General features: G+C 41.3%; 1 protein-coding gene across 4 annotated transcripts; it reads right to left on the bottom strand.

Annotated features, from left to right (window-relative positions):
* Positions 1-49706: 49706 nt before the first annotated feature.
* chd7 (chromodomain helicase DNA binding protein 7) lies at positions 49707-129365 on the bottom strand. 4 transcript variants are annotated; one of them, XM_015353643.2, is made up of 38 exons: positions 128752-129365; positions 108072-110096; positions 88649-89028; positions 79855-79990; positions 78359-78490; positions 78183-78248; positions 77427-77482; positions 76462-76576; positions 75748-75831; positions 75426-75563; positions 75201-75322; positions 74679-74922; positions 73987-74163; positions 73756-73899; positions 72746-73010; positions 72090-72300; positions 71453-71648; positions 71175-71342; positions 70247-70426; positions 69942-70052; positions 68965-69170; positions 67707-67906; positions 66866-67025; positions 65438-65527; positions 64973-65076; positions 63153-63282; positions 62987-63059; positions 62842-62899; positions 61956-62181; positions 61107-61315; positions 59448-60170; positions 58226-58386; positions 56545-56772; positions 55486-55926; positions 53177-53401; positions 52752-52892; positions 52415-52519; positions 49707-52233 (listed from the first exon to the last, which is right to left on the bottom strand). In XM_015353643.2, the coding sequence occupies exons 2-38, from the start codon at positions 109902-109904 to the stop codon at positions 51271-51273; spliced, it is 9201 nt and encodes a 3066-aa protein (XP_015209129.2). In that variant the 5' UTR covers positions 109905-110096; positions 128752-129365; the 3' UTR covers positions 49707-51270. The 4 variants fall into 4 exon arrangements, with proteins under 4 accessions (XP_015209129.2, XP_015209128.2, XP_015209125.2 ...); XM_015353642.2 differs by having other exon boundaries at positions 52752-52889; positions 53177-53404; positions 128752-129364; XM_015353639.2 differs by having other exon boundaries at positions 53177-53404; positions 128752-129360.
* Between the last annotated feature and the right edge of the window lie 14814 nt (positions 129366-144179).

Below are 144179 nucleotides of genomic sequence, written 5' to 3'. Positions count from 1 at the left end.
TACTTGTCACGATATTAGTTCCCCCTCCTTAAGGGTGCTCCAGCCCTATCACTCTAGACTTTATTCCATGCACCTGCGCCCTATTCCCTGCCCACCTTAAAAGCCACGCTCTTCCGGGCTCTGCATCTGATTTCCATATCGTGCGAGTCCGGGACCAGGAAGCGCCTGGTCCCGTTAAGGTTTTAACCCCCCTGTTCCTGTTCCTTGTCCCTGTCTGCCGGTTCCGACCCGGCCTTCGTGGTTTTTAATTCCTTCGTCGGATGGATCTCCTGGTTTTGGACTTACCCTTGCGTTTTGGATACTCTATGGATTACTCTTGGATCGTTCGCCTCGGCCACACCTCCCCCGTGCACCAGCGCACCTTGGACACGCCCCCTGTCTTCTGCCCCGTTTTCCTGCATGACATTTCCCCAATGTTTCCCCACTCCGTCGGACTGTGTCGTCCGCATAGGGTCCGGAAAGAACTGTTCGTTACAGTACTGACTGCATGGATTGAAAGTCTTCTCATTTGCAATACTTTTTCCAGACAAAGAAGTGAGAAACTTGTTCACCAATCACCTTTATAGCCATGCTGGTGTTCTTCTGAGGTACAATAAGGTCCTCTTTGTCTGTTGTTTAATGCAGTACAGCTAAACCACAGAACCCAAGCTGTCTCCCACGAACACAACTGACATCTGGCTTTAACATAATTGTGGTTATTAATGACTGTCCCTAAGGATCCATCAGTCACATTATGTAATACATTTATATAACTGTTTCTAATAGGAATGTGGTGATTAGGATATGATCATCTGTGTTTCACCTCATTGCCTTTGATTGATAAATGAAAATATGTTTTTTCAAACTCTTTTAAACAAGGACAGTGGAGACATACTGTAGTGGAGAGTTGTGACAACAGAAAGGAAAAGACTTGTCGTTGAGTTCTGAAATTCTAAAATGTCCCAATATCGCAATAACAATTGTAGTGCCACTTATTAACCTTTTGTTTTTTTTTTTACATGGTAAAAATAAAAATCCTATTGCATTAATGTAGTCATATAGTTGGAATATAGTTGGAATACTGTTGTCTGGTGGTCATGCCAGATTCATTACACATCAAAGTATGTGTTACTAAGCTGTATGCCTGACACATACCACAGGAAGTCAGATGTTGTGCTTTATTTTTATGTAAATTGTCTCCAAGGATCTTAGTCATCCAAGGATCCAAACCAGATCGTGAAAAATCTCACAGAATTAGTATTCATAACATTGTCTGGTGCTTTTTCCAATTCTCAATAGCTATGCTTAAGACATACATTGTAAATTGTGTGTAATGTTCTCATTGCATCTCATCTCTCTTGCATTGATGAGAGCCAGTTTCAAAGAAAGATAGTGACAACTATCACTGGCATTTCTTGGTCCCTGCTGCTCATTCCTCAGCTCCAGGTTTATCCGGCGTCCGGCTCAGCCAGTAAGTGTCTTATGGCTTTTAAATTCTGCCTTCCTTATGCCACTTTCCCCACTTGTACTATTAGCCACGGGTTCTTCTTTTTCAGCCTTGTTGGTCCTCTTGGCCTCAGGTCTGTCTGGTGTCCTACCTCTGCCTCAGGTGTCCTACAGTTGACACTATCCCTGGCACCCAACTCGTCCCTGAGTTTCTTCCTCTCAGCCCCTGCTGCTCCTAATGCCAGTTTCTTAACCCTAACACACCATAGCTTTTAATGTCTGGCTTCCCCTTCGATGTAATGTTCGGATTTCAATCTGCCTTCTGCATTATTTCTACCTTGGAGGCTATGGGGTTTACTTGTTTCTGTGGGATTTGAGCCACCCTGCCCTATGGCCAGCAGGCTACTTCTTAAACAAACAGGTTAAGCAAGATACAGTACAGTGAGGTCTCAACATGTGTGAGGGTTCAGTGCAGAGAACTGTTGTGGACAGCGACAGCAATGGAAACAAACAACCCTTTCCATTTGAAAGGATATTTTTAGAGAACAAACGCTCAATCAAGGAGAGTTTCATTCGTAAAAGCTGTGCTGCTCACAGACTAGTCCTGACCGCAGAAAACCTTGCCTCAGAGGTGTCTGCTTTGAATAAATATACTCCTATGAAACAGAACAAGGAATATCTAGCAAGTAGCAAACTACATTCAGTAGTGGTATGGGGAACTGATTAACTTTCCCACTGATATCCTCTAAACATAGATGAAATGTCTGGAAATTAATAGATTCTGTGGCGCCGTACAATCACGCACACACAAACTCTCGCCCACAGTTGCACACAGTGGTCTGCATCATGCTGACCCACTTCAACCAGTTCACCATGCGCTTATTCCACAGCTCGCGCTCTCTCTCTCTCTCTCTCTCTCTCTCAGCTATTGCTTTGAACATCCAGATTCAGTTCATGCGCGGCGGGGGTGAAGATGAATGGCATTTAGCCCAGTGATGGTTGACTGGCCACCTCCCAGTGCAAGAGACACTCAGAAGTCACTCAGCTTTCTTTATACTGCCAGGGTGAATTCTGAGCAGCTGAGTGACAAGGAGCCATGGAAAGACGATTGTGTTCCATTCGCTTCCCACGCCGACACACACACTCCCTCCTGTTTGTGTGCGGAGGCAGTCGGTTTCTGCAGCTACTTCTGATTGGGTGAAAACATGCTCCCATGTCTTTTGGACAAGAAAATAAATGATTTTGTACAGAGTGGCAAATAAGACCTTGGAAATACAGTGATCGTTGTGGAATAAAACTAAAACTGTATTGCTTTAAAAAAAACAACTGTGAAGTGGAGATCTCAAGACTGAGGTTCCTGAGGGTAAATGATCTGGCACATTTTTAACATTACTGATAGTTTTTTTTTTTATTTAGTTGAATGATTTTGTTTTTGAGAAAAACCAAGCCATGTCTCCTCAAAATAAAAATTAAAAATAAACTTTTGGAAATCTTTTAAAATATTTTTGCCTCCAAAGAACTACAGGTTTACTACAGCACATCGAATGTGGTTATTGTGGTGTATTCTGACTTAATTATGCAAAGTAACTGGAAATCAGTGAAAAACATAAAAATAATTCTCCAGTTTTAAGAAGAAGCATATTCCCTATTTGAAATCAAACTCGATTTTGTAAACCAGGATGATTGCAATAATTTTAACAATTTTAAGTCAAAACTGAAAAAAGTAAAGTTCTTTTAGATGAGAACAGACTTTTTAAGAATTAATAATCTAGGGATTCATGTTTCCACTGGCATCTGGGTGCTATGACAGGGACAGGGACAGCCATCTATTTTCCAACCACATTATCCAATACAGGGTCGTTGGGAGATGGGCCCTATCCCAGCAAGCAAGGCAAGGCACACCCTGGATGTGATGCCAGTCCATCACAGGGCACACACTGACCCTTAGGGCCAACTTTCCCAGAAGCCAATTAGCCTACTAGCATGTCCTCGGACTGTGAGAGGACAGAGAACCCAGAGGAAACCTACAGCATGCAAACCTGGGGAGAACATATAAACTCCACACAGACAGTACCCCAGGAAATGAACCGAGGCCCCAGCACTGCTTGGCAACAAAAGCTTATCACTGAGCCACCGTGCCATCCCTCATGGACATGTCCACCTAAGAAATATCTGTTTGAGGGTCTATGAACACCCTTGGCTGTTAGACTTTCTCCAGCCTGATGTATATTTACAGCAGGTTTGCCTCAAGTTTAAATCAGATTTGCATGCTTCTGCAAATCGAAGAGGAACTAAAAGATCAGCCGCAAAACAAAAAAGATAAATTTCTGAAACAGTAACATTCCGAGTACAGTTTTATTCTTCAAACTAGTCACTTCATAACAAACATCAAGGAAGTTATAATTGCACTGCTATCCAAAAGTGTAAAGGTAACACTACCATAAGGAAAAGGATTACCTGGACAAAACAAAAAGATGAATATGAATTCTTATTGAAATCCTCAAAAGTGGAATGTACTGTATAAATACAGTTGTTGGAGACAGAAGAGATAACCTATCATATCAGAATGCATTGATCATAATCACACACTGAAAAGAGAGCATTCATACACCTGATAAGGCTTTTTACAGGTGTGCATGTGGAAAATGCCACAGAAACAAAGTGTCCTGCTCTTTGCAAAGCTCACAATTTCCTTCATTATTAATGGGCCAATGTATCTTGGTCATGAGGGCTATATCCTGTGAGAGCTTCACAGCATTAGTGACTAGCCATTAATTCATAGTCTATCAAATCATAAAAAACAACAAAATGAAATGTATTTATTTCATAGACCGTTTTCCTTTGCGTTTTATATTAGAAAGTGTAATTACAAAAAAAAAACAGCATTTTTAAGCAAGTGAAGCAAAAAAACAAAAATTACTGTAAGTTGAGAAACATTTTTCCCATTACCCTACTTTTGAAAGTGAATGGATTTTCCATTATTCCATGTACCTGCAAATTAGTGGGCAAGAATTCTCCTGGAATGAAACACCCTCTAATCTGAAACCTTATGAAAGATTGGAATCTTTATAAATGGCACCTTGTTGGGCAGCCTGCCAGAGATGACAATGACTGATTGCTCACAGAGACTCTGTGTACATACTAAATGGAAGGCTTCACACTTACTATACAGAACGTATCAAAGTACAGCAACTCCACCTGTATTTGTGCCTGCATCTCTTTCACCCCCTCTCCATATGGCACAAACAGACAACAAAGCCTTTGAAACAGACAAGAAGGGCAAAAGTATTTATAGACAGACCACTTGCCAAAAAATGGAGAATAGGAGAGACCCTGACTGAGAGACAGGCTTTTCAATTTGTCATCACATTCATGCTCTAGCAAGGCGATGGCTTTTATAGATATACACACAGCACAACTCATTCAGGGATACACAGAAAGGTAATACAGGCTTTTTCAGTAAAGAAATACCAGAGAGAGAGAGAGAGAAAGGGGCCTTTCTCATAAGTTATCAGAATGAAGATGGAGAGAAATAGAAGAAACCTGAAAAGATGTTGATATCCAAATGCATAATCCTGCTTGGAGAAACTACTGATGTGTACACTTTCTGTGTAAATAGCAGCAGAAAGTAGCTTATATTGCTGCGATAAATTAACCAAATTACTTAAAAATATCAGCCAGTGTGTTTTATGGTTCTGCTTTTCTGGGATATTTCAGAACAGTGGATTTATCATTTATTTCCTTAATTGTGCAGTGTAGTAGCTGGACTACTGTACAACTTCACAAGCATCTTAACACAGGATTTATTTACCAGCATCGTGTGTGCTCAGATTCATGCAAACAGGTTATTTTAAATATTCTCAGAGAAAATAAGTTGTTTTTTTTGCCTTGAAGTATTTGGATCTACAACTTGTAGACATCAAGCTAATTCTAGGGGGTTTGTGAACGAGTTTCTGAATAATTTTCAATAACCGACACTGCTACGTTTTAGTAATTCATTTAACAATTGTAACATAAAAATAGTTTGCTGTTCACTGATTGAACACTAGGTGTCCCCATGTCATAGTTCTGTGTTTTAGTCAGTAATAAACCTGTCAAACGGCCGTGTGGGTTTCATTACATAATATCCAGATATTTTAATAACGCCAAATGTTAAAATTTTAAGTTTCCTCAAATTTTAGGTTCCTTTGAAATTTGTACTAATTAATAGTTTGTCACACTGGCAGGTGACAAACCTATTAATGGCTATTTTGTCACATTGGGAAGTGATGAGAGCCTAATTAAAACTATAAATGGCTCCACTCTTCTGATAAAAATATCAGTAAAGGTACGTTTACACATTAACATGCCCTTGAATGATCACAAGAGCGATACGTCTTGAGGAAATCTTCTCAAATGTTACATTAAAGTCCTATAATAGGTTGTGGCAGCTTTAGGCTGAATAGGACATAGGCAGCCTCAAGGCTGTCAAAAAGCTTCACACAGAGACATTTATCCTTCCTCTGAAGGGGACCTTGGCATCTTCTGACCCAAACCAAAAGAATCAGAATTTTAAAGTAGCTCCTCACTTTGCAAGCACAATGTCCTTATGCAAAACAAATGTACAGTACAGGCAAACTCTCGTCATGACCTGAAAGTGCATGTGATAGAATATCCCGTCACTGGTAGTTATTATTTATTATGCTTTTTATGTACTGTCTACGTCGTGTAGTGATGTCTCTTGTGCTGTGTAGGTCCCGAGAGATCAGCACGAAAAAGAATTCCAATGTACATGCACACATGACAATAAACTCCTCTGCTCTGCGCTCAACATGCTCAACAAGGATGTTTATCAAAGTCATTTTACTTTCCACACAAAAGCTGAACCTGAACTGAAATATGATGCACTTTGGACAGTAAAAGAATATACGACTATTGTAAAGCACAGTGAAAAGCAATGAGGCACAACAGTGCAATACACCAAACGTGTAACGTACTGAGCAATTTTACTGTACTTTTCTATAATGGGTGTTAGGAGATGTAGTGGCTCAGACTCAGACTTGGCAGCAGAAGCGCCAGACGTGGGTTATTGTTACAAACGTCTGCCCATCAAGGCCAGAGAGCCGGCTCGTACAATTCCAAGCCTCTCTCAGGGACCATAATAAAAACCACATGTACCAAAAAAAAGCAAGACTACTGTTTGGAAGCTTGCCGGCACTGAAAACATGAGGCACGCATTCCAAGATATTTAGTTCACACAATCAGAGGGCCAAATACAACAATGAAACAATTAATTATGCTAAGACATATTGGATTAAGCTGATTAGTGGATATTAGCAAAGTTTTCCTACCTCGCAATTCTGCGGTTATGCCTAAAACTACATGTACTTATCTTTCACAAAGACCAAAATTATTTACTGGGACCTGTATGCCGTATGGCTTATAAGGTGTATTTTTAAAGCATAACATCATGTGTTATTGGCAATATATATTTGTTATTTACGGCCTTATTCTTCTTTCATATGGCATATTTGCTGTTCTGAGAAAAGGTCAATAGCTGTGTTTTTAATCTGTCAGAAATGAAGGAAATGAGTGCCACTTAGCTGGTGATTCCACTGCCATTCCGCTTAATAATTCTCTTGCAAAATAAAGAACATGAAATTGCTAAATATCTTTATGTGACTCTGTCATACCTGTCACTCAGAGTCCTTTTCTCATGCTTTCCCCACCCAGGGGCTTAAAGTTAGATCACTTCTGTAATTCAGACTGTAACAAGTCCCGTAGGACGTCTTTTCAGAATATGGAAGGTTTAAAAACACCAGAATCATGAATCTAGACTGTATATTTAACTTGGTCCCACTCTCCTTCTTAGATTTCAGTTTGGCAACTTAAAGTTCATGTTTACAAAGAACCGTGAGGAAGGGAAATGTTACGTCACTTTCGGAAATGACTGATCATTGCTAACTATCATCTTCTGTATGACAAACATATCTTTATTTGGATCCCTACTTCCAACATAAATATGACATTTTGATATGATAACTTTGTAGTGCAAAAATGAATGGTACAGTAGTAATACAGTTGAAAAACAATTGTTCAATTTTTCATTCATATTTCTTTTAACCTGTGCTAAAACCAGATGAAATGAGATTTCCACATATACTAGCACATGAAAATCAGCTATACTAAATCTGCTGAGACACCATTTGGCTGTTGCAAGTGCATTTACTGCAATTTCAGAATTCAAGAATTCTGTTCTTTGGTGGTGATGATGATAAAGAAACCACAGAAAATGAAATTAATGTTCATGCATGTTCTATAACAATCATTAACTTGTTTCACTCTCTAGCTCAGAAATTTGTTTATAAATTAATGTGCTCATATAACAGTAATCCTAACATATATAGTGCTTTTCTGGACACTCTCAAAGTGCTTTACAGGTAATGGGGACTCCCCTCCACCACCGCCCATGTGTAATCCCCACATGGGTGGACGATGCGACAGCAGCCACAGTGCACCAGTACACTCACCCCCAGTACACTCACCCACACACCAGCTCTCAGTGAGGAGGAGAGCAGAGTAATGAAGCCAGTTCATTGATGGGGATTATCAGGAGGTCATGTCTGGTAAAGGCCAGGGGGAAGTTTGGACAGGACACTGGGGGAACACCCATACAGTACTCTTTTCGAGAAACGCAGTGGAATTTTCAATGACCACGGAGAATCAGGACCTCGGTTTTACATCTCATTCAAAGGATGATGCCTTTTGTACAGGACAGGGACTCTTTCACTGTACTGGGGCATTAGGACCCATACAGACTGCAGGGTGAGCGCCCCCTACTGCTCCCACTAACAGCTCTTCCAGCAGAAACCTCAGTTCTACCATCCAGGTAATGACCAGGCTCACACCTGCTGAGCTTCAGGGGATTGCCAGTTGTGAGCTGCAGGCTGATATAGCTGCTGGATACAACATATCCCATTTACCTTTTTGTTCAATGTGTATTTTGCTTCCCTGAACAAGGATAATAAAAAAAATACACAATTACTGTAAGAACTGATCAACAGGAGCACTTTAACATTGAAACTTTGTAGTGTTACTCCAGCCTTTGTTCCATCTCTGTATGAGCCCTTGAGAGCATTTCCCTAGTATTTCTAAGTCTGTTGTTTGTTTGCCTTGTTTTGCAAAACATTCTCTCAGATGCCACCTTGAATAGTCATAGGCAAATATGTCAGACTGAAAATGGATGTGCTGAGCAGCCTCACTACTGGGGGACATCAGTGTTAGCTGCTTCTGCACTGCATTGAGGAAGAAAAGCTGCATCTAGAACGAACACAAGAAGGAAAGTGTGGCTCTTAAAGAGCGTACAACACTGCAGTTGTCTTCCCTCTCCTTGCCTGTCAGGCAGAAATGGGCCAGGTTAAAGATATCAGCACCCTGAATGCACTAATATGTTGGGTAAAGTCATGTCAGGTGTCATCGTGCCCCAGCTGTGGCAGCTGTGCTCTTCAGATCTTGTGATAAGGATAACAGGAGACGGGTATCAATTGCATTAAGCTTGATGAAGCAATTGATGATCAATTAGCAAACACTCCCTAGAAGAATTCTTGTGGGTTTCAGGAGTTAGATTGCTAGGCAATACTTGGTCTCAGTAAGATGTGCTTTTTTAGTTATGTGTCATTAAAATAAAACTCTTACTTAACATTCAAAGCTCACTATAGTAGAATTTGTTCATTTAACATAATTTGACTTAATTCATGACTGAACCTGAGCAATTTCGCAGACGGTTCCTCAAAATAAAATACAAATCGATAGATACATTTTATTTAAAAGTTATTTTTTCTGTCACTGGTTTTAAGCAATTATTTGTCATTATTATGGACATTATTTAATAGCTATATGTGTTATTTCACATTTAGTGCAATACAAAAACAAAATATTTTGTACTTTTGCATTGTGTACTAAAAAATGCCAAAATTCTGAGTGCTCATCCGTTGGTATTAGAGATTTTCTCAAACAAAATTCTGCATGTCTCTACTGTATAAACATTACCAACAAATAGGCAATGCGACTCCTAGGAAAGACCACCCTGTTCTCAAAGTGAACTGGAGCCTACTTGTCAGAAATGGAGATTGTACATATAGTAGCACTGATTTCTGTGTCATGATAGAAAATATCCTCTTTGAAGTGAATTCTCACTGTGGTAAAAAATAAAACAGTTTTCCTCATGATGCTAACATGGGCACAGGCAAAATTTAGAAAGTGGAAAAAGTGATGTGCATCATTTTTATTAATTTTGTACGGCTTTTTGCCTTTCACCTGAAGGAAAGTGTTCAGTGGTTTTCGTTAAGGTCAATTAGAAGGTTTCCTTGTTTCCCCAGTTGAGGGCCTGACATTCATCAATTTAAATGATTTTAAATAGATTTACCTCTGTATCCCAGTGTAGTCAAATTTTGCTGGGTGACAAGGCACCGAGAGACAGTTTGCATTCGAATTTGTGTGTTTGTCTGTATGTGCGTGGCTGTCTCCATGTACGTGCATGACTGGGGGTGTCCTAATAATAGATCTTGAGCAACTCCATCTTGCACATTCTTATTGCGATGACCTCTAGTGGTGGAAGACTTCTTTTGTAGCCCTTGGCTTTCCTAACACCACTTGGGATCTCACTGGTAGCAACGATAACAGAAAGCTGCAGTTGCGTCTGTCCTCCACTGACATTCCCCTGGGCACTTGCTCGCCTGAAAGGATCAGTTGAAAGCCTATAGCCTTCTGTTAAGATTTATTGACTGGATGGCATTTCTTCAGGAAAAAAAAAAGCCAAACCCATGAACTCCCTAAGGTCTGGGATACAGATATTACTCTTAGGTTCTTGATTGATAGGAAGAAACCTTACGTGAAACTCAAGGGCTGTGTGTTTCAAGGCAGGTTTGTTTTTGCTGTGGGTGGATCTGGGCTCACAAGCGACTTCAGAGTTAGCAGCTTGAGAAATTTGAACTGGCAGGTCGGGTCAGAGGTCAAACCATTCCTGACCCTGCTTGCTCCCCATGTGATCTTTCCTATTTTATGTACAACCAAAAATCATCTGCTCCTATAGAATCGGGTTTCAGATTTGTCCTAAAACAATATGTGCATTATAGCTCCCCTTTCATACTTGAAAATCCAGGGCTTCCGAATTGTTTCCTCTGTAATCACAGAATTGTAACACAATCTGTTTAAAAGGTGTAGTTTGCAGTAAATTGGGGATGTGCAGCTGTCACAGCCATCTACCTATCACAGTTACTGACTAGCATATGTTGTAAAATCAAAGGTCAAAGAAACACACTGCCCGTGGCTATCTCTTCATGAAAGGCATGTTGCCAGTGCCTCTGAAAAACAACATCCATTTGCTCTCCCTGCTTTATTTTGCTGTGGAAATAGTAGTTTGCCAATAAAGTCAATAGTTGCTTGTCATGCTTGGGCAAAAAGACTATTCAAAACTTTCAAAAGCCTTTGAGAGATATAATGAAACTAGTAACTTACAAAAGATATACCTTTCCATAGTAGTGTGAGCTTTTTGTTTTGTTGTGCCTGTAGTAAGGTTGAAAATATAAAAAATTCTCTAGACATTCTTTAGAATCCATCATTTAGCAAAGATTGGTGTCATATTTTTAACTGCAATTTATTCATTTATTATTAAAAGCTGCCGGAGATTTATTATCACCTTATTTAGTCAGGAATGTCTATTGCATGCATTCTTATTTGATTTGTAAGGCAGGTTTGTGGAATTGGATAATTGGTTTGCCTTGTAATTTCACAGTTCTTAAAAGACAGAACATTTTGTGTTGGAAATTAGAACTTTAACTCTGTTATTTTCCCACAAAACAATGAAAAAAATACTTCACGAATACAGAACATTAGGAAGGTTTCAAACAAGAGGTGAACGGTTTTGCTCATTTGGGGTACTTAGGAGTTCATGAATTCTAGGATGTTATCCTGCTGTTCCTTGATGGATCCCAGAAACTCAGTTTCAACATCATGGGCAGGCAGTCTATTCCTGATCCTCACAGCCCTTTTTGTTTGTCTAGTGCTTAAATATTTGAATGAGTATTCTTACTGTTTTATAATTAAGCATAATTCATAATAGTTTGGGGCTATTGCTTTCTACAAAAAATAATAATACTGTAGTGATGGTAGGCTAGCACAGGCTTTTCATTTATTCATGTGTTTGTGTATGGCTATCATGTGGATTGTTTATTTCTAATAACCTCACATTAAAGAACGTTTCAAAGTACGTTCTAAGCAGAAATAGAGTGCTTCTAGCTTTGAGTAATTCAGTGGTCTACTCTGGACCTTAAAAATACGATGAAACTTAATATTTTATCATTAGAGACAATTTGCTCCTTGGTGTGGTGACAGACTAATGGTGGTTCCAGGGGAGGACTGAACGGGCTCAGAGACACTGTTTGCTCGTGCTGTCAGTCTGTGTGTTTTCACATTAACTCAAAGCATAGTGAAGCCATGTGGAAAGACTCTGGCACACAGCTTGCACCCAGGATGAAAGCAAAGCCCCCATCCTGCAAAAAGCCATCAGCTCACATCATTGCATTGCTGATGTTCATCAAAAATGGCTGAAACAGCAAAAGGGAAGGAGCATAATCTACATAAGACTTTCTTTTATTTATCTAAAAACAGGCACTGGAAGGAATATTAAGTGACTTGTTTGTGGCTTTTCATTCTCCAAAAATGTAGTCAAATATGTACAATGATCTCCCCCCATCCTCATATTCAAGCTCTTTGCAGTACTGAAAAACGTCCACCGCCACTCTACTACTATTTTAGAGTATAATCTTCCTAGATTTCTCTTTGGATTACTTTCTGAATTTCTGAATTTTTATACAAAACCTGTTGTCATTTCATCACAATCAGCACGTGAGACAAAAGGTGTAAGTAATGAGAAGAGTAGGATGGGAACTTCAATTAAAGACGGCCCATCAATATATGAAGGTCAGGTCAGGCAAGTGTTATATTTCTTCATTATGTGCTATCACTGAGTGACACCTGGCAAACTTGGAAACCTAAATAAGGTGAGAAATCATGCCAAAATACTGAGGTAGCAGAAAAAAACCTGTTGTTTGGCTTTGAAGAAGATGACACCATAATTTGTGACATTATTCCATTACACAAGGGTTTGTTTCATATGCTGGGCCCTTTTGTGCTCATCTTGTAATACTTTCTTTTAGCTTGTTGGAGCTGATCAGGAAAACATTTAATGAAACATCTCCATAACCTGTGTTAATCTATAGTAAAAAATGGGATCCTATTCCAGCATTTCTGACATTGGCAAGAGAAGTATAGAGAGCATACCGAAACAGTATTTTATTCCTCTAACAGATGCAACACACTGCTTTTGACCTATACATTCCTTTTTAATCAGTGTCCAAGTTTCCTGTCAGAGCCGCTGCTTTTCTAAACCCCTGGTGAGACAGGTGAGGTCATCTCATCCAGGCATCAGGCTTCACCAGTGTCATAGCTGTTTACTCACCGGAGCTATCCTTTAGATCCTTTACAATATCTCAGGAAATATTAGTCTCTTTTTTATATATATCAGGTTCTTTGTTTTGAAAAAAACCCTGACACCTATATCCAGAACAATGCCAAAAAATCACCTGATTAGTTTTAGTATACCTTCTTTCTAAAAACACAAAAACAGAGCACCTCGTATGCTGTCAGTATCACTGCACAGACTCCCCCTCAGCCTTTCCTGTGTAGACCCTCGTTGTCACTCAGCCCTTGCTGAAACAGCCTCTAAAACATTGCCAAACTGGTGTGGCAAAGACCGAATTCATTAATGGAGCTTATTACACAATTGTAGGTGTTGGGGTTGCGTAACTGATTGGAAGTAATGACCATGCTTTTTTTGAATCGCTTAACTCCTTTTTAGAAAATAAGCAGATCACACAATAGAGCACGGGTTTCCCGCCACGACGCTGAAGACTCTCTGCCACCTGCTGGTCTACAATTCATTTCAACCGAATTCTCAGTTATATAACTGAGCCCTTTATTCACCCAATGATACTAATATGACTCTATCCATTTCCTACAAAACGTTGGCAGTTGCTTGTCAGCATTTCACACAAAACGTAAGGTCTCTAGCTTTTGAGTGGAAACAAACGGGAAAATGTGAGTTAAAGAAGCAGGGAAGGCAAGGCCGGGGTTAGAATGGAAACCAGCAGGTGCATGGGCTGGGAACAACCCAGCACTCACCTCACAGCCCTTCCAGCCCGCTCCAGTGCAGCACACTGATACACCAGGCTCCTTTATCTGCTAATTACTATTTTAATAATTAAGGAGCTGGTTGCAGCAGAAGTTAACAGTGAAGCGGGCTGGGAGGGTAGGCTAGGTTGAGCAGGTTGAGTTGCTCAGCAGTAGACTCTGCTCTGCAAAGCTCTGTACCTCCCTGGACTGTTCCCTGCTGGTCCACTCGGTGGCAGTGCACTCTTCGACAGGAGCTCGAGGGGAACCTCTTCATCAGCACATTTTCACATCATTATCTGTGGCTTTACAAGCACATTACCACACAGTGCATTCAACCACAACAATTCACAAGTCCTTCTCCAATCTCGCTGTTTAGCACTGGTCAGCCATTTACAGGATGACTTCACCTCTGTTTTAATTGCTTTATTACACAATGCTTTGATTCAATTAATCGATAATTATGTATTGGTGCTATAAAGAAGCAAGCAACAGATGATAATTGTTGTTATTCCCTCTTAAAGGATATAATCTTTAAAGGATATAAACCCCTTTAAAGGATCTTTTAAAGGCAGATCATTTGATTAAGGTGGAACTTCAGACATGGAAACCCTCTAACCTTCCTTGCACCTGCCAGCAGATCCAATGAACAAAAAGTGAATTACTAAACAAAAACTGACCAGGAGGCACAGGCTCTGCAAAGGAAATACAGAAATATTTTGGGAGGTTCTTGCGTGTGAGTGCTCATTCAGTGTGAGCCTGTCAGAGTGACAAAACCCTCCGAATCTCAAAAGTGGCTCCAAACCTCATGGCCAGTATTTTGCTTTCGCCAAACTTGGCTGCCTGCTTTTGTGTTGTGGCTTCAGGGCCTAGGGAATACCAGAAAAGTGGAGGGTGCAATCCAGATAATTCCTCTTTATGTCCAGTGACACATCATTTAATAATTTAACAGAACTACTGCGATACCTTAACAAACAAATAACCAATAAATGGTGACCACAGTGCAAACCTCAAGTTCCAGACAATTCCTAAAACTTAAAGCATACAGAATCCAGAAATGTCAATAAATCACGGTACTTTCACAACATTACAGCTGATCCTACATCCTACAGTGCGGTGAGTTCAAATGTTCCCAAAGCAAGGTTTAAAATTTGTATTAAATTGAAAATAGAGCTCTCTATCATAATCGAGTGTTTGTCATGGTGCTTGTTCCATCTAGGTGTGGGCCAGCTTTTGCTTTTCAGGGGCTTTGGGTAACATGTTACGTGAAGGAAATGCTGACTTATATTGCATGAACTGCTCGCAGGCTCATCTGCCAGGGATGCATCCTTCAACAGGAAGCACACAACCATATAAACAATGTAGGATGGCTACAGAGGAGCAGATCAAAGTTCTAGACGGGCCATTGCCAGAATTAACTGGAAATGTGAAGGAAGTCGGCACTGCCGCTGTAGTGGTGATCTATATTGGAGCTCTTGCAGGCGTATCGTTTACAGTAGGCCACTTAATCCCACCCCTGCAGTCAGGAGACTGGGGGCAGGGAATAGGAGAATGGGATGTCATGAGCTTGTAGTATGAAAATGAGATCAGAAGGTTATGCGGATGTGTCACTGCCTCGCCCTTCTTTTTTTTAACCGCTTTAAATCCCCAAACACGTGCTAGCCTTTGTTCAAAACCTAGCTTCTCAAATTCTCTGTTCCTTTTTGCCATTGGTGCGGCAATTAAAAAGGTGTTAAAGCTAGAGAATCCAGACATCTGAAAGTGCTCTGTGAAACTCAGGGCACCGGGGTATCATTTTCTAATGATGTGTGTACACAACCCCACAAACAGTTTCCATACATGTAGGGAGGTGAGAAAGATAAAGTTAATTTTAAAGGTCAATGTGAACGGTTTGATATTTAGCTTAGACATCACTAATTAAAAATAGACATATTTTTACTAGACAATGGCTATTCACAAACCTGGAGGCAATACAGTACATTCACTATAGCAATGAAGGCTTTAATGCTCTGCATGTGTAATACTTTGACTCTGTAGTTGTATATCATTTTATAGAATAAAAGACACATATGTTCACATGGTCAATGGTCACCCTGGGTTTAAAATGACCTGATTCACAAGAAAGCTTTACTACTGCTTGCTGGGATGAAGGGGTTCAGAAAAGAAGATTTAATTTTAAAGTAAGTGTAATTTTACAAACAATATTTACTCACAATAACTGTGATAAATGTAGTAAATAAGTACTGGAGATGGAGGGAAACCATACTTTGGTTTGCAACTGTATAGAAATATAAAATTGAGTTTCATTCCTTTTTTCCTCACTGTAATGCAGTCAAAGAAGATGGACAATACTTGGACAGTATCTCATTTTTTTTCTGTTTGTAATTCTTAAGCAGTTAACAGAGGTGTGATTGTACATAGCTTTTGGATATTAATAGACAGAGTAGTCCCAGTGAATGACATGGTGAAAGCAAAACTGCTATTTGAAAAACAATGGACAAAATGTATAAATAAACCAACTAAACTCTATTGGTACTATTTGATTTTACTTACTCCAAACACTGCACTGAAAGTGCACCATGACTGTTTTGTTTGAATTATGTTTTTATTTTGGAATCTGTTGGGCCCTGGTGAGAGTCTGTTATTGCTTTGATCTATTTTATTATCACCTGGATCTGATTTTCCCGTCTCTTGGCTTGAACTTAATATTGTTCAGGACAAGGTCTAATACAATTTGAGCTGAAGTGAAGCCCTTGAGGTTCTGTATTAGTGTTTACCATTTACAGTCTGCTAAAAGCTCTTTATTTTGTTTTGTTGGATAGTCAAAACCATAGCCTGTGCTAAGAGGCTGTTTAAAGCAAAAGTGACACTTTTCTTTGTGTGTGCATATCAGTTGGGAGATGGTGAGGCTGCAATACAGGAAGAAATAGAAATTCCAATTAAAAAATGCTACAATTAAAATGTCAACGTATTTTTTGTACATACATCCATAAATTACCCTTTAAATCTTTAGAAAGGGTGTATCCTGCCTTGCGTCCATTGCTTGATGGGACAGTCTCTGGCTCCCCACGACATATTGGATAAAGCAGTTAGAAAATGGATGGATGAAATAACATTATATCGATCAAAAGCAGGTATCACCACCCTGCTCCTGAAAATCCCCAGCCACAATGTTTAAATACTTGGAACAATTTCATTGTGATCAATAGCAAGTGATTTGTTAAATTAAGTAATTTAGAAATAATTTAGAATGGAGTTATAGCCCTCAGGGACTAGAGTTTCCTTAATTGAACATGTTAGTTTCTTAATTGATCAATAACAAGTGCTATACAGTAGGTAGAAATACCTATACAACCTATTGCTTAGAGACCATTGGAACTGTCTCCATCAGCTCCAGTCTCACACTGTCTCCCAGCACCAGTCTCACACAGTGTCCCAGCTCCAGTCTCACACTGTCTCCCAACTCCAGTCTCACACAGTGTCCCAGCTCCAATCTCACACTGACTCCCAGCTCCAGTCTCACACTGACTCCCAGGCCACAGGTGCTGTCTTCAGAGAGTCCAATGGAGGATCACTGCAGAGTACTTACAAACACTGAATATATTGGTATTTATCTCTGCAGGTGAAGCACTTTTAAAAAGCTGGATAGCTTAAAAGTAGAGGCTTCAGTCTGAATCAATCAATGGAAGCAACAAAAAGTTGCTAAATATTTTAAAGCCTAGCTTGCTTACAATACATACAGAGCTCTTACATGTCCTTGCGTATTTTAAAACCTAAGACATGTATTTTACACCTAGTTTAAATCAGAATGAAATTTAGCACAATAAGGTTCTGGAAGAATTAACTGTTACTGTTTCCACAGGACCCAGGTTGGGACACACAGCTTTAAAGGAACCAGAGGATTCTTTTGTAATGTAATGTAGTGTAATTGCCCCTTGGGGATAATAAAGACTCTCGCCCCTTTGTCTTTCTGGTCTGCTGTTTTAGGAGGATGAAGCTGGAGCTGAAGCACAGAAGGCCGCTGCTATCCACATTCGGCTATGTTGTGCTGCTGATAAGATGGTATCCTGGACTGGGACCAATTCCATTCCAGTATGGGTCTTGGCAGTGGGGATGGAATAGTTCTCCCGAAGGAGTGATTTGTGTAAGCCACCAACAGTTTTGTAGTCCAACTGTAGGAGGATTTATATGGTGTTTTAGCTAAGCCAACAGAAGAGCCATTGTAGTGTATTTATCAGACAGAAAGCCTCCTGTTCATTCTTTGAGTCATCGAAAGCCCTGAGAACACAGGGCTATGACAGATGAGTGTAATGGCACTGATCCTGAGACTAAAATCCATTCTCTTCAAAGGTGCTGTTTTGGAAGATCTGTGGTATGCTTTTTAGGAGAGATGGTCATGCATGGTAGAATGAACAACACAGAATGAGTATTGTTTGCATTATTGAATGTTGGAGTAAAGACGCATTATGTCTAAGAAGTTAGTAAGTGCTTCAGCGACCTTGATGCTGTATTTAATGACATTTTCAAAAATACTGGTTGAAATGATACTGAATGTGGCTCAGTATGTGAGGAATTTGGGGTGATCTTAGTCCTGGATTGACCTTTGAAGCTCATCTGCAAAATATTGTAAAGATATTGTTTTTCCCTCTTTTTATCAAGCCAAGCCCTGTGTTTGTAGCAAGCCTCGAAGGAAAAACAATTACCTCAAAGGAAAAATATTACCAAAACAAGCCCTGTGTTGTAAGCAGCAGAAATAAAATGATTAATGTGTTTATTTTCCAAAGGATGATTATTGTAACACCCAACTTTCAGGAGTCTCTAAAAACAACCCTTTTTCCAGAACTGCACTTAACAGATCATAATGTGTTCTTAATTCATCAGCTAAAACCCTGAAGGGATCACACCATTCCTGTATTGGTGTCCTTGCAGCAGCCTCTTGTCAGGTTTCAAGTGGATTTTAAAATCCTTTATGCTGAAATGTGAAATGGGAACATCACTTTTAATGTACCAGCCTGATCATTCACGTAGTGGTTAAGTGAGCTGCAATGAAACATTCTTAAAACATGACAAAGCAGAAAAGAGCAGTAGTGACCCTGTAATTTCATTTTTGAAATCTCAATTTTATCCGGTAATGTAGAAAAAAGCTGTCCGGAAACTACAGATAGTGTACTTAAAATCAGCAAGGCTAGACCTGATACCCGCTTAATGCCAAACTCTCGGTAGGTGTCGGTGCTGTCTGTCCTGCTGCTCAATGGCTTTCATGTGTGCTATAGGAATGTACGGTAGGAGTAGGTCAGATGGGCTGTCTGTGAAACTTATATCATCCTGTGCTCTCTCTCCACACTGTCTGCTGCGACACCCCACCTTCTGACATTTAACAAAACTGGAACTACTCCGTGGCACCAGCCCTTTAACTATGGTAAAATATATTTTTCTATTTACAGTCACATTTACCCCAACTGAGCTAAACTTCATATCTGTGTGAAACACACAAACTAATGTTTCGACTTCTGTATGCATGCCCTTGTCGAAAGACAAACTAGCCCCCAGCGATGCACAGTTGGCTTGCCCTATAGGAAACCACACAGATGCTGCTACATTATCTCCCAGTCTGCATGGCTTATACAAGTAGTCCATGTCAGCTCTCTGATGCGCTCCACCATTGATTCTCCTTGACTACACAGCACTAGAGACATACTTTTATACGAATGATCCTAATCAGTGGCTTTAAATTGTCTGGGTTCCTGTTTCTTTAGTATTTAGGGTAATAGTATTGGAAAGGCTTCCACTTTTATGCAGATCTCTGGTGGAAACCTGACCAATATCAGCACACAGAACACGTGTGCAGGCTCTGCTCTCGACGTTCATCAGCCAGCCCTGAATTGATGCTGAGCCTCTTTGCCCTCAATGTCACATGCAGCCCATCAGTCTCCTGGGGAAGATGAAGCATGAGAGCAGCTGACAGTTTTACATTCCAGCAGGTAGGAAAGGACATTGGGGCTGCATCTTCCTGCGCCTGCCAGACTTTTCCTCTGTGTCAGAAGCACTGGGTCTGATGATTAATCATGGGCTCGGTATGGTAAACCACCAGCACATTCTGGTAAAGAAAACTAAGAACTGTAAATCTAAGAACTTTTTATCTAGGTTGTGCAGGCTCAGACATGTTACAATTGAAAGAGACAACTAGTCAATTTCGAGGTAAAATTTACATGCTTATTCTACCTAAAAAAGAACCATTTTAGGTTTGCTCCAAGGGCCATGGGCAGTTTGGTAACACATTACCTGAGGGAGACGCTCATCGAGAAGACGAAAAGAGCCTTAAAATGTATTGGCTGGGTGACAGACAGAATCAAATAAGAAATGTTTTTCCTTTGAGTGTGTTCACGATATCTCGCCATTTGAGCCCAGCCATCTCCCATGAAATTACAAGCTGCAAAGCTATGTTATGCCTGTTGAATCATTGGAGAACGGAAACTTTATGGGTATTGATCTCTGTTGACTGCTGAAGGAAGTTTGGTGCATCTTACACTCCTGCCAATCAGTCATTTTGAACTCCAGATTAGCTTTGTTTTGTGGGCTGCTGGCTTACATATAAAGTTATCACCACTCCATACTGCATATTGGCCTTGGTAATTAGAATACAAAAAAACAGGAGGAGGTTCATCTTGCTTGTCCAGTTGTGAGCAGCTTGTTTTATTGCGCTGAAGCTAAGCAGGTGTGAGTCTGGTCAGTACCTGAATGGAGTGCTGCTGGAAGAGCAGTACTCCTAATAATCATGGCCTCTTAATTTTGTCCATTTTTGAATTGACTTCATCATTCTGTTCTCCTCCCTACTGATAGCTGGTGTTTGGTGAACATACTGGCACACTATGGCTGCCTTCACATCATCCAGGTGGGTGCAGCACATTAGTGGTAGTGGAGGGGAGTCCCCATTACCTGTAAAGTGCTTTGAGTGGAGTGTCCAGAAAAGCACTATGTAAATGTAAGGAATTATTATTATAGTTACATTTTCTGGTGTAGTAAAAGTCAACAAAAATGGGCAACATGTTTAAAACACTGTGTCCTCCAAACATGTATTCGATAAGTACAAAATAATCGTTACTGTACTTTTCATTGTTCCCGAGGTGAAATGAGGTCTTCATGCATCACAACACCAATAGCAAATGACTCCAATGCAATAGGTTTGAGAAAAAACTTTCAGAAATAATCAGTAAGTAGAGAGTGGATGACATAAATATACAAAGAGAAAGAGTAGGAGAAATGGGAGCATAGAACATAAGAGAAACCAACAAGTTATTTGTTGGTGTTATTTTTTACCATAAATAGAAACAGAATAAACAGACAGCTTTTCGAGATGAGATGTGCCAAGAAAACAAAGACAGCAACAAAACAACAAACATCCCAAAAGGTTGAGCTGCTCACTCCCAAGCGAAACGAAGCTAATTGACATGGTTCAAGAGCTGCTAACTACCTGGAGGGCAAGGGTAATATTCAGATTGGCTCTTTATGTAGCTGTATTTCAGACTTCCCTGGAGGTATCTAAAAAGCCTGCATGCCCCCCTCAAAAGAATTCTAAAGCTGGCTCTCTGGGTTGCACTTTGGCCTGCCGAGACTAGGCCTGATGGCTTGCTCTTGCAATGCATGTTGTGTTCCTTCAGCAATATGGCGCTCCAGGTTGCACTGTTGTGGGACACACTGCAAGTCTTCAGGCACAGCGCTATGCCTGTGACCTGAGTGAGCCCGAGCTCCCTCAACAACCTGAGAAAAAGGGCCACAGCTCATAAAAACACTGCCCCGCAACTGAACAGTGGTTCACAAATTTTTCAATATACAAATGTCATATTTTAAACACATCTAACAAGTGGCTGAAACTGCTGTGACGTTCGTGACACAATATCTAGCTGATAAATAGCCAAATAAAATAAGCTGCTCACAACTGGACAAGCAAGCTGAACCTCCTCTTGCTTCTGTTGTAACGAACAGTTCTTTCCGGACCCTATGCGGACGACACAATCCAAAGATGTGGGAAACACTGGGGAAACGTCATGCAGGAAAACGGGGCTGAAGACAGGGGGGCGTGTCCAAGGTGCGCTGGTGCACGGGGGAGGTGTGGCCGAGGCGAACAATCCAAAAGAGAAGTCCTTAGGGAGTATCCAAACAAATGGGTAAGTCCAAAACCAGGAGATCCATCAAAACAAGGAATTAAAACCAGGGGCCGAGTCGGAATCGGCGGACAGGGAACAGGAATGGGAACAGAGATTAAAACCTTAACGGGACCAGGCGCTTCCAGGTCCCGGACTCGCACGATACGGAAATCAGATGCAGAGCGTCAGCGCCTGGCTTTTAAGGTGGGCTGGGAATAGGGATCAGGTGCAAACAATGGGAGGGAACGAGGAAGGGCTGGAGCTCCCTTAAGAGGAGGGGTTAGTGATCGTGACATCTGTGTTCTAATTACCAAGGCCAATATGTAGTATGAAGTAGCAACTTTATTTAATTTGCTTTGTTGGACATATGAAAGTAATACCAGACTGTCAATTCAGTCCAATTAGGTTTGACGTAATTGTGTCAAACCTTCTACAAAAAATAACGTTCCCCTTTTCCCTGTGGAGTAGAAACGCTTGTCCATGTTATTCCATCCTATGACATTTTGCAAGCCACATGATGCTGTATAGCATGACTTCATGCTGCTCATTGAAACAAATAAGTAAATGGTTCTTGCTGTCGCATTATTAATGCTGTAACTTGTGTTTGTGACAAAGCTGGTGTACTGATTTTCACCTGCACTCATTTTTCATGTTTCTTCTCATGTTTGATGGGGGTGAAAGCAGACTTGACTGCTTTAAAGCAGGACTACACAAGGTATAACAAGGCTAATTTTGGTTATGTCTGGGAAGCATAGTGGAGAGGACAAAGCTATCAAGACCTAAGACTAACAAAACAGAAAAATCTAGCAGTACAGCACATACTTAAACTCAGACTTACCGGTTGTACCCACTGCTTCAACTCCCTGTTTTCATTTATTGCTTCCAAATTATTTATAGCACTACTTTTGGTACTTTATGGCCCCATTATTTATTGTACCACTTGTGCTGTTTTTTTCACTACACACTATTCTGCCTGTATACACTAAGCACTTATCTGTATTACTCTTTACATTGCAAAGCTGAATTAGACCTTCCTCTAAACTTGCATTGTACCCCACACCTAGATATGTGCACTTAGCTGTTCCTGTATATTATCCAGTTTATGCTGTTATATTTTAAGCCATCCACTGACAGTATTGATTGTAACTATAAGTCACCCTGGTCAAGTGCAGCTGATAAATTAATTAAATAATTGATTATTTCCAGACTTTTGGCACAATGTATGTCAGCCTAAAATATGGTCTTATAAGCTGTAGCTGTGTGAGAGTATTAAGTTGTGTATTATAAGCAATATGACATTTTGAAATGTGTAGAATTGTTTTAAAGAACAGACCATACAAAATATATCTTGGTCCAGTAGTGTAGAAGCACCTGTCAAGCAGAAAGATCTAACAATAAAAACAAGAAATAAAACAGAATTTATACTAGATCTGAACTATAAATCTTAAACTAAAATGTATAAAGGTAAAGCTATCTCTTCCCAAACACAAAAAAAAACAGTTTTGAAACCGCGAAAGGAAGCCTGCTTTGTGTGTGTGTTTCAGGAGAGCATCTGCCCAAAAAGCAAGATAAATTAATTTATATTAGGATATTAAGTTATAACTGATCTCTGCATATTGCTACTGCTACAACCAGGTTGACTTTTAAACCCAAAATACAACTGAACAATACAGCCATATAAAGACAAGATGGTGAAACAAATCAGGCTCAGAGCCAGTTTATTTCACTGTATTACATCATGTAGCCACTTCCCTTGAGTTCTGCCATCAAGCCCCCTTCCCTGGCCTTTCTTAGTAAAAAAAACTAAATCCCAGGGGAAAACAATGTTTTCTTATCAGCTCAACATAAATAGAAAACATCCCTTATTACCTGAGGAGTTCAGTCCTCTTTGCATGTATCTAACTCATGTTGTACTGAAGGTCGTCAATTCAAATCTACAAATTTCTGCGTTCCACTATGTGTGGAAAATCATAGCTAAACATCTCTGTAGTTTTCTACACAAACCAGGTAGATCACCCATGTAAATATTTCTGTGTTTTATGTGTTAAAGAATGGTATCAGACAATAGCATAAAACAAGGAGAGAAATTTATAGCAATCGTGTGAGGGAAACGTTTTGTCAAAACTAAAATAGAAATGCATGAAATTCACAGATGTTATAAAAGGTGATTAAAGCATCAGAACTATTACAGTAAGTGCATTACATATATAGGGCATAATTATTGTGGAGATTTTTCTTACTTCAATCGCGAAGGCTGTTTTTTATAGGTTAGTCGGTTTGAACAGAAGCCTCTTTTGTACGTTTACTTCTTTAACCCTTGTGATTGAGAAACAATGAAGCAGAGTAGCAGAGCACTGTGTGTGCGCAGGATGGTAAACCCACATGGAGAAAATAAAAAAACAACATTCTGTGCTTCACCCCACCACTGCTTCTCAGTCTAAATCTTTGAGGATATTATTGAATGTGAAACAGGTAGTCAAGATGGTACATACAAATCCAGATCACACAGAGTATCATAGAGAAATAACTTTGTGCCTAATCAGTATGAGACTAAATTTATTTTACAATAAGCTCATTCATAGGATGTTAGTCAAAATACTTTTCCTCTAGTGAAAATTCTGTTTAAATATTTTGATAAAAACAGATGAAGCGTTACAGGAAATCCTCAACAAATATGCATGTTTTCATTTTTCTTTGTATGTAAAATGTTGTTTTTTTAATCATCTTTCCAGCTGAACCACATGTATTTTCAATGGTACTTGATTTCCTGTTTTGTCAGCTACAGGGTGCCTTTTAAACTACCACAGTATTTATTCCTTTTTCTTCCCACTCTCTCATATCAAATCAGTTATCAACAAGGGTCCTGTAAGCAGTACAATAACAGCAAATAACTTCTTGCAGAGACAAATTTAAGGTATTTAGGTTCACAAGAGGATGTTGTTGCCATAGTGACCTTTCTCATAATGAAAACAAGCACACCTGTAGCAGCGGTTACCCATAGGGCAGTTTGCATTGCAATGATCTTTTATATTTTTTTCTCGGCGTGCTTCAAGCATCTAATGTTATTTGGAAAAGGGCGACCAAAATTACAGCTTGTTCTGTTTGGAAAGGAAGATCCTGGGGTTCCAAAGAAAAAGACTGGGAAAAAAATACGAATTGAAAACAAATTTTCTTGTAAGTGAATGTGGACAGTGCAGTTTCAAGTGGAAAAAAATAATCAGTTTTCCTCAAAAACTGATAAGTTGCTCTTCTCTCTGTTACATTTTGCTTTTTTCGATTATGGCAGAAGTAGAGGAGTGAGCACCAGCAGGGGTGTAACTAAAAGACAGGACAAGGTAAAACAGATTTGTATATTTTCACACTCATGCAGCTTGGTTCAGATGTTTTATTCTTAAAGGAATACATCCAGTCTAAGCAGATCCTATCCCTCTCCCACTGTGAGTTCCAGCTCATTTTCCACAAACCCAGCAATGTGCTCAAACCCTGGCTGTATTTCCGGAAGCCAGACTCCAGCCTCATCCTGCACTTCAGCTTTGTAAGGACTTCATTCTTAAATGGCAAAAAACTCAGACAAGCTCATATCTCAAGGAAATTGATTGTTTTCTTTGTTCAAGCTGGCCTTTAAAGTTGGTTTTTTTTTATTTTAGACAAGTTACACAAGTAAGGTTAAGCTGTGCTTGTAGTTTGGCATCCCCGATGTAAGCAGACAGCCTGAGAGTGCTGTACAGTAAACACACAGCAAACTCTCTGCGAGTCTTGTCCGCTATAATTAAAATAAACAATGCCACTGAGCTATTTTCTCCTTGCTTCTTCTCATCTCTCCCTGTTACTAAATGCTGTGGTGTATTTTGTGTAAATCTCATTAGCTTTTGCCTACGTGCTGCTGTCAATAAACTCCCCTGGTAGGCCAGTCAGTATTTCACATGCCTAACGAAGGTACAAGTTCGAATTAAGCAGCTACTTAATTAATGTAGTTGGGAGGCAGCACAGAACAGAGTTACATCAAAGACCCTTGTAATGAAACAGGGGACATGAGCATAAGTCTTTTCAAATGAACATTTTCAAAGCAGTTAGCAGGTCTGTTGCGGCACTATCTCTTTGTACTCACCACTGAGATAAGATTTAAGCAGGGAAATTGACAGGCGCCCGGATAACAATATTTTCAACATTCATATATTAATAACATAAAACATATTTGACTGTTTCGATGTAGTTAATGTTATTAATATTAATGACATGTTTCATTAATATAATTGAATTCATTTAAATTAATAAATATTTCAGAACATGGTTGAAAACCTTTGCAAGACAAACCGATTTGAACTCCCTGCCTTTAAAGGAATTCCCATTTCACGATCATTTAATGGGATCAGTAATTTAAAAACAATAATAATAACTGCTGTTTTTTGGAACACCAGTGTCAGGCACTGGAATTACAGTAAGATAGCCAGTGGGTTAATGACAACTGGATCTTTGAAAATACAAAAAAAATATTCTTGCCACTTCTATAGTAATAGTGAATACAAAGCTATTTGTAGTATTAACTTTGTTCCAGGCCATTAGGAAACAGCAAATTAGACTAATTGTTTTTTTCACTGTTTTATGAATACCAAAAATGACTATCTACAGTGAACTGGATTAAAGTATATAAAAACACCTTTGTGTGGATATGTATCGTTGTGCCTCAAATGGATGGAAAAAAAGGTACCAAGATCATCAAAAATTGAAAGGTTAAAATCCTAAGAACTGTGGTACTTATTATTCCTGATAATAAATCAAAGAGCCTAAAGGTTAAAGTTCTTCCATGACCCACCATATACTGTATATGATCTGCATTGCAAATGAGTTTGATGGGCTTTTGAAGAACGAAAAAATGATGTATGGAAGATATGTCGATTGAAGATTTGAACAGCACTTTAAAAGCACTCTTTCAACCATACTAAATATCCACTGCTGTCAGACATCCCTGGATAAATAAGATCAGCCTTACATCATTTGAGTCATTTGAGACTTATTGTCTTATTTCTTTTCCCCTGTCCTCCACCCACACTTCCAGCTGATCTTCTGGGATGTGTATATTTACTTTATGAAGCAGTCAACACCTTACTGCCAATGGCACCGCAGTTATTGCAACACTCACAAACCTAACATGTCTTATCATAAAACGTTCATGTAGCTAATCAGCTATGAACAGGTTATCTTGTCCTGACTGAGAGAGAAATGGAAAGTGCAAAGTAACGGAGAACGCTACATGCAAACCTGCTTGAGTCACGCAAGAGTCTATAACTTGGTCAAAATTTCACTTTTAGCAGGACAATATTCTGGAGCGCACAGGACCAAAGCCACAGCGAAGTTGTCTGGAAAGAAGAGTCAATGTCCTTGAGTGGTCCTGGCAAAGACCGGTCTCAAGTTCAAGAGAAAACTCCTGGGAGGCTTGATGTTCTGCAACTCAGCCCAACAAGCATGTCAGAAATACAAACTACAGACAAACATTAGAGCATCCATCCTTGCAAAGCTGATAGACACCACTCTGAAAATACTGACAGCGGTAATTTCTTCAAAAGGTGCTTCTGCCAAGTACTGAAGGGGGCTGACTACGTCTGCAATCCGAAAAACTTCAATGTGTATATCTTCTTTGCGGGTTTTATATCTTTTTATATCCTTTATATCTAGCCATGGTTAGTTTGATAATTATAGTTCGGAATGCCGAAAAAAAGGTGATTTGAAAAAAATCTGTTTGTGACTTTTGTGACAAAAAAATGATGATATTGGTAAGGGGTGAATATTTTGGAGAGGCACTGCATGTGCCCGTGCCACTGGTCAAAGTTAGCTTTGACACACTAACAAGCCCTGCTGGGCAAAACAGCAGTGCGTATTTACAGTATATGGTTAAAAAGGCAGATTAACAGATCATTAAGGCCGAAGACTGTTCCGTATGTCATTGTGATTGAATGAAAACTAATTCCTATTCATACTTAAAAGTCATTGCCACTCCAATCTTTTAACACAGACACTTTGCCCGGAAAGGATGTTCATTCTCAAATCTATTAATCACTCAAATCAGCTGGTATGACAGTGTACTGTACAGGCGTATCTCAAAAAATCACACAAATCCCATGCATTGCTGTCAATTTTCATGAACAGTTCAACCAAAAGCAACAGAAGCCATAGTTTCATACCTAGAAATCTGAAATTCATCTTTTAATCTGTTACATAAATATAACTTTAGTATAGCTAGGTTTTGCATTGAAATTACTTCTCTTGTTTTCAGCTTTGATGCAGCATTTTCCTGAACACACTCTTTTGTTTAAAATGATTTGGCTGCATCCAAACCCTGTCTTCCCCAGCACTCTGAAAGCAATGTTATTATTGCTTATTATGCCTGCTGGCATGTAGGGCAGCAACAGAGATCCTCCACTTCTGTCTGTCTTTAGCACTGTTGTGTTTGTAGCTCTTTTCTTTGTTGCTGTTTACTTAACATCAGATTTTTTTACAGGACAAGGTTGTTAGCCTTGTGAAAACTGAAAACTCTGTACTACCTACAAACCCTGCACTGGAATACGAGGACGTCACAGCTCAAGCAAATACAAGGTGCCTACAACCCAGTGCAATGCAAGACGTTAGTGATGAGAAATGAGACATTTCTTCTTTTTACGTTTCATTGTGGAATTAACCTTTATTTGAAGATAAAGATGTTTCCATTGGAAGTAAAAGAAATTTTGAAGGGATAAATTTAGGACTACCAAACAATTAAACATAATTTAAAGTAAAAAGCAGAGGGCTCTGTACTCTGTACTGTAATTATTTTTAAGGGAGGAGGAACAAACTCCACTACACCATAAGACTCACAGGTTCCTATGTGGTGAAGCCAACTTCTGTAAGAGGTTTAATCCTGTCACATTAGTATTTTTCTACAAACTACAAATCACTACAATAGACTAAGCTGTTAAAAGAAAAATGAATTACCATACACAGCATATTTGGTACATAAACGACCCATACTGTGATATAATGTTGCTTATAACAATTCTTTGTTAATTTATGTTAAACACACCAAGTAAAGATCCTAGCATTTCATTTGTAATAAACTCAGTTTGCACTACTGTTTGTTTAAAAGAGTTATTCTGGGACTTTACCTTTCCATTTATACCACTGTCTTTATATCTAGAGAGAACTATAAAAAGTATTTAAGACAAGACAATCTTCTTCTGGAACAACAGAGGGAAAGTGATGGGGAGAACAGATGATTATTAAATAATGAGATACTGGCCGATGGAGCTAGAACAGCACAGGGGAAAAAGGTGCAAGATGGGGATAAGCCACCCCAGAGCGTAAGTGTGCCATGCAGGTCAGCACAGACAGGTCTGACCTACCTGGCTGGACAGGAAACTCTGATCTTATGGTCCAATCGGAGGACACCATAAGCCGGCCAATTCAAGGACCAAGCCCTAATGGGATCCCCTACTGATATCAGGCCAGGCGTGTGGTCTCAGCTTGGTTTCCTGGCTGCAATCCTCCGACCTTGACACATCTCCTGATACCCTCGCTGCTGCTGAAAGCCCCTGGACAGCTTAACTGAGGCACCTGCTTCCAAACAGAGCCAGAAAGAATTAAAATCCAGGATTAATAAGGGGTCTGCTGGGACACTGAACAGGAGAGGAGAAAAAGAGAAAAAGATTAAAAGGGGAGAGCCATTCAGATCTGGAATCTGGTAGTCTGATACGAATCAGAGAGCGGAGGGGTATGACAGTAAAGGCCAGGCAGGAAACTCCAGTTAGGTAAAGGTGGTCCACTCGGCGGGCACCAGACAATTCAAGGCACACGCCCCGAGACCAGGCCAAGTGTGCGCTGTCAGTTCTGCCATCCTCCAACGAGGGGCCCAGGATCTGATGAAACCTAATTTCCTGACACCCGAAGAAGCCCTTGGACAGTGCAGTCCTGGTCGAAGCTCCCAGACGGAGTCCGGGGAACGGAATCCCAGAACAAGGAAGGCTCCATTGGGACCCTGGCAGGAGGCCTGGAAAAGGAGAGAGAGAATACTAAGTGCAGGGTGAAGAATGAGACTAGAGCAGTAGCAGCAGTGCTGTTGCAGAGGAGCATGGTTTGGCACGGTGACGTCATCGCTTGGGTTGAGGGAGGTCTCCTTTAGCTCAATCGGCTGGTTCCCTGTTGCGTTACGCCGGAGACCCGGGTTCGCACCCTGGTGTTGCAGGACGAATCAGTGGGGAGGAGCGGCGAGGGCACAAGCCCGTGTGGGAACCGCGATGGTCACACTGGGCAAAGGCTTGGGCACAGCACACAGGGCTCGCGTGCAAAACTGGAGTTCAAGACATAGGGCTGGAGTTTAGGGCATAGGGTTGAAGTGTAGGATAGGAGTTTAGGAAAAAATACAGATCAACAGTTCAGGACAAAGGACTTGAAGGCAGGACTGGAATTCATGGCATGCCCACTGGAAAAGTGTGGACTCCTTTAAGAGTGCAGGCAGCTTTAGCGAGTGGAGATTCGGAAAGGCAGTTCAGCGGAGATGAGCGGAGATGGGGGCACCCGAGAAGTGCAGGGAATTCCAGGGCAGACAAGACCTCAAGCAGACAGGTCACTGAAGAATGAGCCTGCAATAGTGAAGGAAGAGCAGCACTGCCAAAGGGAGAGAGGTGAGTGATGAAGCACCACTGGAGAGGCGCTTCTGGAATATAAAGGGAAAATGTAATTGAATAATCGGTGGTCGAAAAGGCGATAACAGAACACAGACTAAATGAGGATTGGTCACAATGGTAAACCATGGGAATCCATGAGCCCTCGAGAGAATATCCCAGCTCAGGTTTCCCAGGGCAACTGTGGGTCGGGAGACGCCGCAGAATGGCAGGTATAACACTGTAAAACACTAAAGACAAATTCATGCCGCTTCTCAAATCTGCCAGATTATACAAAAAGCCTTTACTGGAACTATTCGGGGCAGGATCCTCCACTATTCCCCTTGCAGGTACCATAACTACCACTTAATTAATTTAACCAAATCTATGCGCTCTACCTTTCCTTAAAACCTGCACGCTATACTAGCAAAACAACACACTACCTTCTAATATGATAGTAGCTTGAACTTTGCAGACAGCAAACTACTCAGTAGAAAGGGGATTTCAGATAAAGAAAATTGAAAGGAAGTATTCAAGACATCTTATCTCAGAACTTCAGATTTAAACTCCAAAACTGTTCAAGGAAATCAGTAGGGCCAAGCCAGCTCGTCAAAGAGGAAGGAGGAATACAGGGCTGCACTATCAGAGCTCCATTATCAGAGTTTCATTTGTTGATATTTGTTTTTATGCTATGAACAGTAGGTTGCATGAACATGAAGAATTTCTTGCTGCTGTCCCTAACTCATTGCACTTGGCTGTTCCTGCACAACTCAACTTTCAGCAGAGTGGCTAACCACAGCCTACAATTACCACAGTGACAGATTTAACACTCAGTTCGGTGGTTAATGCCTCAGTTGTTCTGCTGTAAAAACAGCTGAACTCTCGTTCTCAGCATACGTCAATGGAGACCACAGTCTGAAAAGATCGGGGTTCTTGTGCGATAACACCAAGATAAAAATCAGTAAGCAAAAAATATTACAATAAGTCACTGAGTATTTATACTTGTTATTGCATGACATTAAGATCTGCATCAGCAGAATTAAGCTTCGTGACACGCTGTACAGAATACTATATTCTGTTGTGTTAAACCAAAAGCATTGGAATTAGAAATATTCCAAAAGTTGCAGACTAATGTCCCTTTGGCCAACAGCATTTAATACATATATAATGATGAATTGGCTGTTTGCACAACCTCTTGAGTCATTTGAGAAATTTAATCAAAGCGTATCAAAACCTCTCTGATAAGCAACTAAAACTAATATTTGTATAAATGCAACTTACATTCTAAAATTGTAATTGGCTGGATGTGCTTCTTTTGTATGAGCAAAAATAAAGCAAATGCACAAATAAAATGTTTTTTTTTAATCAAAGTAGAAACTTCCTGTCCCTTGATCCTTTAATCAGTCTAACAAGCACAGTGCTGGCAAATGCAAAATGAATGCTGACAAAACAACATTTTTTAAAAAGTGACCAACATTTTTTTCGCTTTCATCATTGGTTCAAAGTTTACTATGGAAGCCTTTTCGCTCCACAGAGAAAAAAAATGTGTTGTTAGGAGATAACAGTGCGTTATTTCGTAATATTTATTGCATTTTAATGACATAACATTGCTGCTACTGTGTGTCTTAATTTTTGCAATAATTACATAAACAGAAGAATGTTCTGATAAACATACAGAAATTGTATTATTTTGGTGTTTTATTATTATCCCTTATTTCTTGCTATTATTTTGATTTGTTTTTTTTGTAATGATTGCTGACTCTGCTACAGTAGAATTTGTGAAACCTCAATGCATTGATGCATAGCAAAAGAACATGTTGTTCATGATGAGCAGATATTTTTATGAGTCCCTTCCTCCCGTGACATCACACCAGAACACAATTAAATCCCCTTAGCCTTACATTCTGAAACGTCGCTCACAATCCCCTCATCCTGTGCTCTGATATGATATACCGCTATATTTTATACTGTACCTTCTGTTGGTCGAAGTAGCATAATCTGACCCCAGTTCATGGCCTATGGACATGCTGGAGATAGCTGGTGGGGAGAATTCCTCATTGCTCTGCGTTGTGCCATTTCTTCTCCTGTATGTTAACATAGACTTCATGCTCAAGTTCTTCTTTGGTTGAGAGTTGTAAAAACGTCTCTGTTTTAGTCAGTCTGACTGCCGCCACAAACCTCTCTCTTCTGATTTTTCTTTTAATAATAATAATAAACTGTATTTATAAAGCACCTTTCATACAAATAGCAGCTCAAAGTGCTTTACATCCACTGAGAAATATCTAACACACTGCCTGCTTTTTAACAGTACTTCTTTGATGCTTTTTTGGCATCAGTATTATTATGAATTTAGGTATCGTGGTGATGACTGGCAGCTAAAATTAGAAAGCTAACCACGATTTTACTTTTTGTTCATTCTTTTTCCCTTTCAGATTTGAATGTTAACGCAAACCCAGTTCCGCGTAGGCGGCGTGGAGAACAACAGGCTGGGTCCCCTGCTTTCGCCTCTGCTGGAGGGCGCGGGTACTTACAGAAAGATCCAGGTGAGGTCAGTGGGGAGCCTCACCATGGCGCAGGCGTGTCCCATGTGGCACAGTCGTGGGCCCACAGCCACTCTGGAACCATCCAGAGCCTGGCTTCGGTCAACTGGTCTGTCTGTCTCTTTGTCATCTCTGCCTTCGGCGGGAGGGGAGCAATGTGGCAGAGGGCTGGCTGAAGGTCGCTGTTGCTTGGTCACCATGTTCCACAACCAGTCCATCATTCTCCCTGCTGCTCTGCTGTGGTGTCGGAGCAGCTGCTGTTCCGCCATTTCCCTGTTACTAATCGAGACAGTTCGTCTCCCACTCTGACACCATTGACGTGACCCAGTTCTGTGCTGGCGGCGTGCGGAATAACAGGCTGGAGACGACTTCTGGAGGCTCACTGACAGGTTTATTGACCTTCACATTACAGAGCGACATGCTAATCAAGGAGCAGTAAAACAGCCAGGAGGTCAGGGAGAAAAAGAGAAACTCAGGCGTCCCGCAGATACCCACGAGGAGAAAGAGACAGAAAGGGGTTTCCTCTCTGTTTTAAGAGAGGGAAAGGGGAGGAAAAGGTGAGCCTTGAGGTAAAAGGGGAGAGGTCACTGGGACAGTCCAACACAGGGGGGGCTGAGGAACAATGCAGTATAAATGCAGTTGAGTTGCAATCATTTTTTAATAGAACTCTCTGTGAGTTATTCCAATCTTAGCTCTACCACTGCTACTGTATGACAAGTGTTAAATTAATAAACAACTATTATCCTTTATGTTTCATATCATTCTTATACTAATACAGAGCTTTTCTGGGCACTCCACTGAAAGCACGTTACAGGTCATGGGAAATCTCCTTCACCACCACCAATGTGCAGCCCCACCTTCCTTGATGTTGCGACAGCAGCTATAGTGCGCCAGTACACGCACCACACCAGCTCTCAGTGGGGAGGAGAGCAGAGTGATGAAGCCAGTTCATAGACAGGCATTATTATTAGGCCATGATTGGAAAAGGCCAGGGGGAAATGTCCAGGACACCAGGGTAACACTCCTACTCTTTTTGAGAAATGTCCTGGGATTTTTATTGACCACAGAGAGTCAGGACTTTGGTTTTATGGCTTATCCAAAGGATGGTGCCTTTATTATACTGTAGTCTCCCTGCCACTTTACTGGGGCATTAGGACCCACACAGACCACAGGGTGAGCGCTCCTTTCTGGCCCCACTAACACCTCTTCCAGCAGCAATCTTAGTTTTCCCTGGAGGTCTCCTATCCAGGTACTGACCAGGCTCACACCTGCTGAGCTTCTGTGGGTTGCCAGTTGTGAGTTGCAGGGTTATGTACAGTAGCTGCCGGAAGGTATTGATAGATGATCAAACATGTAAACCATAAAAAATGTATTTTTCTCTGGACTTTAAATGACTCTGAAATGCTCTGAAACTGGAATGAAAAGCAGGAATGGAGCTAAGATATGTTCATGTATGAGACAATTGGTCTCTTAACCTACATGAATACAACTTAGTTGCTTCTCCCCTACTAAATTGTGATGATTATTGAATTATTTTGTATACAATTAATATTGGGACATCCTAATTAAAGTTAGTGTAGATTACTAATTAGTGTATATACACTTAATTCAATGTCAGTATTTTACAAATACTTAAGGGGACTTCTCTATACTTAGATTGTTTCTTGATTTTTGTTCCTATTTTGATACCATTCTAGAATGGCTGTTTAGAATTACACCCAATCCGAATTTTAGAAGTGAACCAAAAAGCCCAGAGGCAGAAAAATCTCCTTAAACATGCTTCTGAGTCTCTTTTCAGTCCAGGAGACCTGATTAGCACATGTGGCCGAGGTTTGTATCCCTGCAGGGCTGAGCTCATATTAAAAGATTCCTATCTGACCCTGTTGTATGAGTGGTTATGCCAATACTGTAGCCTCCATTGGTCATTGTGTGAAGAAAGGACCTTGGCACAGCAAGGAATCTAAGCAGCTGTGGTCAGGATACACAACAGCCTCTATGTTCCTTGCAGCCAGATTCAAGACTGCTAATCACCATATTCAAGTCCTGCTGCTTGCACCCTGAGTTATTTAGATACCGATATTATCTTTCATGAGTTACACATTGTGACTAATGTGGAGTGAGCTGCCACTTTATATGAACTTGGACCTGGAACAGAACAATCTTCGTAACTGCTTTTAGTATTTTACTCCAGGATTAACAATTCGAGCAATAACATTCATTTTCACAAAGGCAAGTATCTTCGTGTACCTGTCCTTATTCCTTGAATGGCACTCATCTGTGACAAAACCAGCTCTGTTCAAATTTACCAGCCACATTTCCCACAAAAGAAAGCACTGAGGTAATGGTGGAGGCAGAGGAGTTTGTTGCCAGACCATATGTACGTGCACATTGGAACTCTTATTCACACTGATCTCACGGGACATAGACAGTACAACAGACAACACCACACAACGAAGCCTTCTTCAGGTGTGAGAAAGACAGGGCACAGACAGGACCGGACTGCCCTGTCTTTCTCACACCTGAAGAAGGCTTCACAGCCTTCTCTTAGCTTTTCAGCGTGGAATAAACCTATTACTTGTTCCTTTGCAGCCTACGTATGCTGGCGCGGCTACACACCTGAACAACTATGATAAATAATAATAAACATAATAAATTGTGTGCTCCATATACTAACAAGTATTCTTATTGAATTGTAATTAAAGAAGGAGTCTTTATGCCTTTTTTCTCCCTTTTTATGCCATGTCCTGCATACGTCAAAACTGTTATTTTTGCTGTATACTCAAGCAATTCGGATTTGAGATGAAAAGATTAAGATGAAACAAAAGTATAGAATGGCACCCTTTATTTCTGGGTATTTCTGTGCTTATGTGTTGTACCATTTTAGAATAATAACACTTTTTGTGTTCAATCCCCCCATTGCAGGTGAGCAGAAGAATTGGGACAACTGGCTGCCGGCAGGGGGTGGGGGTTATTGGTCAGGTGTTTCCTATTGCATTGATTGTGCTCATGTAAGAGCTGTGAATGTGGAGTGTTGGAATCTGCCTTTGGAGTCAGCAGGCCTAATCCAAGATGAAAACTAGAGAGCTGAGTGACAGAAAAGCAAGAATTCCATCAGAACCTTACCACAGGAACTGGGCATAGTGAAATCAACAACTTGGGAATACTGGCGACAACCAGGTAGGCTGAGGAAAACAACTACAGCTGACGACACCAGAGTCATGAAGCAAAACTCTCAAACAACTGTCCCTTTAATCCCCAATGAGCTCTCCACAGTGCAGGGGTGAATGCATCACAATCTACTGTTGGCAGAAGACTTCAGCTGGAAAATGATCAAGATGTCACAAGCTGCAAACCGCTCACCAGCAGAGATGAGCCTGGAACAAGGTGTTATGGACAGATGAGACAAAGATACACCTCTACCAAAGCGATGGCCAGGTGGAAGGGTGGAGAAAGGAGTGAAGTGCAGGCAATCCACTTCGTCTGTGAACATGCTGGAGGTGGTGTCTTGGCTTGGGCACATATGGCTGCCTGTGGAACTGTCTCACTCATCTGTATTGATGATGTAACGAATGATTGTAGCAGCAGAGGAATTTCAGAAGTGTATAGAAACATGTTGCTTGCCTGAGCGCAAGAAAATGCCCCCAGACCCATTGACCAGTGCTTCATCATGCCGCAAGACAGTGATCAATGACCAGGACAGTGACACCCTGCCAGTGCAACCAAGGAGCTCATCGGGGGAATAAAGTGAAAAATCTTAGACTGGCTAAGTCAATCTCCTGATTTAAATCCAATTGGGGATGACCGCCACCCCTCTGCACCTGTCAGTCTCGGTGTTGTAAACCAGCAGCTTCAGGGGCTTTCCCTCGTGGGACTCGATCGTAGAACATGCATTTCACTTGCTGAAAAGGAGACAGAAGTAAAAAAATCTCTAAAACCAACAGCAACTCAAAATGGGTGCAGCAAAGGCTAAACAAATATTAGGTTTTATACTACTTTAATTCACTTTAAATGGTCCCATTGCATATGCTGACCTGACCTAAAATGGGGAGATAGAACACAAACTGTAGTATTATTCTAAAACCTTAAACCATATATGTTCAGAAATACCCAGAAATACATTCTGTACTTTTGCCTGATATTCATCATTTACTCTCAAATCCAAATGTTTTGAGTATTGAGTAAAAACAGCTACCTTGACTTCACAATCCCAATACAAATGGAGGGAAGACTACTCTATGTGAAATGAAAGGAGTCATTTGAAAAAGCTTCTCTCTATACCAGCAGAACACTGATGTGTATTTAATGAATATGAAATGTATTTAATAGATTGTTAATGTAACCCACTTAAGAAATGTGTGCAAATCCTGGAAATTAAATCAAATTACAGTACAATTAACTTAATTCAGGTTAAATAGAAAGGGAGATGCCACATCACATTCGTTGTGGTTGGTAGTGCACTGCTATGTGTATTTTAATCAAGTCAAACTTAATTTAAAAAAAATAAGCCATATGCCTATTATTAAAGATAATTTGTTTTTTTCCTTATTTTATAAAAAATCACCTCCACTCTGGTTTAATTTTATTGTGTTGTCACAATTAATATTGTATAAAAAGATACCACTTAGTGGCACAAATCCCAGTTATTAAAACATTTTTTTGTTTGTTTCCTTTCAGTCACTGAACTTAGTTTATCTTTTCAAATACCCCCTTAGCTTCACAATTTCTTCTCAATGAGGTTCGTCTAAATAAAATTCAGAGTGGCAAAGAAAAAACGGAAGCCCAATTTATCCCATATCATCAAAGCTTTCTTTTTTACTATTGAATTATTATTTTCACCACTGTTCATCCTGAATGATTGCAGGAGTAAGGAAAATAAAAAATGTTTATATTCATGTCTGAAGTCAGAATATTATTAATTCTTCATTCTCCATTAAGAAAAACAAAAGAAAAAAATCAGTTGCAACCCTGGACTGGGTAAGTTGAATTTAAAAGAGAATTCCAAACCATGAAAGTTAAATGAGTTAACAAGTATAAATATTCAGTTTGGCATGAATCAGGTATATTGTTATTTTACATTGTGTGTCACAGCGGCACAGTGGTCAGCATTGCTGTCCTGCAGTACTGGGGTCCTGAGTTTAATTCTATCTGCACTTAGTCTGTATATTCTCCCCATGTTTGGTTCCTGCCACAGTCCAAAGACATACTGGTGGGTTAATTGGTTTCTAGGAAAATTGACCCTGGTGTGATTGTGTGTATGTCCTGTGTTCATTTTGTCTCGTTCACACCCAGAAATATGCCTCTGTACGTCATATTATGAACCTCCCATCAGCACAACCACAGCCCATAAACCAAAAGGAGCAGACCTATTTCCCTGGGAACCATCCATAATGACTCAGCCCATCAGGCGTGTCTGTGTCTTGGGTAGATACATTGCTATACCTGAATTCCCAAACATATGTAGTCTCTCAAAACTAGGCATGGGTGGCCTTGACTGGAATTTGACTAGTTTGGAGTTTTTAGCCTTCATGTTACAACATGTGTCCAGAGGTCAAATGGAGCTCTCCTTTGTGGCCATACACAGCTCCACAGAAGGTGTTGACTGTGCATTCATGGATTGATCGTGAAAAAACGATTTGTTTTTTGGGGGGGTTAATTACTCAATGTGAGTAAAAATTACTTAAGATGTACGTCATGTATCTGCAGTACCAGCAAGCCCATTCAAGCAGGTCAGTAACACCTGTATTATTTGGATATAGATGAAGGGGATCTCGTTCACATTAGTTCGTAGAGCTGAAGGAGACAGCTTTCGGAGAGCATTTTATTACATACACCCGGTTTGTGATTGGAAATGGTTGTGCTTTTTGTAAAAATATATATAACATTTAAGAGGCGTGCAAGCAACAAAATGAGCAGTGCTGCACAGCGAAATGTTTCAGCTTGTGTTGTCATTTCTTCTGTGTGATTAACTGATGGGCGAGTCCAGTTTAGCCCTAGATTCACACAGGAGTCAGGCCCATTGAAAGGGAGGAGCTAAAGGTAGCTGGATTACACAATCTGTAATCATGCCAGTCTCTCGGTGAGAATTCCACACAGGAGTTAACAACTGTCTCCTACCTTCAGACCTATGTTAACGCAACACATAATATAAAGTGAGAAGAAACCCTTAATTTTCTTTTTTTCTTTAAATACTTAGAGGTATTATTTTGTTGCCTTTTCATTTGTCACTTATTATTTCATCAGCTGGAAAACACCCAATTAATATAACCAGTAAAGCAAGTCTCTAAAAATGACTTTATGAAAGGACTCACTTCATTACATTACATGAGACGTCATGGTATGAAAAAGTTAATGAACTAATAAAACAAGTTAAAAGCACAGAATTTGCCCATCAGTTTAGCAGCCAAATAATTGAACTGCTGTCTCCCGTACCCAAATAATATATTTGGGAATTATTTTATTTTTTCCTGCTTTAAAAACCATTCCTTTTGCCTTTATTATGAAAGGACCGTTATTACTGCGATGCGCAACAGAGTTCTTGACAAGCTTAACAAATACCAGAAAACCATTCATTTCCAGACATAATGAACCAAGCTAATTGTTGGGACAACTGAAAACATAATCGCTACCAGCTATTACAAGTTTCTTGCAAAAGCTAGTATGGGTGTGAAATAATATTGGGTGCTTTTCTCTGTGTAAAGAGATGTGTAGGATGGCTGGAATCCCTGGAATCACTTTTATTTGGTCCACGTGTGAATAAAGGAGACGGAATCAAGGGGCTTTCCACAAATAGCACCAACAATGCTGCATCTCAAAGCAAAGCATGATAAATTATTGAGCCCCTGGTGCTATGTCCAGCCTGTGATGTAAAGGGCCCGACTTTTGTCTAGCTTTCTTTTTTATGTAAGGTCGCGCTATTGAAATCTAAAACGTCTCATGTCTGGGTTCACTGCTGATCACACAATAAGACTTAATGCCTCGGACACAGAATGTGCAATTTGAAACCGAATAATTAAGTAACGGAAACCAGACCAGTTCACGGGAGAGGCCTAACAGATGATGAATGAAAACGTCTGACTGAAAGAAAAAGCGTCTTTCATTGATTCTCACTGGCGCACTGTTTACCGAAGACATCAGAATGAAAACGCCGGGTCTGCTGCAGCCCTGCCCCTTTGTTTCAGTCTTTTTGGGAAATGGGGACGCAATATGAGTTTTAAGATACAAGTAGCTGTAGTTCAGACCTCAGTAGGATTTGATTACGTTTCGTTGACTTGTGATAGAATTGAACGCTGCAGTCACACCCCAGAGACATAAAAGAGGTCCTGAACATCTTGAAATGGCCAAGTACCCTTTAGCGCCTCTTCTTGTTGGTCCCCCCCAAGCCGACAAAACTCAGTCGCTGAGGTTACTCCAGTGGCATTTTTTCTTAAAGCAGAGGATGTAATTGCAGCACATACTAATAACTTCCAGTATTTAAAAATCATTAAGCCTGGTAGAAGAATGAACACTTCATTACCTCTTAGCTCCACAGTTTCTACGGATGCATGCCTGACGTAGCTCTACACTGAACTCGTTCCACAACAGGAGCGTTTCTTCTTGAGATGCAATGATCAAAGCTCAGTATTCTGCACAGAATAATATATTTTTCTTACCATGTTGGGTTTAGATTTTGCCTTTTTAGATTGAGATTTTTTTTTCTTTACTGTATGCCACCTGATCTACCAAAACTAGGTTCCCCTAGGTTTTTAACTCTCAAACTGAAATCACTTTTTATCATGTGAAATTCATTCTTGCGTATATTCTGAATTTGGGGAGGTGGGTGTGTACAATACGCATAAAGACAATTCTGTTGGCTATAACGTCTTCCAAGCTGAAGATTAACAGTGTGGTGATAAGACGGCTTTTCAGTGCCTAGTTTTACGTCAGCAGTTCTCATACTTTATGTCTGTGCCTGTCACGTCTCCAACTATCTGTCTATATCAGGAAGGCCAACTTAAGAAAACAAACATTTGGCTTAAAATTGCAGATACACAATCAAAATCACTGAAGACCAAGATCTTCCTAGTATATTCCATATTCATATTGTCATAAACCTGGGATATACTCACACACTGGACTCTCTCCCAAATCAGAAACCTTCCAAGTGAAATTCCTGTGTGGTACACACTCTAGGCTTTTTGTATTTCATGATCCACTTCATTGTAAAGTGAAATTATTAATGACACTTGTTGTAAATTTCCTTGTTAAATAAGATAGACTCATAATAGTTACCCATTCAACCATGCACAAAACCCTGCTATGCCTTCTCTTCCTGTCAGATGAGATTACGTCAACAGCTCATTCAGAGTAATTGTGTTTACAGTTAAACTGGTAGGGAAGCAGAGTAAACAGGCCTGCTGGGATATTCAAAGCACACCCGCTCCTTCTGAGACCCTCATGTTCACCAGTAATAGAATGGACATTATTTAAAGATCGTGTTAAACCTTTTGTTCTAATAAAAGAAAGCCAGATGAAATAAACTTAAACCAAGACAAAGAAAATGTACCACCCATTTTGACTTTGAAAGCTAGCTAGTGCTGTGTAAATTGTTCATCCGAGCTAAAACTGGTAACTCCTGATTTGTAGGCAGTAATAACACAAACTCAGAAGATCATTGGTGGATATTCAACATTTTTATTCAAAATAAATGGCATGTACTGTTCCAGTAATTTTATGAGAAGGAAGCATGTACATTACTTTAAACAGAGTTTTGTACTATTTTAAAAGATAGGGAAAATGTATGATTTCTAAGAAACTCCATACAGATTGCCGTATCTCATTTGATACGTGTGTATTAACAGCCCATCGTGAAAAACTCAGTAAAGGATGCTGTATTGTTCCATAAGCAATATACTGTATGATATATTGTGGTGTACCCAGACTATTAAAATCCTTGAAAAGCATCCCTCAGTCTCTCAAAGCTCTGTTGTAAGTTTCAAAGAGTGTATGTGCATTAGCAGAATGAGAAAAGAGTCAAGAGAGTTCAGATATTTTAATAGACCTTGAACTGTCAGAACCATTCATTGCAGACCATGAAAATGAGCTGTCAGGTATTTGTTTTCAAATGTCATTGACTAAAGCTACAAATTAGCCGTGTGAATGTATCCCGAAAGACACTGTCATGTTATCTTCCTGTACTGGTGAATGGTAACAATAATATGTCTTAATGACTTAAACAGGTCTTCTCAGCCCATATTGCTTCATGTGTTTAGTTCCATTTTTGTTCCTATCCACAAAAACTGGTCACTCTCACTAACAGTCCCTGCTTGACCAGATTTGTGCAGAGAGGTTCAGTGACCTACTTCCAGCGCCTTACCCAATGCCTAGCCTTTTAGAACTACACTGGCTCACATTCCACACGGGCTGTAAAATTGTGCCTCCAATGAAGAAGGTACAAAACTCAAAACCAAAAATTGTATCCAATTTGTAAGCTGCTTTGTGAAGGTTTCTGCTAGGGAGGGTGTCCAGCAGAATTAATGGCAGTGTGACGGGCAATCAGTATCTAATTCAGACAGAATTGGCAATAGCAATGGAGTCTTAATGTCACTGGTGGAAACATCTGAACAGGTCTGAAGAAAGCTGAAAATTAGAACAGTTCCTTGTTTCAGTGGAACATGTATCATTTCCAGTACACGATTTGTCCTTGGAAGGATATCGTGAGCCAGATTCTAACCTGGCAATCACAGTGCACAAGACGAAGAGACTACACCTCAGATGGGACATCAATCTATTGCAGGGCACACAACACATTCACTCGTACATGCATAAAGAAGGGGGGGGTACAATTTAACCATGGACTGTGGGATGAAACTTATAACTAGAGAAAACACAATGAACAGGTGGAGAGCACACAAACTCCATACAAAGACTGAACCCAGGAGCTGTATCTCATACCAACTGTATCACATGGAAATTTCAGTGAACCTGTAACACGAAAGACTATATAAGCAGGGAGTAAAACGAGGACCTTTCACTGAATCTTTTTCTATGTTTAGGGTTTCCAACCAGAATGAAATGTCTCAGAATGTTTAAAAACAATATAGCATCTTCACTGAAGTAAAAGGTGATTGAAAATAACTGAGTCTTAGTTACTTAGTTTGAGTCCAAATGTTTAAAGATAAACAGCATGCACTCAACAGAGCTTAAGAAATTAAGGTGAAATACATCTTGCAGCTTCTTAGTTTGAGAAGCCAGGATAGCCAGTATTAGCGTAAACAAGGTTCTAACCTGACTTTTGATTGTGGTTGGTCCCGAGTCTAGGGAAATAAGGGTGCACAGGATGAACATGACTTGACCTAGAAGTGGAAGAACAGAGATTAAACTTCTTTTTCGCACCAAACACAGCTCTGTGACACTCCCAATACATTCGTAAATTAAATCATGATAATTTTAACCTTTGAAGAAAAACATCAAATGAATTGTTCCACAATCCAACCCATTGATAAACCTGCTGGTTGAAACCACTGCTGTGCAATCAATGAGGGTAAACGTACATTTTAAATTTACTGCTAGTTAAGGTTTAGTTATTTGTCAAAGTGTGAAAGAAAACATCTTTGTTCCATGTTTGTAACAGTGCCTTATGTTCCACAGAAGACATAATGAAAGACCTTGAGAAAAGTTACACATATGAGTTGAGTTTGTTTAGTTTGGTTCAATAATTACTGTGATAAACTGAAACCCATACATTTTTTTTTAGAAACAAAATATTCAACAACCCATAACTGTGCATTTAGATGGTCACGTTATTTTTACTTTTGACTTTCTTCCAACAAAAAAATCTAACATTGCTAAAAATGTTCAATACTTCATAATTGCTGTAGTTTGCAAACACCTGCCAAAGCTGGAAATCAAAACCACAAGTCACATTTTGTGCTTGTGGAAATGTATTTGGAACAAAATAGCAGACGTTTTGCTCATTTTGAACTTTACTTTGGCCAGTAGCTTATAGATCTATAAAACTCATCCCCTTATTTCTTCGGGGTTACTACGGAATTAGGGTCAAAATTACAATCCACCAAGCATCTGCATCTGCCCAATGGCTTCCTCTCATTCATAACCTTTCACATGTGCTTATTATGTGTAGCTTGTTTCAGGCTTCCTCACTTCTTATCTTAGTTATGGTATTTGCTATTTGGTCCTAAATTGCCCATAAGTTCTTTAAATAGTCCAAACTCACTGAATTGCATTGTATTCAGATTATTCAGAACTGACAGGGTCCATCTTGAACCTGAGGCCTTTTATGTCAAGATCCTCTAAGGTTCTATTGCTGCTTTAGCACTGGAAAATGCTTTTTTAGGTTTTCCAGCCCCCACCGCAATATCATCTTCAGCTTTTGGCCCTGATTCTTTTGGTAGTTCCCTTACTCTGTCCAGTGTTTTCTCCACATTATTGCATTATTTAATCTAATACACCATTACCTCCAGCATACTTGGATGACATGAAGGAAATTTAGAGGACGGTACTCAGCAACGGCACAGAAATGAATACATCTGTTGGTAATTAAAACAAATCACGCACTTCCGTTTAGCTAATGCTCTTTAATCTATTAGCAATGTGCTAACGTTACAAAAACAGCTAACAGTAATGAAAATGTAATAATTTATTGATGTGTATAACAGATTTTTAAACAGTTATTATAAAAGTTATTCGTGGGTGGTTGGAGGTAATTAATAATTCAGAAATGCTTGCCTATTAGCATACTTACAAAACGAAGCTTAGTGCAAATAAGGATCCATCGCCAGTGTGAATAACACTAAGTTTAGGAAAATAAGGGCACACGTTCCTCGAGGACACTTTGTTATTAGAAGGAATAAATAAATGACAATGAGGAGGGTTGCCAACACAGCAGCTGGGACTACTCACATATCAGGATCATTCTATGACCCTTCAAGAGCTGAATGGACAGCGAGATTTTTGTAATAATAATAATTCCTAACACTTTATATAGTACTTTTCTAGACACTCTACTTAAAGCACTTTAACTGGGACTCCCCTCCACCACCACCAAACTGTAACCCCCACCTGGATGATGTGACGGCACCACATTACCAGCTATCAGTGGAGAGGAGAAGAGAGTGATGGAGCCAGTTCGGAGACGGGGATTTTTAGAAGGGCATGATTGGTAAAGGCCAGAGGGAAATTTGTCCAGGACGCCGGGGAAACACCCCTACTCTTTTCAAGAAATGCCCTGGGATTTTTAACGACCGCAGAGAGTCAGGACCTCAGTTTAACATTTCATCTGAAGGATGGTGCCTTTTTACAGTATAGTGTCCCCGTCACTTTACTTGGGCAATAGGACACACAGACTGCAGGGTGAGCACCCCTGCTGTCCCCACTAACACCTCTTCCAGCAGCAACCTTCGTTTTTCCCAGGAGGTCTCCCATCCAGGAACGAACTGACCAGGCTCACACCTGCTGAGCTTCAGTGGGCTGCCAGTTGTGAGTTGCAGGGTGACATGGCGGCTGGCACAGAAGTAGATGAGGACATGTTAGAGAAAAGACTAGAAACAAAAGAAGGCTGTTCATCCTATGTAGCTTGCTTGCTGCTGGATTAGTGACCCCAGGACTTCACCCAGCTGAAGCCAGGGTTTCAGAATTGACAAGATGGCCTGCTAGCTTGCTCCGAACCCTCACAACCTTAGGTGTAAAAAGAGTTCTTCCTCTTCCCGGCTTCAAAAGCACTTCCCCTTCGTTTGCATTTGTGTCCCCTGAATTGCTTTTCACCCTGCTGATTCTGAAGAAGTTCATTGTGTTGACTTTGTCAGTGCCTTTGAAGATGTGCATACTTGAATCAGGTCTCTGTGTAGTCTTCTCTTTTCAAGACTAAAAAGATTCCATTCTTTCAGCTTGTCAGTGTTGGATGTCACTTTTATATGTCGTGGTGACCTACACTGTCATCATGCATATCATTTTAAATTTTACAATTTTAACTACATATCCCAAGACTGGTTCAGTATGCATTTAGTATTGCTTTACTACACTGTCTAGCAAAATATAAATTATGCATTAACACCTAAATCTTTTAAGCTTGAAAGACTTACTGTCAGTGTTAAAGCATCATTTACATTTGCTGGAGTTTCCCATTTTACATTTAACTTTTACTACCTGAAAGCAACACCTGACACTTGGCTACATTAAATCAGTCGTTTGCCCAGCGCTGAGTCTTTTTGAATTTCTTTTGCAGTTTGCTGGCCTTTAAATTACTGCATCTACAAACCTGACAAGTTTACTAATTATACCAAAATCGAAATCATCCCATTATGGAGATGTTGTCCTAACACAGGTTCCTTTATTTACCCCACCCCTATTAGAACACCCTTATCCGTTTTCTATCCGTTGACCATTTCTCAGATCATATGTATTTCTTGAATGCATCCTCCCTGCAATTTTTACAATTAAGCTTGTACATTGAACTTTCTGAAAGCTGAAACATAACACATCAAATACTGTTCGTGGCTGCTACCGACATTGCTTGTCCAAAGAATCTCAATGTTAAAAACCCTATCTTTTCTAAACTCCCATTCACCATTCCTCTAGAAAACTACTTCCACACCAGTGGTCTTCGAGAAAGTGCTTATTAGTTTTATTTTGGTAACTGCCTGCTTTGGTTGACAATGTTGAGACACTTACAGAGGTGTCTGCAGTTTCCAGGAATCAACTGTTTCCAGGTCCTGTGATGGAGTCAGCCTGGTAGGTTGCAATTTTAGATGGTGTGTTTGGGATAGACTAGTGCATTTACCTCTTCTTGCCTAGTAGCAGCTCCTGTCTTCTTGCATAGTTGCTCTGATGCACTGAAATGCAGACCTCCATGAAGGTGGGACTCTTTAGTTCCTCAGTCATGGTTATTCTCTCAGGAGTCATAGCTCCACCCACATGTTAATCCACTGCAGGAACTGGACTTTGTGGCAGTTTTAACAGATGAAGTCGATCTGTTGGGATCCATCCAGGTTAAGAGATATATTGCACAAGCCATAAATCACAGCTTTAAGAACCATGTTAAGGCAGAGGTTTTAAAGGATTTATGAACTAAAAAAATGTAGAGTGAGTTTTTGTTCCCCACAGCTAATGAAATCAACGCTGTCTACAACTGATATCTACCACCATCATCACTGCCAGCATTTCGGAAATGGTCATCAGGTTCTTTTTACTTGCACACAAAGGCCCTACGCACTAAAATGCAACAGGACAACTTCACCAGTTTTAGTCCCTTTGGAAAAAGGGTAAATCAGACACTGCAATTGTTTTTTTCTCCATAGTAACATTTCTTGTCACATATCCTCAAGCTAGTCCCTGAAAGTATTGTGGAAAAAACCCTCTGGGGCTCTGCTCTGAAACGCATTTCTCCATGGTTTCCTCTTGTGTCCTTGTGTCCAAAGGATTGACTTTGCCCAGTTTAAAAAAAAGCAACGGCAGTGCTTGCTTCTCAATCCACGGAACAAATCCTGGATTATGCTCACTGATTCTACAGTGACCTCTAAGTTTTTTTTTTTTTATGGACTGGCAGCTGGAGATACTTGCACAGCAGAGGATCAAAAGAAGTGGGCTTCAGACTCCAGCCTGGGCTTATCTTAAACAGACAGGCACCTAGCACCCGGTACAGGTGGTTTTATCGATTCAGCCATACCCAGTGCATCAGCGACATGCTTGCAAACCAAGTACAGCTTCTGCTTTTGTTTTAAATGGCAAGGGTAAGTCAATGCAAAACCTCACTAGAAAGGAAAGGAGCTTACAGAGTGTTCACATGCATGGGACAAAGAGCAGGTGTCACGCTATACTGGACAGAGGAAAGCCAAGAGCACCCCACAGAAACCAGAATTTCTTGGAACACTGTTTTGTACCCATTATACATGTTCACACGTGTTCATCAAAATGGCAAAATGAAAGAAAACGAACACCCAATCATTTTAAAGATCCAAGTGCAAGCTGAAGTGCAGACTGCAGATGGGACTCAGTGGCAGTCTGATATGAATTTGGAACAGAATGAAATGAGGTTTTCATTTTGGATTCTCTCTACAGATGGAAACGTAGCATTGGTCATCACTGCCATCAGACCGGCCAGCCTGCTCTGGGGAAACTTCCAGGCCATTTAAGCTGTACAGCTGCTAATTTGTAAGACAATAGCCAGCGCAGCAGGCGGTTAAAAATGCAAAAGACCTGAAATGCTTTTCATGTAAATCAAACACCACAAGAGCAAACGCACAGGGGAGCACAGCCAAAAAACGTGGATGCTCTAGCAAAAACAAATGCCTTTTTTTTACAGAATAATAGGTGTGAGTGGACAAGAAAAGCCTTTCGTAAGGCTCATCAGTTGTAAAGGATTATTTTTCCCATCGATTCATAGAATTGGCTTCACAACCCATTTCTAAAAAACGCACTTGCGAGTGAGGGAAGTGTCTGCTCTGGGGTTTGGCCCAGTCTCCTCGGTGTGAAAACAATGGGAAACACTATCAGATCTGTATTCCTTCAACTACAGACGAATGCCAATGAAAATGTCAGATTAGTGGAGAGCTCCCAGGCATTAAGTTCTATGGATCACCTTTAATTTTTCTAAGGACTGGGAACATATAATTATTGATCACTTACAGTCACTTTAGTTTAAGACACCGTTATGATACACTAAACAAATTAATGTTATCAATGTAATAAAGCTATCCTAAACCCTAGGAGTTTAGGATAGTTTAGGACCCAGTGGTTAAGATTCTAATACACAGACTACAGGAAACAGTTATCACATTTGTCTATTAAATCTTATTTTAAAACCATTTGTAAATGGCTTTTGCAACCTCTATTATAAAAGCTACCCAATTAATAAAGTAATTGTTAAATTATGGAAACTTGTCATTGAGAAATGAGTATTCAGATGTCTTTGGATTAATTTTAAAAAATGTTAACTGATAAATCTTTTTAATTTAGAACATGATTTGTGTACCAAAAACATACGAGCTGAAGGTATACGAGATGTCAATAAGCAGGACAGCAACAATGATGAGGTTTTGGAGGAGCATTTTGGAGCGTGGGTATCCAGCTGCTGTCCTGAAGGACCTCCTTCTGCACTGTTTCATTCCAAGTGAACTCAGTCTAACAATTTTAAAATTGTACAACTGGAGCAGTTTAACAGTTTCTTTGTTTCTCTTAAGGTGTTGCCCATTAAAAGGGGCTCAAAAACCCGCTGTACTGCACTTGAGAGTGCAACTCCCATTCCCGACATTCACTTCTCAAACGTGAGGCAACCTAGGTTGCCCAACTCTAATAACATGCCGGGAGACAGATCTCATTTGATCAAGTATCCTTTTCCAACTACCACAAAAATAGCACACTATAAAGCCAATAAATGTGCCATACAAATAGGGCCATAGAGAATGACTAAATGCGTGTGGATAGGAAACAAATTTCTAGATAGCAGTAGGCATCTTCAAGTTTACTATAGCAAAGCACTGCTTATCCTTTGCTGGATACCAGTTGTGGCACCTATATCCGGTACATGCATATGTCACCAAGTGATGCAGCTTATTTATTATTTCAGACTGTACAGCTGAAATAAACAGTACACTTTCAGAAACATTTAAACCTCATAAGAGGGGACAGGACAACTGGCGTTCACAGGGTCAAGGCAAAAACCCACCAACACGAACCCTCCACTCGTGTATCAGTGGGTCTACACTTTACAGTTGGCAGGTAGGTCACTCACAGCTTTACACTAGCAAATTCAAGCAATTTCTAAAAACTCCGGTAGAATTTGTCAACTTTATTTGCATTCTGAATCAAAAACAAACGTTTAAAAAATGCCCCCCAAAAGGAATGCAAGGAACCCTGTTCGCTGCAAGATAAGGTAAATACAAAAGTTTTATTCACGGAAAAGGACTGGTGTTTTCAAGAATCCAAAGTTAAAATTAATTTCAGAGTTGAAATAAGCCAAAAACAATTCTGTTTTAGATCTTCAGGTTCAAGAAGCTATGTAGACAAAATACAACTGGCAGGAGGAATTCCAGTAAAACCGTTTGTGACATGCTGCTTGAAACAGTACAATGTTTCATCACCAAAGTATCAAAAGCATTTGCTGCAGTTTTCCTCTTTTACTGAAAGCAGCTATACAAATCTTACAAGCAACTGAACACTAATATAGAAAATAAATCCAAAAAATCTCAAGTCAGTAAAAATCCACTGTGGACCAGTTCAAAGTCGTATTAGCCATTTACAAACTCTCTCAGCAAGATGAGACTGTCGAGCATGTTTCTAAGAAACCTACATGAAAGACCACAAACATTCTGATTTGGTTTCCTAGACGAATATCGTGAGTCACTTTTATTAAAAGCATCATTACTACAGTTGGCAGCAATTTACATCTTATCATACATGATAGTTTCCAAAAATAAAAAAAGACATCACAAAAAGAAGAAAAAAAACAAAACAAAAACAAACATTTACAAAGTCATGTCTGTAAACTTCAAGGCTAGTTAGAATTGAGGTAATGCTGTTCAGCTTTGTGGCTAAAGTAACAAAAGTCCTTTCATTAGAGAAATGTACCTGATTTTTCTTAGTTTATACCAGTGCATTAACAAGAATATCACGAGACAAATTGACTGTAGTTTTTTTTATCTTGTGGTCACCCTCCTGGTGTGTTATTCTGAGAATAATCTAACATTCAACAGCTGCCTTAGTTATTGCTGTCTCTTCAGGCTGAGACGTTCACACCTCTGTTCAGATTGTCAGTGTGTGAAACTCAGAACACAGTCTGTAGGCATGATATGTATGAAATTCATCCTGATCTTCACAGCAAAACAAACAGTACAAAATAAAAAGTTAAATATACATCTTCATTTAATCCTTTTCAGCAGCAGATACTAATGCCGTTAACCTTTATGCCACTGGATTTAAAAAAATTGCTGCTCATCAACATAATACCAATGGTAGGGAAAGAAAACAAAAAAAAAAAGCAGCAGAGCATTATTTAAACAAGTCAGTCCTAAAAGATTTCAGATAAAGTTCAGAAATTTCTTAACTCTCCTAGGATAATAAATAATGCACTGCACAATACTTAAGGACCAAGAAACACCTTTATAACATCTGTGTAACATGACTCTTTTTGTTTGTTTTTTGTTTTTGCTACACTATGTTACAGAGAGCTTTCCCCCCCCATTTTGTCTTGCCTTTGAAAATGGAGGGGAAAAAAAGCCAAAATCTAAATGTTTGGATATTTAATTGGCATGTAAACAGTAGGACTAACCAATTGTCAAAAAGTTTAAAACACTTCTTGAAACCGAAAGGCAGGGTGGGGGCGTGGAGACGTTTCTAATCATCGTTCTCATTCTCCTCTCCGTCCTCCCCGCCGTCGAGGGAATCCAGCTCCTCTGCGGGCCCCACCTCATCCTCCAGGACCGAGGAGTCGGCTGTCTTGTTCTGGCTCTCATCCGTGTCGCTGTCCTCCATGGTATTGTCGCCGTCCTCTGCCTTGGCGTCCGGCGCGGGCTCCTTGCCGGCTTCCTTCTCCTCCCCCGCCGCCCCGCCGCTGGCGCCCGCCATGGCGTTCTGCAGTCCCGCCAGAGTGGCCTGGGAGAACCCCGGCAAGGTGAGCCCCCCCAGGCTGGGGGGCAGGAACATGGAGGGGTAGAAGAGGCCTGGCGCCATGGTGGACAGCAGGAAGGGGTTGAAAGCCAGGGGGCCTGTGGACATGCCGGCAGCGGCCGCCGCCGCCGCCGCGGCACTGGCCGCGCTCGCCGACCCCTCTCCTTCGCCGGAGGCCTCGGCCTTCTCCGACTCCTTCTCGTCGCCCTCTTCGTCGTTGTTCTCTTCCGGTTTGGGCGCCGCCCCTTCCTCAGGCTCGCCCTGCCCCGCGGCGGAGGGGCTGCCAGAAGCCGCGGCCGCGGCGGCCGCCAGGTTATTATTGAAGAGGCCCCCCAGGCCGAACATGTTGGGCAGCCCCGCCATGCCAGGCAGCATCAGGGGCAGCATGGCAGACGTGTGCTTGGCGTCACCTCCGGCTCCGGTAGCCAAACCTGGAGGAAAACCCATAAGTCCCGCCAGCTGCAGGCTCTGCAGGTTCTGAAGGTTCTGCAGGCTGGTGAGGTCCATGCCAGCGAACAGGCTGTTCATTAGTAAAGGGTTGATGCCTGAAGAGGAGGCCGCAGCTGCAGCGGCCTGGGCCGCAGCCTTGGCGATCTCGCTCTTTGGTCTCCTCCCTCTGCGGCCCGGCCCTTCCTCTCGCACCACTGGTCCGGTAAGAAGGCGATCATACATGGACTCTGGAAGGAAGCCCTGAGAAGACAAAGAAGCCATTGGCCAAAATGTTATCTATGGCCAGATTGTGAACTGTGGGGAGCTGGCACAGCACACTTTAGTCGACATGTTGTACCATTTAGACAGCAGCTCACAATCTAACACTGAAAAGAAGGGGGAAAAAAACCTCTACATGACGAGGTTGCGACAGATTACCCACCGATTGCTTTACTATTTCGGTCCAGTCAGGAGCAATTGCAAATTCTGGATTTTCTTCGAGCCACCTTGGTAAATCCTTCATGGGTGGGGCCATAGCTCCTCCCATCTACAAAACAGACAAACAATTCAATGTATATGTGCACCGTACCAGCATGATTTTCATTCACTAGTAGAAACCAAATACTTTTAAATTACAGCGGGTCACAAGTACACATTAAAGCACTCACTACTACAAAATGTTTTTTTTTACTGAAATAATAAAATTAATTTCGAGTTAAGTCTTTTCAGACTGTGTACCTCAAAATAAGCATGGCCAATTTAGAGTAACCCACCATTACCTTTTTTCCATTTCTTCTGTTTACTACAGGCACCCTCTCCTCTCCCGTCAAGGTGTTGATGTCAATTTTATTGGGGTTGCGACACCGGTGCCTCTTCTGTTTCGGTTTCTGGAACGGCGACAGAAGCAAGTCCTCATTCTTCTGAGAAGAAAAAAAACTTTTAGTGAAAACATTTACACAACGTTTAACTAATGAAATGTTATAAAGATTGAGGTTAAATGATGTTAGGTTAGTTGTTTTTTTTTACAGTGCTGATGGATTTCGAGGAGTCTGAAGACTTCAGTGTTCATGACAGGAATACTGAAATACTGAAATCTTCCTTCACAGGCAATTCCTCCCCTTTCCCCTTAGGTACCATGAAATATTCAACAGGCGAGAAAATAGCATCTATTGACAGATTGACAAACTGCATCAAGGATACGTACTGGTACATAACTTGGCATGTCAACAGTGTAAGCAGGGTGCTGCTTAAGCCATTCAATTAAGTCCTTATTTGTAGGGGCTTCGTCTCCCACCAGCCTGCTCCCATCTTCCAGGTTAATGACAGGGATGCGAGCATTTGGGTCCAGCTGGCCAGGGGATGGAATGTTTCTCTGTGGTTGTTGTGGGACCTGCACTCTGTCCTCAAAAGCTTTGGTCACTTCTGCATCCTCCTAGGGACAAATGGGAGACCCTTCAGTCGCCAAACAAATACAAATCGAAAAAACTGTTTGCTATTAACTGTTCTTTTCTGCTTCGACATCACTGTCTTCATTAATACCTGTGCCGAGTTAATCCTCCATTAGTGATCACCCTGGTCACCCCATTTTGCTAATCCTATTCAGACCCATCCTTTCTTTACAATCCTCTTTTCTCCTAAAACCTTCCTAAACCTAATTTAAGACAGCCCCACCTCCTTTTTCCCCTTTACAAGTACCTTCTGAAGGTCTTCAATGCCACACTACTACTTAAACAATCTTATTTCTTATTTCAGTGTCATATTTCAGTGACAAACTTGAGAAGATTTAGTCGGTAAGCCAAAGAAGTTTTACAACTTACTGCTGTAAAAAAAAAAAGACCCGCAAACATTCAGGGGTAGGTCTTTTAAACAATAAACTGAAATAAAAGGCGCTAAAAAGGTGCTTTTGTAAACACCTTCCCATTTAAATAGATGCATTCCTTACAGTGTCAGCTACAGTTCACAATCTGCATGTGCTCTATTGAAAAGGGAAACCTTTCCCACTGGCCCGTGAAAAAAACAGCTGAAACTCGCACGCTGGTCAGCATTTAAATGGAAATTTTAGAGCCTTGTGACACTGGCACACCTTCACCGAACCGAGCTCGCCCAGCACACCTGGACTTTCCCCCTGCTCGGGCGCAGGCCGCGCCGGGGACGGGCCCCCGCACGGCGTGATATCGCATCGACTGAGAATGGATCTCGAGGTCCTGTTTTGTTTTATTTTCCCTTTCTTCTTCCACACACTGATGAATGCAAATGAAAAGGAGCTCTCTGAATACGAAAAGCGAAGTCAGGACATCCTAAAGCATTTGATGTAGAAAACACTTAACATGGCCATGCTCAAAATACAAAGCAGTCAATGGAAGGCCAGGACCACCCCCTGTACTAATAGGCTTATGCCACTATATTAATCAGTGATTTCAGAAATATACAGTATTAGAATTACAGTATATAGAATACTTCTATAAAGTGCTTAACATAGGTTGGTGTATATAAATAGTGGTTTTGTATTACAAGTGTGAAAGTGGCAGTATATGTAATTGTATTTTTCTCAGTGACTTTTGCATTTTAGTACATTAAGCATTTGGTATCTCTAACTTTACATTAAGCAGTGTATTCACAAAAGTTAATTGTAAATTACAGTTTATCTATCGATATTGTAAATATTCACCATTCCTGAACAATCCACAAATGTTTTTCTAATATGAACAGTGGTTTAGGTCTTAGCAGTTTTAATGCATACATTTTACTGCTTTATATTAGCTTATTGCAAGCTATACAAAACATTTGTTTTAGGAAGTTGTGAAGAAAGGTACCACCAAGAGTACAAGACGGAGCATATATGAGAGCTCAAAAGATATCAGCTAAGGTTCTGTACTTTTCAAAGTTTCCTTTTGATGCAGTTTTTTCTGAAACTACTAAACGCAAACATTTACAACTTTTTAGATAGCCGCCTCATTGGGATCACTGTGGCAATTCATCGAAAATTCAACAAAGATTCATAAATGCTGAATCCCGACATCTCTCGTGTAACAATGAAAGTTCACTATTTCAATAGTACTGTGTTCAGTACTTGTAGCCAAAACTGTGTGGGGGTGCTAAGGATCAATAGGGCAATAAGGCCACATGAAATCAACACTTCTTGTTCAATATGCTTTGGTGGGTCTCGTAAGTAAAAGCACTATTACACAGAAGTTTAAATGTAACATAAAAACTTATTTCCACGAGTTCCTATGAACCCCATATCCTGCCACAAATCCCCTTTCAGATAGCTCTTTTTCATGTATTCTTAGATGGACCTCAGACGGACAGCTTAAACCCTGCTTCTAGCACTGCTCGGCTGCAGGCCAGTACCAGATAGCCGGCGAGGCTCTCTCACAGCTTGGCACCAGCTCGGCTCAACAAAACGGCCATTGTGAACCGAGCTGTACCATGAGGGCTCAGCTCGGGTGTGTCAGTGTGACAAGGCCATTAGGGACGCAGATGGATAGAATAAAAACATGATAGAGAACGCACAGCACTTAGCGATGCCCTCTTGTTGCTCATGAAAAGCAAATCCAGCCCCTCCACATTTTTCCTTCTGCCTCTCCTCCTCTTCATGGGAATCTCTCCTTCCAGAAAGGAGCCATTCATTAGTTGTCTGGTGGGTGTTCCTGAAAGGCCAGCTTGCAGCAACTCCATCTGAGTTTTAAAGGCATCAGCTGTTGGGGTGGAGGCATTGGGCAAAAGAAACTTGGAAGCAACAGAAGAGATATTTGAGGTAGAACTGGTTGCCTCTCGCAAGGCTTTCGATAAGTCCACAGCTTTGTCGGGGCTGTCAGAGCCCACATGGGATTCCCTCAGCTGGGCCACCATCTCCATGAGGTTCTTCCGTTTAGCAGCCCTCTCTGCCTCAATTTCAATCTTCCTCCTCCTGCGGCGCCGCTGACGGGGAACAGTCATGCTCAGCACCTCTTCCTGTGAGAACAGAGGACCACTTTTTATTGATAAAACCGGTGATAAGTCCAAGGGTACCCACAGAAAATGGAATAGTGTACTATTTTCGTACGGAGGGAGAAATCTCTGTTTTGTTCTCCCCCTTGTATTGCCAGTCTGAAGGTGAGTTTCGTAATGATTGAATATTGCCATGGAATTGAAAACTTGACTTTTTACCCGTTTAATACACTATTAAAGTGCCTACTGTGAAAGTTTCAATTTTAGTTTCTGGCCCAATCATTAACTGTCAAGTATGATCAAGATTTTACCAGGGCTCCATTGCTGCAACAGACTTTGCAGTAATAGAAGGTCACTCCAAGCTCAACAGCAATCTAAACCAGGGCGCTGCATAAAAAAATGTGCGCATTACTGCAAGAGACACTGCTCTGAAGTATGGCTTTGTTCATGAGACATTAAATAATTGTGCATTCTGTCCTTCCTACAATGTATAAAATAAATGGCAGACACTGAAGGCTGAACATCTGACATTTTAAAACCGACATGAATACAGGCAGAAACACAGAAGACATTCAGATGTGAGCATTCCATGACACATGCTCACAAAGGGCATGTGAAGCAGCCACAGAGACGGTCGCTTGCCTTGGAGATCTGAGGGGAGAGGGTGATGTCCTCACTGCCACTATAATTGGCCTGGCCCACCATAGAGAGCTCAGCAAAACTCCTCCTCGGCAGGGGGCTGTCCAGGGTGGAGGGGGTGTATCCAGGCAGCAGGCCAGGGAAGTCGAACAGCTGACGCCTGTTCACAGGCCACTTCCCCTTCAACACCGCTTCACAAATGTTGTCCAGGCGATTGATCATCACTCTGTCCTACACAGCAAAGAAGTAAAAAAAAAAATGAAGAGGAAATGCACTAACGAGCGGGATATCTGGTAAAAAAGAATGCAGGGCAAGGTTTCTTCCCTGACACCAGGCTAACTAGACACCCATAGGACACTTCTGTTTTGCCTTTGTTAAAAAAAAAAGTCTACCATTGGATATCTGTCCTTGCAGATTTTACCTTGCCTCCATAAAAGATAGAGCAGGGGTTAAACTGACCTACCCCCAAGGCTCTCAACACGTCAAAGAGCTGAAGGACAGAACAAGGAGATTCTTTCCATTTCTCAGCGTTTAATGATCAGACCCAACATCCTATCGATTCAGGCACCGCAGCATGCTGTAACTAGGTTAAACTTTCAAAAAGGGCCTTATTTCTATTACTCCCAAGCACACTGTCCCTGTACATTCAATAAATTGTATTTAAAGGACACCTAAAAATTTAATTTTCCGTTCTGCAATCTTTAAATGAATGTAGTCTGACATTAAGAACAGAAGCAAGCAGAGCATAAGCCATCTATTTACAGAAGTAACCAAAACATTTGACAGCATTATCAAACTCCAGCTGCCAGACCCTCGCCAACAACTTAAGCATTTAAGGAGGAACCGACTTAATATAAACACCCATTAAAAATGTAAAAGCTAAAAATATTTTGGTGAATTTCAGTTCAAGAGCCAAGATACTATACTAGTAATTTTTAAAGGTGTCCAGCACAAAAGCTTAATACACCATCAATTCTAAACTGAAACTTAATGCTAAACACATTCTCTTGTCCAGCAGAGTAATGGCATTACCGGTGGTATATTTGTTTTGAGACCCTTATTAAACAATTCATAATTTGATTATTCAAATGGGTAAAGCGTGGCTTTTAATAGGGCACCATGCTGAAAATGTCTCCTTCTGAACACATTAAGCATAGGTACGGACTAAACATTTTCATTCATCAATTGTTCCGTATTAACACCTCTCCATAGTGTAAACACTCCCTAATAATGAACCCACTTATAAACTAGTATATTAGCTCCACAGAGCACCTCGTTTGAGATGTGTACTATAGGCACTTTGTTTCCAGCAATTAGAATCCGATTATCAAGTAGGAGGCCCTAGCTGTTGATAGTGTTCCTAAGGGAATTAAAAAAATAAAAGCCTTACAATGCAATATGTATTCTGAAATCGCACCCTTCTCTGTACCTGCACACACGTGGCCTCTTCAAAGGACACGTTGTTAAGGAACTGCAAATTAATAAAGCTACTGTGTAATGCTGCACAGGATTAAACTTCGTTAGCAATGCAGGAAAGTCTGCACAGCTTGTGACTGAAAACCCACTTCAGCCTTTCACAAGTACCCCCAGAGAAATGCCCTCTTAATATTCCACAAACCGCTAGGATCAAGAAAAGACTAACAAAGCTGGCAAGTTTCCAGTTACTGAGTGCGGCTGAACTAACCTTGGGCCAGAAGGAAAAAGAGAAAGATCTTTCGTGCAGAATGTGAGCCATTGAGGTCTCCCCGTCCTCGGCGTAGAACCCATCGCGGGTCTCATCGCGGGCTGTGCTCATGGAGGCATTGCTCTCCTCGTCGAAGTTCTTACCCCGAGAAGCCGCCCCAGCTGTGGAAAACAAGAACGCCCGCTCAACAGAAACAATGGGACGCGGCATCCTGATCTCCTCACACCCCCCCTCCCGGCAGCCCAACTCTTAAATCTAAACAGGAAGGGGGAGGGGGAGAGAGGCTTTGTTCCTCTCCGAACTTCCCCCATCTGGAAATGTCCAAAAGAGCCCCCCTCCCCTGCCCATCTCCCTAAAAAGCAACAACAACAAAAAAAAAAGATAACACCACAAGGGTCCACTTCAGAGAAAAAAACTTGCTGAGGTCTTTTGTTGACGTAAATAAAATATTAATTTGCAGCCTAGATGCCATATAAAAAAACCCTACATCTTTAACAAAAGCTGAAGGAAGCCTAAGAGAATGCCGATGAGCACCTGCCCCTTTAACAAGCCTGTTTAATATTCTTAGGTTTTACAGATTTGAGATGGTGCTTTTACAGTCTCTAGGATATAAAAATGGGTGTATCAATTAAAATTACAGTTTACACAGGAACTACTTGTTTGCAGCCAATATCAGCTCAAAGAAAGCCAAGTTATCATTATAACTTAGTTCATAACTATTATGGGATTCTTGAAGTTGAAGAGGAGGAAACGTAAAAGATGGTTTTTATGCACAGGACAGAAAAAGAAATTACCTCTGGTCCCAGCCTAACAGGAGATTAAAACTACAAAGCACATAAAGCACAGATGGTTCTCTCAACTAACTTTTGTCCTGGCTAGCAAACAGACAGAACTGGTAGAAAACCCAATTTAAAAAGAAGCATCTATAGAAAAAAGATACAACTCATTAACAGTGAACATATTGAAATACCTTTTTAAATAAAAAGGGAAAAGAATAAGATATTTTAGCAAAAGCTTCAATCTTTACACTTTGACCAAACTATACCGCATCTGTGACTCATCCCAAAATTGTTACCCTTGCTTAACCTACAGAATTGTCAAATGCTTTTCAAGACGTTCCAAAGCGGCTATTGTAAAAGATAAATAAAACCAGAACATTTAATGAAAATGTATTTGTTTGCCTCTTTGTAACAAATGACTTAAATCAAACTCCTAGAAATACCTTCCGCGTGAGAAGATTCCTCCGACTTGTCGTCATCATCCATCTTATCTTCGTCATCTTCTTCAGAGCCCTTTTCCGACAGCGACTTGGGCTCCAGCTCAGCTAGTGCTTCTGCGTCTTCCTGCACCGCGGGCTCTTTGGCGTCACACTGGGTCTCCGTTGGGGCGCCCTTCGATTCCTCGGGTTTAACAGGTACCTCCTCCCCGGCGCTTGTCCGGACATCCTCCTTGGCCTCCTCTTCCTCGCTCGCTTTCAGAGGGTCTACCTCGGCCTTCGGCTCCTCTTCCAGCGCCTCGGCCCCCTCCGCCGGAGGAGGGTGTGGCTCCTGCTCCTCTTCCTTCTTGACCGGGAGGGCCGCGGCCGACAGCGCCAGCAGCGTGCCCTGGCCGGGGTAGGGGGTGCTGCACAGCTGGCCGCTGCTCTTGTTCTGAGCAAACCTCCGGTGGGATTCCAGGAACGAGAGCTCCGGGTCGTTCAGGATGTGGTAGTCGGTCCTGCTGACGCCGTGCTTGGAGGCGCCCACCAGCAGGTCCTTGTCATGCCGGCCGCTCTCCCACCACTCCGGCAGATCCAGGCTGGCCTGGCACAGCTTGAGCCGCTCGTCCAGGTCTGGGTGAGTCAGAACCTGCTCCCGGATCTTCCGGAGGAGCTCTATGCGGTACAGAGTCCTGGAGGCTCGCTCCTCTGTGATAGGCTCGATGAGGATAGTGGGATCGTGTGGCTCTGTGGGTCAAGGACAGGAAATCCACTTCATTCCCATTTCAAACAGGCCTCATTCTTTTTACATCTCATACAACACAGTGAAGAGGAACTGGTAACTGGCACACAACGGACAACTAGAAGGTTGCAAGTTCAAATCCATGTTGGATTAATGCTCTTCATTTCAGGTTGTGGGCAAATGGAATAAGCTAACCAGACATGTTGCTTCTGCAGACACTCTGGCTTCTTTCAATAAGACTGCAAGATGCTCTGATCGGTTAGCTGAAAGGCCTCCTGTCATTATCTGCTCTCATTTTAGGTCTTTCTGGGCATGTCAGTGTCCACTTTCTGATAATTAGTCCATTAAAAGCATGAACTATAATGTGTCATTTATGCACTCCATAGTTCTGAATTTGGCAAACAGGTCCTGTTTGGTAAGCATGTTTTATTCCCTAAAATATTGCTGCTATGATGCAATGTTAACACATCACAAAAGCTGCAAAAATATTCTTCAGCTATTTTAAGTGTTAACCATTTTCAGGTGGTGAACCGGAACCGGACTGCACTCTTTACATTTCTATGGCCTATTTTCAATGGCTCTCAAACGGGAAAGGCCAGGAAGTATTTTTTACTCAACTTGAATTGAACCCATAAGGACAAACTTAAAAGAAGCACAAGTGCTAAGACCACTGGTTTGTGTACAAGTCTCAAATTATTTGTAAGGAAAAAATGTCTTTCATCTGCAAAATCCGTATCTACAACTTTCTCAACAAATCAAAGACTATCATCATTTTTAATTTAATGATAAAGTAAATCAGTTTCCACATTTTCATCATTTACCCCCTCAAGAGCAGATCAATTCACAACAGCAGAAAATGCCTCCATGATATTAGACAGGGATACTGAGGGTGCAGAAGAGAGACAGGAAACAAGGTTGCAGCTCCACCACGTAATACTTGCCTTCGTCTGACTTCACAGGCATGCGGCATACCCTTCTGCACATTGCCACAAACGAGTAAAAGTATTTCTCCAGACTCTCATCTGTCTTTTTGTCCAGGCGGGCAAAGGCACGAAACTGGTTCCAGTCAAAACGATGTTTTTTTGTATCGAACATAACGCCAAAGGTCGACACCACCCTGTAGAAATCGGCTTCCTCTCTCCTCGTCCACCTGGGGTAAGAACAAAATGAGGTGAAACTGCAACATTTGCATGACGAAGGCTTAAAGAAACTGGATGGTCTTCAACAATCCAGCCCATTTTGAATTTGTAGGTAACCATAACTATGCTAAGTATTTAAAATGAAAAAAAATCAGTAGTCTCCTGAGAGAGCTCATTAGCTATAATTTACGGGAAATTATGTATTTCAGATTCAGCCACGTGCAGCAAAAGGAATAATGCAACACGGGTACCATAAATAGCAGTTCCCTTCTTCTAACCAAATTGACTTCAATGCCAAAAAACACCACTACGAAGTACCATGAATGAGACGTTAAAATAAGCTTTAGAAAAAAATGTGGCCTATTTCTTAAGCAGGGATGTGAAAGAGGTAATGGAAATTACCATCAAGAAAACCTAGTCCAGAGTAAAACCTAAGAACAAGGTTTACTGAACATCTATAAGGGAAGATTTCCCACGGTCCTTTAAGATGAGGAATGATGTGGCCCTTGGATTGTTAACTTTCTGCAGTATAACGAGCTATGTGAAAAATCTCTCCTTTGTCAACTTATTTGTTCTCTGTAGTCCCAACCTAAGATAAGTTAGGTTTTTGAAAAACATCATGAAGTGCCGCCGAAGGACCAGGTTTCTTACTTTTGACGCCTCTCTGTTATAATGGCTTCTCGCTCGGCCTCCAAGGCTCTCACTTCCTCCCTTGGCCGTCGTCTCCTGCGGTCCGTCTTGTTCAAAGCTTCCTGCCTCATCTGCTCCCGCTTGTAGCTGCGCTGATAAGCTGTGATCAGGCGCCGCAATCTGGTCGTCAGCGCGGAGGCAGTGGGCCAGTACAGTTTACCATACTCAGCATTTTCACTCGATTTTCCTATTTTAATTAAATAAAAAAAGATCTCTTTCATTAAAAGGGTAAATTCCCGTCTCTTCAGCGTTCATCCGGATTCAACAACTTCTTTTCTCCTTGAATAAGGTCAGTTCACTTTTAAACGTTCCCTAAGGAATCAGGAAGGATATTTCTTAAAGGAATGTTTATCTGTGATGTATCAGTTATTTCCATCTCACCAGAAAAACTCATGTGCTTCTCTGACTAATGAGTTTACCATGATATTCCAAGTCAATGCACGCCTACCTACAAGGTCTGTTTCTGTTATGGAAGGTTCGAGGGGTCAACACTGTTGAAGACTCATCTGCCTTAGTTTGTAATGTTCTATAAGACCACATGCTGCCTCCTTATCTGAGAAATTATACAGCGATACTGGATTTCAAGTATCATAGCGCGCTACATTTGTTAAAAATGCAGAGAGTAAGAGTAAATGAGAGCTCCTGGATTTTCCTAACAGTGCATTCTTTTCTTCAAACAATACTTCAACAGAACATGTCCAAGGATTAAACAATAAGTAACTGTTAACACACATAGCCATCTGTCTCAGAAAACACCGAATGCAAGTCACAATATACATGAGTAATGTAGATGGCACATTCCGAGGTTTTTGTGTGGAAGTGTGTTCAGGCATGTCAAAAAAATTACCTGAATTTTCAACATCCATGGCTTCCTCTTTATCATCCAAAGGTGAATTTGCAAACTCCTATTCAACATAAAAAAGAACATTAAAATACTGTCAGGACTGCAGATACCAAAAGGTGCACTGACTCTAAATTGTTTGCCGACTCACATCCATTTCATCCTTGAAAGGCATTCTGGCCGGCTTGTACTCTGGGTCCTCATCTTCTCTGTCAAAATCACCCCTAGGAGAAGGATTTTAAGACACAAAATTACAGACTGCACAGTTACCAAAAAAAAGGGTCTTAGAGGAATAAGTGTATTGTAGCCCTTCTTACCCATCAGCACCATCTGCCATCATGTCAGCTCCTCTCTGTTCTGCAGCAATAGCCTTGGCGTCTGGCATCCCCACTCTTTCCAAAAAATATAGACTAGGGTCAGCTCGCATGGAATTGTACTTCTCATACCCTGACAGGTGGAACAAGAGGGAGAAAATTAGCCTTGCAGTGGGGGAAAAACACAAATGAAAAATGCACCATCCAAGAAGCTTATGTCTCAAACACTCCAACTTGTGTGCAGGCTAAATGCTGTGGAAACTGGTATAGAAGATGCTTTGAAGGACACAAAGGGTAAATTTCCCCCCATCAGTCTTCAATATCTATTGGTTTTGGGCAGCTCACAGCTCGGCAACCTGCGAGACCGCAACGCTGGCTGGGCTGGTGAGTTTCCCTGCTGCAAACCTGCCTGGTTTTTCTTACTTTCACATACTTTTAACAAAAATAAATCGGGAATGTAATAACTGGGATATCAAAAACGTACTTGTGAAAAAAATGTATGCGTTAGCATAATATCGAAAAGCCATCTCATCATGAGGTAAAAGAAATGCAAGGGGTGGAAGGGGGAGCATAACAGACTGTCTGAATCACCTCCACGTATTCAATGTGGCTCCTTACAATCAAGGGAATATTAAGTATTAACCCAGACAATTACAGACACTGTCTGATTACAGACGTTGTTTTCAGCTATGAGCAATTTGGTAAACACTTATGGCCGAGAGCAAAATGTTGTCTGCTCACTTCGACAGAACAGGAGATGTACAAACAGGACTCAAAACAGTCCTATGAAGAGAAAGGATTGGAAAGGTCACCAACATAGCTTTAAAAAAAAAAACTTGCATGACCTTCACAAAAAGCATATTCAGCATAGAGCTATCAAACATGATAACGACATTAGGACCCCTGCTATGCCTCAGAAAAAAAACAAAGTTTACAATAGAATTAGAAACCTTCAACATGAATTTCAATGTAACAGGCACTGTCACACAAAAGGGTGGCGAAAAAAAATCTAAAATCCTACACCAGAGAGAGACACCCACACCCAAATGGGAATTCGCTTTGGAACTGCCCATGTAGAACAGATTTAAAACGGCAGATCTCAACAGCGCACTGCGGGGAGATGATTGTCAGACTGGACCCACTTCAGCTGAGCCCACGATCAGCCAGGCCCCGTGAACCCCCCTCCCCTCCTCCCCTCCCTCCTACCAGAACATCACATTTCAATTAGGATTTATACTGTGACACATTGTTTCTAACCGCTGTAGAGCCTGAAGCCAAACTGTAATCATGAAAGGGTTTATAAGCTATCATTCTTTCCTGCAGTAGGGCCATGCCGCTGAGGGTTCCTCCATGACCTCCAGTGAATTGGGATTATGATTAGGAACGGCTTGCTGTATATATCATGGCTGCTACACATCGCAGCCCTTCAAAGTTAACAAGGCAGCTTCCCACTCCGGGGAATGGGAAGGTCTCTGTGCTGACATTTTGTGAAATACTGCTTGGAAGAAAGCCCATGAGGCACTTGTACAGATTAATAGCAGAGGTTAAACCCACCAGCCACTCTGACACTGGCTGGCAAGACAAGGTAGCAAGTGCACAAAAGGCTGAAAACCAGAGCAAGGTCTGATTACAAGTGCTTCTCAACCATTAATAAGAAACTATGCTAAATGATCAATCCGCAGAAAACTGCTTTATTTTATACTAGCCTCTCTATGGGATTGAAGATCTGCAAAATAATCTTCGATCTGAAAACATAATTAATAGAAAATGTAGAAACAGGTCATACATCTTATATTTAAATAAACCTCACTTAAACTACATACCATGTTTAAAGACTCCAATGAGCAGAGATTTATCAGCTTCCCTATTCCACCAGTCAGTAGGCACTTCAGCATGGAATGGTTGAGGAATCCAAACATCAATTTCACTGTGACCCCAAGAAAAATAAAAAGGTTAAATCAAGGAATTTCTAAAACGTACTTTTGGTCATAGTGAAATGTCTTGTGAGCAACATTAACCAATTTCCAACACATTACAAAAAGCATGTATTACTGCTTAGGAAAAGACGTACGTTTGTCTTACGTTTTTTCGTGTTCTGATCTGGCTTTGCCCCACAAATAACCTAAAACAACGCTGTCACAAAGTTACATGTTCAGCTTGTGAATGTACGTCAACATACAAATCACAGTCTAATTTACACCAAAAGTGGCCTGTTTGTGCCCCCTGTAGATGATAGCGCATCTTGGTGACAGTGGCACCACAGAAAGAACAGCCGCTTTTACACCAACCTTGAATCCGTGCCCTCTAAAATCTTGTCTGCTTGGTCGCCGATAACTTCTTGCCTGAGATAGTACAGCATGCGGACCCGCAGCAGGACTCTAGGGAGGGAGAGAGAAAAGTTCTTAACTTTGGGACTGTTTGCCAACAGTAGCTTTTGGCATCTGTTGCAGTTCATCCATCATCCTGCCAAGGCTGATTAGCCATGCTGTATGGTAGGCTTGAAGCATGACAGATGGTGGCACATAATCACCTCTGTGTGGTGCTTTTCGCTGGCTTCCAACAGGTCTGCCTGGCAACCGGTTTGCGTTGCACAGAGAGGAAGCGAGCAGAGCGGAGCCCAGGCGCATTTCATTTATTTCCACCTAATGCAGTTTGTGAAGTTTGGACACGTCCTGCCAGCACCTCTAAAGTACTGAGGCAAGTTTGTAAACAAGCGAGCAGATGGCTGGCAGTAAGTGTTCTGCTTCATTATCTCGTAAAATTTCCTCAGCTGTTGCCCGATTCCATTTTTGGAAGCACATCAGAAGTTGTAAAAAGACAGCTATGCAAACCCAGCTTTTATGGCCTTGCCATGACAGAACAATACCTGGCTGTTTTTTTTTTAAATCATACTTGACGAGCTATTCTGCAACAAAGCAATACCATGCAATGGAAGCAAAAATCAGGTACTTGTGAATTAGAAATTATAGAGCCTTGAGAATTGTTTGACAATGAATAACAGGGATTATATAACTGTTGTCCCATAAATTCATAAAACTCATAGAATGTTACAAGAATAAGACTGACTTAAGAATTAAAAAGGGATGACTGACTTGCAAGACCTAATACTGGCTGGAATATCATGCTACACCCTTGAAGCAACAGAAAAAGCACAGTATACAGGATGGCCCTTATCTATATGAAAGCTAAACCTTTAGCAGACATTTGCTGTCATTCTAAAATGAAACAGCTTATAAATCTAAAATGAAGAATCCTAGGTGTTGTGAAGCATGCAATCAAGACATCCATGACATGGTGCCAGGTAAAGGGAATGCACTAAGCAGCACGTTAAACCACAATGGTAAGGTCCAAATGAGAATGAGGGTGGACAGTCAGCACTCTGTGGGGAAATTCATGATATCTTCTGCTGTCATAACCAGCAATTTCACAAATACAAATTAAGAGCACAGGAAACAAGCTTCAGGCTTCATCTTTAATCCTAACCTGCAGACATGTATAATTACAGGATTGATCTATTCTTGCAAGCATTTCAATTTTAGCTTGCTTGTGTGTAATGAAACTTGAGCTTAATTTGGGCTTATTAAACACTACTCTATTAACAGACTCTTGCTTGAAGATATGGTAGAAAAGCATCACGGCATAATGTCTGCCTTGTACATCCAAAGCACACAGTATAGCTTTTACTTTTAAAAGAATCTAAAAGGTGCCTGACTTACTTGTTACAGTGGTGTTTCAGGTGCTTCTTGTAACTGTCTTCCTGGAAGAGGGTGTCAGGGTTACAGCTCGCCAGCCAGTCTGCCTGCTGAATGAATGGCTGAGCAGCCTGTGTTTTAACCTTCTTTCCTTTGCGTCCCCTGGGTACTGGAGCAGACAGCCCTGTGGGAACAGCGGTGAAATTTATAAAAGACTGCCTCAAAGAAAGATCATTTTTTCCAGCGATGGAATTTTATTGGAATAAGTTAAAATCCATCTCTATTTAAAATCAACTTGACTGGGCATGTAGTACGTCCTTAATTAAAACTTAATCTATGTACATATACTTGACCAGACTTATCTACATTGGCAAATTCCCGCTGCTTTGTTACCCAGTCCTGTAGTTACCTCTGTTAAAGCAGAACATCTGTAGATCATCCCATATCATTCGAAGATTATTCAGCCTGATAAATGGGGGATGCCACAAAAGCAAGCTGCTGTCTGGATGTTGGTTTTTTAGGTGTTTGATTTGGCCCACGGTGCAATACATGAATACATGACAAGCTTGTGTTTAAACTGCTCACATAAGATGCTTCAGGAAAGCTACTATGGACATGTTAAACACCATAATACTCGCCTAGTTCTTTCACAATGCAAGACAAACCTATGAAGGAAACACATTATGCAGAGCGTTTACATCAAATATATGTTCATGAATACCAGCCCCTCCAAATAAAACATATTTAAGCAGGAGTACACTGCAGTTATTAAAATCCCTTAATCCAAAACAATTTTCACAAACTTTCATTCAGGACTCTTTCTAAACAAAAGCACCCCGTTCAGGCTTCTGGAGGTGTTACCTACCCGAGTGGTTCTGCAAAGCTCGGGTCTGTCCATCTTCAGTAGGGGTGATCAGGTCCCAAATGAAGCTCTTGATGTTCTCATCTCCCTTGTAGTGATTGAGGCAGTAAACCAGCACAGCGCGGCAGATGGTCTCCACGTCCTGCTCCTTCAGCTGCCGCTTAAACCGCCCATGAGACAGGATATCGGTCCATCGTCCCCAGCTAGAAGGGAGGGGAGGAGCGAGCCTTAGTTTCTTCTTTTAAGAGGGTATTTATAGAAATACCGAGACCGTTAGAATGGTAACAAGTGTTTGAACATTTGTCATGCACGTAACAGTGACTGAAAAATGCTGAACCATTTGTTACCCATCTAAATCTCATTCAGAACAGACAGGCGTTCATTAGGACTGGGCATTTGAAACCCTGCCTGTTTAAAAAGATACACTGCTCTAAAGGCCAGACCAACAATACTAGCTTCCTGAAAAGGAATTTAGCAGGTTGCTTTAACCTGTGTTCACACCATTGATAAAGAACTGTATTCGCGGACCAATTAGGACACTGAATAGCTGATGAGAGTTTGTCTGGATATATGGAGCACACTGCATGCAATGCAATAAAATATTGTGTTCTGTCTCTCATCTTTAATACAGAAATCAATTATGAACAAAAGCACCTCTGTCAATGACCCGGCATTATAAATATAGATGCTGCAAATGATCTTGGCTCATAATTAAGGAGACATTTTGAACTTTAACAAAATTTTCCTCCTGCAAAACAAGCCTGGCAGAATATGGTGTGAGACTTGACAGATTTAATTGCCTGTATGGCCTGAGGCTCCAGGCTGTTAACTAGAAGAGTGCTGGTCAGATTCAGTGTGACCAGTGAACCATGAAGACTGAGCTGCAGAAGTGTCAATAGTCTGATTAACTGTCTGCACCCAAGAGCACCACACCCTTTGTTGCTCATTGCAGGGGGGGGGGGGCACAAACAAAATAACCAATCATATGGAAAAATGTGATCATGTACATCGCACAGAACATACAACAGCCCCTTCTCAACAAGAGATTTTCCAGCTTTCACTATGAAGACCTGTAATCTTTGTATTCTAAAAGCCATTTGACCCACCTTTTTCTTTAGGAATATTCACACACAATTTTAAAAGGAGGAACCAGACTTGGTGTCTGAGTGAGATAACCCCTCTATCGATAAGTCTTCAATGGCTTCTCTCTCCATCTTTTTCTCCATTCAGTCTACCCTATTGGCCTCTGCCCTGAACTCACCCATACACCAGCAGGTTTTTCTCCACTCTGAAGCACTCGCTGCGAGGGTAACCCTGGGATTTATCCTGAGGTCGGCGGAGCTTCACATTGGGCTTCTCCTCTGAGTCACTTTCCAGCTCAGAAAACTCCATCATTTCTTCCTCTTTCACAGAACTGTAGTGACGGGTCTGCTTCCTAATTCTTGGTGTGTCAATTACAAGGTTATTCTGAAGGAAAAAAAATGAATTAAACCTTTCAAAAAATGTAACACGACTGTTTAAAAGAACAGTGCTAAAAGGAGCTTTTTCCTGTACATTACCCAGTGGTAATGAAACCAATTCTTAATTGGATATTACTTTCAAAAATACTGCAACACTTTAGATTGACTCAAAGGTATCACAGCAGTAAAACGTTGTAATGTGCATAAATATATCCAGAAAAAGGTTAAACTTTCTCTGACTTCTTAAATGTTCTTTGTTCTCAAATGTTGGGAAAGACATCATTATGAATAGTGCTTACATTTTCAGTCCTGTTAAGATGCAATACCTGATTTTTAAGATGCCCTAATTATAAGCAGTCAGATCCCTGAAATACCTTCAAGATCTAAGGGTTTCAAGTCCATGAAGCTTGTGTTTCAGACAGTTTACAAGCACATGGGTATTTAGGACTGAAACAGCCAGTATATCTTGTGCAACACGTAGTGAAAATAACCAAAGCACCCACACAGATTGTTATCAGAACAAAATGACCGTCAGACAGGTTCAGGGACACCTGTCAGACATGTTACTATCAGAAATAATGTCAAAACAGAAATTCAACTTAAAACAGAGCTACCTTATGTACTGAACATTTTTCAGTTTAATTTTTTTTTGTTTTAATTAAAGCAAACTGGCTGAAAATAAGCCATTAGATCAATGCAAGATAAAGCAATACACAGAATATGCCTGTTTTTAGGAACATACCCATGCCTCTCACAAGCAATGTTACAGATCACTCACCCTTCCATTTATTGCATCCATATCAAGTTCTGCTTTCTTAGCCCATTTTTGCCAAAAGTCAGGATCTTCCAGGGATATATCAGTTCTGTTCCCAGATGATACAAAGCTTGCCTTAAGGAAGAGTTGAAATTAACAGTGATACCAGATACAAAACTGCATAATGACCATCTTAAATGCACATTTACCAGGTGTCCTTCTCATATAATAGATAGATCTGCTGTACATCATGACTAATTAGGACCTTGCAGTGTGGCATCAGCCAACATACTGATCTCTCTCGTGCTTTATTCTGTAGAGAACTGTACCTTTGCAAAAGTGGATCCTTTTCCTTCAGATTCAATGGTAATGGTTTGTGTTCGTCTCTGCAATATTTGATCAATATCCTCTTCACAGAATTTGGAGCCTTCATCCTCCTCATCCATGAGTGCCCCATAAGCTCCTTTGCGAAGCAGGTCTTCAATTTCTTTCTTTGAAAGCTGCTGCACCTTGAATGTGACATGAACTTGTATTACAACTCTTTCTTCCACTGCCGGTACCAGCAGTTCTTACGACGGACCATGGCGGTTTTTCAGTACTCCACTGAACAGTTCAATGGTTAAACCATTATCTTCAAAATGTTCAAAATGTGTGGCCTTCAGCTAATTTACATGTATTCAAAATCTCAGTTATCTTTCAACAAACTGATCCTCATCGCATTTCATCTTGGCATGTATAGTTCTGAATATTTTTACCTCGATCTGTTTTATTGAAATTATGTTCTTTTCGACAAGGAATTCAATAGATTAAGAATGTTCTTATTATAAAACTGACTTTCTTCAAGTAGTTAGCTCTGTTTTCTAATGTTGAATGCCTAAGAGCACTCAACAAATTTGGGTAGGGTTTGCCGCTTTTTAACCTGCTGAATATTTACCTTTTATTACATTTGCAGTATTTCATCATATACAAGGGAGTTATTGGCTGTTACTATGAAACATTACACTCAAAATTGAAAATGCTTAAACATTTTTACACCCAATGATTTAAAATTACTTGGAAGTAAGGATTGAAAATGTAATGTAGCAAAACATTATTGGGATGACTAATGTCAGAATTCAGATCAATAAAAACAGGGTAAACTATTCATTCCATAATGGAAATCCACATTAGTGAATGCACAATATTCCACAGATGAGCTTCTTATGACAAGAGTAAATTCTAGACACAAGTACTAGTGCACTAGTTTGGTGTACCTACCCCATTAGCAGCATTCTCTCTACCACTCATAGACTGCAGCACAGCCTTATCCAGACCTAGCTTTAAACTAGCTTTGTCAAACATCTCCCTTTCATAGGAATTCCTGGTTATCAACCGATAGATTTTGACAGCTTTACTCTGACCGATTCTGTGACATCTTGCTTGAGCCTATAGGAGAGAAGAACAACAGTGAAGAGGAATTGAATAAACACAAAAGTTAAATATGCATGCCAAAACAAGACAACTGAGCCATTCCAAGTTAATCACCCCAGTCTCACCTGCAAATCATTCTGCGGATTCCAATCTGAATCAAAGATAATGCAGGTATCAGCCGCAGTGAGGTTAATGCCTAGGCCTCCTGCTCTTGTGCACAGCAGAAACACAAACCTATCTGAATCAGGTCTGGAGAACCTGTCTATAGCTGCCTGTCGAAGGTTACCCCTTACTCTGCCATCAATTCGCTCATAGGGGTATCTGCAGAAAACAAACACAGCATTTAGCTTCTTGGAAAAACATATCTCATACCTAGTGTAATATGTAGGACACCGAGTAATTATGCTCTAACGCTGATATATAATCAATCAAGTCAAGAACTACCTTATTTAAATTCTCAGTTGCTGTGTGAAAATTAGTTTAATTATATGTTTTTTCATAATTTCTCAAGGGTTGTTAAAATAAAACGTTTCTACGCATTAATTAGGTAATGCAACAAGCCCCGTGACTCCCAAAGAAGTAGAATCAAAAGAAAGTCCATCTGTGGAGTACAATTAATATTCTATATAGATAGACTTTAAATGGCAGAAGTACAAAATCAACTAAAGCTGACGGGATTTTTTTTTGTAATGAGTACTTGTCTGTGTATATTGGGGGAGGGGGGGCACAAGTGGTGGGACACTGCATGCTGCTAGGTCGTACCTTCTCTGGATGAGGTAGTCCTCCAAAATGTCCAGGCATCGGACCATCTGGGAGAAGACAAGCACCCTGTGGCCACCAGCCTTTAGTTTTGGCAGCAGCTTGTCAATCAGCACTAGCTTTCCAGCAGCCTGGATCATCGCCTGGAGGTGAAAATCTGGATAGTCGGAATGATGAGTCTCCCTGAACTCTTCCAGAATTTTCTCTTCAGCACCTGCATCGGCAAGATGTGAGGTGGTGTTTAACAGCATTTCTTTATAAGTAACAGGCAGCATGGCTTCACTCAGTTTCCTCTAGAGCTAAAAGTGTAAGGAAATCCACTTTTCCAGGCAGCAGGCACGAGCCTAAAACCTCTTTTCAACTCTTACATCACCAAAAGACAACTGTCGGTCGGGAATCCACATGGACACCATGTAACTAGGAATGTAAGACCAACATCTACAAGAAGCAAGACACAAAACTCGATTCCCAGCCCACCACCTTTTGGTACAAAACTAAAAGTCTACAACAACTTACATTTATATTGAGGTAATCTCATCATGTATAAGTCACTCAAAAATTATTTTCTACTTCCCAAATGACAAGATTTCAACTTAAGAAATTACTATTCTGATAGTACTAGAACAATCAAACAACAGGAAAAAAAACAAGTATCTTACCATTAATAAGGTAAGGGTGGTTGCAGCACTTCCTTAGCTCCATCATAGTGTTTAAAAGGTTTGGTACATTTGCATTGCCGCCGCCTCCACCCCCCTTAGATAGGAAGGCAAAGTTCTTCTCCAGAATAGCACGGTAGTACTTCTTCTGGATGTTGGTGAGCTCTACCTCAATGATGGTCTCTTCCTTTGGTGCCAAGTTCTTCTCAACATCTTCCTTCAGTCGCCTCAGCATCATTGGTTTCAAGATACCCTGGAGTTTTTGCACCTACGAGATGCAAGGTTCTTGTTAGACATTCTTTAAAATGTTAGGTCACACCTGAATATCCCAATTCTAATTAAAGATTTTTTTTTACCAACTTCACCAGCCATGACTTCAGTTACAGTTGCTGACCATCAGATAAGGTAAAAATCAGACTGAGGGTAAGGATATAAAACTACAGAATACCTCTTGCTAAATAACTGGTTATAGGCAATTTATAGCTATTTTTCATCTAAATGGATACCTTAACTCACTTTGCAGTTAATGCTACTTCCTCTTCCTTTCACCTGAATAAAGTTATTGTCCTGTCACATGGCTATCTGTTCCTCTTCCTCCTGCACTGCACCTTTGAAGTCACTACTGGAACCCATTTAAAGCTATTTCTAAAAAACAAAACAACTGAAATGTTCAAGGGTTTGTAGCAATGGTAAGTCTCTTAAAATTAATTTTGCCTTTTTTTATTCGAAAAATACATTCCCCTAGTTTTAGATGCAAATACAACACAAATTGTGATAGAGGTTGCAAATTGCACTTATAAATTAATTACAACATGCGATTTAAATAATAATGGCATCAAACATATCAACCATGAGGAAAACCCTGCAATAGTCATATGATTCTTGTACAATAAAACTAATTTAATGCAGATCAGAATGTCAGTTGCTTGCCTGCTACACGTTTATGAAGTGTCATTTGCAACCACTAAGTTTTACCAATTAACAGTCATAAAGCATGTACTATCCCCAAATACCTGTTCCTCGGTCTTCAAATCACCAAACTCTTGCATGAATGTGGACTCTGAAGGGAATCTTTCAGGTTCTAAGAAATTCAATAAACTGAAGAGTTCTTCTACTGTATTCTGTAAAGGAGTCCCAGTGAGTAGAACTTTGTGCTCCTGCATCAAATGAGAGAGAAACATGTAAAGGCCCACTTCGACATGATCGTACAGTGCATGTTTCAGATGTGCTGGAGCAAAACTAACCATATCCATCATTTTAAGCCCTTCCAGCAGCTTGCAATTCCTGTTCTTCAGTCGGTGGGCCTCATCAATGACAACACAGCGCCACTGAATGTTCCGCAGTTCTGGGCAGTCAGTCAGTATCATTTCAAAGGTGGTGATGACAGCGTGGAATTTGTAGGCTCCCTTTATCACACGGCCCTGAAGGGAACAGCATTTTACAGAGAAAATAAATGCAATGCAGTGTGTAAGAGGACTAACCTGCACAGAGCTTCAAGGTAGTGCATGGCTAGTTTTTTCTCTCCCTTGCCACACTCTTAAAATCCATAAACAGAGTTCAGTTAGAAACAAACATTCTTCACGCGGTACCAGTTTTTTTCAGCACCAAATACAAGGTCATACTAGAAAATCAAGTTCTACTGAAGTGTTCCCTGAAAACACTGAATTGTCAGGTTTGCCAGGAAAGCAGTTTATACTAGCTGTGCTGCTCCTTTCTAGTGCAGAAGATCAGCACACAAAGTGGCATTTTGTTTAAACACAAAATATTTTTATATCAATAAAACAGTCACATGCACAACATACATTTAATAAGTTTGTCAAAAAGGTTGAAAAGATGGAAAACGCCCTGCTACTGCATCTACACTTCAGACCTGCTAGAATGACAGCAGCCTGTGGATGCTATAAACGTTTTCAAGGCATTGTCTAGGTCTACACACCTGTGGATCCCTGAAGTTCATCTCGTATGTCTGTATCGTCCTCCGGCTAGCTTGACTGCCATGGTACACAACCACATTCAGTTCAGTCCATGTGTGAAACTCCCTCTCCCAGTTAGGAATGGTAGAAAGTGGTGCGATAACCAGGAAAGGGCCATGAATTCCCTTCAAGAAAATCTCATAGAGGAATGTAATGGATTGGATAGTTTTTCCCAAGCCCATTTCGTCTGCCAAAATGCAGTTTCGTCTGGAAAAAAAAAATTATCATAAAGCTAACAGCTCTAGAGTAAAAACCTTGTTTAAGTCTGGAAGAGAAAAAAAGACTGCAGAAGGGAATCAGGAAAATGTGCTTTACTGTAACGAGGTCTCCCTTCATGATTCACTTTAAATACTCCTGAAAAATTATATGGCAAATGAAATCAAGTTAAATAACTGAAACGCTTAAAGACATAGAAGATATTGCTCAGCTGGAAAAGGGGATGGTGCAACATTTGAAAGAGTAGTCATAACTAATTGTATACATACGCGTTGTACCAATTGAAGAGCAGCCAATTGACTCCCTCCAGCTGGTATTCCCTGAGTGCATTTCCATTTTTATATTCCCTGGAACTCTCGGATTTCTGCCAGTCGCTTGCAGGAGGCCGCTCCTGTTTTAAATAAAACAATTCCCATTAGTGGTTTCCTAGTGACCGCGAGAACATGTCCTTTTCCCCCCATATTAAAAAAAAAGAGTGTGGTGCAAATTCTTACCACTCGATTCAGCTCAGGCTCTCTGGCCATAAGTTTCTCGAATTCTTCAATCTTAGCCGAGTCTATGTCCTGCTTCAGCTCCCAAGTGCTGTCTTCATATGGAAGCGAACACCACTTCACCAGATAGTGAGTGACAGGCTATAGAGAAATGAATTTTTTTTAGAACAGTTGAGGGTAAGTGGTGGAAAAAGAGCTACTTTACAAAATGTGTATTGTTCGAGCAATTTATATTTGACAATTTACAAATAAATAAAATATACCATGAAATACTTAAGCATTTTTCCCCTATGTGACTATAAGGGGGAAAAATTTAGAAAGGTACCTCTCCATTGTCATCAGTGCTTTGAGAAACATCCAGAATTCTATCCACTTCCACATAGTCTGGATTGAAAGGCTCATCATCCATCTGAAAACCGAAGGGGAAACTAGATATTAAGTTTGCTGAAGAGAATGTATGACTGTAAAACCCAAATCACATTAATTAAAGTGCTACAATTCAGCAGGAATCCTCCCCATGAGGAAAGCAAATTCCTCAGGCTTTATGAACTGGGCCTCTTAATTATTGTGCAAAACCCTTTTTACTGTGAGAGAATGTTTAAGAATATTTTAAATGAAGTGTGAAATTACAATCCACTAATGAGGAATCAAAAGGGCTTTTCAAAAGCAATGTTTTTCGACTGCTTGGTATTCCTTAATGTGAAGCATTCAATGTGGAAATTAGCAAGGCTTGCCTTCAGTTCTGGATTGCGATCTAATGGAATGATAATTTGATCATATAAAAAACTTAAAGCTTTAATACTACAAACTGGTGTTGAGCACTAAGCCTTTCATGCCTAATATTCTAATATTTAACATAACAGCACTGATTTTCACAAAACCAAATGTCACTCAAGAAATTCACAGCAAGAGCAAAGTTGACAGCAGTGAAAAGCACTCATCTCTTCTCAGAAACAGGACAAAACAATTAAAGATCAATAAAGGGACTTTAGCAGAGAGTGTACCAGTCCTCGTAAGACAGGAGAGGAAGAATGCTCACCTCACTGAGGAAATTGTTAAGGGACTGCTTAGCTTTGAACCTCTTAACTTTCTGGTGGACTCTTTTGTCCTTCCCCAGCTCTTCTATGTCAGCCCATCGACAGTGAAGGTAGGAACTGCAAACAGGGAGCTTAAGAGTCACCTTCACAATTCATACAGCCATTTCCTCGGACAGACCCAAACAATTCGGAATACTCAAGAATTCAAGTCTCTCACTAAACTAGACATTTAACTTTTTTTCTGTGTATATGAATTACTTTAAAAAACACTTTAAATACAGGTTTGTGCTTGTGGCTGTTGATGGTATTGACATTCAGACAAGAACAAGTAGAGTGATACCTGAGGAATGCAAAATATTTATATTTATACTTAAAAATGGTTCAGCAACTTTCCAGAGTATGGAATAACCTCTTATACTAAGGCAATATAAAAAAATTATATTGGCTGAAAAAAGAATAACCAAAACAGCAATTTTTTAGCTCTTCAAAAATAAAATGTTTTAACACTATGCATTTTCGATTTATATGCCTCTATCAGACTGACATTTTGCGTCCTTTTGCGGCACAGACGCACTGTGTTCAAAGAAGGATCTCAACATCACACCGGGCATTGAGGTTAAAAAAAACACTCTTACTCTATAATCAGTAAACTGGTGAACAAGGATAAAAGGGCTAGTACTGCATTAAGTTATGAAATATTGCCGAAAAGTTATGAGACCAGAACTGAGTAAATTCAATAATGAATTGCCAGTCCCTAAACCTGAAATGGCACCAATACATCTTGCAGTTCCAAGCTTTTAACATTACCGCTTAGAAGCACTGTGTTGAATGCACAGATTTTAAAAGTCATTTGAACACAGTGCACTCCTTTATTGAGAGCATTTTAAAAAATTTCACATTTCTAGTTCAGTCATTATTTCTGTTTAGAAAATAGTATTGCACACTTTAAATTAGAATAAGGACTCACAAGTTTTTGAATTTGACGTAAAATTCTTCAATATCCACTTCTTCGCCAGACTCCGCCTGAAATAATAAGCTTAATATTAGAGGAATGTGTCTGAAAGAACCATCTGTCAATGCTATTTAAATCCACAGCTACTTAGGGTAATAACTAGCACAGTTTGAATTTTTTAAAAACTTAGAATGCACTTTTGGCAGGACTTTTCACTTTATTGTAATACCTCAACAAAAAACTATCAATCCCAACCACCCTGCTCTCCGTGTCAACTGAGTCATGAATCATTTTAACTCCTCCTCAACCACACGCAGCTCCATTCACAATAACCTGACCCGGAGCTTGGCTTCCTGCCAAAACCACAGTGTTAAGCAGACGCCAAACGTACCATTTCCTCAGGCAGCAGCCAATTTGCAGCTGCACTACTAAAAGCCACAAGTATTATTTTTGGCTGACTTGCTCTACACTTATTTGAGGATGTTTCAAAGGAATAACACACCATCTACTTCTCTTTGTGTGAAAGGGTTAAAGGTAAACTACATCAAAGACTTTATTCAAACGGTTAACATTATACTAATCAGTAACTGATCCAGCGATTAAAGCTCAGATTTTCAACTGAATGAAAAAAAAAAATCACCCCAATTATTTTTTAAGTTTACGAAATGCCGACAGGGTTACCGTCTCCCAAGCAAGTGCTCTACAAATGTAACTTGGCAATCTCCTAGAAATCTACTGATCATTCGGCGAACATAAAATTCAGGTCCTTACCTTCTTCTTCCCCATGCGCATACCCATGATTTTTTCCACAACGGGGCCCTCTGCATCCGGAGCCTCCTTAAAAGTTATTTCAAAATGTTAGCGATACAAACATGCAAAACCTCCTTGCGCAACCACCCCTGACCAGCCATGAGAAAGAGGCAGGAGCGTGTGGGGTGAGAGCTGACCTGCTGCTCCGAAGCGTTTGACGGTGACTTTTGTCCTGTGGCGTCTCCATCCTCCGCTTCTTCATCGGAAATCTTGAACTCCAAGTCCTCAGTGTAACGCTTCCTCTTGACCTGCCTGCTGGACCGTCTCTTCTGCAACGGCAGGTTATCGCGGCTCATAACTCGACACACGTTACTGCCTTACGCGGCGACATGCAAGCGATTGGGTGCAGACAGGGAAAAACTATACCAGAAAAGTAAGGTTAATCTAAATTAGATGGGTTAGACTTTCAGAAAAACATAATTGGCAAGTACCTTTAGAATAAGTCAGGGAAACAAGATAATTACAGTATGTCAAAACCCTGGGTCATTTGTTTTTTCTGAATGGTTCTTTTTTGACTGCTTCCATATGCTTACAGTCTAACAGAATTTACTGTATTGTGATACAACGCTAAATGGATTAAAGCTGATATAATGCCAAGGAATTCCAATTAGCATACTAAAGAGGAAGAAGTTGACTTATGTTTTATAAATAAACTTAGAAGTAGTAGCATTATCCAATTTTTGGTGCTAGAGGGCACATGCGCTGCAAACCATTTTTGAGCCATAGAAAATTAGATCATTTGTAAAAACGACAGATTGAAAACCACTTGTCTAATTTTATTAAAAAGGCTTTGCAAAAATGTTTAAGAAAAAGGATATCTTATGGTTCCAATTCAGGAAAAATCTTACATGATGTTTGAAATAATGCAGAGAGCTACCGAGCTTTCATACCACACATATAGTAAAGTTTGAACAAAGGTTTTCTTTTACTCTGCGTTATCTGGGCAAACAAACACTTAATGGCTGTCTGCTTTGGAGTCCTGCACTTCCCATTTCTGTCTAGTTGAGCACAGGATGTCTAGTAAAGGACACAGAATTAGTCACTTCTACCCTTAAACTACCCATTTTACACCTTGCCATTTCTTTTCTCCCACTTTACTGCAAATGATGGGGAGAAATCTGATTTTTCTGACTCCAGTAATATGCAACAGCACACAAAAAAACCCAGTTCACATTTCCTCTAATGTTACTAGCAATATAGCTCATGCACTGGTAGTCCTGTCTGTATCTATTAATAAAACATATCTATAATAAAATTCAGATGCCGCAAATAGAAAAATGTTGCATTTACAATAGTGATGGCTGGGAAAACCAACAAATTAAACTCAAAAGCATGCAAAACTTAAATGTGACTTAATTACATGAATCTGCCCACACATTTCTAGGGCTTCAGTTGCCAACAGTCCTTTTGAAGACCACCATGTATAAAAAACCCCAGAATTCACTTGGCCCAATTATATGTATTTTGCGATGCAAACGCACCCATCTAAAAAGATCGCCTTGGTTAGTCCCACAGGTAACCATGATAGAGTGCTTTTACTACACCTGAAATTTAAGTGTAACAGGTACCATACAATAGCCCAGTTCTGTCACTTGCCTTATTCCCCACAGCCAGTAAGATTAAGTATCTTTACCTGAACGCCCAGATCCTCCTCCTCCTCTGGAGAAGGAGGGGGTGTTTTTTCCAAGTCAGAATTGTCAGAGGATTCCCGCTTGCGCTTCCCTTCCTTCTTCTTTGTAGTGCTTGTTTCGGGATCGGGCTTTTTAACACTGAAAAGAGGGGATAAAAGTGAAAGATTAATAAACCCAACCCCCTTCAGAAAACGTTCAAGTGAAATGCGTCAGCATGCATAGGCTGCAAAGGGACAAGTGAAGGTTTATTCTGTGCTGAAAAGAAAGGAAACACGTTTCGGCTGTGGAGCCTTCTTTGGGTGTGTGACTTCAGAAAATGACGGGTATGTTCAGTACACAAATGCACCGCTGAAATTCAATTCCCTACACGTGCTCCCATATCACAAGATGCAAGTGCATTTCTGTACACTCAAACTGTTTCCCTACTTTTCATTCTCCTAAAACTGGATCAGTTTCTAGAAAAGGTCATATAAATTAATCAGAAAGGCTGTTTACAAAAAATGTCTATTTGAAATATTCAAGCAGGAATTGGATTTAAGATTGTTAACTCCTTTATTTTACCAGGGAAGTCATGCATTACAATGACTTGGGGACCCTTTAATGATGCGATGCAGTCACCTGGCAATGTGAGCCCTTTGTGTTAAAGGTACTTTTCTAACAAATGGGAACATCCCCAGTGTCCCAAAACCCGATCTGAACCCACAACCCCTCCCTCCAAGTTCAGAGTCTAGAGGTTGAGTCTATGACACTTCCTTAAATGTCCTCAGCCTGACCAGCAGACAAATCTCAGAGGAAAGATTTACTGCATACAGTACAAAAATGCAACAGTTAAAGAAAAAAAAGTGGCACAAAAGTGGTCAACTAAATGACACTTTAAAGAAGACAGGTCCTGCATTTCAAGCAAAACCTTAAGTCTTCTTGACGTTTCATTTTAATAGGAGCTCTTGAGCTGATTTCTCCCTCCCCCTCCACTCCATTGACTGACAGATTTCTTAATAAAAGGAGGACATACGCCACTTCCACATCAGTGCGAGAGGAAGTTCTCTTTAGAGGAAGAAAGTGGTTAAGTAATTCAGGGTTTGGTATGAAGAATAAATAACATCTGAGCTACAAATGGGTTTACAGCTGTAGGTTTGGATTTCAGATGACTAGTCCCTGCTAAAATTGTTATACAAAAAAGTAACGTCAATAATTTCAGTCACAAGCAATATGTAAAATCTTTCTTTCTGAACCAACGCAGCCCTCGAGAAGACTCTGATGTACAAAGGAAAGGATAAAGAACAAAAGGGCTAACTTTCGCAGCGCTGGTCCAGATCAAGGCAGATATGGTGAAATAAAGCTGGTTGCGAAGTGTACAATTTTGCTCTTTCACTTCACAGTGGTGTCAAGGACTTTACACTGAAGTGCACTTCGGACATGTAAGACGCGCCGCGTATTTATTTCATTCTTACAGTTTCTCGCCAAGCTAAAAAAGAAAAAAAAACTGCGACATACTGTATTCCCTCTCATCTCTCCCTAAGTTTACACCACACATGGCCAAGAGCCACCCCTACTATGAGGCTCCACTTCCAGCACTTATTTCCGCTCTCGCTGCCACAAATTATACAATGCTATAGCCGCGCACTGGGCCCCTTTCCTTTCATCTGCATGCCAAGAGCAATCAGATTACCCTGGTAACCAGTGGTCACATGACCAGCACCTGCTCTTTTGGCTGGATGCCACTGACTAAAGCCATCTGCTTCCCTCAATCATCTTTCAAACATTCTCAACACCTGCACTACAGCATTCTGTGGTTTGCTTTTATCAAATCACTGCTTGCAGAGCCCCCCCAAAACATAACAAATAAGAAAAGAAGGCAACTCTATCAAACTCTATCAAGGAAGTGAGCAAGTGCCTGGTTCAAGGAGATGACAGAACTGCTTTTGATAGCTGACCTCTATAAATCATAGACTGCTGCGAACAATTTAATTTAGGGGACCCAAGGCACAGGCACTACTGCTAAGAACTACGGGTAACAGATTTAATGTCTTGTAAAATGGCATATCCAGAGTGCATGATGAAATAACATGCTGGGAGAGAAAAAAGACAAGCCTTTAGTCTCTTCGCGGTGTGGCAGACCACTTTTGCCCCCATTTTATCCATCTGCTTAAAAATTCATACTTCTTATTGGCAGTGGGGTTACATGATCCCAAGCTCATTCTGTGTGAAAACAACAATGGGGCCTTTATCAAAGCTCCTATGGCCACTGTTTTGCCTTCCAAATATGTCAGAAAATAATTTTAATGGCTATTCCAACCTCCTTGGAAAGTGTGACAGATGGGTATTGTTTCTCTTTAGCCCGTCTTGCAACACTTCGGAACAAAATGGAGGAAGGCTACTTGTGCAGGATACTTCATAGGATGCCTGTGCAGTAACTTCAGAAAAGAACCTGACTTGACTTGAATACTTTAAGTGATCCCCATTGAATGTAACAGTGAAAGTTAGGTTTTGAGATAAAAAAAAACTGTACTTGCAACTTGATAGAGCTGAATGAGGAAAACCCCGGCACAATTTAAAGAGATCCACAAAACTCTGCTTGCTGAAAAGAAGAATTGTCCCGGAGGTCTGATACAGGCTGAAAAATGCTAACTTGCGCAGCACAGACGTACAAGCCACAGCAAAGTCCAGGAACAAAGCTAGAGCACAGCGCGGCTAGGACTAACACACGGGAGTGGGAGCAGGGCGCGTTAACACCTGCTTTCACTAATGAGTCACCTTGAGCTACACACCTCCACGAGTGCCAGACTCCACAGACCAGCAGCTACACGGTTTTGTTTACAGAGAAAAATACACGTTCTTCAGGTGGAAGCTGCAGCTTCAAACAGTGAGTCACAGCTTCCTGTAACATCCATAAACACACCGTTCTCGTAAAGAACCGATATTTTGAAGGAAACCCTAAAAAAAGCCTGAAACAGCCCCTTCCTTTTAAGCACTAATCAAATCAAAACCACCTATACCCGTTTCTACATAAGACAACAGCCCTTCTTCATAGCAAGGTCATGCACCCTGCAGAACTATTCTTGTCAAATGACAGGTCGATGACGTAAAAAATAAAAGATTGTGACATCTAATCCATACAAGCTTTAACCTACAAACTGTAGCCACAATCCCTGCTACAAACTGTGCATAAATTACATTTTCCTAAAGTGGTTATCCTTCTAAACTTCATACGGTGGTTTGCTTTAGTCTCTGAAAAGATTAACAGAATTAACGTCCTGTACTTTGAGGATGTCCTTTTTAGTGACATTTTAGAAAACAAATCAGACTTAAAACCTGCTGTTAAGCAGTTTATATCCCCTAAGAGATGCATTTTAAAGCAAGTTCATTATGTCTTTTCTGGCTGCTTCCCCCCCAAATAAATTTGTTCATACAAAGTGTCTTTATGAAGATTTATTCCTTTTTTCCCCAACCTGTAGTGCAAAATGTCAAAAACAAAAAAATAAACATGGAAAATCACTCCACCTTTAATGAACCTCTTTCAGATTAGCAGCAGTTAGGCCTATTTATGTGCCCTGTCATCTGTGCTAATGATCCCTTCCGCAAACATATCACAATTTAATGAGTAATAAAGAACAAAGTTATGATCCGTTACCAACAAACAGCATCTGACACTGTTGAGTAACCCAAAAATGTTTCTTAACATCTTTAACATGATGAACACTACAGTTTGCATTATTCTGCAAGTGCAATTCATAGACAAAAGTATGAAGACAACTGACTTGAATTTAGCTGAATGCACTCTGGGTCACTGGCCCATGGAAATGTAGCATGACAGTTTTCCCCTTGAAGATAACATTAGTTGAAAAAATACTACGTAGTTTAGTCAGACTTACAATAACACTGCATAACACTGAGAACATAATGAATGGACTACCTACAAGCCTCAGCTAACAAAAAGTTACCGAAAGGAAAGTCACTGAAAGAAATAAGAAATGGAACAGTTCCAGTTCAACACTTATGAAGGAAGCTGACACTGATTATGATTAGGCCACCTAAAGTATGAGTTCAAGGTACAGCCCCACAGTAAATCTTCAAAGCTTGCTACAAAAAAACACTGGCAAACTATTGCAGCAATTGTTGTGAAATTATCAGAATTTGGATGCTCTATGCCAAAACTACAGACTACGATGAAGAAAGCAGGGCATCAGGTTCTAAAGTCTGCTTACTTGCATTGCAGATTGAGGTGTGGTATGACAGGAGCCTATTTATGGAGATATAATAAAGTCACAGCACACAGTCACAGTGGGAGTTCAGATGTGAGGCTACAAAATCCACAAAACAGTCAAAAATGTGACACTCAAATGCAGGACCAATAACGCCTCATTGTTTTACGTCAAAGACTGCAAGCCAAGCCAATGGTATAAAAGCCATTCATAAAAATTGTGACTTATGTAATTTAGTACCTGTGTAACTTAGTGGATGAAACCACTTGAAGAGGCACAAGGCACTGAAAGAGCACATGGTGAGCTACAGTGTTGCTAAGAAATTGAGTTTCACATTTCTGAAGTCATTAGCAGGTCTGTTGAAGTTATTACTTAATGGAATGTCTTTTACTACCTCTAAAACATCACATGAAAAAAAATCAATTATAGTTTTTAAGCATAACCCATTTTATACCCAATAAAAGCTTGGCAGAATTCACCTGGGTTGCCATAGAAATGAAGGGCAGAGTTTACATTTGCATGTGGTCTATAGCTAATTTATATTCCCTTACACGGCTTCTTGCGTTGAGCCACTGTCTGCCTTTTGCCGCAGTTTGAATGTTAGTGCTACATCTGTGTTTTCAGAACTTGACAGGATTCCATTTTCAAAAACCATGGGAAATGGAAAATTAACTTCAGATGTCTGAAATGTTGAAACTCTCGTGGTAACAGTTGTTCAAATTTAAAAATTATGAACATCTGTCTATAGTTTATATAATTTGAGTTCTATGAATAAATCCCACCAATGTCTGCTCTCCAGGCACTGAGCACAATGAATGCCGGTTCTGCTGGGCATTACTTCATTCTGTATAATTGATAACATTTTTACTTTCAGTACAGTAGCAATGAGGAATCCATGTCCCCATTCAAAATGAAATAACACATTGAACTATAGGAGACTGTTACTCCTATTTAGTTTTAGGTCATGGATTGGGTTTTATTTTTCTTCAATAGCCAAATGAAAATTCAAATGTGAGTTGACATTTTTACCGGACTGTACATGCAGAAGTGTTCCCTGTGCTATACTTCAACTTAGTCTATCATCTATACTGTAAGTCGCCCTGGACAAGGGCATCTGCTAAGCAAATCAAATACAAACCAGGTGAGCACACTTGATTCCACATCTAGATAAACAGAAGCTGTTTTCCCCTTGTACTTGAACTATACAGTCGTATATCCTGAAAGCTCCAGAGTTGTTTTTCTGCCCTGGAAATGATAAAGGGTATTAGCAGGGCTATTTAAGAACCAACGAAGGTACAGAGGTTAAGGTGGCAGGGAATGGTAAATTACGCAGCCAGATCACCAAATTGTTGTACTAATAGATTTGTACAGTAATTATTTTGCATAATCATGAAGCACAGGACAAAGTGTTAAGTTGCACATTACATGTGGGTTAATACAAATTTGAATATTGGTCACATTTTATTGACCTATGTAAAGCACTTACCCACTAGGAGCCAGACAAACACTAATATTTGGCTTTTAACTGTAAGCCAAACAATGTGGGGGGTGGAATACCAGTAGAAAGGTGTGACTGAAAGTTGCCTCAAGCCACGGTCAGGCACCAGTTCATTTTTGTTTCCTGACTGTTGAATGCTCAAATCAGTCTGACAGAGGTGCAACAAAAACACAAGACCTGCAATGGACGCACACTTACATCTAAGTAATTAAATCTCACATAAACCTGTATCACTTCATATAATAGCTATGTAAACCACAGAGCTTTGCCAAAGCTGGAGGAATGTGGATGATCAATCACTAATATCCGCCTTGCTATGTACATTTCATACCATCTAGAGAACAAGAAAATTCTAAAATAACTTACATTTTGGGGGGGGGGGAATCGAGACAAAGCCATATCCCGCAAAACGCAGCAGACGACAAGACTGAAAGCCGATTGCCAATCTTTGACACTACTATCTTGACACTGGCAAAATCGGAGCTGATATTTGGATATATGAATTCTGAACAAATATTTATATTAAACATTATATAAAAAATGAAAATTTACCTTTTCCCATCAAAATGCTTTTCTGTAGAATCACCAATTGTGTATTATATACTGACCCAATTTGGAATTCCCAGCTGTCTACATCTGGGCTGAAAGGGACAACCCCTGTACTTGAGGTGAGGAAACTACAGCCTACAGGCTCAATCCAGTCTGTTTTTTTAATTTCATCCATTCCACGGGGAGCATTTCTATGAATATATATACACATTATGAATTTAATAAACGTAGCTGTATGCTGATGTAGTTTGGGAGGATAAAAAAAATTGGAGTTCCAGCTACATGCTTACTTTATAAATGGCTACTGGAAGGGAAAGAATTTGAGTGTTTTTAATGTACATTGATGCTTTTTTTGTCAGTGAAAAATGCAAGACTTATTTGAGAAGCAAAATACAATCTAGAAATACAACAGTCTCAGTACAGATTTAGATGCAAAAATCAAAGCCCTCAAAAAGCCTACACAAGCAGCAAGTGACTTTCAAAAGATCGTGAAAGGAGATGGACATTGTTTTACAAGACGTCTATATGGCAAGTGAACTTATCACAGATAACTTCAGACTTATTCAGAAGGACAAGTTGTAAAAAAAGTGCATCTCTGCTTCTGCGGCTTTACAAGCTCCTGAGAAACACAAATGTTTAAGTGTGATCTGATCACACTGGACAGTATCACAAATTGGTGAAATAGTGCAGGATATTGAAATGTTTGAAGAGTCTGCCTCTAAACTGCGAGGTGTACTCTCTGCCTATTGATGAGACAATGGACACAAATACTGCTAGATCTCTTTGTAGACACCAATGAATATCCCATCTTGAGAAGACATATCATAAAATACTACAAACTGCTGCAAGCAGGACTTTTCAAGATTTGCTCTTGGAAAGAGACTGCCCGCATGCCAGACTACGGGAGGACAATTTGGAAGACCTGTCGCAAGTAGTACCATAGTTTGTCCTGACTCCCAATCAGAGAACCCGTTCCCTTCCAGTGCCCTGTAATCACACAGAAGAGACGATAGGCAAACTCCTCCCACCTGCCCTCCCACGAAGCCAATCAGCTTCTGACATGGCAGGCACACCAGCAGGTTCATTACCAACTGCACAAGCAGTCTGTTGCTCACAGACTTCACAGCCAGCCTGCTGGTGCCCAAGACGACACAGAGGTAGCCATTTCACCAGCAGCCAAGAGCTGCACTGTGGCCGACTCAGCCTAACCCTGCCCTCAGCATGCTTACTTCAATTGTGCCAACTGTGCACTGCCACACGGGGAGTTCTAGTCACAGGGGGGGGCAGCATAATCCAGGTTTGAACTTTTTGAAAGTTTCAAATTGAAACCGAGCCCTAAATATGTAGGAGCAAGATGCTGAAATGACAGAATCCCAATTGAAAATCTCAAGATTTTTATGCAATGTGAAATCAAAATTGATCAGATGCAGTGTGTACAGCAGACCTTGAAAATAAACTAAGACGTAAAATATAAAGCCACCAAGCCTTGAAAATGTAAATGTATTAGAATTAGATTCTGCTAAGATTTAATGGAGAGCCTGTTCTAAATTTTACTCAGCTGCAGATGTCCTGTTGTCCAAAAGACAGTCTATCCATTATGCAAGGGAGGTGCAAAAGACTGTACTGACACGCTGCCAAGTACCATTAGAGAAGGTCACTTCTTGAAATACAAATTAACACAACAAATATAGCTGCAAGTAGAGATTTGATGTAGCTTTGCCACTGACCTTTAGGTGAGGTCAAAGACAAGGACATGTTATGATGGAGTACAGGGTTTACTATATATGTACTATAATCATGACCTAAATGTGGTCTAAGATACAGAGAATATTTTGCATCTTTACAAAATGGCCAGAGGTCACAGGCAAGGTCATGTATACCAGGAAACTAGGCTTTCTGAGTGTCCTCTAGTAACCATGAAGATTTTCTTCATTTAACCAGGACAGGTCAAAGGCTTTGCCTGCCAAACCATGTGACCCATTAACCATATTCACTTGTGGGTTTCTATAGGTTACCAAGCTTTCTTCTAATTGATCAAGTTTCCCTAGAGTTTTTTTCGAGGGATAGGGTTTTGTAAGCATATGGAAATACCAGGGAAAATTGTTACCTGGCCCCCTAAATATAAATGAGACATTATGTATAAATTATAAACATGTAAAACATTTGAATTTACCCATTTTTGAACAAGTGCTATTCTCTCAACATGTAATGAAACATTTCAGGAGCTGGGGGCATGCTATTCGCCCTTGTTGACTACAACCTTAAGCTGTTTTGCTAGTGATACCCCCTTTATTGAACCAACCTTTTATTTAAAAGTAAAATATCCCAGGAAGATAAACTATCTTGTAATAAAAAGGAGATAAAATTGGTAAAGGAGATAAAAAGCTCAAGACAAGTGGTTTCTCTTGCAAAGGAGGGGGATTCCCCAATTGTAGCAGGAAAAGTGAGTATAACCACTCACATCTGCTTGTGAACAGAAGCACTTGAACTATACAGGACCGTTCTACTATACATTCCTCCAGTTTCTAAAATCACATGCTTGCCTACCTGACTTTTGGGGTGCTCTTTGCTTTCGGCGTGGTCGTTTTGACTTTCTTCTCCTTGGGCTCTTTTGGCGTCTTGGGTGTTTTCGGTGTTTTGGGCGGCTTGGGTTCCTTCGGCTCCTTCTTCTCCTTTGGCTTCTTCTTTTTCTTCTTCTCCTCCGGCTGTTCTGCGGCCGGGTTCTTCAGGGGGTCTACACAGCCCTCCGGCCCGGCTTCGCCCCCGCCTTCCCCGGGACTGGCTTTCACTTTCTTCTTCTTTTTCTTCTTCTGCTTCTGGTCCCCTCCCGCCTGTTGCTCATCGCAGGTGGCCAGCTGGGAGTTGGGGCCCGCGGCGTGCGTCTTGTCGGACGCTGGCAAGTCAAGCGAAGGATCTGACGGGGAAGGCTGAAAAACATGATGTGAAGGAATTGAACACAAACGTTCGATCGGTAAAGACTAAGCCCAGAGACAAGTCTGTGTAGGAAGATTGGTTACAAAGGATCAGTATGATTTGGTTTAAACAGGCCAAAATGGTGAAAAGTCTTGTTCCACTTCTGTTTAAGGCATTAGGTAGCTGCAGTCAAGTAAATACCCTTTAGGCGAAAACTTTATTTTTTGCCATCCCTATCAGACTTTTATATCTCTACATACAAAAACTCCTGTGTGGCTCAACTGCTTAGGGCCTACAGTCCAGGAACACTTCATGCAAATCTGGACTTCGATGAACCGGTTGTCACTGGGATTTCTAGTGGCAGCACACTATTGATCAAGGGTGTGAAGTTGGCCAGGGCTGCTCCAGCATGCAATGCAATTAAGACCCCTGAGGCTTGCTGGGTATATTGAGCTTGTAAGGCAATCAATGGGATCTGTGCTAGTTTGGATGCTTAACGCTGCTCTGCAAAATGGAAAAACAGCAGATGATGACAGCATATTCTGGATGAGGCCTGCATGCAGTGCACATCTCTCCCCTGTGCTGGCAAGAAAGATGGAGCCATAAGCCAAGTTCGCTGCTGATTCCAGAACTTCTCTGGATGTAACTGGCTAGTCCACATTTTTATAAATAGAAAACTAAATTTGTTAAATCCACAGAAACGTGCCGTAAACGGGAAGAATGCTCCTGCCGCTTTAAGAACTGCGGCACTGTAAAGGGTGGGGGATGCAGGGACAAGGGAAAAAAATTCCCACAATCCTCCCCTGGCTTCCACATGGCATTTCTGCACCTACAGGACCGTAGGAGGAAGAGCGTTTTTACCACGCTCAATGGATGTCGCTTTTCGTTTTGCAGCCAATCCAGTTTAACTAAGAGAAGCGTGTGTTCAAGTCAAGGGTACTCAAACTAATACCTAGACCCTATGCCATAAAGGCCACAAAATCGGGAAAATTCAGAAATTATGTAGATAAATCTTCTGGAAACCTGAAACTTTTTTTAATCCATCACTATTATTTATATTAAGTCTCTGTTGAATCAAAGTGTAGATAAAGTGGCATACGTAATTCCAGCAACAATACCCTGAGATGGAAGAGACTTCTTAAAAAAACATCTGAAACGAACTACATTACAGATTTTAATAATGTCAAATCAAATTTACAACAGTAGAACTGTCTAAATGCCTCCCGCATACGCAAGCAGAAGGACATACTGAGGGTGTAGCTTTATGGCGTGTGAATAACTTGGAGAGCTTTATTTCACTACGATACTTTTTAAAAAGTATTGAAAGAGGGGCGAGAACCCTTTAAAAAAAAGGAAACTTTGGTTTCCTGTGAAAAACTATGAAACATCGCATGCCCTCCAACACTGCTCCATTTTTTTTTAAGTTTAGCACTGCATAACAGACTCATGATCGGCTGTTTCATTTACCTAAACACAACTATTATACTTACTTCAGACGTGACGGCACTTCACCTTTCTTTTCTCCACCCACTGACTAAACTCAGAAAAACTCCACCAGATCACTACTTCACCTCACTAATCATTTCAAGTAGTCTCATGGGTTGAAGTTTCACTTGACAAGTCAATAGAAAAAGTCAAGTCCATACACTGATGAGCTGACTGACTCAGCAGCCCAGAGCTTTCCCTGGGTTCTGTAAAGTGAACTAGGACCCCTTTCAGACTTGTTAGGTCAGATATCGGCTGTTTCAAATGTAGGTCAGCTTTTTTTAACCATTCCCACTTGAGAATTAAGGTAGCCTAGTGTTCATATGTGACTGAAAAGCAGGGTTTAAAATATGGCACACTTTTTCTGAAAATGAAACCAGGGTTTGTGCATGTGAAAATACAGGACAGGAAGCACCTGTACAGAAAAATACACAATTCTCATAATACCGACAAGAAATAATCCATTACTGCTTTAAATCCTAATTTACTTATTTACTTGCTTTTACACGGTTCAAAGCTAAATGCAGTTTACACATTTTTCCTTTAAAGTCTGCAGTGCTCATGAACCTCACTCGAAATTTACATTCAGGAACAGCTAGCTGTCTTATGCCAATTGGAACAAAACTGAATCGGTCTGCATATGCTGAGGTTCTATGTCACTTTATAGAGGTTTACCATCTAGCAATATGTATAACTCACTTGAGGGTTGAAAGCCCCGCTTACCGCTTCGAGACAATACTGTTACACCACGGCAATAATGTACATTCATTTTCTAGAAGTTACCATTCCAAGTGTGCGATAAACCCTAACGAATGATCCATACTTCCCCAACTCTCTGAGAAGAAAGGTTGTGTGGAGAATGGAAAATGTACTTCATATGGAACAAGTTACCCAGCCCTGGTTGAGGCTAATACTTTGTCTTCCTTCATGAAACAGCTGGACAAGATGCTCGGATCAATAAGCTCAAGACTGCTGAACGGGCCAGGTGGCCTGCCCTGATTTGAACTGATAGAGTTGGAATACAGCACCATTTGAGAAAAACTGGAAGCTGGCCTTAAGCAAGAATCTCACAGGGAAAACATGAAGGAGTTGCACAGCTTCTACTGCCAAACGAAAAAACTTCTTAAAATTGTTCAGGACAACCTATCCATGCAGTTTGCAGATGGTTTTGGACAACTTTGGTTTCCACAACATGCCGAAGCAGTCGGTGGAAAACACCTACTGATAACTTCACAGGAAAAACGCCCAGCCCTTCACAAGAGGAAAGATTCTTAGTCATTTGAAACATAAGCAGTTTCCGACCACCAAGTGATTTTCAATAAGTGATTTTGTAGTGTGTGATAGAACTACACAAACTATTTTAAATGACAAAACTGCTGAGTATTTCCACAATCCTTAAAAATAAACTTATGGCTCAAGACGTGGAAGACAGGAAGACTGTTCCTTTATTTTTTTAAAGACACTGAACTTGTCAATTGAAGCGCTGTGTACTTTCCGGGTGTTACAGCGCCTTTGAGTTCGGGCGCAGGCTGGCACCTACACATTCCAGCAGTAATCGGATACGAAAAGGCCGCCCAGGACCAGCCATGCACTCGCGTATAAATTAGGCTGATCCTGGTGCAGCAATTGCTGACCCTGGGAAGGGTCAAAGGGGCGACTTAAATTTAGGCCGGCACAGGGCTTCCTTTTCATTGTGGGTGCCTCCACACGTGAGAAAAAGCAGCCCTGGGGCAGCTCAAGGCCACCCTAAATTGCTAAAGAGCAAGGGGTCCTGGTGTACTCGACACTCCTCTGACTGGGGGCACCACATGGCCGCCCCAGTAACAGAGGCACTTGCAATGCAGCAGGACGGACTTCGCAAGAGAGTTCCACCGGGGTACACCACCGCAGCTTCCTTCACAGGCCAGCTACTGGGTCAAAAGGGCTATGCGGGTCAGTTCGGTGACGACAAGGTGGTGGCACTCCTGGCCGCTTATACGGATACAGGAAAAAGTAGAGTAACTTTACATTTCGAAATAAATGGGGAAAATAAAAAAAAAGTTTATTTCACCCTTCAAATAGGAAGCTGGGGGCAGATAAACCATCACACTCTCTCCTTCTAATTAAACTGCATAGAAAACCACTGTGCTATGGAAGCCAACTTACGCTCATGTCTCTGCTTGGCTTGCACTGCAGTCACTCATTCAAACCCAAACCCCAGCACCACCAGTCAATACAAGATGACAGTTTCAGCAGCTTTGTCAGTTCAAAATCCACTTGCGGCAGCTAATTTTCAGCCTTCTGATCCAAGGACCACAACCATTTCCTGAAGGATCCCTGGGATTCGGCCTCAGCAGCAGCCAGTTGGCTTCAGACAGCCATGACCCTGTGATAAGAAATGCCTTACAATTCTGCACTCCCTTGCAATTTCTCCTTTATTGCATTCTTGAGTATGAAGTTTTCCAATAGATAGAATTTCTCAACACCATTCTGGCTGTGAAATACAATCACTACCTTATGTAGCGGTTGTATTCCTGAACCTGCTACGTAACCCAAATTCTGTGTAAGTTTCAATACATATTAAGGCTAACACCCAGGGTAGACCTAGGCACTTCAAACAGTTTATACTGTACAGAAAATTACAATATCTATAAGATTAAAAAATTGCATAAAAAGTAAGCAATTGTTGCATTTTATAGGGCTTGATACTGTGCGTAGAATTACAGGCAGATTGTTTCCCCCAGAACGTTCTACTGTCGAGAGGAAATGCTTTTGTACGTAATGGCCCTAACATCTATGACGCAGCTAAGCATTGTGGACAACAACGCAACACGTTTGTATGCAAAATTTCATGTATATATGGTAATTATTATTGTACATTAGAAAACTGACAAGAGAAATATGACTTATCGTAGAATTAATGTAATATTTAATAGCATTGCTTTTCATCAATTAAGGCATGTGCCTGTTTGATCTGCTATCCAGAAAATTAAAGGTTTCTCCGTTTCCTCTTGGGTTAGTGATAACAGTTGATTTCAGGCGGGCAGGTCCAGTATTTGTTTGGTGTTTTGCAGTGGTATTCACAATGGAAACTGACATTTCACCTCCAGATTTCATATCTACTTATTACATCCATTTTTGTTTCTAGCGTAACCTTTCTACCCTGCTTCTTCACTTCACATCAGGTTCGCGTCTGCTGGCCATGGCCTGAGCAAATTCAGAAGAAAAACTAAAATCCCTGCGCTACAAAGAACAGCGCTGATTACAGCACAGGCTGAGAGTGTTCTTACACTGCACAGCTGTGCTGCTCAAGAGTAAGATTTGAGTTTGTGTGCTATAAACGATTATATGTGTCTGAGAATTATTTTTAAGGGGGTTATTACACAAGTACATACAACTACTATGCATACGACTACTAAGTTTCCTCAGTCTCATACATAACGTTCCAGGACTGAAGATTTCCAGCTCCTTTTACTTGTGTATGACGTTCCTTTTGGACCAGGAATTATTCCCATTACTCCCCTCTGAACTGCCAGTAATAATCCCTGGATATAGTATTCTACCAGTTCTACTGGTGTTCTTACCTTTGCCATCTTTAACATCTCCCCCCTTCCACTTCGTGTACTGTGAAAGCAGTCTTCTTACAATAGCATTAAAAAACACGGGCTTCTTTGTTGAAACAACTGCACTGGAAATCGGCAAAAAATGAAATGACACTCTTGCAAATTGGCAAGAACAGAAACGTTGATAAGCTAGAGTTCATAACTCAAATGTGATTGTGATGTTTGCAAATTGAGCTGGATAAAGTTCCTAAATACACAATGGAATGCGCGAGTCTGCTGCATAAATTCTCTCTCAAAGCTAAAATAATGACAGAGCAGAATAAAGTAATTAGTACTGAAACGTACAAATACATGACAACTAAAGCTTTAGGATCATTCCATATTTGTGCACACAACGCATGATGTTTTAAAAGCCTGTCTGTAAGAAAATCATGCGGTGATCATTGGCTTTTGTACATTTTGGCTTGGTACCCGGTGGTATTTCGAACTGTTAAACTGCTCGGATATGCAAAAAAAGTTATATATGTTGTCCAGTTACATATCTGACAAATGAACTATTTTGGGACTATATCCGTTTTTCCAAAAAACAGATAAAACAGATAAAAGGAATGGCTTCAGCGAAGGCTCCTCAGAATTCTACTACATACAAATATTTGCTTATGAGAGGCCACTCAGCCCATCGAACCTGTTCGGCAGTTAGCAGCGAATTGATCCAAGGATCTCATCCAGCTGATTCTGGAAAGAAGCCGTAATTATCAGCTTCAACATGGCCGTGTAGTTTATTCCAGATCCCCACTACCCAGAAGGGTCCCATACTTCCGCCACCTTGATTAACTGTGCAAAACATTTCTAAACAAATTACCTCACTTGCACCGCTGCAGAAAGATGCCATACAAGCCCCCTCACTTAAGCTTTGTGGATAGTCTCCCCAGAACTAAGTTTAAGATGGGCGGGGAGAGGAGCAGACAACCGCAGCTTATGGGATTGGTTATGAGGAGGAGTAAAGAACTACCCATCAGAATTTGGACTCCTCTGGCTACTGCGGCTTGTCTGCAGACTTGTTTCTTTTCCCAGCATGCCTCCAGTGAATTTCTCCCCGAGGTATTTGAATGCATTTAAAGTAGCAGGTTATGTAGCAGCAATTTGCACACGAGGAATAACCCCCTTTTGACAACTTCACAATGAATTTTGAAATTTCACCTTTAAACCAGGTTTATGCGCGCAAGATGAAAGAGCTGACAAGACAGTTGTTCCAAAGATCCCGGGAGAGTGCCAGGAATGTTTTAGATAATGATTAATGACTACACTAGAAGAGATCCAAACATTTTGGAAATCGCCTCTCAAAAACTCATGGCTCTTCCTAACAGCCATCTGGTACCTTTGCAAAAACTCACTTGATATTAAATACTCATGAGACAAGATAGAATTTTTAAGTACTACTGTAAAAGCAGCTTATAAATTGATTTTAGAATCACGTGCTCAGGTTTATTTTAAGCAGCCGTTTGACAACTTAAAACTGTAAAAGTATGACGTACTGCATGTAAAACGCAACTATCTGGTGAACGTACAATATCTTAATTCCTGTAGGCCCCTACTGAAGCTCTGTATCTAATTTTAACTCAAATACATAAAAAGTATCCAAAAAATGGCACAACTGAGCTGCTTAAGTACACCATTTCCATCCTAATTAGAAGCATTCTCTAAACTTGCCGCTTCTGAGTCTAATTCGCTTTGCCCTCCAAAATGCCACAACCTTCCTCTTCTCACCACAATAAGCACACTGTAACACTTAGTACCCTGTACAAACTAAGCATTGTACAAAAGCACAGAGAAGAAAGTTAAAATGTGGTAGGTCATTTGTGATCTGACTGGCAATTCAGTGTGTATAAGACAGGAGACCTTTCCTTTAATAATAGCCCAATACAATTGTGTCAGAGAGACTTTAAGCAGCTGTCCAGTATGACAAAAACATTTTTAGATATACAATGCTATTTTAAAACAGCTTGAAAACGTACTTTCGGACACCCCAGGTAAGCCATTTTCCAAACACTGTGGGTAACAAGCTTTTTATAACTTAGTATAATTATGCTTTAGAATGCTCATTTTCTAACGGAGGACTATCTTTCGTTCATTCACCATCTAAACTTTACAGATTATATCAACCACAATTGTCAAACGCATCTGTAATGACCATGCATTCTCCATCATATAAACAGTAAGACATTCAAATGATGTTTTCTGAGGTTTTAATCTCCAACAGATATCAATAAAACTGCAATGTTCCTTTATCCCAATCATTAGTCACATTTCAGACTACATTGCTCCTGCTGCTTAAGCACCCCCAGCATGGATAAAGCAGGGAGTACTCAGGTGAATATTTGTGGTCCAGTGAGAACTATGGAAACTACTGAAAGACATTTGTTAACCAATCAGCATGAAGTCAACTTCTTTGACTTTGTTACTGTGGTGCTTTTCACTGTGTCCCAAGATCTAAGCAGTCAATCTACACAACGAAAACTCCTGTAGTATGTATTCTACTTACAGGTATCTAAGAAATTGACTCCTACCAACTTCCAACAACCAGTAATTTACTGTGATCGACTTCATAAGCCTTTCTTCACAAATTACGCATGATTAAAGAGTCAAATTTGTAAGCAACCTCAATTACACAATCTTCAATCACCTGAAACTGCAGTAGATGTAACTAAATTTAACCAAAAAATAGTGATCTCTGAAAACAGTCAATGCCAGGTATTTAACAAGCTGCCTAAACCAATCAACATGCAATACAGATTGCAACAATATCACTTTTATAAGCACCAGTATGGTTTCCTTTGCTAGCACTGACAAAGGCAGGTGGGTGTGTTGAAGCATCTATGTCTAATTCTCTCCCAAGTGGGCACAGTAGTTGCTAGAGAGCCGAGTCTTAAAAACAACTGGCAATTCCAAATTGGGTAGGAAGATTTGACCTATAAAAAAAAATTTCAATAGGTTTGCTTCAAAATAGAAGACACTTAAGATTTTAGAGTACAATCTATTGCAAGACAAGACTGGGTGAACCCTGGCCAAATCTGTCAGTTTTAGACATGCTGATTCTTAGAAGGTACGCTAGCATAATAACTGAACATCCCCCAGCATTTTAGAAGAAATGTTTCTGCAAATGCAAGACTGACATACAGTTCACAGAATTGTGCTTTCATTAAGAAAACAATGCGCAGTTGGTACACTTTTTTAATTATGTCTTTGCACAATCAAGCATCACAACCACTGCTATTGCCATGGCACATGTGCTCTATGGCCAGCTGGCTGCAACTTCAGTAGCAGATGAACCAATGACTAAACAATAACAAAAAATAAAAGCTATATACATATACTATGACGTCAGTGCCATTCCAATACCAGAATATTTTCATAGGCATCATGTTTCACTGGATTAAATGTGCTTAGACAGGTGTCCTTTATATTTTACTGAACGATAAGTCTTGTGGTAACATCTTTAAGACAAACAAAATGAAAGGAAGTAAATTCTATAAAATGAAGTAAAGAGATCCGATCTTCTCTTACTATTACATTCTTTCATCTCATTGGTGGTGTGCTTTAAATGTAACCTTTCAAAAACCACATCACTGTGGTGCAAAATACATATTTCCTGTAAACAGCTATTTAGACAATTGGGTGCACCTTGAACCAAGACAATGACATGCTCCTGAAAAGTGTGAAAGAAAAAAAAACTGCTACTTATTAAAATGCAACCGGGGTGCAAAGATCTTGGGCAAATGCTGTAGCCTAAACTCCACAAGGTCTTGCACTTTATACAGCTGTAATCAACGACAACATGCGTCTTAGACACACTGAAACGCTAATTTGACGGTAGTGCTCCAGCATTCGTGGATCTTGTTAACTTTTAATTTCTCTGCCAGAAAAGGTAACAAGAAATGTTACCTTCTATAATACCCTAACATTCTCATCACTTAGTCTTTGGCTCCCAGAACATTTTCATAATCTCTGGAAAGTACCCGCTCAATCCTGATTCTGCACTATGAAATAAATCTGAATGAAAGTTGGCAAACTTTTAACTATTTTCATAAGGTTTGTTAATATAATGCTTTCAAAAGCATACTAAAAAAACAATCAGAAAAACCTACACATATCTACTTCTACCACAATCAAGGTGATTGTACCAAATGCCCCAACAGAGATAGCTGTGTTAAATAGAGCCTAACTAGCGATGTTTCTAGGAATCTTGCGGTGTAAAACAAGTGTTCCGATACTCATTATTCAGGTAAAAACTAGTCCTTTTTCAACTTGATATTCATCACTTCTAACTGCTCTGAGACACACCTGAAGCACAACTAATCATGTATCAACTTCCTCACGAGATAGAATCACTCTTGCCTGCTGTTATAAAAGAGCCCAGATAATGTGGCCAACCATTGCCTTGCATACTCCACACACCTCCACGGTCACTTCAGTAATGTGCTACACAGCCTGGGACCTCATCTGGCTCCTGTACAGCAGCTAAAAAGTAAAATCAGAATGTGTAGACTCAAATGTGTCAGGAAAGATGATTTATGCTTGTGATTTGACAGGTGGCAGCATTTGAAAGATGTAGAGAGATCAAGGAAATGCGAGAATCTTAAAATAAAGAAAAATATTAATATAAAACTAACATCTACTTTCAGGACAAGCAATGTGATCGAGTTTAAAGTATAAGCAGAATCAACAATTAAGAGAACTTGACTAAATAAGGCCTTTAGGAATCTTACAGTTTTCCATGTCGTCTAAAGACAACTCAGCACTTGCAACATCTGCAGGGTTCCTACAGTGTGCAGAAAAGCAATGTTAAAATGGGTTTGCCAAGCACTTCATACAGCCGGTCATCCAAAACTAATAAGACTTAAAAAACTACTACTCGAAGAAGCAATGGAATGTACTACCGCTTTCATTCATTCGTTATCTGAACCTGTCTAATTTTAACTTAGCTACATTGTGAAAAATCAGAACTTAAAACTTTAACACCTCTTAAAACGTCCTACAGGGAACCAAAATTCTGATAAAAGTTTACCAATAACTTTTTAGTTAAGAGGTATCTTTGTCTTAACTGAATGCCTCTAGACATTTACAATTTTCAGCTTAAAACTAAATCCAACAAACCACAGAGTTGCAGGTTTTAAAGCTCATCTTCACATTTAAACTTGAGGTATCTAAAATACATTTTGCTAAAATATAGATGCCTGCTCAGCCTGGCTCTAGCATTTACAAGCAGCTCAAGTGGTTAAGGTGTAAGGGAACATTAAAGAACAGTCTCGCAAGGAGCTGGGGTTTGACCTCACATCCTTTTCGAGCAGAAGCACATTTCTCACAGGCCCTGGTAAACAGGACAGCACTTGTAACAGACAGGGCAGAGCTCTGCAACACTACAAGAACAAAAGTTCAACAGGATGCAATTCGTATAAATTTTAACATGGCGGTACCCACTGTTAGGTCTCAGGTTAGAATGGGCATATTTTCTAAAATTATTTCAAAGGTTACATAGTTATGACGAGGCATTCAGTCTCGGGCGGGTTCATATCAGAATCCAGTTAATCTGCTTATTATGGACACTGCAATAGGCTTGATACAGCAGCAAAAGCCTCAAAATAAATGGTAAGAGGAGAAAAATGCCCCAGAGTGGCCAAGCGCACAGTGAGCAGACTGCAAATACTTGGCTGCCATGTGGCTGAGTGCTGATCACAAGCAGGGACTGTCAGGCAATGGCCACAGGGGATTCAGGCACAGACTGCAGCTCTGCACACACTAGCTGGGAGGCAAAGCATCAACCTCCAAGAAGGAGAAACATGATCTCCATATACAACATGCTTTAAAAAAACCCCAGAAGGTGAGAACTGCGCTTTCAAAAGACGGAATTCTTAGAGCAGCTATGGAAACAGGACATTCCCAAGGAAGTCCTGTATGATTGGGACTCATCAGAAGCCATAAGATCAGTTCCAGTTCCTTAACAAAACCACTTGTGATGAAAACTAGTCCGTGACATCTTAAAGTTAACTTTGCTAAGAAGGGTGTAAGAAGGGACTGTAAAATGTCCCTGCAGTGAGATATTCCTAAAATCATTGCAACATGGCTCCACGCCTGCAATGCATGAGCAGCAGAGCTGTGTACTGTAGCAGTGGTCCCACGGTACAAAAAAACACACTCCTCATGAAAATGCGAAAGAGCAGTGGAAGTGGGTGTGTGCACGATTACTGAATGTCAATCCTGCTAGAAGGCAAAACTACATAAAACCTAAAAACATTGACATCCAGCTGTAGCACTGGGATTCTATACAAAATTATAAGTACCCACATTTAAAAAAATTGAGATATACATTTTTTAAGCTGACTGTACATAAATTAATCAGCCACAGAATACCACCTAGGTATCCATGCAAATTTAAATACTGGCATCCCTTCCGTTTGAACTCAATTCATTCTTGTGAGGAGGGATCAATATTCAGCCAACTTTGAAAAAAGTTGATAAAACATTACACTAATTTATGTTTAGATCAATTCTCTGTAAGAGGTTGCATTTATATTTCTTTATTGAAAATTGGACGTCAAAGGGTTGCGCTGATGCAGATTCTCTTGTTGATGCAGAGGACAAAATCATATGCTATAAATGGAGAAAGGCTCCAAATGAGCCCGTACTTTTCAAGACAGTGAAGGTTTCTGATAAAACATTTAAAATACATCACTAGTCAGTTTCATATGTGTCTGCTTTTATGTAGTGGGGGCAGTCAAAACATAAAAAAAACTTCAGAATATATTTACAGTTAAGTCAGGCTTACATCTCATTAGGCGCAATGGCCAAAGAAAATGTGTAGAAAATGGGAGACCCATAGTAGAATTCCAACAAAACTCTCACTAACCTAATATTAAGTGGACCAACTTGAATATCAGAAGTGCCTATCAAGTCTTGACAGCTATCAGATCACTGTATAACACATGAAAAACAGAAAACATCTGGTGTTCCTCAATGCAAGGTTCATTCCTGAATGAAGATTTCAACAAAATAGGCAGCCATATGAACACATTCTTGGGGGGGGGGCAGCCCGTGTTGGCATACAGGCATGTGCATGAACTCAGACGTCATGAAGCAGAGCCTGAATTTATCTCCGCAGAACGGAGGTCAGAAATTTCCACAGAGGAAGGTCAAGGGCTCTACATCAGTCATGACCACAAGATGAGTTTGCTTGACCATCCAGTCCCATGAGGTCAAGCAGTCGCAGGGGATTGTTCACATGGTTTTGCAAGTTTTTGCACCTAGCAGCATAGAAAATGCCAACTCAAAATCCTCCTGTGTGAACATACAGCACCACCTAAATGATGTGTATGCACTTTTGGACTCCTGGGACAGGGAACATCTTTGGCATAAAACTTCTAAACCAGATATCCTAAGTGTTTTAATCTATTTTAAACATTTGCATTTTGCAAAGTCATTTAAGGGATACTGGATTAAAAAGGAAATCTAAAAACACCAATGTTCCAACATTTTGTGACAAAGAACGAGAGTTACCTTCACTTGTAGTCTGGTAAACGGTTCATTGGTTTACAGCATTAAATTCATCATTAGGATACTCATTCACATGTGACAGCAGTTGCTAATATAACGAAATGTGAGGCATTAGACAAGTCTGAAGAGAAATTGAGTGGGAAAAAGGGGCTAGCATAGGCACCAGAGGCAAAAGTTTTAATACAGGCAAAACTGAAGTGTTCAAAATGTAAAAAAGCAAATATTTTGGATTTTAAAACACTTTTTTGAGGCATTGTGGGAGGGAAGGCAGAAGGATGCTCAAGTTCTTGTGTACTGGACCACATCAGGTCTGTTTTGCTACCAACACATCTTAATGGTTAATGAGTCATAAAGCAGTCTGAAAGTGTCACGGTGACGGAAAAGATAGAGTAGACTGATTTGATAGTAGTAACACTGATTTATCACATTCAACACTTTTCTCCAAAACTAACATTCAAAGCTTTGGAACTATATAATATAACATTTTACATTATATCTCAATGTAAAATAAGTGATGAGCAGTGCAGGCAGCAAAGACATGTGACCACATAAGTGAAAATACAAGTACCAGCCCTGGAAAGGGTTGAGAGCAGCACTAGAATTACCCCTGCTCTAAAACAAATGGCAAACAGGTCAAGAGAACTTTGCTGTAGTCCTAAACAAGAGTGAATTAAAAAAATAAAAATCCTGAAAAGACCGTAATGAAAGTATATAAAGGACAGAAATCATGAGGGTGACAAATATACTCCCAACACTAAAAAGCCTGTAAGTTACAAAGAAGAAAAGTGTTCAGCCTCTTACCTTCTACCAGGCCTAGTGGGACACAAATTAACATTTTGGTAAGATTCTCTAACTTCTCTCTTCTTAGAAGGTGATCTAATTAAACACAGAACACTGCAAATGTTGTAAATCCCTGCTGGTAAAGCACAATGAAAAAAAAAACTTTCTACTACTAGGCCAGCTACGGGAACTGGAGATGACCTAAGAAAGGTGTTGTCAATAGTTGTGTGAAATAAAAGTATCAATGCAGATGTAAATACTGGCCATTTGAACTGCTAATCCTGCTATGGACTCCTGCTGGTGAGGATGAAACAGTATTCAGAAAAATTCAAAAAGGTAATTAAACAGTGTCAATATATACTTGTCTGCAACACATTCAACTATTACACTTAAGCAGCATTAATACCTTTTAATCCAAAATAAGTGGATTTCAAAAGATTACTCTGGTGTGGACTGTTTTTGCAAATGTTTTTGCATAGCACAAAATAAGTATACGTTGAAAACAGGAAGACTGAATTTTAATCTCAACTAGGTTAAACTGCTAGTCGAGTGACGAACAATTTCTTCTGTTGGTTCCTTCCGGATACTGGGAGATTTGTAATGTAGTCTTATGAAACACTTTGGTATGTGAGATTCTCCTCCAGAGCTCTTCCCCTGTCCATAAACACATTCTAGTACATTTTGCATAATTATCAACAAATAAGGTCTGCTACACCTCGCTGTTTCTTCTAACCAACAACGAATCAGCTCAAATGAAAACTTCAACTAGAAAGTAATCTAACCCAATACCACTATACATTGAAGAAATAAAGTCACAAATGTGAACACCATCGACAGGTTGCAAGACTTGTCTAAATGCTGTAAACTGCTGTCTAATGCTGAAAGACTGGGTATATTCTAATTACAATTAAAACATTAAATACCTCTGCTCTTCCCTCATGATAACAGTGCAAAGGGATAATGTGTGATATTTATTGAATATGCAATATTAATACTAATAAATATTATACTAATATTTCAAAACAATTTGTATTTTAATATAGCAATATCCACTTTTCTTGTTGGTCACCATCAATGTTAGTGGTGTCACTGGTACCTTAGAAGTTTAAATTACACTTTTTCTTTGAAAAAATCGTCTCACAGGCTTACATACACAGACACTTCATATATCTCTTAACATTTCTAAACCAAACAACGGCAGAGTAAAAAATATCACAGGAAGCTTGTGCACTGTTAATAAAATGACTTTTAGCAGTAACAACGATTATAAATAGAATCATGAAGTGCATTTAAAATGTTTAGTCTCTGATTTATAAACTTATGTAAAGACTGAAAGTACAAAATGCAGATACAATTAAGTTTAGATCATTATGTAAATTCAGTACATGCTCTTCACGGATCTGCAAGCACATGCAAAACTTTCCCAGTAGTTGGACTAGTAGTGTCATGGAGGCCTTTCATTTTGTAAATGCTTTTAATGCTTTTTTTCCTAATTTTATTTTTTTCCCCGTGTTTAGTATTTTACAGGAGGTAAAATCTCCCTGCTCAATGTTGCTGGTAGCTTTTTTTTAAATAGAAAAAATAAGTCTAAGTTGAATAAAATCGGATACTATCAATACTATTCTGCTAATTAAATTAAAAACTAGATCATTGGTATCAATTAGGAATTACAATGGTCCTTGTACAGATCCCTGTGGAACTCCACTAATTACCTCACCCATTTCAACATTCTCCCCTTATCTGTTCTCTATTAAGGCACCTGCCAAAATGTTTTGTCACCTGCAATTTGAAAAAGAATCTGAGTAATTTTAACACAACCCTCCAGAGAATCTAAATAACACCATCTTATGTTGTGTACATACAACAACTCAGCTAAGCAAGATTAGCCTTCTCTAAATACAGGACTATGTCCTAGGACAGTGTATCTCAATGTTTGCCATCCCAAGACACACTTACATAAATCTAAAGATACTGCGGCACACTGCTCCGCTCCACACACCCACATCAGCGCCCAAAGCACATATTACTACAACAACTTTTTGACATTTAATCAGGGTTTGCCTCTAAGTATACCATTAACTATACTTATCCATTGATGACAGGGTAACAGAGTTCTTGCTCAGATGCTGTTTTTTTGTCCTTCAATCTTGAACTCCCAAACGTCTGTCTTGTGTGTTGTACACACATGTGCAACAAGACACTCTGGGTATTCTGCCAAAATAATACATAAACCATCAGGCCATTTTATTTTTTCTCAAGTTTGCAAAATGCCATGATGTACAAAATGTTTGAAAGTGCACCATCTGAGAAAAAGAGCCCTAAGATCTTCTACCACATCGCTATATACCAGAGATAGAACCAAAACACCATTTCTGACACTCATTATTGAAAGGTATTTGCATATTTCTACCCACAGTCTATCAAAAATAGGTTTACTACGAGTCATTTTTAAAATGGGTAACCATAAAGGAGAATGTTCTAAACATGTTCACTGTTTTTGACAAACATGTTACTTTTTTGGGGATCAGTCCTGAAATGTTTCATGGTCTTCCTAACACTGCAGTGTCATCAACAGCAGATCGGAAGCAGAGCCTTTGACTTCGCACTGTCGCTGTACTTGCTCAGACATGAAGGAGAAAAAAAAGCTGCAATCACCAAACATCCTTTCAGCTTGCTACAATTTCTGCAAAATTCAATTTCCATATTCATACATGCCACATCCACGTGCAAAAAAAGGCACCCAACGTAACACTTTCAAACAACCCGTCAGCGGTGCAGAAAACGCGGGGGAGGCCTAGTGACAAATTCCCCTTTGATGTCACCATAAACCCTTGCTTGGATTCTTCCCTTGAAGTACGAGGTTGCGCAGGGCAGCGAAGCTGTTACTCCACCACTTTGCGCCCTTTGAAACGCCTACTTAAAATCCAGTCTCAGGGTTAGTCAGGTGACAGCCAGGACCTCCGAACGAGCGCGCTTGCCATCAGCGCCTGGTGTTTTATGCAAACGGTGAAGAACAGGCAGCAGCCAACAGCTAGGAGGAAGACAATGAGTAGAACAACCACCCCAAGCCCCCCTCAAATCAACACCTGAGGTGAAGGGATCACTGGGACAATGTCCCTCCCCAATGCCACTTGTACCACCTCAAATCCATCTTTTCAAACAAAGCCACTTGTTGGCCAAAGGGCAGAAAGGCTCAAGTGCCTATCTCATAATCTCCTCTTTACAAGAAACCATACAGCCCTTTTGTTTTGCAGAGGGGGAAGAAAAGGAGAGGGGGAGGGAGGGGACGCTGGGTCTGAATCAGTCCCCTGAGGTTATAACAGTCCAGAGACAAAATACAATATCGCGCACTAATAAGGCCAAAAGCGTACACTCCATTCAAGTGTTCCCTGCAGCTGAAGTAATAGGGGCCTCGTTTTTATTGTACGTTAAAAGCAAAATCCGTAAAGCATGTTAGTCTACAGAGAAGCTTTATTCCCCAAACTTCCTCTAATGTTGTAACCCCTAGTTCCCCGAGGGATCCGCAGGGGTCAATAAGCAATGTCCAGAGGAAAAAAAATAAAGAAGGCACAGATTAAAAACAAAGTGAAAACCTTAATTTCCCACCCCAGCTCCGGCTTTCCTTGCAATATATAGCACAACGTGAAACTATTTCATCGTGCCCAAATCAGCGGCCATCGCAGTCCACTCCCACAAGCTGTTTTACTGCGACAGCACTAGCAGGGCGGCATGATCCTGCTAATAAGATGGAAAAGTAGTGCCGTCTCCTGCTCCAGTTTAATTTGCTGAAGTGCAGCCCAGGCTGTCGCCTGACCTAGCATATGGAAATGGAGAATTAGCGGGTGGCTGAGCTGGGATTCTCAGGCAGGCTCTCACGCTCCGGCTCCTTCTCCAGACCACAACAGTTGTCTGCATCCCGGCCGCGCGCAGGGACAGACTGCGGTCAGGCTGGTGCACTCCCGGCTCTCGCACGAAACACCAGCCCAAACCCCCATAAGCACAGGTGCGTAGCACCCCTCTCACAAAAGGAACAGAAAGGCTGCCCCTATGCCTGCAGTACACGCAATTCATGTTTTTGCTCAACACGGAAGAAATGAAATGGGGGCTAGTATGCAATTAATATTTTTTGTGTTTAACTACCGTAGGTTTTAATTCATTGGCAGAGATCCTGCTCGCATGGAAACGGCAAGGTTTTTTGAGAACCTCTACCCCGGTGCTTGTGAATTCTGGAAAGAACTAAAAAGGAGATCTTCAGATTTGAGTCATTAGAAAGGCCCCTGTAGTTTAGGAGGCCCCTTATTTACTTTCACATTCTAGTGAATGTTTTCTCAACAGGAAGATACCCACTGGAAAAACAGATTTCAAAGGCAGAACATTCTTTACGGAAACTTAACTTAAACTTAATACAAACATCCAAATTACAAGAAAGCATTTTCTGAACAATTACCGAAGCTCTGCAGGAAGTTGATGCTTACATGTAACTTAATCTGCATATTTGTCTTCGATTTGCAATTACAACAATTTCAGAGAGAAGCACACAAAGCACTTGGAAACCTTGGACTGATTAATTCATTTTAAAACGCTACCTACACTTTTACACATTCATATTTGTAGCATTAACAACTTCTGAATTACATGTCAGCCAAACATTTTAATAACTATCACAGTGCCAGACACAGCTGCTTCAGATGTGACAATTATATCATTGAACAGACATGCTTTGCATCTGATGTGCAGCCCACACAGGAAAAAAAAGATTAAAAAATGGTCAAAAGTTGTCGGCAGACGTTTTCTGAACGAGACAAATCACAGGGTGGTCTGTCAAGGCTGTGCCTGATAAAGCGTCAAAGAGAGGAGTGTGTATAAACAGAATGCAGGGCACACAGCTTGCCTGAATACACACCATCTAGTCACATGCACTGTGTTTACCAAATACTAATTACATCCAAAATGCCAACCAAACAGCCTAGTCATTAGGACAGACACCATTAAATCGGGTCTATACTACTGTGCGTGCAATATGAGCAGACAGAAAACTGAAGGTGCCAAAATTAAATATATAGTTTCTAAAATAAAGTGCTGCATGTGCATCCTGTGATGGAAAGGGCTATTGTGTGTGAATGGAACGGGTCACCAAAGAAAGAAGCTTTGAGTGCAAAACAAGCTAATGGCATCGGAGGCACGTGACACGCTTGGCTATTGAGAGCTTCTGTTCCTAATTCCCCCACCCCCTCCCATAAGCCCTTCCCAACAGGGACACATCCTGCTGTACACCATTAACTTGCACATGAGTCCTCCGAGACAGGCTAGCCAAACATTCAGAGGAGGACGGGGGAGGAGGGGAGCAGGGAGAGGGAGGAGGAGGGAGAGACAGGCACAGAGAGACAGAGATGCTTACAGACATTCAACCTTAAGGTGGGGGGAGGGAGGTCAGGATTTTGGTTTGGTGGCGCCCACTTCTGGGGGAATGCCAGACCAGGGTGTAAAGAGCACGCCGACAGCTGTAAAAATCCGATTCAGCACAGCGGACCCAGTTAGCCCACGAGTGGAAACGCTCATGGCTAGAAGACCAACACGTGCACCCCGCACACCAGCAACCGAAATAAAGCACAGTCATATGTCAGATGTCGCGCCCAATAATCCCCACCTCTTCCCCCTGGAAGGGAATTGCCCTCTGTATATACCCTCCGCTCACTACTCACCTGTTGAACAGGCACTTTCTGGGGAGTGGGCGGCGACTGGTGCTGCTGTGCCCACGGCTGGTGGTGAGGGTGAGGCGGGGAGCTCTGACGATGCACAGACAGAAGCGCTTGCGGCTGCTGCTGCTGCTGCTGTGGGGGCTGCTGCTGCTGCATGGGGGAGCAGGCCTGCAGCTGCTGCTTCTGAAAAGGCAGCGGGGGTGGCAGCTGCGGGCCGGGGTGCGGGGGCTGCTGGGGAGGTCCAGACAGCAGCCGCTGGTCCTGCAACACCTGTGGCTCCGCGTGACCACCCCCCAGGCCTCCCGGGGGACGTAGTGATCCGGCCAAGTCCCTCTGGCTGGGGGACAGGCCCATGTAGGGCTGGGGGGGTGGCGGCGGCTGCTGCTGCTGCTGCTGCGTCAAGCCTCTGGGACCCAAGTTCCTCTGAGACAAACCCAGCGCTCCGGCGGGCTGGTGAGGCATGCTGGGGTAACCCCCTACCTCCATGCCCATGCCCGCGCTGCCCGGCCGGACCTGCTGTGGGGGGGGCGTGCCCGCTGGGTTGCTCATGGCCTTCATCGGGGACATGGGAGGGGGAGACCCGTAGGATCCCTGAGGCGGGGGCTGCTGTGGCGGTGCCGGTTGTGGCGGCGGCGCCGGCTGCTGCTGCTGAGAGGGATGCATAGGCTGGGAGTTGATTTGGTTGACGTGAATGGGCTGCTGGTGCATGAGGCCCTGGGGCCCCCCCGGGGGGTAGCCCACACCGGCGCTGGGATAACGTGGCACCACTGGCCCCTGGTTCATAGGGGCACTGCTGCTGGTAAGGCTCATGTTGGGACTCATCCCTGTATTGTTTACTAATCCCTGATTGAGGTTGCTGTACGGAGAGTATGGGGGATACTGCCCTGAGTTGTTCACAGTAGGAGAAGGAACCGGCTGGCTGCGCGAGCTGAAGCCCAAGTTCTGCTGCGGCCTTCCCCCCGCTACGGCCTGTTGCTGCTGCTGCTGAGAGGGGCTGGGCGAGAAGCGGGGGCTGTGGGCCACGGATTCGGGGAGAATCGCCCCGGGCGGGGGGCGATGGTGAAACTGCTGGGGCTGCTGCGGTTGCACCGAGTGGCGCATAGGAGGCCCCACGAGATTGGGATTCTGCTGCGGGGCCATGTGTCCCAGGAAATGGTTGGCTGGTGGTCCTCGGCTGCCTTCCTGCGGCGGGCCTTGGGAGAACTGGTTCATTCTGGGAGGGGTGGGCGTCTGGCTGTGCTGCTGCATTGTGTAATCACCCCGGGCCATGTAGGGACCCATCTGCTGAACGTGGCCTTGCGGGCCAGAGGGGCCAGACTGCTGGGGCGGAGCCTGCTGCTGCTGCTGCTGCTGGAAGGGGGCTCGAACCTGTTCTGGGACCTGCACAGCCCTGGGCCCCCACATGGAGCCACTGTCTACAAAAGGCTGGCCATGCCTTTCTCCCTGCATGCCTGGATACACTCCTATCTGCCCTCCGCCCCCGTGGCTGACCGGCGGAGGAGGGTTGTGGTACTGCGAGTGAGGGGAGGACATGCCATTTCCGGGTGCACTGCCCAGCATCCGGCCCCCCTGCTGCTCAATCAAGTGCATCTTCGGCTGCTCGTACTGGCCAAAATGGTCGAAGTGGCTGAGCTTGGGCTGGCCCTGGCCAGGCGCAGCCTGGGAGGTGTGGTGGAGCGATGAAGGCAGTGACCCGTAGCCCTGATCAATGGGCATCTGCTGCCCCAGGGGGTTGACCTGGCTCTCGGAGTAGCCACACTCACCCAGACCTTCTAGCCCTTCAGTGAACAGATTCCCATCGTCCCCGAACAAGCTCATCATCCCTGGATCCGCCATCCTTCCTTCCCTCTCGTCAGCCCGCGGCGGCTTCCCCCCGCCGAGCTTCTGCGCCAAGCGAGCGAATCTGTGCCTCCACTGAGGTGTATGTCCTCAAAGCCTTTAATCCTTTAACTAATCTCCTGCATGTCACTCCATATTTCCTTAATTCCTTTGGACAACGCAGTGTCAGGCAAAGTCGGGTTACAGGACCTAGGGTAAGAAAAACAAGGGGGGGGGGGAAGCATGTTAGGATTAACTCAAGATGGAGCCAGGAATGCAAATTCAAGTCAAAAACCGAAGTTTTCGGACTAAAGAAACAAACAAGCTTTAAGAATGTATATTTGGTATCTTTAGCAGATAACTTCGCGCAACTGTTTTTTTCCATCCTTTCCTCACCAACCCCCCCCCCCCCTCCCTTTCCTTTGCTTTCAAACAATAGGTTACTCACAACACATGCAGGCACCAACCCCAAATTAATTCATTCTTTACAATCCCTGGCAATTCATTCTTGGATGGAAAAGAACAAAAGAACCCAAAGTGCGGCAGCAGCAGCAGCTGCCACACCAGGCAGGCAGATGTATGAATACAGGCAGGCAGCCCATCTGCTGAACTAAAGCCCTGAAAATGCTTTAGTTACCACCAGTGTGTCCTTAACCTCATCATCCCCTGAGCAGCGTAATCAGATGAGCAAGCAGCATTATCTCGGGCCGAGATGAAGTGAGCTAAACCCGAGTGGACCCCACCACTGCGCGTCCAGCAGGAAACAGAGCTGCCCCTGTGCTCCCAACAGGGACTGAAGAATGTGTCCTTACTTCACTCACATTTCAACTTCTAGTACAACAAAGTGCAAGGAGAATTCCCCTTCCCTTCCCCCACCAACACTACACCCACCCCCACTTTCCTCTTTCTTTTAAGCCTCCTTACACAGCAGCTAAAATAAATTCAATCAAGAACTCTGCCGGCCTCTCTCTCAAGTTGTGGAATTGCTGCTTTTTTTAATGTCTAAGGCCCATTTCAAGAGGAAAAAATCAGCTTGAGCCACGGGATAATGTGTTTCGGACATTTCACAGGTCTGCTCACTTCTGTGCATTTCAGCCAAAATTAGCTGTCTTTCATAATTTACACTTCATTTTCGTAGATATTTTGAAAATTTAGAGAAGATGAGAGTACCAAAAAACAAAGAGTACCTGGATGTTTATAGAAAACTGATTTTTTTAAAAGAAGTTCCACCACAACTACAGGTCATCTGGTAACAAATCTGAAAGTGTCTAACGCTTGATCATTTAAAAAAAATGAAAAGATACACACAAATGTAAGAAAGGTTACAAACGAAGGGAGGAAGTTCTGCCCATGTTGCTTGTTTAGTGAAAATTATATTTAGGACTCTGCACTATTCAAAGTGACCCGCACGTCACACTTCTGAGCAGAGCAGCCCCTGTACTCAACAGACTTTACCTGAGAATGTTTGCGTGTATAAATCTGGGATAAACTGTTAGAGAACCTGTGTCCTGAAGACGGATGCTACTTTAAAAGCAGGAGAATGATGTGTGGCAACAATCAGACTGATAATTTTATCAAACATCAAAGCAAAAAGGTCAATACGAAAACTAGAAACCCAAACCTAATTTCTTTAGGAAAGTATTTAATGCAAACTAACCAAAAGGTCAATAAGTTTTGCTGACTGGCAAGAAAAATCAGAAAACCTACAAATAAAATCCTTCCCCAGATCAAGTGAAAACACCCGTTACAAAACCAACTCCAACTGAGCCCTGGATACATCTGCTGAAGATATCCACGTCAGAGAGCAACCAAGAAAGGAAGCAATTTGGTCCTAATTGGCAACACTTTCAATTACAGGTGGACAACCTCAATGTGGCAGGGCCCCTGCGTTCAGCAGATCACAGGCGCTTAACAAGCCGGAAACAGGAGGTTTCTTACATTTCTGTTCTCTGCCATAAATCAGATCGGATTCACTGATTACAGATCTAATTTTAAATGATGGATAACATAATATTCCACATGACTTAAAACACTCAACATCCGAGAAGAAAAGGGGGACAAGAGCTAGAGCATTCGACTTAGATTCCTTAAAACAGCTCCTGCATCTAAGTTTGCACCCAGCCGTTTGCCTAATTCCTGCTCAAAGTGACAGATGTGGCTCCATGCCCACTGCACTTGAAATCTATGCCAGAATTTCTTGGTGTCAATGAGAGGAAGTTCAGTCAGTGGGTTCATCCCTCGCCCTGAGGCAGACTGATTAGTGAGTGACGTCGTTGCGGGCTCCTCGTGTGACTAAGTGCAAGCCTACTCCAGCTGGAGTCTCTGGAACACTGCTCTTCTGATACGTTACCAGCCACACAAAGCAAAACAGCAGGAAAACCATTTACTACTGCAGTGCCGTTGCTGTGGTGCCAGAGCCATTACTGGCCTCCACATGGCCCAACGGCTGATGTGAGAGGAGAGCACAGCAGCCCTCGCTGAAATGCTTACCCAATCGCACCAAAATAATTACATACTCCTCCTGTCTGCTCAGTTAAGCACTCCCCGCCGGAGCACAACCACCAAAATCACAGGTCTAAAATAGGAGAGTGCACGCTGCATTTCTTACCAAAGTTTTAAAGAGCAACATGTACCAGTCGTGTTGTGCTCCTTGAATACAGCATGTGAAAGAGGAGCAAATCAGCGCGAAACTTTATAAAAACAAGAACTTTACAACACAAAAATGAGACTATACAAGTAACAATTTCAAGCTCAGATATTCGTTAGGGCACACCCAGAGACTAAAACATGTCAAATAAGTACTTATGTTGCTTATTACTTAAATACCGGAGAACAAAGAAGCAGATGTAAAAAAAAAAACACTCCAACCTTCCATTTAGCTGAGGAGTTTTTTTCAGGAAATACCCAAGGAAATAACCAAAATGTAAATAGGAAGCATTTCCTGAAGGCAACTAACGAGACTGAGAGGGGAGGCAACCTTCCCTTTGCCTTTCCAACAAGAATTAAAACAATCCTGAAACAGCAAACATACAAAATCAATAGAAGCGTCAAGAACAAATGGACTCGGTTATACAAATCAGGTAACTGAAATTATTTAAGACAAATTATCAAAAAGCATCAGACCAGCAGACCCCCAGTCCATTATTCTCTATCTGAGCTAAGGGAGTGTTATGGAGCCACTGGAGATGAACCATTTTTACTCCCTATGTAATCTGAATACTAAATGCATCATCTGTACCATACACTTGGGTGCATTAATGTTGTCTCTCCAAGCCTTTCAATACCTTTTATAGAGTCTCCTGGCTATAGCTTAGTGCAGGATAGTTGCTGGAAATTTGAGAGTGCACTCATTAAAAACACAAAAGCTGAATTCTGAAAAATGTGAAGCACTGGAAAAATTGAGAAATGTTTATAAAAAGAGCAGGAGACTGCATTCAGTTTCCCTCTGCTTTGAATAGAAGGTGGGGAGAATGAAGATTTAACCAGTACAAAAAATAGCACTTACTGTAATAACCAAAAAACACTATCATGCCTTCAGTATGAAAGTGTACTACAGCAGCCACCCATTCAGCCTCTTTACTATGGGATCCTCACCACTTACGAAGCACAGCTCATCAGGCCTGCCCAAGATACACCGCTGCTTTACACAAAATTTGGAAAACAACAAGCACAGAAAACAGCACCATTTAGAACAGAGAGTAGTATTTTAAACGCAATACTAAAGCTGCTTTATTTTGAGATCCGCAATAATGACTTTCCCCAAATGAAAGCAGGAGTCTCAATCAGTCTCTTTACGTAATATACTCGAGAGCCAGTGTGAACGTGGTTCATCTTTCACAGTTCCAGGCCTAGATAAAGGTATCCTGTACTATCTCACTGAAACTTTTAATTCACGTTGAAACATTTTACTTCGATGTACAAAATGAACCGTTTACAAAAATGGGGCGATCAATGCTGATCGGTACAAATCCTCCCAGTCCTCTTTTCATCACCTCATGTACTCTTTATACACTATTTACAGCAAAGCAGGAGTATACTGTAAACAAGACAGAACAGCCCTGAATGTTATCTTCTTTTCAGAGACTCCTACACAGCACCAGTGAGCACCAGCTTTATTTTTTAATAAAAATGCTGAACTACGAAACAGGTGCACTCTTAAGATCACTCCCGATCCACAAACAAGTCTCATACTATTCTGAACACAATGTTCTGTTAACTGTAACCCTCACCTCTATCTACAAGGCTGATGGGCGTAATCAACAACAAAAAGACGACATATGACATTTCAGGTCACCTGCTATTTATCCGTCTTCCAAGGCCCTGAACTGCTATCAGATCCAGATGGAAAGCAATGCCACAGCCTTGTTAGCAACAGGAGCCTACAAACCAGGCTTTAATACACACGTTTGGGGAGTTGAGCCTTATACAGTGAGGTTCTTTCCATTTCACTCAGAACTGTCCCACAAAGCAAGCATTCTCTACACACGTACTAACAATAACTGCTTTGTGCTACCAGGCTAGTGACTGGGTGAACACACGGCACGGCTGAGGACAAACTAGTAGGGAAATAATGGAGAGATGGGGAGGGAGATGGCAGAGCAGAAGGAGGGGGAAGGGAGAGAAGGAAGGAGGGAGGTTATTTTATTCCTATCAACCATCAAGTGATCTCCTGGCAATTACATTCTCTACAAAGCAGACTAAACCACTGGAGGATCCAAGAGGTGGGGCCCAAATGGCAACATGCTGAGACGCTGAAAAAACACCAAGCACAACTGATTACTCTCATTAACACCAGTGGGCTTTTTTTTTCTTATGCGCTAGCTGCGGTCGTCACTGATTAACCAATCTGGCAACTCCTCGCATTTAAAAGGAGATTTAAGAAACGACAAAAGGGGACATGTCCATAACCCATCAGCATTTTATTCTGCTAGCCGGCTATACAGGATCGCATCCTGCCCACACTATCCCACGGAGGGGCCCCTCTTCAAACAGGCTCTTCTTATGCACACCACTAGCATTCCTTTTTTTTTTTCTTCCAAGGCTCTGGACTGCAGCTGAAAATAATTTATCTGTTCCTCTTTGCGAGCGCAGCATATGTGATTGGGGGCAACTTATCCATCATGAATAAACTTGAGCACAAAGACAGGCTGAGTGTCACAGGATACCAAAGGGCAGAGGTCACAGCGCTGGAGCTGCAGGGTTTGCACAGGGCTTGGGCTGTTTTATGCATGGCTGCCTCATTTATACACTAGTTTCCTGCATGGAGAAAAACACCACAAAGAGCTGCTGCTCGCACATTGTTTTGGGTGATCAAAATTTCCCCCAAATATACAAAATTGCTTTGACCAGCCTCGTCCTATTCTCGTTTTTTTTTCCATTTGAAAAAACGCAGCTGACGGAAAGCTCCAGAGCAGCAGGGCTGGAAGGACAAGCCATCAATGACACTGTGTCCTAGAGCTGCTGCCGTCGCTGCCACACGCAGTGGCCCGGGAACCTGCAGCAGCCTGGCCAGAGCAGCACTGTCGTTCCCTCATCTGGAGAGCATGAGCAGGCTGGGGCACACAACGTATCCACTTCCACTGTGGAAACGGTTTTAAACAGCCCAAGTCTCATCTTGCAGCCCAACAGTTTATGCATGGCGGCTCGGAAAAAAGAAGGGTTCACTCCTGCAGGAAGCTGGCAAGACCGAAGAATACAAAGTGCACAGTAAAGCACCGATTAACTGCACATTTACAACTGGCCTTAAAAACAAAATGGCAGAAGCAAATATAATTCACCACTGCCATATCCTGTCCTTAGCTTAACAACAGTTACTCCAGTTACAAATCCAAATGTTTGGACAACAAGCAGATGTAGCCAAGCAGGAATAAACCAGCAAGTAACAAACCTCCACAGACGGAGTGTAGCATGGGCAGGGAGACATCCCCCTGACAATATATCACTGAATAATTCAACAAGCATTAAAAAGTAAATATTAACAGAAGAGCTGAAAACACCATGTTCTAAACGAAGAAACCTGCTCAGCGATTGCTCAAGCCGACCACTGCTATAGTCCCTTTGCCATTCATCACAACTTACAGCAGACAGCTTTTACCTTCTTCAGCCAAGGTTATCAAGCAACCTGTTAACAGACCATCGTAAAACTTTGAAAGCCCATGGATATTTTAGGGCACGCTTCACAAAAATGTTGCACCCCATTTCTGAATGCAATCTTTAAACTACATTCTGAAAAGAACATAGAGCTGGGTCTGGCGACACCATTCTTCAAGGGTTGGAATCCAACAGGTTTTACAGGTACTTCTCAATCAAAATCTGATAACGGCTTAAACAGGCGATTGACAATTTGTCACATTAAGCAACCAGGATAAGAGTCAGAACCAACGCAGAGGACGTCACACCCCTCAACTGGTCTTAATCGATAAGCAGTCCAGGTACCCACCAATGCCCACTGCCTCCAGGTACTCAGTGTTCAGTTCTCTGCTCTTCTTCTGCAAGATCTGCACATAGAACCCATCTGTACGCACAATGCAAGGGCTATCATATCTTTGCATTCAGTGTTCCTTCTCCATCACTGCTGTATTGTTTGTGAAGAAGGGAGGGAGGGGGAAAGCCTGCTCATTTTGCAGCACAACAGGCCACTGCAGCCCTCCTGCTATCCAGGGCTAGAGGAGGAGGTGGGGGGAGGGGGACCTCACCATGCTTCACTTCAACTGAAAGCACATTTCGAGATAACAAAATAAAAATGGCAGCTGTAAGTTTACAGATGAACAGCAGCGTCCAATCGGATTAGTCACTGGCAAAACACTGGACGGCTGAAATTCAATCCTAACTAGCAAGGGGTGTTTCTGAAAAGTGTATTAAAAGCACCCCAAGGCAATAACAAAAACTCAAACTGCAGGCATTATGTAAATGTACTTTTACTGAATCTACTGTACAGGATAAGATCCAAGTGAACAGTTCAGTATGAAGAAGTTCTAAGCAAATAGGACAGTAACTGGGAATTTTGGAGGATCTGGGTCCAGAATGGGCCACACACACACTGATTAATGGTCCAACAAGGCCATAGTTATTTGACCTCTTTAAACACATTTTTCAGTTTCTCTTCAAAATCAAGATGGCTCAAGAGATTTTTCCTTGAGATCACTCTTATGAAACGAGGTAAAGGGGGCGTTTAAGTTCAACCCATCGGCAAGACTAACGTGGATGGCTGGCAGCCATGCAGTGGCATCCACTGGCAGTTCAGATCATTTCCAATATATACAGTATTGATGAAGCAATTTTTTCTTTTATGTGTACCTTTGATGTCATCCATCAAGAAAATCACCCGTCTACTGTGGCTTGGCTAGGACAGGAAAAATCGAGATTAAAAGTTCTTGTAGGTCTTATTCTTTCCTGATTTAGATTTTGGGCTTCTTGCACTTTGTAAACAGACTGGTAATTCAAAAGAACAACCCCAAAAGAAGAGCTGAGCTAATGTTCCACATACCCTGTTTGCCACATATCTATGTTTCTGTTTTATGCTTAAAGAACACTGTGAACCTTCCCAAGTTCACAAAAGCTTAATGTTCATTTTAAACGTCAAAGCCCGTCTTTCATACCCTGTTGTGAGAAAAAGGCTAAAATCTGATAATGCAACCATTCGGCAATATCAGGATCTTTTCGCAAAATAATGCTTTTAGTAAATCTTGCATAAAAACAAGGTACATTTCTTGAAAAACATTCTAACACTATGTCATTCACAATTTCTATATACAGACAGCTTTCCAAAGTATTCATCTGAATGAATATGAACTAGAACTTATAAAAACTAATCTTGGAATGAAAACTAAAGCTTCAACACAGCAATCCAAAAAACAGCACCCTGTGCTCAGCACTACAGTGTGAACGCACACAAGTACAGCAACGTCCAAAGGCTATTAATTCAGTCCATTTCACGTCATCATAAATCTTTAAGAGTTTAACTTTGGCTCACGATGCTTATCCCAGAATTTACTTTGCAAGATTTACCACATGGCTTGCTGGTTTTAGGCAATTTCTCTCACTGCAAATGCTAAGTGATTCGCTACTGTCTTTTTGAGGGTTAGGTGAATGTGATTAATCTGGAATAGGAAACAGACACCAAAAACTATCCAGACCGATTCCACCCACGATTATTCACTTGAATGCAGTCTTTTGTTTAAGAATATGAAAGGCTGTATCTGCATTTTTTTCTAATTAGATCTTTTCTATAAAATCAGCCGTTGCTGACTAATGAGATCAGGGGCTCATTCCAGACATTACTAATCTTTACCCATATTTGCTTTATCTTCTTTTAATAATTAAGAATTAACATAGATCAATAAAATGTTCCAACACATGCTTCTAACTGACTCGGGCCAAACCCAAATCTGGGTTACTTCCTGCTGTGGTGGACAACTGGAGAACATTTACTATGGCTTCTCCGGGAAACCTTTTATCTCAAGAATTTTCCCATAAGGGTCATAGCTCCATATCTATGTAAGCACAATACAGCACTTAATTAGTAAGGGAAAAACATGGAGGTCACAGTTATAAAACCTAGGAAGTCCTTTGTCAAGATTTTGCAACATTCCTTGCCTTGGTATTTTACAGGACCTTTGATAATCTCCATAAACAAGGTAAAAACACAAGAGCTACAACCACAAAAAATGCAATTTCAGCTTTGAGGTCGGGATGAAACTGTCAGCAGTACAATATCACAAACGCAGACATTCCTGATAATCCTAGTTGGGAAATTTCTGAATTTTTTGACAGCCACACACAATGCACCGACTCCATCGACATGGCTGAAGAGGAACAGGCTCAGAGAAGAACACACAGAGAAATTATAGGAGATCCCCACCCCCACTCTGTGGCAAAACCACAAGAAAGGTTTTTGTTGGCCACTCTGATTTCCTCTCACCTCCCCGAGACCCGCAGGTTTGGTCTAACTCTAGACTGCCCCCTTGGGTTTATTCTCTGGACGCTATCAGCCAGCTGAAAATGGCAGGAGAGGCCATCTGCCAGTCATGTATGACTGATAACATACATGACAACCCAAAATTTCAATTATGGGACTTTACAATAAACACTCAATGGAATTCAATCACGCCTGGGAATCTAAGCAACATTTACCAACAAGCCAGTTAACTTTATATTCGTATAACACATAATACACAATCCCATCAGATGTACTCACACTCCCGAAGAAATGGTAAAACAACATTAAACATCTTCTCTCCAGATTACACAACACTCAACCAATGCAAATTCGAGTGAACATAAAAACGTCTAAAAATGTTCCCATACTAATATTTTCTAGGTAGTATGACTGTTTAAGGTGAAAGCAAAACCAGACTGAAGCCCACATATTCTGTTTTACGCTTTGCATTCAGTTCAGGCTTGTGTGGGAATGTGCACATCTTGTGTCTTTTCCCTGTGAGTAATCCATAATGCAACCAGGTCAAGGAAACACCCAGATGATTTTATTCTGTGTATTCTGTGTTTGATGACTGTACAGCAAGGTGTAGGGCAGTGACATGAAGAGTATAAATTCGCTGAAGGTCATTCCAGTGTACGCAACTGCATTTGTACTTTATATTTGGTGTTTAGTTATTCTAATTGTAGAATTTTGTTCATCCATCATTCCCCCCATCATACTGGGGGACAAACGAAAGTTTTGTCTTGTTCTACCCCACCCCATGGTACCCATTGTCCCTTCATGGTTAATAAACTGGTGAGCCTCCTGTTCTGCCCTCCTGTCCCCCCTCCTTCACTCATGGACACAGCTGGGGAGAATGAGGACCGGCCCAACGTCACGAGCAGGAATTCTGTATGCACGTTCATGTTCACAGCTAAGAACGGGTCATTTCCAATCCACATAACATCCGGGTTACATTAAGACTTGCAGAACCAAACCCTGAAGTAACCCAAACAGTGGGTGTACATGAGTTGCAGATGGGATAATGCGTCTCACTTAAATTCTAATAACGCGATACCATAATCCTAATAGCACTGCACAGATGAAAGTTATTTCTCATTAACGGAATTCCACAAAACAAGGGGGTCATATTATTCACACCTTTCAGTATTCCCTTACATAATATTCAAACAAATCTACAGTAACAGTCTGCTTTTTGGGAGTGTTATGGAAGCCTCTGGAATTCTACAGATGTCTCAATGTTTCTTGCTTCCCTGGGGTATAAAAAGACATAATACATGGAAAGCATTCAGTAGTAACATGCATCTTCATGATTAAGGTTAGAGAGCTCTTTGCAGACTGCAGGCAAATGGTCACTGAACTGCACAGGTTAAGGGATAGCTATAATAAAAATCATTAAATGTTGAATCTATCACTTTCCACTGTAAAATCCATTTAAAGATATTTAAGGATACTGGTATAGTGGCCTCTTGCCTTCACAGGCTGTGAAGCAAGCATGAACCCAAAAGAGTATAGTTTAAGATCTCCAGTACACAATGGTATCTTCGGTAAATAACATGTGGAAAGCTACCATGCAGAATCACCAGCCATAAATGTGGAATTCATAGGTGGGTTGCAAAGAAAAGGCCTCTTCTGAGACCAGATCACAAAAAGAGGCAACTCACATTTGCCAAACATTTGACATTTAAATGACATTTGAAATCATCCTATGGCCAGATGTAATGAAAAAGGAGCATTTGACATGCTTATCAGCATTATGTTTGGCGTAAAAAAAGACAAAAGCTCATGTTGAGAAAACACTCATGATAATTGTGAAATACTGTGGAAGAGGTCTATTATGCTTTGCATTTATGGGATCTGAAGCCCTTGACAAGAAAGGGGAAATCAGGAACTCCAACACGTAGAGGAGACCATTTGTGCCAAACATCTAGTTTTCTGCCAACAAGCTCAAGCTTGGTCGAAAATGCACACTCTAGCATGACAATGATCCAAAGTGAAAAAGGTACTGGTTCACGGCACACAAAATAAATGTTCTTGACTGGCCATCGCAATCTCCAGACCTAATCCCAAACACCTGTCATCGAAGCTCAAGGTGGCAGTTTGCAAATTCAAACCGAAGGGTCTAAAGAGCAACTCCACATGGAGGAATATTCATACATTTTCCCTATGAAGAGCCAGGACCTTATTTGAATATGTACGTAAATAGAATAAATTGTGAACCTTGTGCTTCGACTTTATATGACTTTGCTCCGCACCAATGCGACTAAGATTACTGTACACAACTTAGAATTTAGGCAAAAAACTATTCCTTCTGTAAACATCTTCATCAGGGATATGAATTAATTTGGAGTGCACTGTACATAGGGAAATCTTCACTGCTCCACACACACAACCTGACCCAATATCAACACCATTAGATTCTTTACAACAGTTTCACTGTAGCTCTTTAAAACAACTATCCAGGTAAATCAAAACCACAAAGCCACACATTGTTTGGCACTAATGTATAAAAGACTTAAATGCAAGTGGCTAAAATCCTGACATTCTTGCTCAAGTCCAGTTTAGTCATATTACAATAATCACAAATGAGCCAGCATATGAGAGAGCTTGCATGTTGTTGGCAAAAACAGCTATCGGAGCATTTTCAGCAGTTTTGGGACTAACAGTACTGCAGCAACAAATCGTTTTATCCTGGAAAAAGTCATATTTACTATACCAGGAAAATATTTTTACCTGTAGCTGGCCTTCAACACCCACAAATATACTACAATTGTTTTATTAGAAACAAAAAATGACCTCGACAGGTGGCAAACCTATTTCACTGCTTAAGAACAGAACAGAAAAAAGGTTAAAAAAACAGGTAGAAAAATACTTTCAGAAATCTTCCATTAATAATTAGATCCCATATTTCACATTAAGCCCCCTGATCTAACCCATCAGCTGTTTTCACTAGATCAGACTGAGCAAAGAGCAGGGAGAGTAAGAATCATGGAGACTATATTAGAAGAGAATGTAAGCTTTCTAGAGTCAACTGTGCATCAAAAATTGCTTAAAACCACTTCTCATGAAAAAATATTATGTACTGGACAGTAATTAACCTACAATGTTGAACATAAACATAATTCTATGCCTTTGCTGTGACTGTCCCGCATTTTCTCTACATCTTTAATAAGCTTCTTAAATTGATCATATCGAATTCGTTAGCAATGCTTACATCTTAAGAGACTAAAGTTACCAAGGTCGGCATGCATTTTAAACAATAGTTTATTTTAAACAGAAGCATTCATGTTAAAGGTTAAAAAACAGGGTTTATTGGGGGGTTTGTTTTATAATTGCCTGAACACACTTCTTGTTCACAGTTTCTGGTGTGTAGGTACCACCCCCCACAGAAAATAAAAACCATTTCTACAAACCTAACATCAGACTGTTATGTATACAGGAAACGGCTATTTTGAAAGCCATACTGGCTTTACCATGCTGGAGTATGGATCTATGTGGGGAAAAAAGCTTCAACTTGCAATGAAAAGTAAACCAGAACATTCAACAAAGCAAACATTACCCTCCAGTATGCAAAGTGTGTACTATACAATCAACACAAGGGAACCGAGGTGGAGTGACTAATGTTCTAGCTCCATAATCACCCAGCATGGGTCTTGTGTTTCATGCACCTGTACGTTTAATAGGATATACCAGTTCTGAAACAATCTGAGCAAATTCATAATTCAGTGCTACATGCTATAATTTCAATATTTCAGGATCAATGCAAAACAGACTCAAACACAAACGCCTTTCAACCCATCTTGAGGAGAAGAGGCATCAAATATAAAGTAAACAGGGACCTGTGGAAGGGTAAGAAAAATCTCTGCTTTGTGCCCTATCCCAATGATTAAATACCCCCAAATTAAAACCTCAAGAGCAGTAGGAAACTCTTGTGGGCAGGTGATGCTTAACACCTGCACAGCCTTCAACAGTGCCATGGAAATGTAAATTCAATCTGCTGAACACCTGTGTGGATTTTCAGCCCAGAGTCCCTGTCTGGAAAAGGAGCTACTCCCTATGTAAAGTTATAAGAGCACTCATGCAACGAGCCGAAGTTCCACGGCGCACGTATCGCTGGAATACACTTCTCAGTTCTGGAGCTTCGGAGCTGAGTGCGTGCAGCGCTGGGAGCAGGACGCCGGTTTCCCCTCTCAGATACCGATTCAACAGCTGGAATATCCGTCTCCCGCATCATTCAACTGCTACGCACTCGGCCAAAAAAAAGAGGGCAGCGAGAGGTACATTTTAATAGTTACCACGAGCGATTTAAAAGCATTTTGTAGCTGTCGACAAGCAGGAATTTGGCTCTACGTGAACTTCCACAATAGGCAGTACAGCTTGCAAAACATTAAATGGAACATGAACTAATCTATCCTAGTGAGAGCCCTGCAGCCCAGCTTCTCTCTTTTTCACTTCCAGATCCTGGCACTGTATTTAAGCAAATACTGGAAAGCAAAGCACTTACTAAATCTCACCCATCAACAGCACGAGTGTCACCATCATGCACTGGGAGTCACATTAATGTGCCGACAGAAAAAAAAAATTGTACTTTAAAATTTCAACATTCACTTGTCTCTAATCGATACTTTTGAATATTAAGATATCAGAATCCCTCCTATGGTCTTCTGAATGAATTATTACAGACATAACTGCTATAAAATACATGAATACTTCACCAAGTCCTAATGGTGGCAACACCAGATTTGTAATAGGACGGTCTGAATTTGTGGTCATGCTTTAGAGCATTTTCCAGAAGTTTCCATCAAACAAACAAATACATTACTGAGTCAGAGGTAGGTACAAGCAATTTTCTTCAGAAATCTACTCCCAAATTATGTGAGCACCGGTGCCTCTTCCAAAATCCTCATGGTTTTGACAGTCATTATTGAAATACTTTAGAATCGTTTTGGAATAATATATATGTTTGGCTTTAATAATTCAATGTACAATTATTCGGATTGTAACTTTTACATTATCAAATGTGAATGCTCTCACTTTTCAGCTTTCAAACCACAACTAAACATTTTTGAAATGCTGAAATTCAGCAAAAGGTGCACAAGCTTTTCTTCAATTCTATTAACATGAACCTGCTCACACATGGCTGAATAACTTGAGAAATGAGGTAGGTATCTCCAGATAATAAGGACCCTTTGCTTAAATAAAATGAGTAAATACATATAGATTTTTTGTCACATGTACATTAGAACAAACCGGGAACTTTCCTAGGCTGCTTGGATCTTTCACAGCCACCTGCTGCCAAACGCCGTCGAGACTTCGGAACGAAACCGGCCCGGTCAGATTCAAGATGGAAACTTAACCTTGAAGCAGAGACGAACCAACTCCGAGACCCATCTCCACAAGCATCCATGCCTCCTCTCCAAATCTAGGTAGACACCACACTTCTCTCCAGAACAACCTTACGCCTCTCCCTGAGGGCAGGTTTTAAAATTGTGACCTTCAGACACAACGGCAACAGAAGCATGGTCTAAATGTATTTAACACAGGGCCTGCATGGAAATATCCACTTATCCGGACAGCAAAATCTTTTCTGCATTTAAACTGAATTACGCCTTTTGACTAAAGCCACAAATCCCTTCAAAATTAAGGTTAAGAATCGCTGTGGATACTGTAGTACTTATATCGAGGTAACTGCTGGCCAAACGGCAAATACTGTATCTAACATGAAAAATAACGTAATAAACCAGGCCACTACCCATGAAATGTTTTCCTAATAAGCACACATTACACCAGAAAATGAACAAAGCCTTTCCTCTCTTGAAGAAATGTTTTAGCTGCACTTTTGTTGCGTGACTTAAAAAACAGAAGCTAACACAGGAAATAATCAAGAATTAGAGAACATGACTAGCTTGATGGTACTTTGTATTACAGACTGCCGAAAAAACTACCAAGGGGGCACTGGCCAGGTTCCATCAGAAACGTATATGTTAAAAACATTAAAACATTCAGGCCGAAAAGTAAAGAAAATCACATAAAAACAATTTCCCTACTACATGCACAATGAATTTCTAAAAAACGCTCAAAAAACTTCTTAGGTCCAAGCAAATGTACAATTTCCCTTTTTTTCCTTAAGGCATTCTGGGCCCCGTCACTGGTGCGGCGCCAAATATGGACCTGCCGCTGCAGAAAGGTTCACATTCAGATTTGGGGGGTTATTAATAAGTAAACTACATTGTGTGTAACTCCTCCGTGAATCACATACAGCAAGAAGTGTCCAGTCTGCCTCATGTGCTCCCAAAATAACCCAGGCCCGCAGTAGAACCCCAAAGACCTGGATAAAGTCTTCTGGAACTACTTCTGAACAAACGGGGCTGCTTTCAAGAAACCTCCCCTGAGAGCTTCCGATTTCCACCCCACCCAACTCCATTTTTTTTTGTTTGGTTTAACTGCAAAAATTGAGTTTGTGTGGGTGAGCAAGAAAGACTGTGAAGGAAAAGACCTGTTCCACATCACCATAACACTCTTGAAGAATGATACCAATTACTAAATACCCCCCACCACCTCAGATAAAAATAATAAAGTCTGTTAACGGTGATTTTAAGGGAGATTAACACATTTCAACAATCGCCCCCCTCACAGATAGCCACCCTTCTCCCAGAGGGTCTGTTCCGAAATCATCAACCAGTGTCTCAAATCTCCCAGCAAAAAACTACAATTCCACAAGCTACCTGAACAAAAAGCTCCCCTAATTCAAGGCTTTGGGGGAATATCCACAAACTAATAGCCTACATGAGCCTCACCGAAACGGATGCCTTTTATTTATTTTTTGTTTTACTCCGTTTTCCTAAACCGGTCGCCCTGTTACGTCTGTCTCAACATGTCAAGGCCTGACAACGCCAAGTCAAACCGCTGACCAAAAATCTCGAATGGGGATCCACACGTACAGAAGTGAGGATCCACACGTACAGAAGTGAGGATCCACACGTACAGAAAACACTGCAGCGGTGCTTCAGGGGTGCGGGCCAGTGACATCCCACCAACAGTAACAACCGCTTACAATGCCCCCTGTAAAACGGGGTTTTGCTCTCCAAACCCTTTTGTTCGTAAGACTCCGAATTCGTATTTCACAGTCTTTGAGTAGCCTGCGAAAAAGAAGAAGAAAAAACTTTTTTTTTAACCTAGTGGTAAATTTTTGGGGGGGTGAATATACACTGCTACCGTTTGTGATCAAAACACGAGGTAAAAAGTTTTTTTTTATTATTTATTTTTTTTTCCCTGAGGATTGATGGCCGAGGAACAGCCGTCCCAGATCTGCTCAGATGGAGAACCGTCCGAGAACAGGCGCAAATCCCGCACGAACACCTCCGCTCCACCTCGCCGAGAGCCTCTTCATTATCATCTTTGTTCGGTGAGTGGCCTGAGTCAAATTAAAAGCTGCCATCTTAGGTTAAGACTTGAAAGCCTTTCCTTTGTGTATCCGAGGGGGACGAAAACAGTGCGGCCACACGTACTCGGGGGGGGGTGCTTCGGCGCCGGCAGGAATTCCCACGTAAATGTAAAAACGCGCCGCGAAATGTCTAATCGTTTCGAGAGAAAGAAAAGCCTCCCATTAAACCCAAACATCTCGATGCCGATATAAAAGTTGTACCGAAAAAACCCATCTCACACCCGGGGCTCGGTGACGGGACGGAGAAGGAAAACGAGGAAAAGTCGTGAGTGGTGGGGGGAGATAAAACCCGATTAACTCGAACAGCCCGGAGCAGGTCTTTCCTATCATTTTAGGTCGCGGAAAATTCGCATTTCGATTTTTTTTCCCCCGCTCCTCAGAGGTCACTCAAGTCGCATTTAAACCAACAGCAGGGGGAAAAAGAGAGAGAGAGGGGGGGGAGACTCCGATAACAACTTAGCAGATAGCACGCACACACACACACACAAAAACAGGAAGAAAATACGGGAATCGGCGTGCGGCTGGGCTTTAAAAAAAAAAGTACGAAAGCAAAAGCAAGAAAGCGCTCGGAAACCCGCGGTGCTCCCGGAGCTGCGGGACCCGACTCTTTTGTTTTCCGAACAAGTTACGCCGAACCACGCTGTCTGCGAAAGCCTGCCTGTGACCCCTCAAAGACACCGGCACGAAATACCCCCCCCCCACACACACACACACAAAACAACAAAAAAAGGAGAGGAATCACTCGAAATAAAGTGCCCGGAATTCGCTACCTACAGTTTCAGCGGTCCACCTGGCTCAAAACGCACCAGACCCGCGGCGTGCTTTTCCCCCCTGCGTGTGTGCGTGCTCTTGTTTTGCTGAGCGCGTCCTCTCTAATCCCATCAGGATAAATGAGTGTAATTTAATGATGGCTGCTCGTTGGCCGCAGCTCCCCTTCCCCGTCTCCAGTCCCCCCCCTCCCGCCTCTTGCTGACCGCCGCAGCTCAGCACCGGCGGAGCACGTTTTCAGCGGAAACTCTCTCTTTTTTTTATCCCTCTTCCCCAGAGGAGATTCCCACGGGATCTGATCGCGGCGTGGAGACCACTCTTTTTTTTTTTTGCGTGGTGGTGGAGGGACGAGGATATGGGAGGAGGAGGAGGGGGGGGTGAGAAGAGAGGATAAGGAAGGTTACTTCACCTTACTTTATTGTTAACGTCCCCCAAAGAGGAAGAAGGAGAAGAGAGAGAGTAAAAAGAGACGGGCCGGTTCCCAGTGACCGCCTGGCCTCGGACAACCTCTCTCTCTCTCTCTGTCCCGATCCGTGCGGCCCGGCCCGGGAGCACTTCTCCGCCCCGATGTCCCCCCCACGCAGGTCCCGGATGGCTGCCGAGCGTGAAACGGAGCGGTTTTTTTTCCCCTTTCTGAAACGCGTGTTGTGATTTTATTTGTGCGCGCGTGGATTCTCTCTCTATCTCTTCTGCTTCTTTCTCTCCCCCACCCCCCTCCTCCTCCTCTTCCCTCCCCGGCGTGAACCCGATCGCGAGTGGAAGTGGAAAGGGAATCTCCCCGGCGTGTTGCCCTCCGGCGGCCACTGACTCACCTCTCTCCCCCCCCGCCCTCCCTCACACTCACTCTCACACTCAAGCCCACCTCGTGTTTGTGTGTGTGAGTGAGCCTGGCTCCACACTTGCTGAAATCTCCTCTACCTTTTCACATTTTCCCCTCGTAAAAAAAAAAACACACGCAGAGACAGAGACCGAGACAGACCGCAGCGACTTTGTTTCCTGAAATGTCCTGCGCTTGAGTTGACTCGCTCTCTCTGCCTCAACTCGTGGGTTTTCTGAATGGAGCGCTTCCACGGAAAACTTCTCCCAGACCCTCCGCTCCCATGAAAGAAACATTTTTACAACTGACTGCCCCCACCACCACCCCCAGCAGCTGTCGGAGGGGCCGGAGCCGCGATATTGTATCACTTTCGCGGCTTCTCTCCCTTTAAAAAACCAACAACAACAGCAGCAGCAGCGGAGAGAGAGAAAAAAAAATACACCGTTCAATCGAAATACAGCGACTGCAATTTCTTGAAAACGAAAAAAAAAAAGTGTCTCACCACATCCCCTTTCTAAAAGTTGCCGTTTGGAAGCTTTTTTTCCCTCTGTTCTTGGCTCGGTTTGTAAGTTGGGTTCCCAGGGACAGTTTTGGCCGTTTTTGTGTACTTAAGCGCTAACAGAGACAACAACGCACACACACAAAAAAAAAGCGAACCTGACTAACCCTTTGCTCTTTCCCACACGCACACACACACACCGCTCTTTCATCAGCCCCTCGCCCCGCTTAAACAGCCCTTTCCAACTGCAGAACCGAGCCCGGCTCATAGCAACAGTCATCTCAATCCATGTCCCATTCAACCTTTCAGCTCTTCGCGCACAGCAAAAAAAGCTCTTAACGACGAAAAAAAACAACACAACGACCCGCCGTGTAGAGGCGAGGGGGGAAACTCACTCACCCTGTTAGTTCAGGTCAAATTCGCAGGGTTTTTGTTTTCTTCTTCTTCTTCTCTTTAAACGAAGTCCGGTCACAGTGTGTTATTTCCAGTTCCAATATGCTTTTTCTTGTTTTGGCGTGTGCACAAACGTCCGAGCCGACGAGGCTGGTGTTGGTTTCGGTGTCTCCGTGTCCCGTTGCTCTGCGACTCTCTCTCTCTCTCTCTCTCTCTTTGTGTTAATTTCACTCGATTCAAGTTTAATCCGATCGATCCCGGCGGCCGCGCTCTCGATCCCTCTTCCTCGAGACACTCCGGCTCACCTTCCAACTGGCGAGGCTGGCGAGGCGCGTTCACGGGGCCCCGACTCGCTCACGTGCGTGCGCGTGCACGCGCGCGAATGACAACCCCCTTCCTCCTCCCCGCGGGCGCTGACGCAACGGCGTTATTATTACCATAATAAGATGCACGGACACAAGGACCGCAAAGGGGCTCTCCTGGGCTCTGGCAACTTGCTCGCCTGCTTTCGCCGTCAGCTACTGGCTGGCTCCTGTCCCACAAGGCATTGTGTTCGCATAGGTCAAGGCTGTTTTGAAGTGCTGCTGTTATTAAAGCTCTTTGTCACGGTGTCGCTGGTCGAACCTGTTTATGAAATTTGAGCTTATGAAGTTATACAGGCAAGACAAATAAGATAACGCGTCCAAAAGAGATGTTACATTCTAGCTGTATTTTAACTTTTATGAATTCCCCCCTTCCGTTTTAGGCTCGTTAACATCGTCCCAAAAATGCAGATGCTACAGTTCCTAAACCCCTCGACAATAAAAGTTCTTCGCTGTTCGGTCCGCATTACATGAGGAAGTTTAAAAACCAGACTTAAAAACATTTGCTTCGCAGCTTACAAGTCAAACATCGAATGACGCCAACGCCCGCCAATACAAACTCTGAAAGAAGGGGGTAAACACGCTCAGAAAGTTGAGTTTGTGTTAAAATTGTGGATTGCAGGTTGACAGTGTCAGGGGGGATACACAACTTGTCCACAAATTTGCGTAAAAGTGAACTCCCTCCAGTCCGCACCCACGGAGCACCATTTCATTTTATCGCCTCATCTTTTCCTCCTGCAGGAACAAGGACAGACCACTTTGTGTCGAAGTGTCTAAGAAAACAGCTCACATCTTTGTCATCAAGCCGCGGTGCCGGGCTGACGATAGAAATTGAATATTCACTACATGTTCCTTTGCAGCAGTTTTAACGGGTGCACCGAGCTGAGCGGGGGAATTAACGTCTGGAACCCCCGTTTTCTAATTTGTGTTGCTGAAAAGAAGTATAATGGTCAAGCAGAATGGGCACCGGAATCTGGAATGACAACTTCCTCGTCTCCGGTATTCACGCGTCCAGTTCGCACGTCAACAACAGTTCTGACTCAGGCCGCGTACTTGTCGTTTGTGCCGTTGATGAACACTGACGCTGTCTGTGTGATTTTGTTTTGTTGTTGTTGTTGTTGTTGTTTTTGAAAAAAAATACATAATCATATAGTGACAATTGTTTATCCTGCTCAGAAGGGAAAAAAATATATGGCGCCTGTTGCAGGGAGTTTATAATAAAGTTAGCGTCTATCATTACATCGGCATTTGGGGGAGAAAAAACAGCTCTTACAGTACGGAATTATTTCTAACTAAACTGCAGCACCAATAATTATTAGATAATGGTTTACACAGCTACTGTCCTTCCAGTATGGGGAACAAAAAATAATGCGTGTTATGTTAATAAAAAAGACTTTTAAAATCATTTTAAGAATACTACTGGCGCTGCCTTCCAGTAATACGTTCTTCTGTCAGGCTCTCCCATCTGGTGATCGCTAATCCGTGAAGCCTAATAGGGCATGTGAACCAATTGGTACCACTTGTAAGTTATAGATAAATTAAGAAAATCCATCTGCCCATCCATTTTCTACTGCTTTATCCGATATAGGGTCACGAGCAAGCAACAGGCACGGAGCAGGATACACCTTGGACAGGACACCAGTCCATCACAGGGCACACACACACTCACACCAGGGCCAATTTTCCCAGAAGCCAACTTACCTGCCAGTATGTTTGTACACTGTGGGAGGAAATGGGAGCACCCAGAGGAAACACATGGAGAACATACACACTCCACACAGATAGTGCCCCAGGAACTGGGCCCAGGGTCTCAGAGCTGCAAGGCAACAATACTTACCACCGTGCCCCCATGCCACCCCCACCGAAGAAAATAATATATTAAATCAAGGGAACTGTGACCCTTGATGACCGAAGGGCATACAGAATTTCATTCCAAATTATATCTAGATTGTATAATTGAATTGAGCAAATCTCCTTGTTTCGCTCCTGCTTAATTTTTACAATTTCACATCCTTAAAAGGTTTTGATTTTGAAGTCTATCTGCAAACACTGCTAGATTGGGCCTCTCCAGGACCGAGACTGGAGTCCCTTTGTCTACATTACAGAGAGTTTCCTACTCCTGGTCCCAGAGAACCATATACTCACTGGTTTTCATTCCAGGCAAGGTGAATCAAATTCATTTAACTCACAAGTTGCTTGATTGGAATCTCCACAAAAGTTGTTATCTGCTCAAAAGTCTTGTGGATCTTTGTACTTATGAAATGCAATAGTTAAAAGGCAACGTCCAACACATCTATGAGCTGAAAACAGTCAAGCCCTCCAAATGAATGCTGTTATTAAATCTATGAAGGTGTGAATTGTGTAATTGAGGGCTCAGCACAAAAACAAATACCAGTGAGTGTGGGGGCCTTCAGGTCCTGAATTGGGAACCTTTAACGTAATATATGCTAAAGGCATCAATAAGCAATGACTGATGTCATGGTGTCCTTGAACCAATAACTGTGTCCATTATCCCACAATGGTAGCTTGGTAAGCCCTCCTTTTTCTTAGAAATTTCTTGCAGCAGGCAAAAGGTTAAGTGAAGGTTGTCTTATGCAAAACAGGGTGCTTCCAAATCAGATATGTTTGTGTCTCTGAACAGGTAAACATTTTCAAAATGTGCAGAGTTCAATGTTATTTATTCTCACAGGGCCACAGAAGCAACAACAAATGTACGCATTTCACTGCTATTTTAGAAATTTTGGGTGGAACACTCACTGTAGATTTTACCACAGAAAGTGTTTCCTGCCAAATATGTGTGTTGCAATTTGTTTCAACAGCACAAGAAAGTTGCACTTCAATTCAGCATTCACAGTGCGTTACTACACTGATATGGACAGACTTTTACTATGAATGCATACATTTCAAATGGTGAAACCTTTATCTGTTCCTAGTTAGCGAGTTTTCACTTGTAAGCAGCCTATATTGATTTATCTGATAGCACACAAACCCATTCTTGTTTGATAACATTCCCACTTGAAGACGGTGGTACTATTACACCTAAAAGATAAGAACTTCTTAAGATTCATCTCAATGTTGAGCAGAAGGTGGCTGTGTCTTTTATTATTATCCTGACTGCGAATCCAGAATTTGACAGGGATTAGACCTCAGGCTCCAGACCTTTGAGCAGGGGTGTATATAATAAAACATCGCACTGGAAATGGTTAAGGGTGCCACAGTGGTGCGGTAGTAAGCCTTGCTACCTCACAGTGCTGGGGCTCTGGAATCAGTTCTGGACCTGTTGTGCTATCTGTGTGGAGTTTCTGTGTTTGTGTGAGTTTCCTCCAGGTACTGTGGTTTCCTCCTGCATTCCCAAAACATGCTGTCAGGTTAATTGGCCCTAAGTGTGTGTGTGTCAGTGTCTGAACTTTGATAGACTGGCATCTTGTCCAGGATGTATCCTGCCTTGCACCCGATGCTTGCTGGGATAGGCGCCGGCTCGCGCGTGACCCTAAATTTGCTGCAGTGGTTAGAAAATACAGAGAGATCGATGGAGATGGTTGAATGGTCAATTGAACTTAAAACCCTTAAAAAGTAAAAAGGTTTTTAAAATATCACTTTAAACTATACATATGTCAATTTTTGTAAGTGTACAGAGAGCTGAGATATCTACCCAGATGCTGATGTTTGTTGTGCTCTTCTGTAGATAACTTACACAACATTTAATAAACAACTGCATGATCATGGTGCCTGTATATGCATAAATAAAGCACCTTTTGAACTATATGAGCTCATGACATCACAATTAGTTTTCTAGCTGAAGAATGTCTTTGCTTCAATTCTTCTGGTAGTCATGCACAAGAACAGTGATACCCACTCCCGATTCCGGAGGACAGCAGTCCACCTGGTGTTGTACAGCATGTCATTTATAATCTCCATTGAGTAAAGACATGGACAGAGGTATTATTGACCAATTAAGTGAAGAGTTGAGTCAGCTAAAGTGCTGAAGAGCCCCAAGTGAAAACTTGAAATTCCAGGAGTGAATGTCAGTGTGGGATTTGAATCTTCAGGTTTTATTTGAGTATGAAAGCTTTTAACCAATATCATTATAATGAAGAAGGTCTTACACAAAAAGAACCAAGCTAAAGATTTAAAATCCATATATTTAAGTAAAATATGTATTTTTATATTTAAACCCAATATAAACTCTTCTCATATTTATTTGGAATAAATTGGCATTAGTGATTATAGTAGAGAGGTATTATTTGGAGACCTATTTTTTACACAATGTAACATCTAAAGCAGAATTATAAGCTTTTTTATGGTTTTGCATATTATTATTCTACAATTTATTGGATGTAGGATTTATAACATTATCAGCTATTGCAGCTAGAATCATTAACAGCCATGCAATCACCAACAAAAAGACATAGCTCTTGTGCTTGTGTTCATTTCATTTTCACAGTTCTTGTAGGTGCAACACTGCCCTTTTCTAGTCATTAACAATTTCTGTCTTCCCTAACCTTCCAATACATGTCTTTATTACTAACTTCCTCTGAACCATGAGCACCTGGTGTGGAGTGTGTTATATGACTCAGTTAACTGCCTGCTGTGTTGTCTCAGCAAGCAGGCTAATTGAGACCAGTATTTGTCATTGACTTCAAGTACTGAAACAATTCTGCATATATATATACACATTTGTACATATTAATGAATAGTGGAGCCTCTATCTTGTTCAAGTACTAAAATTGTTTTTAAGGAATGTAGACCGATCTACTATCAAAGTGAACTAATTTTGTTTCTCCTAATAACGAGTCTTTCCTTTTCTTTCAGCATCTGGTCTGACATTCAGATGCCCCTCAGAGTCTCCCTTTTCTCTACCTATCCTCTGCAAATTACGAATGCGTTTTTTTGTTCTTTCTCCTTCTAAGGTTTACTACTTGTTCTTATATTGGTCTCTTATTTCATGTATTCATTGATACAACAACAGGTGATTTCTGCAGCTGATTTTGTAAGCATCTGCATACCTGACCTTCTCAAACAAAAACATAAATAATTCAAGCCAAACAGAATGCTGGGAAGGCACAACCTCACAGAGAGCAGCACATGTAATGAGATCACAAAAAACAGTGCTGAAGGACAGTATAACGTAATCAAAGTACAGTGGTAAAGTGGGAAATAATGACAAAGGCATAATGTTCAAACTAAACTTTTGATAGCTTCTTTAATAAGAAACTGTGAGTAAGAGGAGAAATGGTGAAGAGGAATATTTATTGAATATGAATGATTATTTCTGTTCATATATACAAAGATGTGTAAAGGTATAATTTGAAAACAGCCTAAAGTAAGATTTTATCTGGAGCTCCAATATCTTGTTTCAGAGGTTTCAGTTCGTCAGTGATATCGTAGTGATGTAGTTTGTTACATTTTATTTTCTATTAGAGTGTGTTAAAAGCTATGGCAGGGCTGTGGAGTAGGGGTTAGTGCTCTCAACCTGTAACCGAGGGGTCCAAATCCTGGGTGGATGTATATTACTATTCCACCCTCAAGGAAGGTACCTTGCTCACATTTCTTAGTCAAAATGACCAACTGTATAAACAGGTACAAATGTAAACTACTTTGTATAAACGTAATAATTCTTGCACAGTAAGATCCAAAGTCAAAGCTTCTGGGGTTAACCTGACAGAGTCCTGCACAATTCAGTCTGATAGAATTTTAGGGTAAGGTAGTAGAAATAGTCATGTCATTTGATGCAAGAGAACACAAAAAATAAACCATTTGAAAGTGTTGTCCATCCAATTGAGAAATAACCCATTTTTAGCTGAGGACTGCAGCTACAATGTCAATGAAGAACTTTGAGAAAGCTTACATTTTTGTGAGATGTATACTGCAGTTGTTTCAAACTGATTTCAAGTAACTCACTCGATTTTAACTCATGTGCAGAAAATATTCTTTTAATCATGTTTCATTTTTCCCCATATTTTTATGTTCAAATACATAGTTATTTGTACTTGTCCGAACTATGAAAAGCTCTACTTACTTCAGAGGCACTAGAACACACAGTGGACAGGAAGGCATGCTGTTTTGTAACCCCAGAACAATAGCATGGCTTTCTGTGTAAAAGGAAATGGGGAACGGTCAAATCAGGCAATGTAAATTTCCTTCAGAAACGTTCTACACTCACATTTCTGTCTTCATTCCTATCAGAATGTTTTTACCAATGATGCACTGCAGGTGCACTTGAAGACTCATACTGTTTATTCATCCTCTGATACAAGGGCTGTTAAACCACCCAGAGCTTTTCATTCAATTACTTCAGATCAGAAGCCATTGTATTTAGGTATGAGCTGAAAGAAAGGCCTGCCTTTTGTACATAAATTCAAACCTGTTGGACATACGAATACACACAAGAGCCCAAGTCTTTGCCATTATGTTCATCATAGCTCATAATATAGCAGCGCTCAGCACATTTAGGAATACAACAATTGCTGGATGCTCCCCATTATTAAAAGATGTCCTAAACCAGGTGCTCAGTATTGGGTTTAGACCACAGATTCCCAGTCCTGGTCCCGGAGAACCACATACAGTATCTGTTGGTTTTCATTCCAGGTGGGTTAAAGTCTCTGATTGAAGCCTTAAATTAACTCACAAGGTTTTGATGGGAACTTTGCCTACCCAGATTTTTTGGAGTACACTCCAACGTGTAATTGAGAGTTCGGCTAGAATAAAAACCATTTGTGTGGGCATGGGAATCTAAAGTCTAGACCCTATACTTAGAAAGCATTAATCTCAGCATGCAAGCTAACGGATTTTTATTTTTTATTGCTTCAGGTGATTATTATTACTTGTGCTGGTCTGAGCACAACGTCCCTTTCAGGATAATTTTTCCTTACTCTTGTGGGGGAAGTGTTCTATTTGTTTAAAATTATATTTTGGGATGGTTATGCAAAGGAATGAAATAAATGTTTTTACAAGAAGTAAGTATGAATCTATGTCTGAAAAACTTTGGAATATTCAAAATACTACACGCCTAGACTTCCACTTAATCCAATGATTGTATACAGAGAATTGTTTATGTAGACAAGATCTATATCAGTATTATAAATATAATGAAATCATGCAAAGCACTAAACTAAATTGCAGTCTTAATATTGCCTTCAGATTATTGAAGTATTGTAAAGCATAAAGTAGTTATTATTAACAATCTAGAATTATGTACAGGGAATCGTATTAGATAATTATTTTAAATAACTTGATGATCTATTAAATTTTCTGTAATTGCACAAATTTGGGTATGAACAAAAGTACTGGTAAGTGATTTTCACAGTTTTTATCTTAAAAATAGATTACAACAAAGAAATCTGTACAATTAGGATTCTGAAGAAAAGCAATGCTGTTTGAAAAGACCACTGAACCAAAGATTTCTTAAATATTGAAACTTCACATTACACAATCAATTAATACATTATTGTTATATAATATTGAAGATAAGCTCTGTTAGAGTTGTGCCGCCTCAATAGTCTCTTAGTATTTTCAAAATGAGCTTTCAGCTTTAAATAATGGACAGAATATTTTGATTTGTTAGATCTGCTCAGTCAACATTATTGTAATTTATTTTAAGTGCTCTGACACCACATTCTGTTGCAGACCTATGACAGAATTGTCAGAACAACCTCAACGTTAATGATCCCGGGATAATCCCATTATTTAAGAGACTATTTTATTACTATTACTGTGTTCTTTGGGGAACTGGAAGAGTGCCATTCAGTAGTTTTCCTCAGACAGGAAAACGTTCAGGATTTTATGGTACATAAGGAAGCAAATTCTTATATTTTAGGGTGTGCCATCTTTACAGTGGTGATTAATATGTGAAACTAACATTTTCAAAACAAAACAAAAACAATGATAAAAACGGGACAACTTTTCACAGAATTTAGATATCTTTTGTCATACGCCAAAACCTACCAAAACGTAAATTCATTTCCTTACGGCTCTTCAATTGTAATTCTATTTTATTTGTGTGTCACTGGATTATTGTGTGCTACAGACACAGACCTACACTGCCTAGCGTGTGTTGCTAACGTTAAACTGGAAATTTAATGTTTATCAAGAAACACGTAAAACCAAACCACGTTTCCTTTATAATACAGTGATTTACATAGAGTGTTTGGAAATTTGAGATAAGAATCGTAGTTCGGCTATCTGATGTTGTGGTCTATGATTTCATTTTGCAATTAAAAGGTACAGGTCTTCCTACGGCCTCTGCGTAATCCGAAATGTAACCTTGCAAGTTTTTGCAAAACAATCCGTACATTAACAGTGTTCTTTCCCCACAGTAATCCTTTATTTTACCTAATAGGTCAGTTGACATGAACCTACAACGTTTTGAAAACAAGAACAAGAAAATTTGGTTTACCCTGAACCCGAACAAACATCTGTACTCAGACTACCAAATTATAAATTCCAGAAGATGTCATTTTGACCTCAAGACATTTATTTCTAACATACGTTGCTTGACCAGGAAGAAAATGGTTTTCGAAGTTCATAAACATGCTTCGTATTCCACTCGTGAAATTAGCCGTAGTAATACCAACTCATGCTGGCTGTCTGATAATATTAATTTTCAATTTCTGGGAAAACTCGTCATATAATCGCGTGGACACATAATTTATTTTCTTTTGTAAAAACGGTAGGAAGATGAGATAGTATCGTGGAGCCTAATACAGGGGTAGTTTTATGTAAACAACCACCAAAAACGATACAAATAAATGCCAACGTTCCCAACTCAACACGATTGACCACTTTCGTAAATATTTATGACACACTCCGGTGTAGGAAAGATAAATTGCACTACTACTTGATCAAAAGGCACGTGAAAGCGTGTCATGCCAAATTAAAAGGATGTGGATATTTTTGCGCGTCTTCTCCCCTGAACGAAAGGGGGGCACGTTTAAAGCCTTTTCGGTGAAAGCTGAAATCGCTTCTGGGCAAATCTAACTTCGCAGACGTTTAGAAAAGGGAACGTTGTTTTAAATTTCCGCGCCACTCGCACGTGTTTCGCTCGCCCCCCGCACCGCCACGCGCGAGCACGTTCCCCCCCTGAAATTCCCCCGAGAGGGCCGGGCTGCGACCCACCCCTCCGTGCTCGGACAGACACAGGAGTCCTGCGTGCCCGCCCCCCCCCTCCCCTTCAAAAAAAAAAGTTTGCTCAGAAAGAAAACGAGGTGGAAATTATGCAAGAAAGAAACCGGACAGTTTGGGATGAGTAACGCACTTGTGATTCACAACAAGTTGCCTGTGCTGGACCCAGGCCAATCCTGTTTACGCGTTACACACACGCCGCCCCTGTAGCCCGGATGTCCCTTTTCACCACCGCTGTAGCTGCTAATCAAAACCTGACCCGCGGAAGCACTTAAAGGCACAGGTGCCTCTTATGAGGGCTAGTTCGCAGGGAGCGCATGGGCTGCGCTGAGTTTTGTCTTACGCTTCGATGCGGTGCCGAAAACCTGCGCACCTAGATTCACCTCGCAGCACGGCATGTTTCGAAGTTACGTCGGGGCTTGTGAACGAGGTGGGGCAGGTTGGCGGGGCCGCTTCTGAGCTTCTCCGGCTCTGGGTTCGAGCTCGGCGTAAGGGCGAGTTCTGTCTCGTAGCCGGCTGCTCTGGTTCCTTATCAAAGTCTGAAGACGATACTGTCTAGGTTATTTGGCATCTTTTAATTATACGTGTGCACTACGTTGCCCTGGCGTTCCGTCCGGGGTGTGTCCTGCTTTGCGCCAGTTGTCTGCCTCTGTGTACACGACACCTGGTCACGGTCTGTCTCCACCCGGCCCGCCCGTGCTCCGATATAAAAAAAAAAGTGCTTTAAGCTGTGGAAATGTGTAATGGAGTTATCAGCGTTGTGATAAATGAACAGGTGAAACCTCCCGGGCAACAGCTTATGTGCTGTTACTGAGGGAGGCGTCTCTCCCTTAATCAGCGTTAAAGGAGTAAAGGTACAGTTCCCGCCTGTGTGAACAGTTCCTTTGTGTATTCGAAAAATAAGTACATATAAAAAACATTTAGACCACAGTATTTATGAATGTGGGTGATCCTTTTTAAAACGTGATCAATTTGCTTTTTCATCCTCAGTCTATTTACCTTAATGTCATGATTTCAGGTACCTGGACACCCCTAGTAACTGTTGGATGACATAGTTGTAGGGCAGAAAAATCACATCAGAAGTAATCTGGATAAAACTTAAACCTTTTTCACATATGCTTGCCATCTGGAATAGCACCAAACAAATGTTTACTTCATCGTGCATTGAGCACAAATGGGCTCTTTAACATCAGTTCAAAGCATTCAGTGGTTTAAAACACATTTCTTTGGTGGTTTTCATATTCATGCATAGTGGAGGTATCCTTTCCTTTTCATTGCAACAAAACGTACTCGCCCAAAGGAGGCTTTCTAATCTAGATTAAATTTAAAGATGATATCTAAATGAGTTTTCAACTCTGAACATAGTCATGTAGTTCATGCTGTATAGTCATATGGTCTATTCATTTGTTTTCTCATCTGCTTCGGAAATTAGCCTGGCAAGCAACAGGCTCAAGGTGGGCTATACCCTGGATGGGACATAAAGACAAACATACACTCACAACACTCCCAGAAGCCTGTTAGTTTACCAGTATGTCTTTGAATTGTGGGGGGAAATTAGAGCACTAATTAGAGAAATTAGAGAAAACCCATATGAACATACAAACTCCACACATATAGGACCCCAAGAACTGAACTCAGGGCACCTGTGCCACAGGGCAGCAATGCTATTCACTGTGTCACCTTAGAAAACATACCAGTTGGCAAAACATTTGCTTCTTCAACATTGAATGAAAAATAATTTGGGAGTCTGGAACAAGCTACCTGGTCACGCTGTTGAAGCTAATAATATTACTGGACAAGCGCCTCAGACTGATTAAATACAAAAATCTGGAAATTAGCTACCAGGAAACGGTGTTACTATCTCCTAGTCTTTCATTGTATCTCAGAAGACCCAACTTTCATTAGTCAGTCTTGGGATGGGAAGCCTCAAAGGAAAACCACGATGCTGCTTTAAATAGTCTTGGTCGGTCAGTTTGTTTCTCCTTGTGCCTCAGTTAAATTACACTTCCGGCTTCAACAATCTCGCATACCTGAAGTTTCCCCTTTTAATTCAGTTACATAAAGTGACATGATTTCTAACTTAGCTGAAACTTCTCATTCGGTAGTGGAAGAACTCGGTGTCCTTATATATGTAAGGTGCTTTGTGCTACACAGACCAAATCACCTCACCTCTTTTGCAAACTTTCTTTCATTCTTATGAATTCATTCTGAAGTTTGAGCTTGGGGTCCAGAAACCGAGTATCCTAATTCAGACATGTGAATCTACAACAAATTCTGAGCAACAATTTATACACAGAAAGTACCTGTATCCTAATATTGAAAGGACACCAGTTCATCTGGAGACTATATGTCCAAAAATGGGACAGCTATTATCCCTGCTGTTCTGTTTTTCCAGGCAAAAGAACACTTTGTTCAAACACGGTGAGATGTGATCAGCGCTTCTGGTTGGCGAGATTATCCCGCTGCAGTCCATTTCTGGCACAATACATTTACTGGAGCACTTTCGCAGCGTCAGTGGAGAACAGCCCCTGTGCTCAGTGGGATTCCTCTCTGGTGAATAGCCAGGATAGTTTATTGTTTTCAGATACACAAAAAATCTTTACTGAGAATCTTCATGTATGTGCTGGAAAATACAGCTCATTTACAGACCATCAGAACTGAAAATGTCTCTGAAGGTAGAAAAAACCTTCTTCCATGTGATGCCATCATCCCTGGACTATGACGATCAGTCTGCTTGCACTAGGCAAGATAAAATCACTTTATTACCCATATACAATTTCTTGCATTAGGAATTTGTCTTTTTGCATACCCCAGCTTTCTCCACATGAGACACACAGGTAGGGAGAGAAAAGCTTGGGGTCAGAGCACAGGGTCAGCCATTTATACAGCACCCCTGGAGCAGGTGGGGTTAAGGGCCTTGCTCGGGGTCCCAGCAGACTAGGATTCCTCTGCCAGAGTGGGATTTGAGCTGGCAACCTTCCAGCCACAAGTGTAGATCTTTAGCCACAGAGCCACCACTCCGAGTGTCCTCTGAGCATTTCCTACTGGTCCATTTGTCATTTCAAAGTCTACAGCATTGAAAAGGAGAAAGTGTTATTTTATAGTTCCTGATGCTGTCACTTCTCCACTCATTAGCCCATCAGTAACTTTCCTTTGACTCCACATCACTCACACTGAAAAAACAAGTCACATTTCCTCAGCCCAAAAAGGGTTCATTATGTAAGAAGTTACCAAGTTACCATCTCTACCAACCTACAACCTATAATAGGATGATCCAACTCCAGTCTTAGGTAAGTGAGCCTGTGGGTTTTCATTCCAACTCAAATCATAGTGACCTATTGAACAGTTTGTTAACTGCAGGAATTTAGCAACATCTACCTCCTCCACAAGTCCTCCTGCTATGAATAGATCTGGAAAGTCTGCAGACAGGTGGCATGGTGTCGCAGTGGTTATTCTTGCTGCCTTGCAGTGCTGGGGCCCTGGGTTCAATTCCAGACATGGGTCACTGTCTGTGTGGAGTCTGTATGTTCCCCCGTGTTTGAGTGGGTTTCCTCCCACATTCCAAAGACATACTGGCAGGGTAACTGGCTTCTGGGGAACGTGGTCCTCAGTGTGAGTGTGTGTGTGTCTTGTGTCTTGCGCCCGTTGCTTGACAGGATAGGCTCCAGCTCCCCCGCGACCCCTAAATTGGAGGAGATTATTAGAAAAGGGTTGGATGGAAATCTCCAGACACACTGGCCTCTCAGGATCAGAGTTTGACCATCCTGAGCTACGGAGCGTCTGAAATAGCTTTGCAAGACAGCAAAAATGTTGCCAATGTAGGATCACTACAACTTGAGCTGCGTGTCAGAGTTTTTGGAGATCTTAAGACTGAAAACTCTCCCCCAGGAGAAAGCAATGTGTTGACTGACATGGATAGCACAACGCGCAGAGTACAGTTTTGTTATCTATGTGAAATAATATTCTGATTTCTTATCACTTGCTGTGTTTAATTAGGAAATGCAAAAAGAGGTCACTGAAAACTGGTGTTAAACCATGTGCTGCTCATGAAAAACAGGTTTTCACTCGATTTAAACTTCATTCAAAACACCTGGCTTGAGTTAGGAGTGGCTTTAGCCCAGCCATCATGAACTTAGAGGCAAGTTGAGCATTCCACGAATACCTTACTAAAAAAAGCTGAGGAGTTACAGGGGTACAGATGTGCAGCAGTATCTACTGAGGTGATTAATTTGCTTCCACAAGATGTTTAATAAGCAAAACAGGGCTAATTAATAGATTAGATAATATAACCATTTTCTCATTCTTTAATTTGTACTTGTTACATTTCATATGAAATGTGTTATAATTCTCCTTGAATTAAAAATCAAGAAACACTCATGTCATGCTGAGCTGATTAATATGGCAAACTGAATATTTTGCACAGAAATGTCAAGAGGCAATTATACAGATTGTATAACCTAAAATGGCACTATAAAAAAGTGGTTGGCAGCGCTGCCTCACAGTTGCCTGAGCTGTAATCTGCATGGAGTTTGTATGTTTTCCTTGTGTTCATATGGGCTTTCTCCCACAGTCCAAGAATTCAATTCAATTCAATTTATTTTTATGTAGCACCTTTCACAACAAGGTTGCCCCAAGGCGCTTAACAAAGCAAGTGACCATACATGTGAAGACAGAACAGAAAAGACCAGAAGACAACATGGGAGAGGAACCAAAAACTCCTTAGTAAGGAGGAAAAAAAACCTCCAGGGGTCCCGGGTCAGCTGGCTGCCCAACACCTTTGAGCATGCTAACAATATACAATTAAAAAAAGGATAAATGAATAAGGGTATTAATCCATCCGTCATGCAGATCTCTGTAGACCACCAAAATCCTCCTAAACGATAGCTATATCCACAATGTCCCTCTTGGATCCATGGCAGTGATGTAGCATCCAACTCAGATGGGGCCCAGCCCGGGCGCCATCTGGACAGGTGGGGAGGAGAAGAGGATAGTTTGTGTTAACCAAGAACACAGAGGGTAATGGGATTCTGGGACATGTTTTTCCCTGGCGTGAGTGTGTATGTTTGTGTCTGTTCTGCGATGGACTAGCATTCTGTCCGTTGCTTCCTCCCCTCTGAGCTGAATTGGATGTAGCAGTTACAAAACGGAAGGGTTGATAGTTGCGTTTGCAAGCTGTCACAAGCTGATGGAACCCCAAAGATTCACGTGCTGGGGTCTGCGTGCCCCGTGGCATTGCGCCAGACGGCGCCAGTCACTTTGAAATGCTGTTCAACTTGAAAGGCATGATAAAAAACGCACAGCTTTATCATGACTGAGCAGCAGCCTTAAAACCAAAACAGATCAACAGGTGATTCACTCTGCAAACTACGTGGAACATGAAAACAAATTATTGAGGCCTGTTTTTTTCTAAATGTTGTTTATACATAAAACATTTAAGAAAGCTGTGACTGACGGTTGAAAAACCTCCTACAGAGTGCCCCAGGTAATTCCACTGTGGCTCTGTCAGTTAATGGGTTCAATGAATTGTTGCTTAATTCTTGTAGTGCGATTTACTGACAGAAATGACTGTTAGTCTACAATTGTCAGCCTGTCTACCTGGATAAGCATTGTATTCCAGATCTTTAACCTGCCAGATCCTGACATCTAAACTACTTCTTTCTTGCGGTAAAATGATTCCTGTGTTGAAGGGGGATTTGACTGTCAGTAAATTCTGAGTTATTCCAGTGCTTGGAATCTGTGAATTAGCCTAGGATGCCTTCAGCCTGCATATCATAAGCTGTATGCTTTGCTATATTCTTATTTTCTTTCCCCCCATCATACGTTTTTTTCTGTATTTCACAAATATGGTTTGCTGCCTCCTGTTCTATTGCAAAGTTAGGACCATCTGTAAATTAATGCACTAGAAACATTTTCTCATTGGAACGGTGTTGCTGGCTAACTGGCACAATCTGG

The sequence above is a fragment of the Lepisosteus oculatus genome, chromosome 6 (assembly GCF_040954835.1).
Source record: "Lepisosteus oculatus isolate fLepOcu1 chromosome 6, fLepOcu1.hap2, whole genome shotgun sequence".
Taxonomy (NCBI): domain Eukaryota; kingdom Metazoa; phylum Chordata; class Actinopteri; order Semionotiformes; family Lepisosteidae; genus Lepisosteus; species Lepisosteus oculatus.
Note: the sequence above shows the minus strand (reverse complement) of the source record. Positions and strands in the feature narration are given on the sequence as shown.

Excerpts from the sequence above, each read along its gene's own strand:
- chd7 (XM_015353639.2), bottom strand. The coding sequence starts at position 109,904 with ATGGCGGATCCAGGGATGATGAGCTTGTTCGGGGACGATGGGAATCTG. Across the intron at positions 74,923-75,200 it reads CTCTTCAATTGGTACAACGC|ACGAAACTGCATTTTGGCAG; the intron begins GTATGTATACAA and ends TTTTTTTTCCAG. Across the intron at positions 53,405-55,485 it reads AGAGGGCATCGCTAAGTGCT|GAGGATGCAGAAGTGACCAA; the intron begins GTGCGTTCTCTA and ends ATTTGTCCCTAG.